We start from the raw sequence: 144,179 nt of genomic DNA, 5'->3' as shown, positions 1-144,179 counted from the left end.
ACATGTCCGTCTGTTGTCTTCACCAAGAATAGACAAGCTGATTCTTTGAGGCCAAGAAGAAAATGGCCCCACCACAGTGGTGGTCACCAGCACCTGAGATCCAGGGGCCTCCCCAGCATCTTGGGCTACAGAAGGCTCTCCTGGCTGACTTCAAACCAGCTTGCAGAGGATAGTCACCAAGCATGGTCATGTTGGTAGGCAGGGCCTCAGAGCCAGGTTTAGTTTTATTTTGCCAAAGCAAGCCAAATGGCGTTTTCTTTTCACATCAGGGTGTTGTGCGTTAATTCATACCTGTTGCACCAACAACTCTAGGCATTTGGGGTAAGCAGCATTTTGGAGCAGTTAAAGTCTAGCAGTTAAAGCCTTGACCTAATTCACAGGAGGGGCTCTAGAGAGTAATTCACACGAGAATGTCCCACCTTGAGACAGGGGCCAGCCTGTTGCACCCCAACCATCAGTCATTGGCTGTGGCCTACTGGTGGGGGTGGGGAAGGCAGGTGTGCACCTAATCTCTCAGGTGTTTCTGGGCACACAGATTTCGCAGAGGGCAATGCTGAAGAGAAGGGTCAGCTGGAGGCTGTTAGCAGCCAACACTCACTCACAGGAGCCAGGGCATTGGGGCATCTGAGGCTACGGGAGATCTAGGTGGGCTCCAGATCGTCCCCTTCTGCACCTTCTGTCCTAGCAACAGCCCCATGCTGTTCCCACAGCAGCTCCAAGTGGCTTTCACACTTGAGTGAGGATCCCCTGGGGGACCCCTGCAAACGCACTTGCTGGATCCTACCCCAGGGTCGGGCATGGGGCCCGAGAATGTGCATTTCTAACAAGTTCCCCGGCGACGCTCACACCGCTGGTCTGAAGTCTCTACTTTGAGAACCACAGCTCTAAACATTTGGGACAAGCAAGTCCCAGCGACTGAAGGCTGAGTTATGACTGCAGATGGGCTTTCCTGATAAAACGGTCATTAACATCATGTGCTCGGCTCCCTGCACACCAATTTGGGGCAGGGTTTGGGGAAAGAACAAAGGGAAGGAGGGAGGAGCCAGAGCACAGAAGGCTTAGCCCCCACACATGAGGCTGTTACCCTGGCAGGGAGCCTGAGCTTTCTGAATGAAGAATGGGGGCAGGAGAGCCCTGGCTCCCCTCCTGGAGGCCACAAGGACTTGGGCTCTGAGAGCCAGATTTGGGTCGGCTCTGCTCCCGGCCTTCACACCCAGCCAGCAGCTTCCGGGGAATGATGCTCACAATGGGTCAAACCCACTGGCAAAGCAGGGCAAGAAGGTCTCCCCGCGGCTCCCCGTGAGAAGCCAGGGCCCGAGAGCAGGAGGGACATGTCCACCAACCCAGATCACTAAAAACAAACCCAGGGTTGAACCCAGGCCTCCTGAGAGACTCTTACAAGCAGAGAGAGGCCTCCTGTGTGTACAACTCTGTCCTGATCCCCCTCCCACTCAACGGTAGGCCAGTGGAGGAGAGGCTCAGTGGCTCCTACCCCAGCCAGGACCCTTCCCTTCACAAGGTCTGGGAGACCCAGAACATTTCAGACACCAGAGGTGGGGGAGTCTTCCCACAGCCTTGCAATCCCATTTCCCCGGTGGCCACCGACCACCCTACCGTTTCGCTCAATTCCGACACTATCTACCCGAAAGTATCAGACCCCACAGGTTAAAACTACCCCCAGCTTCGGAATGTAAAATCGCTCCAGCCGCTGTGGAAAACAGGATGAAGGCTCCCCCCAAAATTAAAAATGGAACTATCCTCTGATCTGGCAATCCACAATAGCCAAGATAAGGAAACAGCAGAAGTGTCTTGTCAACAGATGAGTGGATAGAGAAGGTGTGGTGTGTGCGTAAAATGAAGGATTACTCAGCCATGAGAAAGATGGAAATCCTGCCATTTGCAGGGACTTGGATGAAACTTGAGGGCCTTCTGCTGAGTGACGTAAGCCGGACAAAGAAAAGCAAATACTGTGTGATCTCACTTATGTTGCTGAGAAAGTAAATCTTAAATGTCCTCATCACAGAAAAAGAAAGAAATGATCATTACGTGGCAAGATGGGAGTGCTAGCCAACTGTGGTAATAATCATTTTGCTACATGTAAGTATATCAGATCAACATGGCGTATGCCCCTTGAACTCAAACAATGTTATATGTCAATTACATCCCAATAAGGCTAGGGGAAATTAGACTGCTCCTCACTTCAAATGCCAATCCCAAGTCCAGACCACCCAGACTTCTGACTGACTGGCTGTAAAACCGGTCCCCACAACCCCCTCCTCGGCTCCAGTAATTTGTTGAATGGCTCACAAACTCGGGGAAATATTTACCCACACTTACATTACCAGGTTAATATAAAGGATACAGATTAGCAACCAGATGAAGAGGTTCATAGGAGTTGGGGAAGGGTCCCTCCCCCCTCCGACCAGAGGCTACATAGGGACCCCACCCTAAATCACCTCATTGGCATAAACTCGCGTATGATCCAAAGGACTTGTTAGGAATGACAAAAGACATTCCTATCACCTAAGAAATTACAAGGGTTTTGAGGAGCTCTGGGCCAGAAACAGAGACAAAGACCAAATACACAGATTTCTTCCTATTGCACTCCACATAAACTGGCTTTAAGCAAAAAGGGAATTCAGTGCTTCACATAACTGAAAGGTTCCAGGGTAACTAGCTTCAGGAATGGCTTAATCAGGACTCAAACAATGTCTGCCTGTCAGCGCTGCCTTCTTCCTGGTTGGCCCCTCCAGACCTCTCGGCGGGTCCAACAAGAGAGAACCTCTTCCTGGTTAGAAGGTCCTGGGATCAGTTTGGTGAAGCCTGATTGGCTGATTGGTTTAGGTCAAAGGTAAACCAGGGGGCTGACAGGAGGAGAAGAGAGGCTCCCCAAAGGAAGGGAGAGTAGGGGCCGTAGAGCTGCAGACCCAGCAGCTAGACATTCAGCAGGTGTTGATGTCTACACGTCTGCACGCCTGGCTGTCCAGTCACCTGGTTGTCTAGTTATCTGAGTCTCTACTTGTCTGAGTACCTGGTCGCCTGATCAGAAGGGATCTCTCTGGGGGTAGGGTGCAATTGAGGGAACCAACTTGCCTCCATCAGGCCCTGAAACTGAAGAAGGAGAAGACACAACTTCTAGGTCCCTGGTTCCCAATTAGCTGAAGATGGGAGCTCTGGCGGACATCTTCGGGAAAACACGAGGGAAGGTTCCCACCTCTCCAAGAAGCCAGGGGGTAGACCCCGGCCTGAGTTCCTGGACATTCAGTCCCTGACCCCGCTATCCCTAGGGACTGGGAGCTACAAACATAGACTTGGGAGTGCAACAGAGAACAGAGATCCTTGTACCAGCCAGGGTCCCAGAAGGAAATAGATGCAAATTCAAATCGCGGTAATTCTGGGAGAGTTTGATAAAGAGCCTATTTACAGAGGTTTGGGCAGGGTATCAGGACATCTCAGGGGAAAAAAATAGTAGTGACAACTGGATTCCATCACTGGCTGGGGCTGGCGAGCCAAGGGGAAGGAGCTGTTAGCCAGGAGAATCAGACCCTAGAGACAGGGAGGGCAATATGGAGGAAGCTGCCTGACAGGAGCTGTGACCTGGCACAGGGACCCAGACAGGGGGTGGGAGTTTCCAGGTGGGGGAAGCTGGTGGAATAAATGCCCCCCCCCCGCCCATTCCTCGCTCCCTCCAGTTTCTGGCTCCTGCTCCCATTGGTGACACTCAACCAGAAGCAGGGTGCAGGCAGCCCACCAGGGCAGCCACACAGCCCAGCCCCCTGGGACACAGAGCTGGGTGGACGAGCTGGGAGGGGTGGGCCTAGGGAGAGCCTAGAGCACCCTGTGCACCAGGAATATGTCTGGGGGCTCCCCAGGGGCTGCTCAGACCTAAATCCAAAGATCTGATGATTAGCCGCAGAAAAGGAAAGGGGCCTCAAGGGATCCACCCCACACCCCAGAGCAGACACAGCGAACACGGCAGGTCAGAGGCAGCAAAGGCCCCATAGGCTGCCATGACCCCAGGAACCTGGGGGCCAGCCTGCGAGAAAGGCCAGCTGCGCAGAGAACACCAGCTCGAAGCATCTCTGAGATAACAGATGCCCTAAGCTGGGGAAGGGGCCCATTTCAACCCTGTGCCCTTGCATCCTTCCTGAGCGCTCCAGGGTGCAAGGAAAGTTCTGACAAACTCGGTCGCACTGAGAGATAAGGGTCGCAGTCAGAGCCGGCTTCAGGCGCCTGCCCCCTGCGCCGTCACACAGCCCCCCCTCCCCCCACTTGGCTTACGGCTCCGTTGTCCCTGTCTGGAAACTCTTCCTGATTTTTGAACAGGAAAAACTGCATTTTCATGTTGCACGGGGCTCTGTAAATTGTGTAGCTGGTCCTGACTATAGTCTGGTAACTTTTGCAAAGCGTACCTCGAGGCGGCAATGCTCTGCCCCTGACTTCCTGCACACACAGTGCGACAGCGACAGCCACAAGGAAGGAGAGACTCGTGCTGGGGGCTGGGGAGTGTGCTTGTGGAGGCCCTTACACCAAGTCCTGTAGATGAAAGCCTCCACTTCCAGGGGCAGGACTAGCCCCACACAGAAAGTGAAGGCCAAGCACAAACCACCCCCAGGAGGCAGCCACAGAAACCAGGGGGGTCCTGGTAATGAGACCGTTGGATAAGGCCTAGGTCCCTGGCCCTGGCAGGCTGTAGGCTGAGGGGCTGTGTCACCTCCAGGTCCCCAGCCTAAGAAGGTCCAGGTTCAGAGAGCCCACACAGCACCAGCTGCCCCTGCCAAGGTGCCAGGGTTATCTGGCAGTGCCCAGCGTCCGGTGTCCTCTTACATCCTATGACACCAATTGGGGCATCTTAGGTATCTGCGAGGGGGGTGAGCCCCAGCCAGCCTGAGTGGCCCAAGGGCGGGAGGTCAGAAGCGGTAGAGCAGGGAGCCATCAGTGAGCCAGGCCCCTGCAGGTATCCCCCAACCTTTGTCCACTGCCTGATATTCTGATATTGCCACTCCTGGGCGGGGCGTGGGGGGGGGGGGGATGTCACAGAGACAGGCAAGAGAAGGGCAAGGGTGAGGTCACCCCAACAGCAACAGTCTGAGGACCTATTCTAAGGGGCACTAACCAGGCCCTTTAAGCAGTGCCATGAGATAGGTACTATTTATCCCCACTGTGCAGAGCTCTAGGCAGAGTGGATGCCAGCAGCCAGAGGAAGCCCCAGGGAGAGAGATGCGGGTACCAGCAGCCGGAAGTGAAAACATTGGGCAGGGGCGGCTCCACAGCATGCATGCGTATGGCATCAATGTGGGCCTGTGCACCCCGACTGCCGTGTCCTGCCTGGCAGTGCAGAAGGGGAAACGGGGTTGCTGCCTATGAAGTACCCACTGTCTGCGAGACCCTAGGCTAAAATCCCTTTATCAACAAGCACTCTCTCCTAACACCCCAGGAGTCTTATTAATTGCCCCCATTTTCAGGGATGAGGAAGCAGAGCCTCAGAATGATGTTTTTTGCCTAAGTCACACCCCGACGGTAAATGCCAGAGCTGAAATTCAAATCCAGGTCAGTCTGACCCCAGGGAAGGTACAAACAGAAATTTGCAAACCCGAAAGATGCAGGAGAAAGGAGATACTGCTGGAGATGGCCTTTCTTGCCGCTGAAGATTTCTGAGCCAGTAACACAATGGAGTATAGGGTCTCAAGAGGTCCCTCAAGCTGTGGGGGGAGAACAGAGGGGTTTGGGGCCAGACTGGAGGCAGAAAGGGCCCTTGAAAGGCTTTTGCATTTGTGGATGCTTTACATAGCCCGTGCTTACCAGTGGTCCTGTGCTGTCCCCATGTGGTAGTCCAGCAGAATTGATTCCTTTGCCCTCCTAGCAAGTTCCAGGTGAGGTTGACGGTCTGGAGACCACAGTTTGAGAACCACAGCCTTAGTTGTTTCCAAGCGATCACCTGATCAAGCTTTCCTCCGGAGAGAAGGGGGCTAAAGAGGATCCTGACCTTTAACAGCCATGACCTCAGATGGAAGAGACCAGAAGCTGGTGGGAGGGCTTCTGAGGGTGCTGGGCTCAGAGAACAGTTAGGACTACTTCTGGAGGAGGCAGTAGCTTTGGGGCCCCTGTGAAATGGCTGCCTCCTTTCCCTATGTCATATTTAATAACAGAAAAACATTTTTGGTCACTGCTGTAAGTACTTTACGTGCCCTAATTCACTTAATTTTCACAAATCCTCTCATTAGCCTCCTGTATGGGCTGACTTGTAGCCGAAAAATTCATATTTGATGTCCTACCTGCCAGTACCTGAGAATGTGGCTGCATTTGGAGATATGTCTTTAAAGACATAATTAAGTTAAAATGAGGCCATTTGGGTAGGTCCTGATCCAATATGACTGGTGTTCTTAGAAGAGGAGGAAATTTGAACACACTCGCATACGGAGGGAAAACCTCCTACAAGCCAAGCAGAGGCCTGGGAAGAAACCAAGCCCAGAAAAACCTTGATCACAGACCCAGACCTGTGGGAAAGTAAATTTCTGTTGTTTAAGCCAACCAGCTTATGATACTTTGTTATGGAAGTTCTTGCAGACGAAATGCACTTTCATTTTACAGGTGAGGAAACCGAGGCACATGGAGGTTAATTGATGTGCCAACAACTACCTGAGTTCAAGTTATCTGGCTCCAAACCATGTTCTTTTTTTCCCTTGTCCTCATCCCCTCCCCCTCCCCGCCCAACCACAGATTGAGAATTTTTGCAACTCTCATTGGACTATTAAAATGGTCACCTAGGGCCACCTGCGTGGCTCAGTCGTTGAGCGTCCGACTCTTTTGATTTTGGATCAGATCGTGATCCCGGGGTCTGGGGATCGAGCCCCATGTTGGGATCCACGCAAAGCATGGAGCCTGCTTAGGGTTCTCTCTCTCTCCCTCTGATCCTCTCTCCCCACTCGCATACATTCTCTCCCTCTCTCTAAAACATAACAAATTAAAAGAAAAAAAAAAAAGATGGTCACCTAAGACTCATCACCTTGACACGCTCTTCCCACTTCCCACTGCAGTATATCCCAGTGATTTTTCTCTGGCTCAAATCAATGTTGTCCCGCCTCTGCCTAAAGCTCTCAATGGCTCCCCACTACCTTCGGGATGAAGTTTTTCAAAGTCAGTTGCACACATCATGACACAGCATCCCGCAATACTTCAACATGTGTTGTCACCAACAACTGGCATACCAAGTGGGTCTAGATAATGACCACAACCACTGACGGTCTGGCTTCTCTTGCTTTAGGTTATTAACTGGTTCTGCTCCCTCCTCGTGTTTTGAGCTTTGCTGCTTTGTGCTGCATTTGCTGAGTCCTACTGAGCTTCAATAATAGATTTTTCCAGCCAAAGTTGGAATTTTCAATAGTTGGCATTTAGGAACAGGAGTATGGGATTGGAGCCCTCCTTAACGTGGCCTTGGTCATGAACCTATCTTTGTGTCTCATGGCATCATGTTTCAGCATAAGCCACGACTGGCGCTAGGCTCAGAGGAATGACTCTTTCTCCGTGACCATTGGGTGTGTGACTGATGCCCTCATGTGGACGAGAGCAGTCATCATGCAGCCTGATGAGGTTCCCACTTCTAAAAGCAGATGGCTCAGCTAAACCCTCTGAGGCATCAAGGGAAAAGATACCATGGCCCTTCCATGACACAGGCCGAAAGCTATTCCTTCAAAACGCTGTACCTCCTTCTCCACCTAACATGGCTGTACTACCTCGGAACCCACCTAAAATGCCCTTAATATGACTTCTTTCACTCACCATAATTATTTTGCAATTCATCTATATTGTTACAGGTGTCAATAATTTATTTTTATTCCTGAAGTGCTCCTTTGTATCCCATTCATCTGCTGATGGACGTTTGGTTTGTTTACAATTTTTATTATTTACAAATAATAAAATAATTTTATGTGTCCACTTGACTGGGCCGTGGGGGTACCCAGATATTTGGTCAAACATTATTATCTGTGGTAATATTATCTTTGGTCAAATGTTATCTATGAACATTCACATATAGATCTTTGTGGGAACATTATATTTCTGTTGGGTGAATGCAAATGGCTTGGTCATATGATCGGTGTGTGTTTAGCTTTTTAAGGAATGCCAAACTCTTTTTCAAAATGGTTTTACCATTTTCATGCCCAACGGTACTGTGTGAGAGTTCCAGTTGACCTTTGCCCTCAACAACACTCGTTATGGTCTTTCTCTTTATTTCAGTTATTCTGGTAGGTGTATAGTAAGATTTCATTGTGGTTTAATTTACATTTCCTTAATGACGAGCTAGGTTGAATGAATGAGTGCAACTTTTTGTGCATTTATTTGCTATTTGTATCTCTTCTTTGATGAAGTATCAGTTCAAATCTTTGCCCATATTTTGTTGAGCTGTTGGTTTTCTTATCATTGCGTTTTAAGAGTTCCTTATATATTCTGCATATGAGTAATGTACCTTGATGGTCTAAACCTACACGGGCCAGTATGGTAGACCCTAGCCACATGCAGCTATTGGGTACTTGAAATGTGGCTGGTCTGAATGGAGATTTGTTATAAGTATAAAATGCACCACAGATTTCAAAGACTTAGTGGCCCAAATTGTAAAATACCTCATTATTCGTCTGTATGTTGATTTCATGTCACAGTGATAAATGTTTTGAATAGCTTGGGTTAAATATATTATTACAAGTGATTTCACCTCTTCATGTTTTTAATGTGGCTACTAGAAGACTTTGAATTACACAAATGACTCACATTATATTTCTGTTGTACAGCCCTTTGAACCAATCATAACAATATCATTCTGTATTATTAGTCAGGGTTCTCCATAGAAACAGAACCAATAAGATTGAGCAATTGATTGCAAGGAATTGGCTCATGTGATTATGAAAGAAGGTAAGTCCCAAGATCTGCAGTGAGTTGGCAAGCTGGAGACCCAGGAGAGCCGATGATTTTGTTCCAGTCCAAGTCCAAAGGCCTGATAACCAGGATTGCTGACAGTGTGGTTTCCATCCAAAAGCTGGCAGGCTCCAGACCCAACAAGAGCCGATGTTTCAGTTCAAACCTGAAAGCAAGAAAAAAGTCAATGTCCCAGTTTGAAGGCAGTCATCTAGGGAGAACTTTCTTTTATTTGGGCAAGAGTCAGCCTTTCTGTCCCATTCAGATCTTCAACTTATTGAGTGAAGCCTACATTAGGGAGGGCAATGTGCTCCATTGAGTCAACATTTGGGATGAAATGTTAATCTCATCCCTAAAAAACCTCACAGAAGCACCTAGAATGTTTGACCAAATATCTGGGCACCCCATGGCCCAGTCAAGTGGACACATAAAATTAACCATCATATGTTTCCTGTTTTTCTAGCTTCAAGGGAAGCTGGACCCAGTTATGGGTAAAGAGATGTGAAGGGAAATCTGCTCAGGGAGTCCCAGGAAAGCTTTTGCTCACACAAAAGGAGACATGATTAGTACTTATCCTTCTTTGTGTCTCCCTAGCTTACTTGTGGATGTGATGCCCGCATCTGGAGTAGCCATCTTGTGACCATGAGGTCACAAATGAGGGGAGAAACATCAACGTGCTAAGGATAATGAAGCAGAAATATGGGAAGAGCCTGGGTACCTAACGGTATTTGGGGTCACTGGAACAATACCAGCAATTGGCTTACCTTTGGATTTCTTCTTAGGTGGCTAAAATTTGTGAAGTTCATGGTTTGTCATAGTTTGTTGTTGTTGTTACTTGCAGCCAAATATATTCCTAACTGATGTTAGAAGAATAGTAGGTACTATTTTAGGCATCGGGGATTAATAACGCCCTTGAGGTAGAAAGACACATTTAGGGGCGCCTGGGTGGTTTAGTTGGTTGAGCGTCTGACTTCAGCTCAGGTCATGATCTTGCGGTCCGTGAGTTCGAGCCCCGTGTTGGGCTCTGTGCTGACAGCTCGGAGCCTGGAGCTTGCTTCAGATTCTGTCTCCCTCTCTCTCTGCCCCTCCCCCACTCATGCTCTGTCTCTCTGTCAAAAATAAACATTAAAAAAAATTTTATAAAAATAAAGACACATTTTAAAGGAGGGGGGAGGGGCACCTGGGTGGCGCAGTCGGTTAAGCGTCCGACTTCAGCCAGGTCACGATCTCGCGGTCCGGGAGTTCGAGCCCCCCGTCAGGCTCTGGGCTGATGGCTCAGAGCCTGGAGCCTGTTTCCGATTCTGTGTCTCCCTCTCTCTCTGCCCCTCCCCTGTTCATGCTCTGTCTCTGTCCCAAAAATAAATAAAAACGTTGGAAAAAAAAATTTTTTTTAAATAATAAAGGAGGGGGGAGAGTTAATACATAAACAAGATAATGTAAGACTGTGGTAATTACTATGAAAACAAATTAACAAATAAAGGGAAACTGGGTATAGCCAGGGAAGGCTCCTTTTGTGATATGATAGCTAAACTGAGCTATAAGGAACCAAAAAAGGAGCTGACCATACACAGAAAGAAAGATACAGGCCACCTGGGTGGCTCAGGCAGTTAGTGAAGCAGCTGACTTTGGCTCAGGTCATGATCTCATGTTTTGTGAGTTCGAGCCCCACATCAGGCTCACTGCTGTCAGCACAGAGCCTGCTTTGGATCTTCTGTACCCTCCTCTCTGCTCCTCCCCTGCTCATGCTCTATCTCTCTCTCTCAAAAATGAACATTTTAAAAAATTAAAGAAAGAAAGAAAAAAAGAAAAGGACTTTCCAGGCAGAGGGAATAGCAGGTGAAAACACCCTGAGATGGAAAAGAGCTTGGCTGGTGAAAGAACTGAAGGAAGGCATGGAACCAGAGAAAGCAAAGAAGAGAGTATAAGGGTGAGGCTGGAGAAATAGATGAGCTCCAGGGCACACAGGGTTGGGGCGGGGGGAGCACAGAACACAGATGGGACTTGAGGTGCAATGAGAAAGTCTTGAAGGCTTTTTAGTGTCATAGCCAAATGGTGTTGAGTAAGAGAATTCTAGTTGCCATTTGCAATGTGGAAGCTTGAAGACCAGTAGGAAGAGGTTGAAGAAATAAAATAGCCACAAGATGAGAGTTAAGATGGCAGAGAAGTAGAGGGACCTGAATTTTCCTTGTCCCTCAAACACAGCTGTATTGAGGTCAGATCACTTAGAACACCCAGGAAATAGATCTGTGGAGCAGCAGAAGGATCTCCATAGTTGGAGGGAGACGGCTTGGCAGGATCAAGGTGTGTGTATGTGAGTTGGGGGAGATAAAATGGTGGAGGTACGGAGGAGAGGGAACCCTTTCTGTGGGGAGACAAAAGGGAGAGAAAGAGAGAGGAATTGTGCAAGTGCAGCATTGAGTTAGCACAAGAGGAAAACCTCTCTGGACCACAGAGTGGAGAACGAGAAGTACTGAGTATCCCGGCTCACTTTTGGCAAACAACCTTTGAAGCTAAAACTCCCAGGTTTTGGAAGTGCATGAGTTTCTCCAGAGTGGAGCCATGGTGTGCACTCCTGGGGAGGAGGGAGCTGTCCCCGAATTGCATAGTGTGGTGTAGCGGATCTCAGGGCAGCCCTGGTAGAGAACAGTCCCCATCCTAGAGTAGTTTAGGAAGAGGATGTATTGCCTCCCCAAGGACAAAAGGCCCTGCGTGCCAGCCAAAGGCCTTTCATTAGCAGGGTGGAAAGGCTCCACCCTGGAGCAGGGGAGCAGAGTCATGCTATGCTGGGTCCTTTAAGACTTGGGGCTTTGAATCCCAGCCCAGCGCCAAGGGGAAGACTCAGGAGAACAGTGGCACAGGTCAAGCTGACTTCCCACGCTATTCTGTGAGGGCTGCCTGAACAGCCTGGGCTGCGATCTCTGGTCCAGGGAGAAGGGATTGGGGTGACACCATTTTCCCTCCAACACCAACATGGTGGGACTTCAGAGAGCAGCACAGTGGCCCCCAGTGGAGGCAGGACATGCTTACACCAAAACCCGCCCCTCTGTGCCTGGCAACTGATTATTTACTGGAGCAAGACTGACTGACCCAATGTAGCCTGCCTCTCCTCCAGACCAGCACAGCCAACCACCCCAGGCACCAACAGACAACTCTTTTTCTTTTCTTTCCTTTTCTTTCTCTTTCTATTTTTCTTTCTTTATCTTTCTTTCTTTCTTTCTTTCTTTCTTTTTCTTTCTTTCTTTCTTTTTTCCACCCTCACTTTTTTTTCTTCTGGAATCAGGCTCATAGTGCCTGATTTGTTTTTTTTGTCATTTCTTATTATATATTCTTTTTATTTTTTGATCAGGCTTTTTTATTCTTTTTCCTTCTTTCCTCTTTTCTTCTGCTTTTTTTTTTCTTTCTTTTCCTTTCTCTTTTCTTGGAATCAGCCTTATAGTTTTTTGTTTCTCTATTTGGTTTTCTTTTCTCCCCTTTCCTTTTTTTCTCTTTATGGGATCAGGTTCCCCCACCCACCCACCGACTGCTTTTTTCCCTCCAGGGTTACTTCAACAAACAAATCAAAGCACACCTAATTAAAGCTCCAAACACTCCACACTGCAAGTAAGGAGGAGCTCTGCAGAGGACTGACTAGTGGTTAGAGCAGCCAAAATGCAACAGCAGAGTGCACGCATCATACCAGAAACACTTCCTGGAGTGCCAGGCCCCAGACGGTGTATGACTCCTTTTTAATACAGTAGTACTCTCAGGTGCAGGACACATAACACACTCTTAAAATATTCAAAAGACAGAAACTTAGCCAAAATGACAAGATGGAGGAATTCTCTCCAAATGAAAGATCAAGAAGAAATCACAGCCAGAGACTTGCCCAAAACAGATAGAAACAATACATCTGAACAAGAATTTAGAACAACAGTCATAAGACTAATAGCTGGGCTTGAAAAAAGCATAGAAGACACCAGAGAAACCCTTGCTGCAGAGATCAAAGACCTCAGAATTCTTCAAGATGAATTTTAGGGGCGCCTGGGTGGCTCAGTCGGTTAAGCGGCTGACTTCGGCTCAGGTCATGATCTCACGGTCCGTGAGTTCGAGCCCCACGTCGGGCTCTGTGCTGACAGCTCAGAGCCTGGAGCCTGTTTCGGATTCTGTGTCTCCCCCTCTCTCTGACCCTCCCCCATTCATGCTGTCTCTCTCTGTCTCCAAAATAAATAAACGTTAAAAAAAAAAAAAGATGAATTTTAAAAATGCCATAGCTGAGATGCAAAATAAACTAGATACAGTGACAGCAAGGATTGAAGAAGCAGAGGAGAGAATAGGTGAAATAGAAGATAAAATTATAGAAAATAATGAAGCTGAAAAAAGGGGAAGAAAATTACTAGATCATGAGGGGAGAATTAGAGAACTAAGTGATTCCATGAAATGAAACAATATCCATATCATAGGAGTCCCAGATGAGGAGGAGCAAGAAAAAGGGGCAGAAGGTTTCTTTGAACAAATTATTGCTGAAAACTTCCCTAACCTGGGAAAGGAAACAGACATCCAAGTTCAAGAGGCACAGAGAACTCCCTTCAAAATCAACAAAAACAGGTCAACACCATGACATATCATAATGAAGCTTGCAAAATACAAAGACAGAGAATTCTAAAAGCAGCTAGGGGCAAAAAGGTCCTTAAACTCCAAGGGTAGACACATAAAGGCAGTAGCAGACCTGTCCACTGAAACTTGGCAGGCCCGAAGGGAGTGGCAGGAAATATTTAATGTGCTGCATAGGAAAAATATGCAGCCAAGAATCCTTCGTCCAGCAAGGTTGTCATTCAGAATAGAAGGAGAGATAAAGACTTTCCAAGACAAACAAACAAACAAAAAAAGGAGTTTGTGACCACTAAACCACCCTACAAGAAATTCTAAGGGGGACTTTTTGAGTGGAAAGCAGCAAAGACTAAAAAGGACCAAAGAACATCACCATAAACATAGACTCTGTAGATAACACAAAGACATTAAATTCATATCTTTCAGTAATCACTCTGAATGCAAATGGACTAAATGCCCTAATCAAAAGACATGGAGTATCAGAATGACTAAAAAAACAAGATCCATCTATATGCTGCCTACAAGAGACTCATTTTAGGCCCGAGAACACCTGCAGATTGAAAGTGAGGGGATGGAGTCCATTTATCATGCTAATGGTCACCAAAAGAAAGCCAGAGTAGCCATATTTATATCAGACAATCTACATTTTATTTCTTTAAAATTTTTTTTTAACATTTATTTATTTTTGAGACAGAGAGAGACAGAGCATGAACGGGGGAGGGGCAGAGAGAGAGGGAGACACAGAATCAGAAGCAGGCTCCAGACTCTGAGCCATCAGCCCAGAGCCCGACGCGGGGCTCGAACTCACGGACCGCGAGATCGTGACCTGAGCCGAAGTCGGACGCTCAACCGACTGAGCACCCAGGCGCCCCCCAGACAATCTAGATTTTAAAATAAAGTCTGTAACAAGAGATGAAGAAGGTCATTATATCATAATTAAGGGTCTATCTACCAAGAAGATCTAACATTTATAATCATTTATGCCCTGAAAGTGAAAGAACCCGAATATATAAATCAATTAATCACAAACATAAAGAAACTCATTGATAATAATACCATAATAGTAGGGGACTTCAACATCCCACTTACAACAATGGACAGATCATCTAAGCGGGAAACCAACAAGGAAACAAAGGCTCTGAATGAAACATTGGACCACATGGACTTAACAGATATATTCAGAACATTCTATCCTAAAACAGCAAAATACACATTCTCCTTGAGTACACATAGAACATTCTCCTGAATAGATCATATATTGAGTCAGAAATCAGCTTTCAACAGGTACAAAAAGATTGAGATCATACCAAGCATATTTTCAGATCACAATGCTATGAAACTTGAAATCAACTGCAAGAAAAAATTTGGAAAATACGTGGAGGTTAAAGAACACCCTACTAAAGAATGAATGGCCTAACCAGGAAATTAAAGAAGAAATTAAAAAATACATGGAAGCAAATGAAAATGAAAACACAACAGTCCAAACACTCTGGAAAACAACAAAGGCAGTCCTAAGAGGAAAATATACTGCAATTCAGGCCTATCTCAAGAAACAAGAAATGTCCCAAATCCACAACCTAACTTTACACCTTAAGGAGCTAGAAAAGGAAAAGCAAATAAAGCCCAAAGCCAGCAGAAGGGAACTAATAAAGATTAGAGCAGATATAAATGATACAGAATAAAAAAAAAATAGTAGAATGGATCAATGAAACTAAGAGCTGGTTTTTTGAAAGAATAAACAAAATTGATAAACCCCTAGCCAGACTTCTTGAAAAGAAGAGAGAGGACCCAAATAGATAAAATCACAAATGAAAGAAGAGAGATCATGACCAACAGAGATACAAACAATTATAAAAGAATACTATGAAAAATTATATGCCAACAAACTGGACAATATGGAAGAAATGGACAAATTCCTAGACCCTCACATAGTAGCAAAACTCAAACAGGAAGAAATAGAACATTTGAACAGGCCCATAACCAAAAAAGAAATTGGTTATCAAAAATCTTCCAACAGGGGTGCCTGGGTGGCTCAGTCAGTTAAACATCTGACTCTTCACATTGGCTTAGGTCGTGATCTCGCAACCATGAGATCAAGCCCCACGTCAGGCTCTGTGCTGAGCATGAAGAGATTCTCTCTCTCCTCTCTCTGTCAAAATAAATAAATATATGTTTAAAAAAAAACCTTCCAACAAATAAGAGTCCTGGGCCAGATGACTTCCCAGGGGAATTCTACCAGACATTTAAAGAAGAGTTAATACCTATTCTCCTCAAACTGTTCCAAAAAATACCAATGGAAGGAAAACTTCCAACCTCATTCTGTGAAGCCAGAATTACCTTGATTCCAAAACCAGACAAAGACCCCACTAAAAAGGAGAATCACAGGCCAATATCCCTGATGAATTTGGATGTAAAAATTCTCAACAAGATTCTAGCAAATCAAATTCAAAGGTATATCAAAAGAATTATACACCATGATCAAGTGGGATTTATTCCTGGGCTGTAGGGTTGGTTCAATATTAGCAAATCAATCAATGTGATACATCACATTAATAAAAGAAAGTATAAGAACCATATGATCCTTTCAACACATGCAGAAAAAGCATTTGACAAAATACAGCATCCTTTCTTGATAAGAAACCCTCAAGAAAATAGGGATAGAAGGAACATACCTTGACATCATAAAAGCCATATATGAAAGACCCACCACTAATATCATCCCCGATGGGGAAAAACTGAGAGCTTTCCCCCTAAGACCAGGAACACGACAGGGATGTCCACTCTCACCACTGTTGTTCAACATAGTGCTGGAAATCCTAGCCTCAGCAATCAGACAACCAAAAGAAATAAAAAGCATCCAATCGGCAAGGAAGAAGTCAAACTCTCACTCTTTGCAGATGACATGACACTACAGGGAAAACCCAAAAGGCTCCACCGAAAAGCTGCTAGAGCTGATACATGAATTCAGCAAAGTCACTGGATATAAAATCAATGCACAGAAATCAGTTGCATTTCTATATACCAATGATGAAGCAGCAGAAAGATATATCAAGGAATTGATCCCATTTACAATTGCACCAAAACTCATAAAATACCTAGGAATAAATCTAACCAAAGAGGTGAAAAATCTATATACTTAAAACTATAGAAATCTTATGAAAGAAACCGAATAAGACACAAAGAAATGGAAAAACATTCTATGCTCATGGATTGGAAGAACAAATACAGTTAAAATGTCAATACTACCCAAAGCAGTCTACACATTCAATGCAATCCCTATCAAAATAACACCATCATTCTTCACAGAGCTAAAACAAACAATCCTAAAATTTGTATGGAACCACAAAAGACCCTGAATAGCAAAGTAATGTTGAGAAAGCAAACCAAGGCTGGAGGGTATTGCAATCTCGGACTTTCACCTGTATTACAAAGCTGTAGTCATCAATCAAGGCAGTATGGTATTGGCACAAAAATAGACACATAGGTCAATGGAATAGAATAGAGAACCATGAAATAGACCCACAAATATACGGCCAACTAATCTTTGACAAAGCAGGAAAGAGCATCCAATGGAAAAAATTCTCTTTAGCAAATGGTGCTGGGAGAACTGGACGGCAACATGCAGAAGAATGAATCTGGACCACTTGCTTGCACCGTACACAAAAATAAATTAAAAATAGATGAAAGGCCTAAATGTGATACAGGAAACCATCAAAATCCTACAGGACAAAACAGACAGAAACTTCTTTGACCTCAGCCACGGCAACTTCTTATTTGACATGTCTCCAGAGGCAACAGAAATAAAAGCAAAAATGAACCATTGGGACCTCAAGATAAAAAGCTTCTGCACAGTGAAGAAAACAGTCAACAACCCTAAAAGGCAACTGACAGAAGGGGAGAAGATATTTGCAAATGACATATCAGATAAAGGGTTAGTATCCAAAATCTATAAAGAACTTACCAAACTCAACACCCAAAAAACAAATAACCCAGTGGCTGGCTGGGTGGCTCTGTTGGCTAAGGGTCCAACTGCAGCTCATGATCTCATCGTTCATGAGTTTGACCCCCACATTGGACATCTGTTGCCAGCATGAAGCCTGCTTCGGATCCTCTGTCTTCCTTTCTCTGCCTCTCTCCCACTTGTGCTCTCACTCTTCCTCCGTCTCTCTCTCTCTCTCTCTCTCTCTCTCTCTCTCTCTCTAAAAAATAAAATAAATATTGAAAAAAAAGATTCTCAATATCACTCATCATCAGGGAAATACAAATCAAAACCACAGTGATATACGACCTCACACCTGTCAGAATGGCTAAAATTAACAACTTAGGAAACGACAGGTGTTGGCAAGAATGTGGAGCAAGGGGAATCCTTTTGCACTGATGGTGGGAATGCAAACTGGTGCAGCCAGTCTGGAAACCAGTATGGAGGTTCCTCAAAAAATTAAAAATAGAACTACTCTACGATCCAGCAATTGCACTACTAAGTATTTATCCAAAGGATACAGGTGTGCTGATTCGAAGGGGCACATGCACCCCGATATTTGTAGCAGTCCTATCAACAATAGCCAAATTATGGAAAGAGCCCAAATGCCCATCAACTGATGAATGGATAAAGAAGATGTGGTATATACACACAATGGAGTACTACTTGGTAATGAAAAAGAATGAAATCTTGCCATTTGCAACGACGTGGATGGAACTAGAGTGTATTATGCTAAGCAAAATAAGTCAGTAGAGAAAGATATCATATGATTTCACTCATGTAGAATTTGAGAAACTCAATAGATGCACATAGAGGAAGGGAAGGAAAAATAAGGCAAGAACAGAGAGGGAGGCAAACCATAAGAGACTCTTAAATACAGAGAACAACCTGAGGATGATTGGAGGGGAGGTCGGTGGGGGGATGGGTTAAATGGATGATGGGCATTAAGGAGGGCACTTTTTGGGATGAGCACTGGGTGTCAAATGTAACAGATGCATCACTGGGTTCTACTCTTGAAGCCAGGACTACACTGTATGTTAACTAACTTGGACTGAAAAATTTTAATGTAATTAAAAAATAGTCACATCCAAAGTCGCATAGTTAAGATGCGAAATAGTTATGATGGAAATTCACAGGCAACGAGATCCACATGGCTTGAGACAGCAAAGCTCTCTCAGATCTGTAATCACTCTAAATCCACCAGTGACCTCAGCTGACGGGAGCCGGTCGGATTCTCCCTACTTGACAGAAGAGGAATCTGTGATCCAGAGGTGTTACGTGGTCACAGAAGTCACTCACGGAATTAACCAGCGCTTTCGTCCAGTTTCCATGCCCGGCCCTCATGAATCCCAACGTTTTCTGAGTCGAATTACCATGCATTCCCCCATTAATTCCACCAACCCCTTTGCTTGTAAAACTACCCTCAATTACCCTGACCCCTCCCCCGCTCTCCACAGTCTCAGTGTTCCACTTCTGGAACCACAAGTAGGCTGGGGGGAAAAAACGATTCGGAAGTCACCAAAGTTCTCACCAGATCCACGAGGGGGCAAAAGAGAGCTAACGGGCGTGCTGCCATCCATTCTCTGGCTCCCAGCCCGGGGAGGAGGAAATGGAACGCGGAGCAGAGAGGAGGCCGCCTCTGAGCTGGGATGGGTAGGCAGGGGCCAAGGGAAGGGGGGGGGGGGGGGGGGCGGGAGCTTGTCAACTGCTCCCCTCCTCTCCCCCTCCCCCCCCCCCCGCCCGCCCTCATATCCACGGTGGGAAGGGCCTCTGTCACCGCCACAGCTATAGACAGTGTGTGGTTTTGGCTGGAGTGAAGCCTCAACTGCAAGACTCACCTGGAGGCAGAGGGCGGGGCTGTTACGTAGCAGTCAGCCATTGGCTGCGGGCTGCCGGGGTGGGGACACAGAGCCTAGTAAGCACCAGAAGTCAGGGGTGACCCAGCAGCTGGCAACGTGCACTACAGCTGCGGGTGGCGCACTAGCCTGTAAAGGGACCTGGGGGAGGCACCAACAAGTGACTCCTTAAGTCCCCTGTCCAGTTTACTCCTGTCCCCTTCCAGCCTCTCTCGCTCTTTCCAGGGTAGGAATGGGGAGCCTATCCTGCAGACCCAGACCCTGGGAGTTTTCATAGCAGCTTGACAAAGTTCGTGAGAGTCTAATGGGTCCTGAGGCCCAGCCTCCTGCACTGGATCCTCTAGCCGGCTCCTCCTGGCCGAGCCCAGGGGAATCTCTTGCACAACATTTGCCTGTCTCCTATTTCTTGCCTGACTACAGAGGGATTAGGTCATACTTTTAGCTTTTGACCTATTTCTTTTTCTCCAGAGGACGAGCCTAACTTTTTCCTCCTTATGGCTTTGCAAAAAACCAAGGTCCTATCCTCACCACTTTATCACTTAAACTAAAAGGGACTTGTGACTTTTAACTAAAAGGACGCTTATTAAAGCAGGAACACCGCATACCAGCTAAGATACCCACCCAGCTCCTGGTGGCTTTGGGAGCCCACTAAGCACCATAAAGTTTGAGAAAAATGAGTGTCCAACCTCCGAACCTCCTGCCTGTGACAAGCAATCCCCACTGACTGAATCAGCACAGAAATTTAAATGAGATTTTTTTCACTCCCATCTCCACAACTAGGGGCTTAGCCAATCCGACATTTCCACACAGGTCTTAAAGTCTGTAGCAAGTGATGCGAGGAAAGGGGAACTATGGAGCCTTCCAGCAACATCTAGGGGCTGGGGATAGTGGGGACCACGGTGTCCCACACCCATCCCCAGATGCTCTAACAGTGTGGTTTTGATGGTGGTGATGGCTATCCAGTCACCATTCCTTGTGCCTGTGTGATCTCTGGGTCCAGCTGCCCGGGTGTCCTGTGAGCCGATCAATACCCTTTCATTAGATTCCTCTGCTGCTCTAGTCATAGCCTGTTTCTGCTGCTTACAACTGTGACCTGACTGATGCAGGGTCTCTGAAGGGTTGGGCAAGGAAAGGTGATATGATCTTGATTTGATCTGCCTTGCACTTTGAAGAAATCCAAGCATGGCGAAGACAAATGGGAGTAAACCAGTTCGACGCTTAGGGCTCCTCGGGCATGGGTGGTGCCAGTGGGAGAAGTTGGATGGAACTTTAGAGGCGAAGTCACATTGACTTGGTGATGTAGTGGATGGCGGAGAAGTAGAAAGGAGGCATCGTGATGTCACCCAGGTTTCTGTCTTTTGTAAATGGGTGGTGTGGGAGATTGATCACAAAAATGGCCCCGTTTCCCTCCCCTACCATCAATGTGACTTTGTAGTGCCTCCCATCAAGGGGCAAAGCCTATTTATGAACACCTTCAAGCAAGGCTTAGCCTTGAGACTTGTTTGGCCAGGAGGCCGTGGTGGAAGTGACAGTGTATCAGTTCCAAATCACAACTTCATGAGGACTTGTATGTTTTCACTTGCTTTCCTGGACCCCTGCAATTGTCATGTGAACAAGCCTGGACTGGCCTACTGGAGGGCCATGCCACACCAGCCAGCTCCCAGTCAACCCAGCAACTGCTCACTCATGCCCAGCTAAGATTAGCTGAGCCCAGCCAACCTATAGACCCATGAGAAATAATAAATAGTTAATGCTTTAAGCCACTAAGTTTTGGGATGGCTTGTTATGCAGCAAGAAATAACTGACTAGATAGATAGATAGATAGATAGATAGATACTAGAGAGGGAGAGAGAGAGATCCATCCTGACTCAAGCCCATCACCCTCTGGCCTTTCAAGTATATCTGGTTACCTGATCTTGGTGGTGATCTCCTCTACCCACAAGTTTGGACTTTCCTGTCCCAAGTCTGGCTTTACTATATTTGAATTTGCTCTGCTTTTTTAATGTTCTTTCTTGGGCATCCCAGCCGCAGCTCAGGCCGGCCCCTGGGCTTCCTATGCCTCAGAAGTCTGCCTATATCCCAGAATCCCTGCACCCAGCATCAGTCCCTGTTGCTGGCCTTTGAGATTTGCTTTGCTTGAGTCCTCCAAGTAGGTAAGGGCTGGTCACAAAATGCTCTATGAGCCTGGGTTCTCAATCTCAGAAGAGATTCAAACCCTTAAGGAGACACTAGGCCCCAGCACAGAGCAGCTGGGGGACCCCATGCTCCTTTGTTCCCATTTTCAAGGCCTCATCTGTGCCCTTCTAGAGCTTCTGTGACTCGCTGATCCTCCCATGACCTCTTTGACAGGCTGCCCTCTGCTCCTCTCCACCCATTACTCAAACTCAATACTGGGCCCCCAGGGAGTGCCAGGCTCTGTGTAAGTCTCAGCCTGTGTGGGTCCCCAGAAACCACTTCGTCCCACCAAACTCAAAGGCCCCCAGGCAGCTGGTGGAGATGGGGAGCTGGGAACTGACCTAGGACCTCTGTTTTGCCTCCTGTGAGTAAAGATTTCCCAGAACACAGTAGAAAGGACAACTTATTGAGTAAAACCCCATCAACTGACATAATTTTCACATCTTCACTTTACATCTTTCCTTGGCAGACAAGAGGCATCTAGGCCTGGTGGAGACACAATTTTCTCTTTCTATCATGAACTTCTGCCATGTGAGGAGAGAGAGGAGGAAGTGAAGACTCTTCCCAAGACCTAGGGAGAACCTGCTTCACATCTTCTTTCCTGGGCACTAGGGAGAGGCTGTAGATAAAGCAGATGGGCCTGAAAGCGTGAAGAACATATACTTCCGCCTAATTATCTGGGATGCTTGTCCTTCGGGGCATAGAAACAGCTGTCGCCCCGCCCACATCCACCTCACCTACCCCAGATGCCCCCCACCATGGAGGCTGCTCGTCCTGGGTTCTCTGTCAAACAATGTCAGAGCATGTTGGGGAATAAATCCATCAGTGATCCAGAATATGGGGGCCTGTGGCCTCTCTGTCTACTACAGCTGCCGGTGGGTGTGGGTTGGCAATGGCTACAGCCCCTGGGAGAGGATGTCCAAAGGGCTGTTCTGGGGAAGGCTTGCTGAGGGGCACCGAGCCTTGGGGAAAGAAGGGGCAGCAATGGCGGACTTTCCCCAGCCCCCTGCCTGTTCAAAGTGTGTGCTCATCTGACTCTCATAAGTCCCTGTGCCTGCAGTTCCAGGCAGGCACCTGCAGAAGCGGGGTGGGGGGGGGGGGGGGCTCTGGGGCTCCCTCATCGATAGAATCTACAGTCTGGCAAAGAACATGCGGAGAGGAGGAGGCAAAAGAGTGAGGGTCACGCCAGACTCAGGGGGCGCTGAGGGAGGTCATTCCATGACTTGATACTCTTGGAATCTGTCCTGATCATACGAAAGTGGCCTTGGAGAGCAGCGAGGGCTTGGGAGCTGGCGGTCTCTTCGTGGATGCCCAAGTCCTTCCCTGAGGTCTTCCCTGATGAAGATGCAGCAGAAAGGAGGGCAGAGCGGGAGAGCTGGTGAGCCTTCTTTCCTGTTCCTTCACCTGAGAACTCGTGGGACCCGTCCTCAGGATGTGCGGTTGCAGCCTGAGACTAGGAGGACACCAAGTCAGAGAGCTGGAGGGGGCTGAGGCTGGCCGCCAGGGGGCAGTGGTGAGCCCCACAGCCATGCCAATCGGCACAGCAGCTCCTCCCAGAAAGCAAGCCAGGCTCTGACTAGCTGAGATGGTGCTTTAAAAATCCCAGCCAGGAGCGCCTGGGTGACTCAGTCAGTGAAGCCAACAGACTGTTGGTTTCGCTCAGGTCATGATCTCACAGTTTGTGAGTTCAAGCCTCTCATGGGGCTCTGCGCTGACAGCACAGAGCCTGCTTGGGATTCTCTGTCCCTCTCTCTCTGCCCCTCCCCCACTCACATTCTCTCTCTCTCTCTCTCTCTCTCTCTCTCTCTCTCAAAATAAATAACCTAAAAAAAATAAAAAATAAAATAAACAGCCGGTGGCTGCTCCACTGACCCCATGAGGGGTCCTCAAGCTGGGAGGGGTGAGATGCCCTCGGAGAAACCTTTACCCCAATAAGCAGACCCCTAACCAATCAGGTTTCAGCGCCAAAAATGGGAGCTTATGCTGTAACAACCTAGCCTAATAACCTAGTGGGACCTCTAATCCTGGTCTCAGACTGCCCCCCACCGGTGAAGACGGTGCCAAAGCGAAGAAGGAAGTCCTTGCCCCTCCCAAAGCTGAAGCCAAAGCAAAGGCTTTGAAGGCCGAGAAAGCAGCACTGTAAGGCATCCACAGGCACAAAAGATAATAAGATCTACATGTCACCCACCTTCCAAAAGCGCAAAGACACCGCATGCTCGAAAAAACACCCCCAGGAGAAACGAGCTTGACCAACATGCCATCATCAAGTTCCCCCTAACGACCGATGTGGACTTGTGTCCACACTTGTGTTCATTGTGGACATCAAGGCCAACAAACACCAGATCAAACAGGCTGGGAAGAAGCTCTATGACATTGATATGGCCAAGGTCACTACCCTGATCAGGCCCAATGGAGAGAAGAAGGCGTATGTTCAACTGGCTCCTGACTATGATGCTTTGGATATTGCCAACAGAATTGGGATCATCTAAACTGAGCCCAGCTGGCTAAATTTAGAAGTCTAAATTTTTTTTCACCATAAAAAAAAAAAACAAATAAATAAAAATAAAATCACACAAAGGTGTGTTCTTTGACCAGCAACAATGACAGGGAATTTGTAGTACCAAATACCTACATTAGAAAAGAGAAACAAGAAAAAGAAGAAGAAAAAAAAATCCAGCATAAAGAAGGAAATCATAAAGATAAAAGCAGATATCACTAAATCAGAACACAAGACAATGATAGATAAAAACAATAAAACAAAAAGTTGTTTCCTTGAAAAGATTGATAAGATAGATAAGCCTCTAACAAAACAGACAAAAGAAGGAAGAGGGAAAACACAAAATACCAATATTAGGAAAGAAACAAGGGCTGTCATTACAGACTCTGCAGACATTGAAAGGATAATAAGAAAACACCATGAAGACCACACACACAAATTTGACAACTGAGATGAAATGGGCAAAGTCCTTGAAAACCACAAACTACCACAATTCCCTCCCCCCATACGAAATGGATAATTTAAGCAGACCTTTAGCTATTAAGGGCATTGGATTCATAATCTTAAAACTCCCAAGAAAGAAATATCCAGATGATTTCACTGGAGGAGTCTATCCAGTGTGTAAAGAAGAATTAACATCAGTTGTAGACAATCTCTTTCAGAAAATAGAAGTGGAAGGAACATTTCCCGATTCATTTTCTGGATCCAGTATTATCCTGATATCAAAAACAGGCAAAGACAAGACAAAAAAAAGAAAACTATAGACCAATACCCTTCATGAATATAGACGCTATTGTCCTTAACCAAATATTAACAAATAAAATTCAACGATATCTTTTAAAAGACATGTATATGTATATCATCACCAATTGTGGCTTAATCCGTGTCGGAAAGCCTGATTTGGTATTTGAAAATCAATGTAATCCACCATATTAACAAGAAGGAAAACCATATCAATTGATGTAGAAAGGCATTTGACAAAACCCAACATCTGTTCATGATTAAAAAAAAAAACCTCTTAGAAAATTGGAAATAGAGAGAGATGTCCCCAACTTGATAAAGCACTTGATAAAGTTTTCTCTACAGAAAACTACAACATCATCTTTAATGGTGAAAGAGTGAATGCTTTTCCATTCTCACCAGTGCCATTCAACATAGCACTGGAAGATCTAACCCACGCAAAAAGGCAAGGCAAGGAGATAAATATCACGCATGCAGATTCAAAAGAAAGAAAGAAAACTCCTCTGCAAATTACATGATTGCCTACCTAGAAAATCCCAAGGGATTTATAAAAAACAAAAACAGAAAACAAACAAACAAAAACTTCTGAAACTAATAAATAAGTTCAGCAAGGTTGCAGCATACAAGATCAACATAAAAAAATCAACTGTAGTTTTTTTCTATCTCATGCACTCAGAGAATGTATTTGAAAAAAACAAAACACCAGCAGGGGTCTGGTGGGAGTCCCCATGATAGAATCTATAGGCTGGCAAAGAACATGCAGAGGGGAAGAGGTAAAAAGAGTGAGGGTTAATCCAGACCAAGGGAGCCTAAGGGAAATCATTCCATGACCTGATACTCTTGGAACCTGTCCTGAACATACAAAAGTGGCCTTAGCAGAGCAGCTGAAAGCTGGGGTTTTTTGGGTCTGACACCAAAAACACAGGCAACAAAAGCAAAAATAAACCAGTGGGACTACATAAAACTAAAAAGCATCTGCACAGCGAAGGAAACAATCAACAGCATGAAAATGCAACCTATAAAACGGGAGAAAATATTTGCAGACAGTATATCTGATAAGAGGTTAATACCCAAAATATATAAAGAACTCATGCAACTCAATAGCAAAAACAAAAACAAATAATTTAATTTTAAAAATAGGCAAAAGACCTGAAGGGGCGCCTGGATGGCTCAGTCAGTTAGGTGTTCGACCCTTGATTTTGGCCCAGGTCATGATCTCATGGTTCACGGGATCGAGCCCCACACCAGGCTCTGTGTTGACAGCACGGAGCCTGCTTGGGATTCTCTCTCCCTCTCTCTCTGCTCCTCCCCCCCCCCTTCAAAATAAATAAACAATTTTTTTTTAATAAATAACGGGTGACTGGGTGGCTCAGTCAGTTAAGCATTAGACTCTGGGTTTTGGCTCGGGTCATGATCTCACAGTTTCATGAATTTGAGCCCCATGTCAGGCTCTGTATGCTGACCGCATAGAGCCTGCTTGGGATTCTCTGTCTTCTTCTCTCTCTGCCCCTCCTCTGCTCACACTCTCTCTGTCTCCCTCAAAATAAAAACAGAAAACAAAAAAGAAAATAGCTTGGCAATTTCTTTTAAAAGCTAAGCATACACTTACCATACAACCCAGCAATTGTACTCCCGGACATTTATCCCAGAGAAATAGAATTATGTCCACACAAAAGCCTGTCAAGAGGTTGCTCACTACAGCTTTAAATAAAGTAGCAAAAACAGGAAACAATCAAAATGTCCTGCAAATGAATGGTTAAACAAACAGGTACATTCACACTATGCATTACTAGGCAAAAATGGAAACAAACAATTGGTGTATGTGACAACCCAGATGGTTCTCTGGAACATGGTGGGGGGGAATATAAAAGGTCATATGCTACATGCTTCTACTTGTGTAACATTTCTCAGAATGACAAAAATATGGAGATAGAGGACACATCAGTGATTGCCAGGGATTAGGGACGGTAAGGAGAGGGGCAAATATGACTACAGAGGATTAGAGATAGGGAGATCTTTGTGGTGATGAAATAGCTCTGTATCTTGACATGGGTGATGTTTACACAAATCCATACGAGTAACAAAATAACATAGAACTCTACATACATTGTATCAATGTCAATTTTCCAGTTTTGATAATGTACTGTAGTTAGGTTAGATGTAACCATTGGGGGAAGCCAGATGAAGGGTACAGGGTACATGAGACCTTTTCTTACCGTCTTTGTAACTCTCTGTGAATTTATAACAAGTTCAAAATAAAGCTTTTTTTTTTTTAATCAATATATACTAGTTCCCAGTGATGACAGCCTGGGTTAGACCGTGTTGGCTTTTGAAGTTCTGGAATGGGAGAGAAACAAGCACATATTTTTGGTATGTGGGAGAGGGGAAGAGGAACCAGAATAGACAAATGAATTTCAGCTGTGTCTTACACTTCTTTCATCCTGGTGGCAGAAAGTGGCAGGCAGACTGTAAGACCTGGAAAGTGAAGGCTCCAAGGACTGCTTGCACTGTAGTTTCCTAAACCCTAGGGTTCCTTCCCCTCACTACGGAGTTACTCTCTACCCAGAAAGCAGCCAGCCTCTCAGAGCATGGCACCCCAGAAACTGATCTGTGCTGGTCCTTGGCAATCCTCCAGACCAACTTCTCCTTTGACCAATGGGGAGCTAAGGCTCAGAGAAGGGCAGCAGCCTTCCGAGTATCACACAGATAGATTATAGCATCACAGAGGGGACATGAATAACCCTGACATCTGAGTGAAGATTGGAGGAGTTGGGGATAGAATGGTACAAGCGTAGTAAGAGCTGGTGATGGGAGACCAGTTAAGAGCCATTGAAATAGTAAAGGAATAGTAAGAGCCAATGAAATAGAAGAGGACTTAGGACTTAGAGATAGATTGCATGGGGCAGGGTGGGAGAGCGGAGAGGCACGGGAGTAAGGGAGGTATCTAGTCTGACCTCAGCCTTCTGGCTTATACACTAGATGGATGGGGCTGCCATTTTAATAAGACATGGAGTGGGGTGTGGAATACTCCCAAGAACTGGATTTGGAGGACTAAGAGTCCTATCTCAAATCCACTCAGCCTGAGGTCCCTGGAAGATAACCAGAGAGAGTTGTTTAGGAAACCCTGCGCTACTTGAGTTCAGAGCTCCAGGAAGGAAGGGGTCTGCATTGGTCATTGGTTTCAACTTAAAACGAGGCAAGTACATGAAAAGAATGTCAAATTCCATTCCAGCTGAATCCGGGTGGGAAAGGAATATGAAGGGAGGACTGGCTTACAAAATTCCAAAATAGACTGTCAAGTTGGAAAGAGGTAGCCCAATAATTGGGTAGAGGAGTTACTGAAGTGACATTGATTCCTGCTACCACATTAACAGATTAGAGATAGGAAACTGAGAATCAAAGCTGCCCTCTAATAAATGTACAATCATTAAAAAGTATGTGGCTCAGTTCAGTGGCGCTCCACAGCCTCCCGCCTTCCCAGCCAGATTGCAACCCCCACCCCAGTGCCTCCTTTATAGAAATTCTGGAGCTGTAGCACCTCTTCTCACATCCAGCAGGGAACCATGATTCAGGGCTGGGCACACTGGCACGAGAACCCTTTGGTTCATCCAAGTCCACTGCCCTGGGTCCCAAGTCTACTTTTGCAGACCATTTGCATGTTAATTTGCACTGCTTTGCAAACCCTGGGTTCCTCTTTAAAGGGCTACTGCCTCTCTGTCCCATTCCACTCTCATCTCTTTACCCATACCCCTAAATACTGTGGGCTTTGGTAATGAAAAAGAAGCCGTCTTATTTGTGGGGTCCCTAAGTTTCTGTATTCATTCAAAATCCACCATTGGGGCCCCAAAATCCATTATGGAAACATAGGCTGCCCTCAAGGACTGGAGGCTATATCTTGCTCTCCTATCTCCATCCTCCAATATAGCCCGTATGATGGGGAAGGGGGCACAACTTCACCCCACCTCCCAGCTCCCAGACAGGAAACTGAGTTGGTGGGATCGGTGGGAAAGGATTGGGGTCTAAGGACCTACACACTCAGCCAAAGACTCAACTCCTGGAGAGGAGCCCAGCAATCAGAACTCTCTGCAACTCAGTTGAAGTGACCTATTCATAAAGCACATGGCCAGGTAATAAAGGTCCTTAATAGTTGGAGGGTGAGTCCTGCTTCCTGTCCTGGAAAGCAGGAGAGGTATCGTGGGACCACAATCTGGAAACGGGCACTATGCCTGAGTTTTGTGGCACAGAGAGACTCCTCACACACTCCCTGCCCTGCCAAAGAGACTCCAGGATGAGAAAGACAAGCCCTTGGGTTTGGAAATCCCTCATCCACTTTGCTTGAACTTCACACGCCCGTTGAGAGGCTGCCTTGGGTGTCCTGGACTATGGTCTCAGGGTATATAAAAGTGGAGACCAAGTGACTCCTCTGTCCCCTCCCATTGGGCCTAATTAACCCGCATCAAACCTCACTGCACACCATGGCTGGGTTCTGGAGCAAGCCTATGTTCACTCAAGAACCCATACCCTCAGGCCAAGCCATATGGCCTCTCTGCATAGCCTCTTGCTGAGCACTGCAATCTTCTGCTGCTGCTACTGCTGTTACAGCTCCACTGGAAATGAAGCCTCCACACAGATGCCCCCAGGGATACTCAGGACTCAATGCACTAGAATCTCAAGATACCAAAGGTTTGCATGTGGTGCTCTGTGCAGAACAGAGGAGGCGGGGCTGCATTAACCCCTGATGTCACCAGCCTCCAAAATGGCTCCCGATGACCCTCCCCTTCCTACTATTCATGACGTCATGCAGAACACTCCAACACTGGACAGAGCTACCAAGCCGTTGGTAGGATATACAGAAATGTCAGTATGTGCCTTCAAAAGCTAGGTCATAGAAGGCATTGCAGCTTCTGCCTCGCTTTCTTGGACCTCTTGTTCTGGGGGAAGCTAGCTGTCATGTCCTAAGGACACTCAAGCAGCCCTATAGGGAGGCCCATGTGGAGAAGAACTGAAGCCTCTCACCAACAGTCTGTACTAACTTGCCAGGTGTCTGAGTCAGTCGTCTTAGGAACAGACCTTCCAACTCCATCCAACCCTCCTGTTGACAGCCACCAAACTATCGCTTTATGAGAGACCTCCAGCCAGAACACTCAGCTGAGCTGCTCCTGGATTCCTGACCCACAGAAACTGTGAAGATGAGACGTGGGTTTTGTTCTTTTAAACTGCTAAGTTATGGGGCGCCTGGGTGGCTGAGTCAGTTGAGCGTCCGACTTCAGCTCAGGGCATGATCTCGCAGCTCATGAGTTTGAGCCCCGCATGGGGCTCTGTGCTGACAGCTCAGAGCCTGGAGCCTGCTTCAGATTCTGTGTCTCCCTCTCTCTCTCTGCTCCTCCCCTGCTCACACACTGTCTCTGTCTCTCTCTCTCTCTTTCAAAAATAAACAGTAAAAAAATTCTTTTAATTTTTTTTAAATTAAAAAATTTTTTTTGTTCATTTTAACTGCTAAGTTTGGGTATAATTTAATACACATCAGCAGATAACTAATATGGTATGTTTTCCTTTCTCCTGGGTAACTACCTATGAGAAGAATTGCTAGGTCCTATGATATATGTTTAACTTCGTAAAAAGCTGCCAGTTTTCCAAAGCGGTTGTCCCATTTTATGCTCCAGCCTATACCATATGCCAGTTCACTTGCTTTTCTCTAAGACCCATCTCACCAAAGAAAACTAACATCGCCTTTGATTACAGGACACAGCAAGGTGCAGGACCCCAGTTCCACCAAACTGCTATACATTCCTCCCTAGCTCCTCTGCCTTATGAACCAGCCATTGGGCCATTGCCAGGATTGGAATGAATCTCTGGTCCTTCCACAGGGTTGGAAACTCTCTCCCATCTGATCACATGCACGGTCTTGGAAATCATCCTGTCCTTTAGAGTTAACAAAGCCCTTTCCCTCATGTGCCCAGAGTTCCTCCAGGCCTCACCACCCCATGGACACAAATGAGGTTGCATTAACAGGAAAAATACACATCTCATGGGCTTTTACCCTCATCTGAAGACCATGGGTGTCTCAGGGCCCCTTAACTTGCCCCAGTTATTTCTGAAAGCCCCCAGGCCCTTCCAGATGAACTTAGCACCATGACTCCTCCTAGAAAGCCAAGTCCTTAGAAGGCACTGCGGAGCAACATCTCACCAGTGCCCCCGCCAGAGTGCCCTAAAGATCAGCACTGTGGTCCCTCCTAAATTCCAACCGTTCATCCCCTCACACTCCCCAAGTTGCCAACCCCATACCATGATAGGTCTGAATATCATGCAGAAATGTGAAGAGAACCCTTGTGGTATGTTCTGTTGGTACCCTGACCAGATCCCCTTTCCCAGGCCACTGTGCTCATCCACCAGCTGCTACAAGGCTGCTCCCTTCTCCCAAGAATTGCCCTTGGCTGATGGGTGACTCTAGAAAGTTTTACTCCCCACCATCCTCCCAGCATCTGATTGACACTTAGGGAAAAAAGCCTGCCCTGCTGACCTCAAGGGGGGACAACTCTCTGGTCCATTCATACCCTAGAGCCCCTTGTGGGATGAGGGTGAGGCTAGATGCCAGCTTAGACCCCATTCTTGCTGAGCATCTTCCCCTGCCCTGTCCTGCTTCCCCTCCCTCCTGTTTATACTTCTCCAAAAGCATGCCCTCAAAAAATCACTTGCTCAAGAGTTTCCATTTCATCTTCTTATGCTAGAGAAGAAAAGACATGTCCCAACTTTGTGTCCAGAAATGTGCTATAATCTCACTTAGGCCCCAGGATTTCCCAAAGGCCCTCATGAAACGAGATCTGGTGTCCGCCATTATCCCCTCTCTGCAAGCCAGAGAGCTAGGTGGGAGTATAGATACCACACCAACCCTCTCACTCCACTCCTGCTCATCCCCACCCATCCCTACCCATCAGCGGCCACATGAACCATTTCTTCCATACAAAGATGCCTTCCTGCTAGATCCCACCCTCTAGGACACCCACTATAATATGAATACATGGTATATGCATATATGGTATATTCATCTGACCTTCAAAACAATCCTGTTCAATCACTATTATTAACTCTCCTATTTTACCAGCGAGGAAGCCAGCAGCGATTTACTGCAAAGCTAATGAAGCTTAAGCTCACTTGCCTGAGCCCCTTCCTGCAATTTTGTGATCCTAGTCTGGTATTCTTCTGTTGAAGGAGGGCTCCCAGCTTACATCAGATTTGGGCCCCTCGAAACCTAACTCTGCCCTTGGAGAAACTGAGGCTCTGCATGGTGAGGCACCTTGCTCCAGGACAGACTTGTTGAGTCATAGAAGCAGAACTTGGCCCAGGTTTGCTTCCAAGACTTTTCCTGTGCTCTATCCAACGATGCATCCCTGAGGCTCCTCCAGGCCTGCGGCACAGAGACCAGCCCTTGGTCTTCCTTGCCCCCCCCCCGCCCAGCATGCACTTCCCTGGCTGCCAGCTGCCACCCCTCCTTCTGCTCTGGCACATTATTGTGGGAGCCTGCCAGGCCAGAGTGTGCTTGGGCAGGGCTATATTTAAATACCAGGGTGGAAGTATGTCTACATGCATGCCCCCAAAGGATATAGACACCCAGAGAGCCTTATCATATGCATATGCCTGAAATGTACTGTTTGTACATTACAGTACAGACCTGAAATAGACCCTCTGTTTGCCTATGTCTTCTCCATCAGCCAAGATGGCAGGCTGATAGGGTACTACAGAAGCTGGACTGTGTATCAGCTAGTTTTTGCTGTATAACAAACCACTCCAAAAACAAGTGGCAAAACAACAACTATTTACTTAACTCACAGTTCTGTGGGTCAGTAATTTGGTCTGGGCTCTGCTGGTCAATTTTATCTTAGCTGGGCTCCCTTGTATACATGCAGTCAGCTGCCAAGTTGGATAGGACCTGACATCAGTCGACATGAATCATCTCTGTTCCATATGGTCTCTCATCCTCCAGTGGCCAGTCCAAGATTGTTCACATGGTGGCTGGGCAGTATTCCAAGAAAGTGAGTGTAAGGCAGTCTTCTTGAGGCCTAGGTTCAGGACTCACATACCATCAATTACACCAAACTCTGTGGCCCAAAGCAAGTGACAGGCCAACTGTGGTGGTTACTTTTAGATTAATTATCTAATTTTAGATAATTCCATCTAGATCTAGATAGATAGATAGATAGATAGATCCTTTTGGTTCTGCTTCTCTAGAGAGCCTTGACTAATACACCAGCCCAGATTCAGATTCAAGGGATGAATAGATTCCTGATGGGAGAAGCTGCAAAGCCACATTGCAAAGGGTGAGGGCACACACAGGGAGTGAGAGGGTACAGCAATTTTTGCTAACGATCTGTCACAGGCTAGGTTTAGGAACAGGATGGGATTTCATGGGGGTTCTGCTGGGCCACTCAGGTGGAAATTCCAGTCAGCCCCACCCCGTCTTGGGTATCAAAGACTTTAGGAACAAAATTATTTCTAAGCATCCCTGAGCAAGGAGCAACTCCACATTTGGATTTCAAAGTTTGTCTCCCCCTCAGACTAGGGGCTCCCTGAGGGCTGTGCTGCCTTCCACCATCCAACTCAGGACTCAATGAAAAGTTCAGGTGGAAGAAAACTGACCTACCTACCCCCCTCCCCAAACAGGATGCAACAGGTTCTGAGAACAGCCAATAACCTGGTTCCTCCATGTTTCCTCCAAGGAGGTTGGCACAATGACTGGGATATACTAAGCCCCCATAAGTGATCTTTGAATGAACAGATGACTGAGTGGTTGGCTCATGTTCAATTCTGAACACACACAGACTTTAGTGCTAAAGCCTGCGACATCTGCTCCCTGTTATGCAAACCTGCCCAGCCCACTTCACAGTCCCCTTGGGAGCCCTCCACACTGACTCCATCCCATTCTGTCTCTGCCTCTGCTCAGCACATCCTGCCCCCACAGCTTGACCAGTTGGCCACCTCCCAATTCCTGCCCCCCCTCTGTTTTCTGCTTACCCTCCTCCTCGGTTCTGTAAGCCCCGTATAGGCACTTGGTAAGAAAGCCAAGTCTTGCCACATGTACGTGTCCTGCCACTCCCCCTTTCCCCAGATAAGGCTCTGGGTAGACTAAGGAAGTGGGGAATATTCAGCGTAGAGAATGCTGAAGACAGGTAGGTGGGGCAACTAGATCAGCCTGTAAGACACTAAGGGCAGGGCCTTTCAGGTCCAGAACACCCCTGATGGCAGGGGCTGGGCCCACATGCTCTGAGCTCCAGCCTCCCCACCCCACCTCCCCGTCCACTTGTCACAAAGCTCCCTGTGATTTGGGCTGTCACTTTGCTTCTCCATTTCCCTATCTGTCAAAAACAGAGGATAATTATCAACACCTGAGAGCTTTCTTTCCTGAGCAGCAGAAAGCCAGGTAGCAGGCTGTACATGCCAGGGAGTTAGCATACCTTGGAGAGACCTCCAACCAGGAAGGACTTGATAGATAACTAACCCAGCTCCTTGCCCCTCAGACAGGCTAACTCTGGGGCACATGTTCTACTCTGAATCCAGAGTCCTCCAGAAGAACTAAGTTCCAGCTGGCCACAGTTGGAACTGGCTCCATAATGTGCCCGGTATGAGCTGCTTCCCTCCCCTCTCTCACTTTCCCACCCCCCACAGTACATTGAACTCCTTGCACTTGAATCTTTGTCTCTTCCTTCTGGGGAGCCCAAACTAAGACATCATTCCAGCCCTGTCTATACCACAATTAGCCTGTGATCAAGATCATGGTGGGGGCTACCAGCAGGTGTCTGGACCCACAGCTGGTTAAGGGGCTTCCCAGCCCTACTCTGGACCCAAAAGCCAGAGAGGTCTTACCCATGGTCATTCTGGAATGGCCACCAAGTCCAGAAACTGAGAATCGCAAATACTCAGTACCAATATTCTAGAATGAGCAGTCAGTGAGTCACTATCCACTGGGCAGCCCTGGAATCTGGCTAAGAGGCAGCATGACCTGCTCCTCCACCATCGCCCTAAAGAGAGGTCTGGGGAGGCGTTGGGGGATGGGGTAGGGAAGTACACTGCCAGGATGACAGGTGTCTCTTTAGCTCCCTGAAGCAAGGGAGCCAGGGGCTCCAAGCTACTCAGGGGAATATTCAAGGTGTCAGAAAACCCCTCCAGGCCTGACCTAGAACTTCATTCTATGTCCTGTCCATTCGGAATCTCTACCTCATCCCTTCTCTCCTCCGTGATGACCCTGGTTGGGCAGCTACCATCTCCTGCCCGGCGTCTTCAGCCACCTCCTTTCCCACTTCTCTGTCTGCTCTCAGCCTCCTATCCACCCCCAGCCTTCTAAAGTAGAACTTTCTAAAACAGGCCAGCAAACTGCCATGGGCCAAAAGCTGGCTGTGTTTTGGTGTGGCCTGTGAGCTAAGAATGGTTTTCACGTTTCTACATTTTGTTTTTAAACAAAACAAAGAAAACTATGTGACAAAGACGTTTGCCAACCCCTGTTCTAAAGCATAAATGTCATCCGGCTTAAGGGAGTGGCCTCCCTGCTGACCTCCTCCCACACACTCACCCCTACACACCCTACGCCTGCTGTCTGTGCCTGAAACACCCATCCTTCCTCCATCACGTGCCTGGTCGACTACCTATACTCGAGTCTCATTCTAAGTGTCCCTTTGACTGGGTCTTGGCCTGTTGGCCTCAAGTCATGTCTTGACTTCCCCTGCTTAGCTCTATATGATGGGGGCTGGTCCATGCAGGCTCCCGCATAGGTCACATCACAACTAGGTTTGGCTAATGGGTGGGAGATGGGAAGGCCCGATAAAGGCAGATGCAAGCATACTCCCTCCCCGTGTCTCCAACCATGGCTGGACCTCCTCTATGGTTCCTGTTCCCTGTGGGTATACCCACCATGGTTCCCATTCCCCCTGGGTAATCTGAGCCCCAGTAACCCCACCTCTACGCCACCTCTACGCCCCCTCCTCTTCCCCAGGGTGTAGCAGCTTCCTGCTGTTGCTAATCTCTGGGCTGTCCCTGGATGACTGCTCAGCTCTTCATTACCTATGTAACCAATCCCCTGCATTTAATGACCTCTATTAAACCCTGGTTTCTGTTTTCCTGGTTGGACTCTGACTCATACGCCATTCCTCCAGCCACCACTGACCCCTTGACAGGCTCAGCCCCCTGCTACCGCTCCAACGGCACCCTTTCCTCCTCACTCCAACAAGCAGATATTTGGATGCCTATGGTGTTGTAGGGCAAGGGGCAGCAAACCAGGGCCCGCTGACCAAATCCAGCCCACTGCCTGTTTTGTAAATACGTTTTCCTTGGAACAAAGCCACACCCACTCATTTACCTATCGTCCGGGGCCACTTTCAAAGACTGGGTTGAAGGACTGCAACAGAGCCCAGTGTGACCCACAAAGCTGAAAATATTTACTATCTGGTCCTTTACAGGAAAAGTTTGCAAACTTGTTTCAGGTGGGTCCTCGTTACTCAACACACAATCTGGGGACCAACAGCCCAGCTTCGCCTAGGAGCTTGTTGGAACTGCAGAACCCCGGACTCCACCCCAGCCCCCCCCCCTGCTGAGTGAGAATTTGCATTTTAATGAGATCCTCAGGTTGATGCAATGAGCACGTCGAAGTTTGAAAAGTGCCCTCAGGAGAATTCACCCCCTTCTCCCAGCTCTTCATGCTCATTAGGAATTATTGACTGTTTGGGGCACCTGGGTGGTTACATGTCTGACTTTGGCTCAGGCCATGATTTGTGAGCTCAAGCCCCGCATCGGGCTCTGTGCTGACAGCTCAGAGCCTGGAGCCTGCTTCAGATTCTGTGTCTCCGTCTCTCTCTCTGCCCCTCCCCACTCACAAATCTGCCTGTCTCTCAAAAATAAATATTTTTTAAAAAGGAGTTATTGACTGTTTAACTGTTCCTCTTCTCTACTAGAGGAAAGCACAGGGATTAGTCAGAAGTCTTCTGCTGGATCCCCAGTACCCCATAGGGCCGCTGGCTCAGAGATGATGGATGCATCGACTCACTGATAAATAGTTGAAGAGGACCATAGAAGCTAACGGGGGAGAGAGTTTCCAAAAAAAGAGTTACCATTTTTTTACATATCAAGTTGGCAAAGATCAGGAAGTTTTAGCCATGGCATTGGGAGAATAAGGGAAACAGGCCTTCTCTAACCTCCGTGGGGAAGTCGGTTTGACAACATTTGTCAAAATTCCAAACGCACATAGACTCTGACCCTGCATCTCCACTCGCAGGCCTCTGTCTTCCAGATAGACTGCACCTGCAGGAAGCGACAGGCTACCAAGGTGTTCACTGCACTGCCATCCACAAGGGCAAAAGACTGGACACAACCGAGCATCCACCAACAAGAGGTTTGCTCAGTGAGTTATGGCACATAATGAAGGTGTGCAACTTCAAAAGAGAGAGAAAGAACCGGGGCCCCCTCCCCGGCATGTCGTTAATGGAAAAAGCAAAATGCAAAGCAGCACCATATCAGGTACCAGGGCAGGGAGAGGGAAGAGAAGGTATGCAGTTACTTGTATATTCATCAAATATCTTTGGGAGGGAGGTACACAAAACCCAACCGCACTGGTTGACCACCGGAAGGGATCCCCGTGTTGCTGGAGGCAGAGATAGGAGATTTTTCGCTGTCTACCCTGTGGCAATTTTTTAATTAAAAAAGAAAAAAAGAAAGAAAGAAATCTAGGAAAACCTGCAGAAAAAAAGAGAGAGAGAGAAGTGTCGAAAAAGATAGACATGATTTAGATATCCAGTCCAGGGCCTTGCTGCTCAAAATGTGGTCCACAGACCAGCAAGCGTCAGAATCACCTGAGAGCTAGTTAGAAATAAAAGATCCCAGGCCTGGTCCCAGATGGACTGAGTCAGAATCTGCATTTGAACAAGAGCCCTAGGGAATTTGAGCACATGGTGCGCTTTGATACACGCTGGTCCAGGCAGGGAACTCACTCCCAGCTGCACCACCTGGTTTGCACAGGCTGCCACTAATAAAACAGCTGCCTTTCCCCACTAACTGGGGCTCCATCCTAGTGAGGCACAAGGGGCCAGGCTGTTCCCATTAAGGGGGAGGTTTTCAGCAGCTCCTCTCAGGCCTTGGCTGGCCCTGGGCCCAGAGCCCTGGCAGGTCCCCAGCCAAGGAGACAGCTCACTTCCTCCTCCTGGAGCCACTGGGACTGCTCAGAACGGAAATATTTGAGAGTTCTCCACTCCCCCCGCTATACGCTCTTTCCAACATGAATAAAGATGCAACTGTCTGGCTCAGGTTCTTCGTAACTGGTATTTATTTATCCATCCACCCGTGCCTCTAGGTCCCTGGTACACTGACCCAGCGGGGGGGGGGGGGGGGGGGGAAAGGAAGGCAGGGGAGGGAGCGGACTGAGCAGGCCCCCTCAGAGAAGGAGGGAGAAGGAAAAGCCAGGGGCTTGGTGGCTGTCTCTGCATCCCTGATCTGCCTGACCTGCTCCAAGCCACATCTGGAGGCCACATCTGGAAGAAGTGACGCCACTGGACTTTTCAGAGCCGCAGGGAGGAGGGCCAAGAGAGGAGTGGGGAGCGGTGTTGACGTAGGTCCAGACCACCCAGGAGTCTGCAGTTGGAAGGCCAGGCGGGGAGACGAAGCTCTCCCACCACACTCCCCCCACTGACTCCCGACTCTGAGCCCAGCATTTGAGAGAGCGCGGGGCTGGCTGCTGTGAGTGAACCACCCTCCACCGCCGTTGTCCTGAGCCTTCCCCTCCCCAAAGTGGAGGGACTCCGGAAAGCTAAGCCCTCTCTCTGGATCTTCCCACCCCTCCCACCTCCTAGGCAACCCTCCCCCTCAAACAGAACCCCAAGTCCTCATTTTCTCCCTTCATGCCCCCTCCTAGGTCCTTCATAGGTCCCTCGTAGCCACCATCCCTGAGTGGCGAATGTCTCTCAAAGGAAAAACAAAACCAAGCCATAAAACCGCTCCGATGTGCACAGCCCCGAGAAGTTCACAAAATGCCTCCACATACTGTGCCTCAGTCTGTCAGCTAACAGCCCTGCAAAATTCGAATTCCTACACAGGGGAACAGCAAGCCCCGGAAATGGCAGAGGACTTGACAAGATCGCCCAGCCTGTAGGCAGCAGGGACCACGGGGCTCAGTTGAACATGCCCGCTGCCATCTCCCAAGGCCTCGTGTGCCTTCCAGTGCGGGGCGGGGGTGGGGGGGGGGGGCTGCAGATCAGAGAGGTCTTTCTCCAGCAGCCACCTGCCGACATCCCAGCTCTGTCAACAGTTATGCTGCAAGAGTTTGGTGATGGATTAGCAACACCTGCCATGGTTGTAAACAGCGCCGTGGGCCTGCAGGGGCACTCTCCCATCTTTTCCCTGCGTTCCTCTTTGAGGAACGAAGCAAGGAGATCCCTCTTTGAGGAGGTGCGTGTGTGTGTGTGTGTGTGTGTGTGTGTGCACGCACGCGTGCATGCATACACTTGTGAGCTCTAAGGCATATTTCACATCTTGGGTTTGGTCTCCTTTTCTGCTGAGGGCTCCCTGAGGCCCAGGCTCTGTTTCACCCCAGGAAACATTCCCCAGGCAGGGATGGGGGCCCCTCATGCCCTGAAAGCTGCGCCTGCCTAGTGCTCTGTCTAGACTGTAAGGATCCAGCTCTGTGGGCTCGGGTCAAGCCCCTAAGTCCAGTAAGACCGGTATGCTGCAGCATGTCCCTACAGAGCTAAAACTGGAATCCCTTGCTGGGCCGGCTTGCCCTGCAGCTGCCCTCAGCAGCTCTCCCCACCCTTCCAGGGGGCTCTCCCTGCCCTCTGGCTTTCCCTCATGAATTGGGCTGGTCATGGGATAAGCTCCCTCTGGCTGTCTGATCACCAGGACTTGATGAACCAGAGTGACTTAGGACACCATCCAGGTCTCTCTGACTCACCCCTGGGCTCTTTCCACACAGCGTTTTTACCAGGCAGGGCGCTTGGTCTCAAACCACAGCAATGGCTCTGGACGGCCTCAGCAGAAGAGGGATTTATTAGAAGATTACAGGGTGACTTATGGGATTGATCAGAAGAACTGACCACTGCAAGCATGTGGCCAGGCGCTGCCGCTCCTGGCACCCTCTGTCTCTGACTGTGGCCGTGTTCTCAGTGCTCTCTGCTCTTTGTGGCCTCATCCCAGACTCAGAGCTCTGGGAAGCACTCCAGGGAGGCCGAGCTTGGTTCTGGACCCGCACCTTTGTCACTGGAGAAAGCAAGCCCATAGTGCCAGGTACCTCCAAGTATAAGGGGAGGTTTCAGATACTGGGCAACCAAAGGAGGTGATAAGGACCCCCACATCACTCCGTCCTTTTAGGATCTGTTTACAAGGAGCTGGGTGTTCCAAGCAGACCTCAACTTCAGAGGTCATTTTCTTTTCATCGTGTCATTTTTTTTAAAAACATTGAAAATGTTTAATTTGCACACATCTTAAAATGCATACATCTAGGGGCGCCTGGGTGGCGCAGTCGGTTAAGCGTCTGGCTTCAGCCAGGTCACGATCTCGCGGTCCGTGAGTTCGAGCCCCGCGTCAGGCTCTGGGCTGATGGCTCGGAGCCTGGAGCCTGTTTCCGATTCTGTGTCTCCCTCTCTCTCTGCCCCTCCCCCGTTCATGCTCTGTCTCTCTCTGTCCCAAAAATAAATAAACGTTGAAAAAAAAATTAAAAAAAAAATGCATACATCTTAAGGATTCTGCTCAATAAAAATTTAAAACTTGCCTACATACTGTGAAACTACCACCCGGATCAAAATATAGGACATTTCCATCACCCCAGAAAGGTCCTGTGTGCCCCTCCTGGTCAATCCCACCCCCCTCCCCAGAGGAAATGACCATTCTGATTTTAGCTTAGTTTAGCCTGCTCTTCAACTTCATACAAAAAGAATCATACAGTTTGTGCTCTTTTAAGTGCAAGGTTTCTTTTGCTTAGCATAATGCATTTGAGATTCAGCCAGGTTGCATGTGTTTTTTGTTTTTGGTTTTGGTGTGTTTTTTATGCTGAGTATTATTCCACTGCATGTACAGGCCATAATTTGCTTATCCATTCTCTTGTTGATAGACATTTGGATCGTTTCTAGGGTTTGGTCTTTAATAAATAAACCTGTAAACATTCATATACAAGAAAAATATACAAGTTTTTCTGTAGTCAAACATCATTGCCTCCCAGGGTTTTGATTTGCTGTCCTGCCCTGCTGGATTACTTCTCTGCCGAGTTAGCCACAGACCTCAGCTAGAAAGACAGATGAATGGAGTTTCCCCATAAAATCACAGTCCATATTCAAGATGGAATTTCTCATGCATGGCCCTAAACCTGCTCCTTCCACACTCTTCCCCATGTTACTGTATTTCCGGACTAGTTGCTCAGGCCAGAAACCTTGACTCCTCTCTTTGTTCACACCCTTCAACCAAGCCATCGGCAATCCCATCATCTGTGCCTTCAAAACACCTGACTACGTATCTCCTCCACGATGCCAGCCGGTCTGGACCACCATCACCTGTCACCTGGCTCTCTGCAGTATCCCTCTCCTCTGCTTCCACCCTTGTTTCTCTCTCCCACCCCCCACTCCTCCCCACCCCCAGGTGATTCTCACCGGAGTAACCCCACAGAGGCTAAGAAAGACCATGTTCTGCCTCTGCTTGAGACCCTCCAGTGGCCCCCCACCCCACTCAAAGCAAAAGCCACAGTCCTTACAATGTCTGCAAAGCCCTATGTGATCTCTCCCTGCTACTTCTCTCCTATCATCCCCTTTCCCTTTCTCCTCTTCAGTCATACTGTGCTTGTTCCTTTAATATACGAAGGGTGCTCCTGCCTCTGGACTTTTGCACTGGCTGTTCCCCTGAATGCAAAGCTCTTCCTCTTCTATGGTCCACGTGACTCCCTCCTTTACTTTCCTTCGGCCAGATCAACTTTACCGGCTCTATTTTTCTCTAGAACATTTACCATCGTCTGACACAGTCTGTTTCCTGGTTGACATGTTTGTTGTCTGTCTGTCTGTCTGTCTGTCATCAGCACGTCAGCTCCACGAGGGTAGGGCTTTTTTAGTTTGCACTTGTGCCTCCAGTGCCCAACAGCATTGACCTTATCACAGGCACCAAACAGGAGACACATAGAGACACAGGGTGTACATTAAAATGAGAATCAAGTGTGGCATCTTCTACCTTGAACTCATTATTTGGCTGTCGGATTCTGGAAGAGACTAAGAGCATCATTAGGGCTCTCCCTGCTCCCCACCCCAGAGATTTAGCTCACTTTGGCCTGAGCCCCCTGTTTCGTAGCCTGTGCAAATCAAAAGTACACTCAGAGATTGGATGAGGCTTTGGGAAATGGTGAGGTGGAGCCCAGCTTGAGGCAGGTAGGTAGAGTCTGGGCGGGCAGAAAGGACAGCATGGGCTGGCATGGGGCAGTGCCACTCAGGTGAGATACGCATAGGGGATTAGGATTTCAACATATGAATTTTAGAGGAACACAACCATTCAGTCCATAACACTGTGTGAGCTTGGACAAGCCACTTAACCTCTCTGAACTTCAGAGATAATAATAGCACCTGTTTCATAGGGGTGTTGTGATCATTAAATGAGATCATTCTTAGAAAGCAATTACCAAAGCACCTGATCCATGGTAAATGTAAAATAAATATTTACTATTTTAATCACTAGGGTTCTGGTCATTCAGTCCAGGGATTATGCATTCTATGTCCCTAGGGGTTGAGCAGACTGGAGCAGGGTGAGGTTGGAATTTTAAGAGAAATACACACTGAAAAAGGTTAGGCTGATCTGATTTTCAATGAACAGACTCATGTGAGCTCCTTGGGATTTGGGGGCCACATGAATAGCAGATAACTCCTTCTGACTCTGACCACTTCTGGCTGCCAGGACCTGTGATTTTTTTTTTTTTTTTTCCTGAGAGCTTTCTCTGATTGCTTGGCCTCATCCTGTCTCTCTGTAACCAGAGAGTTAACATCTTACCACAATAGCCCTCAGTTAATGACTGGTGGGAGGTGGCATACAAATACCCCAGCTCCCTCACCCCTCAGAGGCCAGAACTCACATATGCGCTCTGCACTGTCTCCCAGCCTTCCTCAGCAGGATTAAGATCCAGTCACCTACAATGACAACCTAGTTCAAAATCCACCTTGCACTGGCTTCGTTTTCTTCCCTGTCTCACTTCCTGAATTTCCTGTGGGTGGTCCTGGGATTATTCTGCAAATAAGCTACTTGTATGACTTGTGTAATCCTTGTCTTGGGGTCTGCTCCTGGCGGGGGGGGGGGGGGGGGTGGGGTGCAGCCTAAGAGTCTATCTTTGATGAGTCTAGGTCTGCCAAGCTAGTAGTCTTCTGTAAGGTCCACACCAAGTCTGATCTCTGCCCAGTAACTCAAGCTGCCTGAAAACAATAGAGCCTTTGGGCTGCCCAATCAGAACCATCTCCATCCCCAGGCATTCAAGCTAGAAGACATCCTAAAGACAAATTTTCTCCATTTAAATTGCTTCTCACATACTCATGTAGAGATTCCTGTATGATGGCTGTCAAGCTATCTTGACCTGAGGGCAAGGATGACGGACACACAGGTTCTAGCTCAAGTGCCACCTCTGATCAAACAATAGAAGCTACCTGGAAGCTCTATCCAGCGTTACAGTTTGCAGATATAACTAGAGATGTCTGCCTTGAGCACCGAAACGGGTAAGCAGTGACCTTATATACACCACCCTGGCTCTAGAAGTAAATTATTTCCTTCATGGTGAAGTTGGATGAATTTTTCTTTAGCCTTCCTAGTCCACCAAGACTATCTCTGCCTCTTTTTTTTTTAAAAAAAATTAATGTTTATTGGGGGGGGTGGAAAGCATGAGCAGGGGAGAGGCAGAGAGTGAGAGGGGCACAGAGAATCCAGAGCAGGCTCTGCACTGTCAGCCCAAAGCCTAACACGGGGCTCAAACCCATGAACCGTGAGATCATGAGCTAAGCTGAAGTCAGATACTCAACCGACTGAGCCGCCCAGGCACCCCTCTGCCTCTTTTTTCTTATAATTAAAACTTATTTATTATTTTGAGAGAGAGAGAGAGGGAGGGAGATGGTGCACACATGGGGGAGGGGCAGAGAGAAAGAGAGAGGGGGGGTGGGAGAGAGAGAATACCAAGCAGGGTCAACACTGTCAGTGCAGAGCCTGACATGGGGCTCAATCTCACAAACCGTGACCTGAGCTGAAATCAAGAGTTGGATGCTTAACAGACTAAGCCATCCAGGCACCCCTATCTCTGCCTCTTGATGATCTACTTCCTTCATCTGACTTGCCCCATTCCAGACAATAAGCCTATATACAGAACATGGCCATCCATTTACTGGATGAGGAAACTGAGACTCTGAAACATTAAGTGACTCTCCCAGAATCACAGAATTTAAGGATGGAACAGAGGTTTTTATTCAGGTCTACCTGACACCAAAGGCCCCACGCTATATTCTTTCAAAGAGAAGGCAGTAATAAAGGTCTTTAACCAGAGAGAACAGGTCCGACATGTCTCTTTTAGTTTAGAGAAGTCTTCAGCCAACGGGTACCCCATCCTTTGTTGTCTTCACCGGCCAGGTGGAGTAGAAGGTTCTTTGGGGGCCAGCGAGGAGCCCTTCCCCAACTCCACAGCTGCCCTCAGTAATCTCTCTGCCAGGCTCTGGCTCTACCTTCTTGGGTCCAGACTCTCTCATCTCCACCTGGGAGAGCTCGTTTCTCACTTATTTGCTATCCTGGAGCAGCTGACTCTCAGAGAGGGCTGGAAGCCTCCTGGGAAAGCTGGAGGCAAAATTCTAACTGGAGCAGGCATGACTGGAGCACTTCCAAACCTCTAAGTTATGGAAAAATCCGGCTGAGACCTTCCCAGGGTGGTGACTCAGCACTCCCACAGGCAGGGGGCCGCAGCCTAGGCCCAGAGCCTGCTGACCAGGCAGCCTGCCCACCCGGGTCTGGCTCACACCCTCTCCCAAGCTGCAGCTCAGGACTTCAAGTATGGTCCTGTTACTGCACATCTGGCCTCCTCCTACTGAAAGCTGACTCCCTGCTCTCGGAAGACTTAGGCCTGAGACTCACAGACCCATGGTCTCTTCACTCACAAGCTTGGCCTTCAACTTGCCCTTCCCTGCCCTTGTAGAGGTACCTACCTGGGCAGCTTGTTGCTGGTGTCGTGTTTTGTGGACTAAGACAGCAGCAAGGGGCGAGCAAGCAAGGGAGGGAGTGTGACAAAGTCACCAAGAACTTCCTAAAGGCTAGGACTCTTCTCCACTCCTCAGCTGAGACCAGGGGCCCTCAAGGATCATTCACACCTGCCAGCTTACCTCCTCCAACTCTGGACAATGCAGGGGTTCAGTGGGCCAACTTTGAAGTCAACTAGACCTAGCTCTAAATTCCTCATTAACAGGTATCTTAGATCTCATTGTCTAGAATCAGAACCCAAGATGCGAATTCTTGGGCACGTGATTTACTGAGGAAATGATCTCAAGAGCAAGGGAGGGAGGAAAGCAGGACAAGGTAGAAGAAGACGCTCAGCAAGAATGGGGTCTCAGCTGGTATCTAACCTCTGTCTGATCCCACGGGGAGCTCTAGGGAGTAAGTTGTCCAGCACTGTCTCCCCTTGAGGTAAGCAGGCCAAACTTTTGTACCCCTGGGTCAATCAGTCATTGTCCATCCCTGAAGGATGGGGCAGTGGCAGTGGAAGAGGAGGATGTGAATTCCCAGAAGGTTCTGGAAAAAAGCAATCCCATCAGTCACACGCAATCCTCCAGAGATGGTCTCAGATGTAAGCTTTTAGCCACCTCACTGGCAGCAGCTGGAGCAGGAGTCATTGGTTGAGAAAAGAGATCAAGTGGGGCATCAACACTGGCTGTAACACCAGGCAAGATTCAGTTGACTTCTCTGGGAAAGGAATGTAGAATCTACCACACATGCGGTAAGTGCTGGGAAGTAAGCACAATGCCCCCAGTACAAGGTAGGTCCTCAGTGACTAAAAGCTACCATTCCTGTTGCTTGGTAAAGTCATGTTAGTAAGGAGGTTAATTTTGTGTGTCAACTTGGCTTAAATGGGACATCCAGATATTTCTGGACATTTCTGGATATCTGGATACTTCTGTGAGGGTTCTTTTAGACAACATTAACATTCAACTCAGTGGCCTTTAAGTAAAGCAGATTGTCTTCCATAATGTAGGTGGGCCTCATCTAATCAGTTGAAGGCCTGAATAGAGAAAAGGCCTGACCTTCCCTGAACAAGAGGAAATTCTGCCATCAGATGTCCTTTGGATTGGAACTGTAACATCATCTCTTCCCAGGGTCTCCAGCCTGGTGGCACACCCTTCAGATTTTGGCCTTATCAGCCTCCATAATCACATGAACCAACCTCTCCCTTCCCCTCCCCCCTTCATTCCCTCTCCCTATGTATTTTGGACTGGTGCACTTCTCTGAAGAACCTAGACTACTACACATAGAAAGGAGAGCAGGAAGTGGGCATCTCAGGGCTCAACATCATTGTCCAAGGGCATGGCCCTATGTACCACCAAACCATGCTTGTAGGAAGCCCATAACACTCCAAATTCCTACATGTCTGAGGTCAAATTCTTGGGAATGAAGACAGAGCACCTCTCTCCCAGCCTTCCGGGCATCCACTAAGCTGGATCCCCCCAACAGCCTCTTCAGGTGGGCACTCCACTTCTGAGGTGCCTCCCACCAGCCCTGCCTCCAGTTTTTCTGCACCCCATCCCTCCTTAACCTAAGGTGGTAGAGACATGAGCAGAGGAGTGAATCCCCAGAATGGGGAGAGAGAGATCCAGAAGGGGCAGCACTTGGCAGAGTTCTCTGCTCCCATTTACTCCTGGTGTTCTCACCAGGATGCTGAGGACCCAGGCCATCTCTAGGGGACAAGACGGGATATGAGAATGCCCCAAACATCCCCCCTTAATAAGCTTAGGCTCTATAATGTTCCCTCCTTTCTTCATGCAGTGAGGGCCCCCAACCCTTCCACATGTCATCAGGACTGACAAATGCATCATTTTGCCCTACCCTTGGCCTCCACAGAAAAGTTACCACCTTGGACAAGGGAGCGATGGTGACCACCCCCCTCCCTGACAGGAGGACACCCGAGAGCCTTGGAGAGAGATGGCCTTACTGACACCTTGATTTCAGACTTCTAGCTTCCAGAACTGTGAGAGAATAAATTTCTGTTGTTTCAAGCCACCCAGTTTGTGGCACTTCATTATGGTGGCCCTAGGAATCTGATACAGTGAGTCTAGCTGATACCGTCCACAGTTGCCAAAGTGCCAACCTCTAATTTTCTGAGGGAAGTCTGGGGATTAGATTCCAGAAATTGGTGGCCACACCCAGGGATTGCCCTCCTGTCAGAGCGGCCGGCTGCACTTCTCCAGGCCAATCTTCTACCTCGAAACCACCATTGCCTTAATATGGAAATAAAAGCTCAGGGAGGGTTGGTTACTTGCCCATGGTCATACAGCTGGCAAGTGGTGAGGCTAAGACTTGAACTCAGACGGATTCTAAAGCCTAGGTTTTTGTGACATGAGCCCCAGAGAGTATCCGCATCTGACACCATGTCAGCAGCCTCATCCTCAGAGCCCCATCCCTGCTGGCTCATCTCACGGATGTTTCCCGCCCTGAGTCAGAGCAGCTGGAGACTTTATGAGCCCTTTAATGGGCTAACTACCTGATAACTTGATTATGCAAAAAGCCACATGTGAAACTCCCGCCCTCATAACCACATCATTTATAAGGAAATGCGTCTACCTTCTCCTGAGGCCTTTGGCTGCCTGCCCTTCAGGAAGGCTCAGTGGAGATTTTCAGGCTAAAAGGAGGAACAAAGAGGGGTCCCTGTCCACCTCCTGCTCTGCTCCCGGTCCCAGAGAGCCTCAACTGCCCCAGGCCTCCTTCCAGCCTGGGCCTTTTTGCCGTAGGGACCCAAGGGGGCAGGAGGCTGAAGAGAGGATGAGCTGGGGCTGGAGGTGGTCACTGGGGGTGGTCAAGGGAAGCAAAAGGGGAAAGGAAGAGAAGGAAGTGGCAGAATAAAGACATGGACAGACACACAAGAGGGAATGAATGGAGTCACAGCAATCTGGCTGCAAGTGCTGCTACTCTATATGGACTCTCACATTGAATATTGGGATTCCCAAGCACGTTTACACACACACACACACACACACACACACACACACACACGTAAATGCTACATTATTTTGCATACTTTTAAGCTTTGTATAAATTGCAACATCATGCATATTGTTATGTAGCATATTTTGCATACTTTTAAACTTTGTATAAATTGCAACATCATGCATATTGTTAGGTAGCATGCTTTTTTCACTCCGATGATACTTGTAATTCTTGTTCATTTTACCTGCTGCCTTCCACTGTGCGAATGTATCCAACTTAGATGAGCATTTTGTTTATTTCTAATTCTTGCTATTTCAGAGTACGCTGCAATAAATAGTCTTCTACTCATATTCTCCTGCTCACGCAAACGTTTCTCTAGGTCAATGGCTAAGAGTGGAATTGCCGGGTCATAGGATACGTGAGCCTTCTACTCTATATTACCTTGCTCTCCAAAGTCCTATACCACTTTGCACTCCCTTGAGCAGGGTGTGAGATCATCCGCTGTTGTTGCCTCACACAGATCCCCTTTGCTGGCTGGGACACCCCTGGCCCAGCTGCTGTGCATGTTGGCTGCTAATGGCTCCCAGATGCCTCCTTGCTGGAGAATTGCCCTTGGCCATGGGAGTCGCCCATCTTGTATATTCCAGGGCCAGAGTAAGCCTCTATTCATCTTTGTTTATTGAATTGGGTCCAAGGAATAGGAATTAAAGGTGGAGGCAAGAGAAGGAAGCCACAGTTACTGTCTCCTCCAGGCTTGGTCCTCCTAAGCTCTAGGAAAAGGAAGACATGGAGAGAGGAAGAAGAGCAAGAAAAGAGGGAAAGGCTCCAAGGAAGAGGAGAGTGGGGAACATGTGCCTCAAAGCTGCTTCCCACGTCAGGTGGGAAGGAGGATGGCGACTGGGCAAGCCTCCCTCCACATGTGACAAAGATACTGAAAATCGCACTGCATCCCTTATTTGGCCTCTGTCACCCACTCCCCTCTCCCTCCTCCATACCCTTGTCTTTCTTTTTCTTTCACACTGATTCTCTGAATCTGTTCATTCACCTCACTTGCTCACTGTTTGTATCTCCAGTGCAGCAAACATCGCCCAGTGCCTGGCAGTAGCTCAATGTTTATTACATGAATTCACAGATGAATCTCATTTGAAATTTACAGGGAACTTTTAATAGGGGACAAAATGCTTGATAGAAGTTGCAAATTTATCACTTTTCCCCAACCAGTTACTACATTCTACACTTAATGCTCATCACGCCCAGGAACTTCCAAATATAAAAACCACAGTCCTATTTCCCAGAACAAACCTAGTTTCTCTTTCTTTTTCCCCTTCCTGGTCTCAGAACCCTGCTTCCTCTCTCTCTCTCTCTCTCTCTCTCTCTCTCTCCCTCTCTCTCTCTCCACCCCCCCCCCACCCCCAATCCCGGACTCCTTGAGAAGGCTCCGCCCACCCTGTGCTCTGCTTGGAGCTCCGGACCACACTCCCTTCCTCTGTTTTTACCTCAGGGTCACTTCCTCAGAAATAGCCCCACCCTACCCGTCTCCTCCTTATGGTTCCTCTTGTTCCTTCCAGAGGCCCCTGTCACTGTTAGAGTCATCTAGCTCCCTCCAGCTCCATGCCCCGTCCCCCCCCCACCCATGATCGTGTGCACACACACACGCTCACATGCATGCACACACACTATAAATGTATACTGTATATAAAGCCACTGAAATATCTTCTTTGTATTCTCCAATTTAGGTAATAGCCTCTTTGCCACCTTCCCCTTCCTCACAGTGCTGACTTCTTCTGGGCAGGTATTGCCAACTCACTGCCCCTTTATTCTAGACCCTTGACCGTGGGCACTATGGTAGGCAGAATAATGGCCCTCCAAGATATTCCTGTCCTAATTCTCAGAACCTGTGATCATGGTGCTTTATATGGCATAAGGGTCTTTGTGGTGTGACTAAATCAAGGATTTTGAGATGAGGCGATTATCCTGGATTATCCTGTTTAGTCCAGTCACAAGGATCCTCATAAAGTAAAGAGGGAGACAGGAGAGTCAGAGAGGGAGATGTGATGATAGAAGCAGAGGAGAGAAAGAGAAAGAAAATTTCAGCTATTACACTGCTGACTTTGAAGATGGAGGGGGGGCCACAAGCCAAGGAATGCAGAAAGCCTCAAGGAGTCTTTGAAAAAGTCAAGGAAACAGATCCTTTCCTAGACAGAACCTCAGAAGGAACCCAGAGCTGCCAAAAATCAAGAGCTGCCTTGATTTAGGTGCAGTGAAACCCATTTGGGACTTCTGACCTCCAGAAGTGCAAGATAACAAATGTGTATCATTTTAAGCTACTTTGCTACCGCAGCAATAGGAAACTAGTACAGGTACCGATTTGTACAGCTGCAGTAGTTGTACAGTGCACTGCCTGAATAGCTGTTCATGGTAGCCTACTTTGGTGCTGCCCCTGCATAATGCCTTTGCTGGCCGCAGTCAGTGTGTGACTGAAGGATAATGGCGCCCTTTAGCAATTACCTTAATTTAGGTTCCCTCGGAAGCCGGAAGCCGACTCTCAGACAAAAAACTGGATGCAAGAAATTTGAGAGGTGATGTTAGGAAACATTGGTAGGGGAATGAGGAAGTAAGACAGGGAGGGGAAGACAGTCAGTAAAGGTACCTTATCAACAAGTTACCAGTACAGGCAACTACAGTTCAATTCCCACGAGGAATTTTGGGAGCCAATGGAGAACATGCCACAGTTTTACCTCTCCCCGACCCCAGGAGGGAAAGGGAGCTGGAATGGTTATACGCCTGTCTCATCAGTCACTGGTTGAGGGCTGTGGAAGGGGTGATGGGAGAGTGTTTTCATCTCTGGGCGGCATACCCAAAACCACCTTCATGCTTTGAAGAAAGCACTCCAGCAAAGAGTCCCAAACAGTGAGATCGGTACCTGTCCAGCCAGCAGTGCATTGCCCCTCAAAAACGAGGGACCCCCACATCCTGGGCTTCCATACCCTCCGGGACCAAAGTGGAAAGAATAGAGGCTCTGGTTTCTAATCCAGGCACCTCTGTGGGATTCTGTAGACTGTCTCTCACTTTGGGTTTGTCTGGTATTTTATTATGATTAGATCGAGGTAACAAGCAATATTGTGCCTTTCTCAGTGCATCATGTCAGGAGTATGCAATGTCAGTATGGCTATTACTAGTGATCTTAACCTCGATCTCTTGATTATAGTGGTGTCTGCAGGGTTTCCCCACTTTGATATTTTTATAATTAATGAGTATAATAATTATAAGAAGTATGCTGAGGAGATACTTTGAGATTTTGTTGCCTGCCAAATTTTCACCTACTAATTTTAGCAACCATCAATGGATCTTGCCTGCAAATATTATTACTGTAGGGTTTACCTAATGGGGGTTTTCGATTTCCAGCATTTTTAGACCCAGTTTTAAGTTCTTTTGCACCTCAGTCTCCTCATCTGTAAATGGGGATAATACTTTTTCCTGCTAGAGACAAAGAACAACATTACATAAAAATAAAAGGATCCATCCACTAGGAAAGCACAAGGATCCTAAATGTGTACATGCCGAAAAGAGCCTCCAAATATATGATGCGAAAAACTGATAGAGTTGAAAGAAGAAAGAGACAAATCCACAGTTACAAGTGGAGACTTCAACCCCGTTCTCAGCAAGTGATAAAACTATTAGAAAATCACTAAAGATAGAGAAAAACTCAACATCATCAACTAGGATACTGGCATCTGAAGAATACTGCACCCACCAATAGCAGAATACACATTTTTTTCAAGAATTCATAGGATACCCACCAAGATAAACCATATCCTGGCCCATAAAACAAACCTCAACCTATTTAAAATAATTGAAACCGTATCGACAAAGTATGATCTCTGACCACAGTGGAAGCAAGGTAAAAAATCAATAATGGATGGACAACATGCAAAGCTCCAAAATTTAGAAGCTAAACACACATCTAAATAATCTATGGGTCAAAGAGGACACAAGAGAAATATTTTTTTTTAAAGGCTGAACTAAATTAAAATGAAATAACAACATATCAGAATGTGTGGGATGCGACTAAAGCCGTGCTGCATGGGACATTTAAAGCACCAAATGGTGGGGTGCCTGGGTGGCTCTGCCAGTTAAGCATCTGACTCTTGGTTTCAGTTCAGGTCATGACCTCATGGTTTAATGAGTTAGAGCCCCGTGTTGGGCTCTGAGCAGCACGGAGCCTGCTTGGGATTCTCTCTCCCTCTCTTTGCCCCTCCCCCATTTGCACTGTCTGTCTCTCTCAAATTAAAAGAAAAATTTTTTTTTAATAATAAAGCACTATAGGGTGCCTGGGTGGCTCAGTCAGTTAAGCGTCCAACTTCAGCTCAGGTCATGATCTCACAGCTCGAGGGTTCAAGCCCCATGTCAGGCTCTGTGCTGACAGCTCAGAGCCTGGAGCCTGCTTCAGATTCTGTGTCTCCCCCTCTCTCTGCTCCTCCCCTGTTCTCTCTCTCTCTCTCTCTCAAAAATAAATAAACAATTTTTTAAAAATTAAAAAAAATAATAAAGCACTAAATGCTTACATTAGAAAAGAGGAAAAGCCTCTAAACAATAATCTAAGTTCCTACCTCAAGAAACTAGGCAAAATGACAGCAAAATAAACCCAAATCAGTCTGAATAAATAAGGAACAAAAAAAAAATCAATGAAGCTAAAAATATGATAATAGAGAAATTATTGAAACAAGAAGCTAGTTCTTTGAAAAATTTAATAAAGTTTATAAACTTTTAGCAAAACTGATGAAAATCAAAAAAAGAAGACAAATATTACCATATCAGAAATAAAATAGGATATCACTTCATTCCTGAAACTATTAGGAGGATAATAAGGGAATGCTATAAAAAATTTTATGCTCGGGGCGCCTGGGTGGTGCAGTCGGTTAAGCGTCCGGCTTCAGCCAGGTCACGATCTCGCGGTCCGGGAGTTCGAGCCCTGCGTCGGGCTCTGGGCTGATGGCTCAGAGCCTGGAGCCTGTTTCCGATGCTGTGTCTCCCTCTCTCTCTGCCCCTCCCCCGTTCATGCTCTGTCTCTCTCTGTCCCCAAAATAAATAAACGTTGAAAAAAAACAAATTTTATGCTCATAAATTCAGCAATTTAAAAGAAATAGACCAATCAACCTACCTAACTACCAAACTTCTACCAAGATGGAATAGATAATCTGGATAATCCTATAACCATTAAATAAATTAAAAATTTTTTAAATGTTCATTTATTTTAGAGAGAGACAGACTGCAAGCAGGGAAGAGGCAGAGAGAGCATGAGAGACACAGAATCTGAAGCAGGGTCCAGGCTCCAAGCTGTCAGCACAGAGCCCGACACAGGGCTCGAACCCACAAACCGCAAGCAAGATTGTAACCTGAGCTGAAGTCAGACGCTTAACCGACTGAGCCACCCAGGTGCCCCACATTAAATAAAATTAATCCATAATTTAAAAACTCCTGCAAAAGAAATATCCAGGTCCCTATGGGAATTCTAACAAACATTTAAAGAAGAATTAACACCAATTTATACAATGTCTTCTGGAAAAGACATTTTCCAGAATTTTCCAGAATTCTAACAAACGTTTAAAGAAGAATTAACACCAAGTTATACAATGACTTCTGGAAAACACATTTCCAGAATTTTCCAGAATTCTAACAAACATTTAAAGAAGTAATACCAATTTATACAATGTCTTCTGGAAAAGACATTTTCCAACTCGTTTTACGAGACCAATGTTATTCTGATACCAAAACTGGACAAAGACTGGAAGAAGCAGCAGAAGGGGAAGTGGGAGAAGAGAAGGAGGAGAAAGTGAGAGTTATAAGATGAATAAGCTCTGGTGATCTAATGTACATCAGGGTGACTGTAGTTAAAATACTGTATTATATATTTGGAAGCTGCTAAGATAGTAGATTTTAAAAGTTCTCACCATACATACAAAATATAACTATAGAGGTTATGGAAGTGTTAATTAATCTTATTCAGGTAATCATTTCACAATATATACATATATAAAATCACTATGTTTTATACTTTAAACGTATACAATGTTATATGTCAATTACATCTCAAAGAACCTGGGGAAAATAATATAAAATTTATATGGAAAGGCACAGGACCTGGTACAGATAAAACAAATATGTAAAAGAAGAAATATCAAGAGAAATTAGTACACCAAATTTAAAGTTATTATACAGCTATAGTAATTAAGATTTTTATCAGGGTGCCTGGGTGGCTCAGTTGGTTAAGCATCTGACTCTTGATCTCAGGGTCTTGAGTTCAAGCCCTGAGTTGGGCTCCTGCTCGGTGTGAAGCCTACTTAAAAAAAAAAACAAGTTTAACAACAACAAAAACAACAAAAAAGACTTCGTGGTATTGGCATAGGGATAGATATATAGGTCAATGGAACAGAAGAGAGAACCCAGAAGTAGAGTCACACAAATATGCCCAATTCACCTTTTACAAAGATGCAAAACCAATTCAACAGAGGAAGGGTAGCCTTTTCAACAAATGGTGCTAGAACAATTTGACATCCAAAGGCAAACAACAATAACAAAAAAAGAAAGAAAGAAAGAAAGAAAGAAAGAAGAAAGAGAAAAAGAGAAAAGAAAGAGAAAAAGAAAAGAAAGAAAGGAAAAAAAACCCTTTAACATAATATCATACCTTGTACAAAAATTAACTCAAAATGAATCATGAACTTAAATGTAAAATTTTAGAAAAAATCTTAGGAGAAAATCTTTAGGATCTAAGGCCAGATAAAGGGTTCATAATTTGACACCAAAAGTATAATCCATAAAAGGAATATTTGATAAATTGGGCTTCATCAAAATTAAAAACTCTGTGAAGGAACCTTTAAGGGGATGAAAATAAAAGCCACATCCTGGGAGAAAATATTTTTAAGCTACATATCCAACAAAAGACTAGTGTCGAGAATATATAAAGAACTCTGAAAATTCAACAGTAAAAAATCAAAAACAAACAAAACCCCCACAAATAATCCAGTTAGAAAATGAGAAAAAGATTGGCCAAGCGGTTCACCAAAGAAGTTCTACAGATGGTTAATAAACACATGAAAAAAATGTTCAACATCATTAGCCACTGGGGAAATGAAAAAAACATGTTCAACATCATTAGCCACAATGAGATATCACTACACACCTACCAGAATGGCTAAAATAAAAAGTTGTGGCACACAAAATGCTGGTAAGAATGCAGAGAATTTGGATTACTGATACATTGCTGGTGGGAATAGCAAATGGTACAGCCACTCTAGAAAACAATTTGACAGTTTCTTATAAAATTCCATATGACTCAGCAATGACACTCCTGGGCATTTATCCCAGAGAACTTATGTTCACACAAAAACCTGTACATAAAGGTTCATGACTATTGTATTGTTTTTACTATTAATAATAGCTCAAAATGGAACCAATTGAGAGTCTTTCAATCGGTGAATGGTTCCATAAACTGTGGAATACTACTCAGCAATAAAAAGGCATGAACTACTGATACATACAACTTGGATGACTCTCCAGGGAATTATATGTAAATAAAACCAATCCCCAAAGGTTACATGCTGTATAATTTCATTTATATAACATTCTTGAGATGACAAAACTATACAGATGGAGAATCTATTAGCAGTTTTCAGGATTTAGGGACAGCATGGGGTGGAGTAGGGTAGCAAGGATATGGGTATGATTATAAAAGGGCAGCATAAGGGATCCTTGTAGTGGCTAAACTGCTCTATAGCTCAACTATGGTGGTGATTACATGAATCTACATTTGTGATAAATTTCATAAAATGGAATACACACACACACACATGCCTATAAAACTAGAGAAAATTGAGTAAGATTGGTATATTGTAGCAATGTCAATTTCTTGGCTCTGCTATTGTGCTATAATTATGCGAGATTTTACCATTGGAGGAAACTGAACGAGGGGTACAATGATCTTTCTGATTACTTACAATTTCATGGGAATCTACAATTATCTCAAAATAAAAAGTTAATTTAAAAAACAGTCCACTAGAAAGAAACCTAGAGGAATATACGTATATGGTATAACATATTTAAGAAAATACAAAGATTTGAAAGAAAGCACTCACCCATACCTACACTAGAATAAATCCCCAAACTGAGTGATAAGGAGAATTACATGATGGTGGATACCTGAGAAAGTTAGCTCTACATCTTGCCTTTTTTCCTCAATGAAACCCATATCGGCTTAGAAAATCCAAGTGTAGAGATAACCCTGGATAGAGCTCAGGATGGCAATAAGACCTCCCAGAGGAGACAGCTGTGTGCAACCTTGTCAGGGCTTCCAAGAGTCAGGAAAGTGTGGAAATAACAGAATGAGTTGTGTCCATCTGTGAATAGCCCAGAAAATCTGAAGAGTCCTGGATAATCCACCAAGTGCTCTTAGCCCATCACAAAACGTTAGAATACCCCATTAATCAAGAAGGGCACAGGAGTTGGCTGAGAGACAGCCAGCCCCCAAGGAGTCAAGCAGTCAAGAATGAGGGTTGGGCCAGCAAGGATTTGTGTGAACTGACTACCAAAGACAACATCAAGAGAGCACATCTCATGTGATGCTGACGTGGACAGTGATGATGCAGACCAGAAGCCACCTGCTGACACTTTGGATTTCTGAAAGCCTCCTGGAAACGGGCAACAACTGATTGATATTAAGGTGACACCAATACCCAATGAAGTGCACAATAGAAACTGAGTTCAATTTAGGTTGTGAAAATTGAAAGGTATTTCTTACACGTCTGCATTTTCCTGCTGAGTTGCACATCTATTACACCAACAATTTGCTAAGAGAGCCAAGAGTTCTAAGGTAATAATACAAGCCTGTTTTACCAACTGTCTAGAGAAAAAGCTCTACTGTTCACATCAGGGACTCTAATAGAGGAGGGGGAAGATGCATGGGTGTGATTCAGCAGGGGGGATGTGGCCCTGTGTTGGGGTGGTCTCCATCCATCCTAAGGGGGGGCAGTTTTACCTCTCAGAGTTCCCCTCCTACTCTCAAGGCAAAACAGTTCTCATCCTTAGAATTCATCTAGTGGGACCGGGGGGTTCGTTGTCCTGGCTGTCTTCTCAGACCCTAATCACAGAAGTCCTCAATGCTCCTCTCTGAAGCTGGTTTCATTCTCTCACTGGTGGGGCAGGGCATAGCTGATGGTGTCAATGCCCCACACATCTCTTATGGCACTCACTACTGCACACCAAATACTGCTTAATGTGAACACCTGTAACTTTCTGCCTGAGGGCTTTTTTTCTGGTGGCAAGAACATTCTTGATCCACATACCAGGAAAGCCAGAATGCTGGGGAGTTAAGGCCCCCAGAAGCAACCCTCAACCAATGGTGAAAGAAGAGTTGGTAGATAAATATCCTAGCTTCTTCACTCATTAGGCTGGACAGCTCTGGGTTGTGAGTTCTGCAATAGATCCCAGAGTCCCAAGAGAGTGGAGTTTTTGAAAAAAAACAGTGATATTCCCCTTGAAAAAAACACACCCTATACTGGCTCCCTTCCCTTCCCTGTCTTCATTCCCCTAAGCAGCGCTTCCAGAGATCATCTCCCACATCGATTATTAGCATTTGAATTCTTGTCTCTGAATCTGCTTCAGGGAACACTGAAAACAAGATTAGTGGTAATTGATGGCTAGTGTGTCAAACCAACTGCACTGTGTAAAATGAAAGGAGCCAGACTCAAAAGCCTTTATACTGTATGATTCCATTCATATGATAAATTATATGATACAACTATAAGGATGGAGAATAGATTGGTGGTTTCCAGGGGTTAAGGGGAGGAGAGATGGTTGACTACAAAAGAGTACCATGAGAGCATTTTTTTAGGGTGATGGAACTGTTTCTGTAGCATGACTGTGGAGGTGGTTAAATGATCTATGCATTTTTCAAAACTCATAGGATGATATATCATGAATAAATTTCACAGAGGCATAAATAGCCTTAAAGACACATGGAATTCTTGCCCATTCAAGACATGCCCATTCTTGACATTTACAGAAGATGATCTAGAAGTCCAGGAAGGGAAAGAGACTTTCCCAGCACAGCCACTTCAAGCCAAAGCCAGGACTGGATACCAAGTCTCAACAGTATTAGGCTAGAAATCTTTCCAACAATAAGTGGGGTCTCTGTCATTTAGCCAATTTACCTCAGAAGTCTGTACCTCAAAGAAAAACTGGTTGTAAAGTGCTACAGTGTCAATCTTAGTAATGACATCTTGGTAACGACAATCCTTAACATCTCCGTTTCTTGCATCTCTCTGCTCCAATCCTCCTAGGTTCATACTATATCAGCCTCACAGGGATTCCCCACAGTGTTGGATCTCCTTCTTCCTGTATTCTGTGTCATTCTCTTTGGTGTAGTCTCGTTTTGGTAAAGCACATACTTCAGTTACTTCCAACTAATGAAAGCATGAGATTGTGCAGATCTGAAAGTCTTTATTCTACTTAGTTCTTGATTGATAGTTTCACTGGGTATAGAATTCTACATTGGAAACAAATTTCCTTTAGAATGATAAAGATATTACTTTAGTATTCTACCTGCCAGTGTTTCTGGAACAGTTCCAGTGAAGAGAAGTCTGAAGCCATTCTGATTCTTGAGACTCATTTTTTCTTTATTCAAGCTTGTGTAATTTTCTTTATTCTTTATATTTCTTTATTTTATTTCTTTATTATTTATTTATATTTCTTTATTATATTTCTTTATTCTTTATATGACTCGTTTTTTTCTTTATTCAAGCTTGTGTAATTTTCTTTGTCCTCAGGGTTCTGAAGTTTCACAAGTATGTGTGTTGGTTGGGCCTATTTTATATGTTGATCTAGGCACATGATGGGCCCTTCCAACCTGGAAATTTGTTTTTTCGGTTTGAGAGATTTTTCTTGATTTATTTCATTAATTTCTTCTCCTCTCCTTCTAGAATACATGTTATTCAGATTTTAAGCTTTCTGGACTATTCCTTCTGCATTCCTCTTTTCTTTCCTATTTTTCATTGTTTTGTCTTTTGGATCTATTTCTGGGAGATAACCCAGACTTTATTTCCTAAACCCTCTATCGAGTTTCATTCTGCCATCAGGGTTGTTTGTTTGTTTGTTTGTTTTTAAAAGCTTATTTTTGTTTCCTGTCTTCTAAAATAGCATCTTATTCTTGTTTCATGGATGTAATATCTCTTATCCTTGAGAATAAGTCTTGGTTTCTTCCAAGTTGTTTTTTTCTATTTCTTTTGGTTGTTAGTTTGCTTGCTTATTTTTATTTGTTTTTATTATTATCTGTTTCTTCTCTTGCATGTTAGCAGTTTTCTTCAGATATCTAGTAATCTGTAGCAGATGTTATTGGTGGCCTACCCATACCCTCAGCTGCTGCGAGTATTGGTTATTAATGGATCAGAGTTGCCCCTTTCTCTAGAGAACTGACCTCAGACAGAAGCTTCCTTGTTTGGGAGATTATGGCCTCCTCCCTGGCAGCCCACAATCAATGATTGATTAATGTGTGGGCACGAAACAGCCCTCTTGCTTCAAGGCGAAATCAATCCTGTCATGCAATTCACACTCCAGAGCTCCCTGTAGGATCAGACTGAGGCTAGACTCCAGCTGAGACCACATCCTTGCTCAGCTCCTTCCGGAGGAGGTGAGATATAAGGAATAGAGAAGGTGTCTGCTGAGAGCTCACCCTCAATAAATCGTGTGCACCTGAATCTTCATTTAAGCCTCTTTTCTAGGGAATCTAAGGTGATCTTTTGCTGTCTGCTTTTGATTAAGAGCAAAGCCCTGAAAAACTTATTGAAAGTGTGGGAGTCAGACGTGTCAACTCAGAGATTCACTGTAGGGAGACATGGGTTGTCATTTATTGAAAATTCCAATGTCACTATCTTTAGTTCTTTCCTTTTGGACTGGTCAGAATTCCAGAGACAAGGGATGGAGTGTGGCTGCCAGGGATTTGATAAGTGAGCAGAAAAGAAAGCTGAGGATCTGTCTGCAGTGAGCAAATATTCATTTAATGGCCCTGCTCTTCACCTGAAACCTTTTGTTCTCAGCTGTTCCTGATGTACCCAATCCAGAAAACTTGTTTTACTCTCTCTGGAGACTACATTTCCAGCACTCTGCCTGTTGGGAGAGGGGCTCTGCAGCATGGAGAGTGGTAGAAGAGAACTAGGATTTTAACTGTTTCCCAATCACCTTTCACCCGATTCTTCTGATATTGGCTTGCTCAGTTCCAGAGGTATCTAGGACTGCCAATTCCTTTATTTGTTTGCTTGGTTTTGGCTGTTTTTGTTCTGTTTTGTTTTAGGATTTTGCCATGAAAATAGGGCTGTTCTTTGCTTTTCCTGGGCTTTTAGCTTTTTGGGGGGAGGAGGGTGCTGCTAAGTCAGTTACCACTCATCCATCTCTTTTCCAGCTTACAAAATTGTTTTTGCCATTGTCTCCCTTTCTATTTTCTCTGTCCTCTGAGTTTGTGTCTTTTTATTTATTTATTTATTTTTATTTTTTAAATGTTTATTCATTTTGGAGAGAGAAAGAGAGACACACAGAGCTTGAGCAGGGGAAGGGCAGAGAGAGGGAGATAAAGAATTAGAAGCAGGCTCTGGTCTCTGAGCAGTCAGCACAGAGCCCAACGTGGGGCTCGGACCCATGAGCTGCAAGATCATGACCTGAGCTGAAGTTGGATGCTTAACCGTCTGAGCCACCCAGGTGCCCCAGGTTGTGTCTTTTTAAAAAATCCATTGAGGGTGCACTTAGGTGGCTCAGATGGTTAAGCATTCCAACTTCAGCTCAGGTCATGATCTCACAGTTCATGAGTTATGATCATGTGGGTTGGAAGGGCAGAAAGCCAAGATAAACTAGGGAAAGCTGCTTAGAGGAGGTGCTACAGTAGCAGGAGAAGCAAAACATAGGTTCATGTTTCTAGGGAGAGAGTTCATCCCTTCTAGCTCTGCTTCTATGACTCTGTGATGCCAGCAGTCCTTCCAGAAAGACTGCCTGTCTCTCTTTCCTGTCCCTTGCTTTGGGATGAGGTGATGATGGCAGAGAGCTATTTGGGTAGATCAGATAGTTTCAAATGGGGGAAGAACCACTACAGTTCCTTTTTCCTAGAACAGTTTGTGGGCAAAGATATCACCCCACTTCACTTCCTCTTTCAAGATCAGACCTAAGAACAAAGAGAAAAGGTAGTGACACAGTTGGGTGGGAAAAGAGGGGTGGGAATTGTGGTGATGGTGGTATTCTAATGTGATGGTAGTGGTAGAGGCAGGAGGAGCTGAGCTAGGTAGCATGCCTTGCTGCACAGTCATAATTTGAAAGTTCCATGGTGGTCATCTATAAGCAAAAGGGAGATGGATGTCAGTAGGTAAATACTCCAGCCTCATCAACATTTGGAAGGACAGTGTTGAGACTGTTCCACAAGGTTTCTCTGAGTTGCCAGCAGAATGGAGCCCAAGTCACCCAGAGCAGTAACTGGCTCATCAACACACCTTTGTATTGGCTTTTCTCCCTTCCCTATTCTGCTTTCCCATTTTCCCCCTTCTGTTTCCTGAGATTACCTCCTAAGTAAATTACCTGAATTCCAGTCCTTGTCTTGGGTCTATCTGGGGGAGAACCCACACTAAGACAGGTGTACTCCAATCCAGTAGGTAGTCTGAGCAGGCTGCACCAGCCCTGAGGAATTGTGCCTCCACTTTCTCCATCTACAGCTGGTCTCAGCTAGCTCCCACATGGAATCCTGAGCACATTTATGTTTTGAGGGCTCTGAGTTGTATTTGGGTTATTGGGCCTGTGGGTGCCAGAAAGGCAGAATGGATTGCTGGTGGCTAAGGAAACAGAATCCCTGACTCCTGTTTCTGAGGGTAGACATGGCCTTACCCAAAGCTACCATGCACATGGAAGCCTACACTTCCTCCCCCACTTGCACTGTTTTCGTTGTATACATACATCCTTCATCAAGAAGCAATTCAGGACTCTATGGGCAGGGTCATACCCCACCTAGAGGTCCACATGGGCTATCAAGAGGGTTCTTGTAGGAGGAAGCCCAGCAGGAGACTTTGGAATTCTTGAACGAAGGGGCTCAGGGAACACAAGAGTATGCCTCAAGCTCTCACAGAAATGGTGGGGACTCCTCTGCTGACCTAGTCCAAAGTGTCAAAGCATTGAATGGTCAACCCTTGGAAGGGTTATTCAGAGCTCTAGATAATTAAGCAGCCAAATCATTGGCCAATATGAGGAATGTGTTTCTGGAATAGTGCCCACCACTCAAGAGATGGATAGGCCTCACCAGGAGGAGAGGATGGGTAGAGGGGCTGGGCTGAGAACAACCCACATGATCTCTTTGATTTCTAGCTTCTCTTTGAAAGACTGATTTTGCCTTTATTGATCACACAGTCATTCAACAAACTTGTATTGAGCACCAGATCCAAGATGACTGGTAGCCCTTGGTCCCACAACAGTTACCATTCAGAAAGTTACTGTTCCAAAATTGGTTACTAACATTTGACTTAAAATTAGATGCCATTTATTTTCCAGAAGATAGAGGAATCTTGAAGGACTTTTGACCATGTGGGTAAGGGCAATTTTCTGAGTAATGGGTTGGGGGGAGGGGGGAGGAAAACGCTTTAAAAGAAGTATAAGGTAGGAAGAGGACTGGAGGGAGGGGGAAGAGGAAATAGAAGGAGGAACATCCTCTGAAGCCCTAAACAGTGAAGCCTTCCCCACTCCTCCATCAAGGAACAAGGGACCATATTAGCTGAGAAAGCTACTACTTCAAGTCCTGGATGCCTGCTCTTTTGGGGTATGCACCTAAACTGCCCAGGCCTCTCTTAATGTACCCACAATCACCCCCACATGCATTTTGTCTAGGTGGCGGTGGCTGGGTATAGTGAGAGGGAAGTACAACCTTCTGTATCAGTAGGCAGATAGGATCAGGGATCAGCTTGTGAATCTCCAGCTGGAGACACAAGGAGATCAAAAAAATCTGACTTCTCCAAGAGAAACAAGGAACCATCTATTATACTCTCTCTCTCCTGAGTTTCACAAGGACAAAGGACATGAAGCTAACGCCACTCCACCCTCAACCCTATCACCTTCTTGGACTGGAGAATTTCTAACCAAGCTTTTTAAACAAACAAATAAGACAGGTTTTCAAACACATTATCAGTGGCAGCAGGGAAAGGAAGCCACAAGAAGGGAGGAGAAAGAAAAGAGAGCTTAGCTCTTCTCACACCTGTGGAACCTTCCTGGCCTACCAGGGAACATCACCTGCCCCAACAACCATTGTTGGTGATTGTTTGCCAATCACCTGCTAGGTCTTGAGAAGACATTGTTCCCATCATTAAAGGGTTCACTTTCTGGTTGGGGAGGAAAATACTAGCAAATGAGTATGAATCCTAAGTGTGCCTGGGGCTGGGATGGACTTGGGTACAGAACCCAGAAAGTTTCCAAAAGAAAGTCTGTCAACAAGGTAGGGATAGGAAGACTTCATTAAAAAGTAACTATGGGGCACCTGGGTGGCTCAGTCAGTTGAGCATCCAACTCTTGATTTCGGCTCAATCATGATCTCACAGTTTGTGAGTTCGAGCCCCATATTGGGCTCTGTGCTGATAGCACTGAGTCTGATTGGGATTCTTTCTCTCCCCCTCTTTCTGTCCCTCCCCCGCTCATGCATGCGCTCTCTCTCTCTCTCTCTCTCTCAAAATAAACTTAAAAATACATATTTTAAAAAGCAACTATTAAGCGTTCCTAGATAAGCTTGCTTTCCTAGCAGAGAACAGCAAGAATACAGGCACTGAGGGTGAAGCATCGTGGTGCTGCTCTGGAAATGCCTGGAAAATAAGGATCAAAGTACTAAGTGGGATACTTTAGAAAAAGACAGTAATATGGACAGATTTGCATATAATGAGAATTGATTTGCATGGGAATCAATAGGCCAGGAGAGAGATGAGGAGGCCCAGTTTAATCAGTGACAGGTATCAGGGCACCTGGGTGGCTCAGTTGGTTGAGCAACCGACTTCAACTCAGGTCATGATCTCACAGCTCGTGAGTTCGAGCCCCACATTGGGCTTTGTACTGACAGCTCAGAGTCTGGACCCTGCTTCAGATTCTGTGTCTCCCTCTCTCTGCCCCTCCCCAGCTCGCACTCTATCTCTGTATCTCTCTCTCTCTCAAAGATAAATAAACAGTAAAAATATAAAAATTTAAATTTAAAAAGTGACAGGTATCAGCAAACCACAGTTGAGAAGGCCATCCTGGTAACAGCTTTCACTGAGATCTAGAAGGGAAGGTAGAAGGAAAAGCCCCCTGAGGTTCTTTCAGGGCAGGGAGGGATAAGTGTTGACAGGCAGCTTTAGAGGAAGAATGGGTCTCCCACATCCTTCCTTTTTCTACACCCTGTGCAGCACATGCCTCCAACCATCTCTCACCTTGGAGGCCTGTTAACTACTGAGTAACTTCTTGAGATGTTCACTGACGTTTTTGTCTTTACTTCCCCCTTGCCGGAGGCTTACGGTTTACCAAAGCAGAAGGAACTTGTCTACAGGCACTTTCCACGATGACTTTTTGCTTCCCAAAATTAAGCCACTGAGTTGTTTATGGCTTAATTGAGGAAAACCTGGAAGGTAAGAGAAGGAAGGAGAGCCTCAGAAGGGGACAGGGGGACTGAGCTGTACCCTCACACTCAGCTGAGGAACCTCAGAGGGGAAGGGTGTGAGGCCTCCTGCAGGCTCCCAGCATCGACAAAGATTTCTGTGGCCCAGGAGTGGCAAAGCTAAGGGCTAAGAACAGAAGGGTGTCTCCACAAAATATACTGCCTACGAAAGATGAGAGGCCTGCACAGATCCCTGGAGCTGCAAAACTTGAGGCTTTGATATTACAGAAAAGGTTGAGCCCACTCCAAAACCAAGGTCAATTTCTTGACTGCCCTGTGGAATGACAGCTGGGGGCTGAGGGGACCCCAAACAAACAATGTAATGCACTCTTTCTTGCACACACTTCACTCTCTGTACAGATTCTGGGTCTCATCTCCCACTGTGGTTCCAGCATTCAGCTGACAGGACCTGCTGCAAGAGAAACGGAGGGTGGGGGCGGTGTGCGCTGTCTTTCCATCAAACTAATGGGCATTCCTGTGCCCCCGGAGACTGGCAGACTGGATGGTAGGCAGGAGGTAGCGTCCCAAGCCCTCTCTTGAAAAAAAAAGTTTATAGGACACGCAAAAATACTAAACAGATGAGAGCGTAGGTAGATCTGTCCGTGGCAAATCGGCCGGTGGAGTATCCGCCCCCACCCTCCAGTGGGCGGGGCGGGACCAGGCCGGGCCGCCAAGCGTTGCGCGTGCGCACTGCAGACTCTGAAGCCACAGCGCCCTCAGTGAGGTGGGCGGGAGCTGCCCGGGCATCCGGGTCCCTCACCCCGCCCCCGCTGCATGAATGAGAGGCGCGGTGCCCGCCCCTCCCCCGCCGGGCCCGCCCCTCGTTGGGGGCCGCCGAGCGCAGTCTACCGCCGCCACCTCAGCCGCGCTCTGTCCCGACGGACGCTCGCCGCCAGCAGTCTGCCGCCCGTCGCTCGCCTCCCGGCGCTGACCGTTCCGCACGCCCGCCGCCGCAGCCGGCGCACCCGAGTAAGTGAGGGAGCGAGGGCGGAGCGCCGGGGGCCGTCGCCCCCGGGCCGGGGCTTAGGGGACCGGGCGGCTCCGGGTTCGGGATGCTGAGGAGACCGCGGGCCCGCGCCAGCCTCCCCCGTTCACTCTCCGGGCGTTTCGACGAGGAGGGGTGGCACAGCGGCCCAGGCCGGGAGGGACGCGGAGGGGGTCCCCCGGGGCCGGGGGTGCGTCCCGCACAAAGGGCGGCGCGAGGCTGTCTGTCACCCGGAGGTCACAGAGGGAAGGTTCGCGGCTCCCCGCACGCCCCGCTAGCCCGTGCCCGGCGTCGGTCCCCGGGCTTGGGTGGCGGCTTGGATAAGCGGGGAGGCGAGGACGAGGATGGTGAGGACGGCTGCCTCCGCTCTGGCGATGGGAACGCGCTTTAGGGGGCGCGGCGTGGCAGTGTTTTCCTGGTCCCACCTGCCCCTCCCCTTTCTTTGTGGCGTTGGTCTCGTGCCCGTTTGTCACTGTGCGTATGGCTGTGGGCTGGGGTGAGACCTCTTGCCTCAGCTTACCCATTAATTAAAGTCAGGTGGTGGCCCCCTGTCTGTGGGTGGGGGCGTGTGTGCTTGCATAGGCCGGAGACCCTCCTTTGTTTCTGGAGACCTAATTGTGTGTGTGTGTGTGTGTGTGTGTGTGTGTGTGTGTGTGTGTGTGTGTCCCTCCTCCGTGTCCCCTATGAAATGAGAGAATCAAAGATCATTAAAAAGGGTCTGAAGAAAAAGAGACACTACTTCATCAGACTTCCACCCAATTCTGCTTCTGGTGTTCTTTAAACAATATTGTATGTTTCTTACTGCAAAACCAGCGTGTTTTAATTGAAAGTGAATGTTTTTATATGTTGGTTGGAAATTAATATTCTCCTCTCTGTATACCTACAACACTTTGCTTTTTGGGTTTAGTTAATGGAAATATGCTCATATATGTGTGTATGGGAATACTCCAGGACGTATAGAACACCGCCTTTGGGGTTTCGTTCATTGGTAATGTCAAGGTACTCACTCCTATACACGTCCACAGAAATACTTCGGTATATCTAGGACACTGTTTTCTCAGCTCCTCAGTACAAGCAGATTTTGTTTCTCCCTGCCTCCCTGTGTTAAGGAGGTGGTCTCTTCACCTCCTTGCTGCCCTTTTTTTTTTTTTTTCTAAATGCTTTGGCAAAGGGTTTTATTGCATATTCTCCTGGCATGCGCCCTTGCTTTGATCTGAATTTTCCTGTGTTCTGTTGTCTGGTTGTGTGGCCCAGCTCAATGGCTCCTCTTACAGGACTAGGGGAAAACAGAACACCTTTTATCCTTGTCCTCATCCCCAGAGAGAGAGGGAAGCTCTGCGGTTCCCACAGACTTGGGTTCCGTGGGCTGGACCGCCTCACTTTGTTGTCTTGGTGGAGTTAGGAAGAGTTACAGTTGATGCAGACCGATGAAAAGGAGGCATTAAGAGTACCAGTTATTCCTTGCTGTTTCAGTTGGACCTTTTTCTCTTTTTAAACCAGATGTTATAAGTTTTAGAAGATTGTTGGTTGCATTTTCAGTTTCTTTTTTACTCTTACGATTTTGCAGAGTGATAGGAAATTAGCTACACTTGTTGATAAACATATTTCCAAAATATATTTTTATGGTGATCTTTTGATTGAACATAGTGGTGGTAAAAAAAAAAAAATAAGAGGATCTTATTGGGTGATGTGAATAATTGAATTGGTTCAGTTTTAAGATTCTCTTTAAGCTTATTTTTTAATCACGTGTATTTTAATTCCTGGTGTTTTTCTGTGCAAAATGAAATCCAAACTTAAGCAGTCTTCCATAGCATGTGTTTGTTTATGAATATTTCCTCTATTAAAAACATTTGCTTTTAATTCGAAGGGGAAATTTTCCATTGGTTGGATAAGGATATTTTATTCTTGGTAAAAGTCTATGTTAGCATAGTCAAATTCTTTTTTTGTAGAAGTTAAAATTAGTAAAGGTTGGCTTTTCAGTTTGGAGAAGTTTTGATTTTATGGTAGAATTTAAATAAAATTTCAATGTCATTGAACTTAAAAGAAGTTAACTTACAAATAAAGGCTTCATTAATTTCATAAACTAGTGTCACTAATATTGAAGCAACCCGATAATTTATAACTGCTGGCATGAAATTTTTTTTTTAGGAATTCCCTTAAAACAAACCACAAGGGGAAGTCTTAGATAAACAGAGTAGTATAACCGGAATTATCACTGAAATAGGCTTGCATAGTACCGCAGTATTGTGGAACTTTAATTTTGCAAGAGTGACTTAGCTATTATTTGTATCAAGAAAGGAACTGAAAAACATCTTGGCCATTTTATTCAGCCGTGTTGTTAATCAAAGTCTTTACCGACCCATAGATTAGTATTTGTGTAGTATGATGTTTGAAGGAAAATTCTAAAGTAATGTCTTTGTCATGAAAATAGATTAAATTATGTTAAATGTTGTTTTACTAGTAAATGTATTCTTTGTTAGCAATACTAATATTGTTATGTCAGTGATGGTAATAGCATGTATGGTGATACTTTTTTACTCCAAACTGGGATATGTTGTCCCCCCAACAATGTCTGATAAAAGAAAGTAGAATTTTGTTTTCTGTTGAGCATTTTCTATCAATAATTGTTTTGTTTCAAATGGTAGCTCATTTAAAAATCAGTAATAAAGTTATGTTATTATCATGTATTAGTTCAAACTATATGGAATTGCCATTTTTTAGATTAGGGAGTAGTGAAAAACCAGCAGTTTCAGAATGTTGAACCACCTTCAACTCTCAACACTTCCTTCGGATATTTACCTTTATATTTGATTTTTAATGTTTTTTTTATATGAAATTTATTGACAAATTGGTTTCCATACAACACCCAGTGCTCATCCCAAAAGGTGCCCTCCTCAATACCCATCACCCACCCTTTCCTCCCTCCCACCCCCCATCAACCCTCAGTTTGTTCTCAGTTTTTAACAGTCTCTTATGATTTTTAATGTTTAAACTTCTTGATTATCTGTCATTGGACATTATCTGCGGAGTTCTATTTTGGAAGTTGAGGACTTGGTTGTCCTACATAACCATCCTTCCATCCCCCCACTCCTACCTATACTTCCCAGTCAAGTCAGTATTCAGTATTTATATGACTGACAGTGTACCTGTTATTCACAGATGAGCCCTGTAGGGTACTAATAATTACATTTGCTGTCTTGTATGACTTTGTTTCTCTAAATTAAATAATTGCCTCTTTTGTTTGTTTTTCATTTGCTTAGTTTTCTTTGTCCCAGTCACTGACTCATTCTCAAATTCTGACAAAACTAATAATCTTTCAGTATTTCCAGTAATCTGTTGTATTTCTTTTTCCTAGCTGTCACCTAGGACTTCCGTTTGTCATCACTTTGGGAATTCCTTTTGCCCTCCTACTGTGTTGGATCCTTTATTTCCTGGATCCTATCTCTTCCTTATTCTTTAGCACCTTCCTGAGAAAGGGAACATACAAACTGAAATTCTTCCTGAATTCAGAAGATGCGTATCTGGAAATGTCTTCATTTTACCCTCACACTTGAATAGTGGTTTAGCTGAATATTGAATTCTACATCAAAAATTAGCCACCCTCTTCTGAAGGCATTGTTCTGTTGGCTTCTGGTATTTCTGTTAAGAAGTCCAACCCAAGTCTAATCCCCATTCTCTTTTTTCTCCCACTTTGGAAGATTTTAGGATGTTTCTGTTTTAGGATCTAGTTAACACAGAGAAAGTTTCTTCAAGCCATGAAATGGAATCACCTCTGGAATCTACAATAAGACTATCCAGTTCATTTTTTTAAATCCACCTTAGGAAGTGACAGAACCATTCATGACCAAAAAGAAACAATCTTTAACCTTCATAATTAAATATGTCATGACTAAATACAACAAATATATTACTTACAAGAATTTCTATGCTGAGAAGATGGAGACAAATGGAGCTACGTAGATAGACAACAGTTTAATTGGACATTGTCAGTGACTGTGATATAGCTCATGGATACATATTTTTTATTTTATTTTTTAGCCTTGAATTGTTTTCTTTTTACAGTTGCCTTATCCCTCATCTAGTTTTTCCTTGAGTACACATTAAGTAGTTGAATATTAGAGAACTTCAGATTCATGACCAGAAAACTGAAGTAGGCTCTCAGCCCAGGAAGGCTATCAGATTCCTAATGTTTTTGCCTGTAACCATTTAATCATTTCTTCCCACTCTTTAACTCATGAGCAGCCCACCCTTCCTCATGCAGATAAGCAGGCTTCATATTTCATTGAGGTTTAGAAGTTATAAGACAGATACCACTCAGCTTCCCTTCACTGAATCTAGAAATCCACCTTCTTTAGGGCCCATGTTTTCTTCCTATCAGAGGCTAACTTCCCTCCTTTCTGTATTCCCCCTCATACCTACTCAAGGACTTCACTTCTGAATATATGCCTGTCTTTTGCATCATCAGCAGCTCTCCAGGGCCACTATCCATGTCAGCATGCACACATGCTCTGACATTGCCCATCTTTAAAAATAATTTTAAAATTACAACAGAATTAAAAACATCCCCCTGACCTCCCATCCATCCTCTTCATTTACCTTCATGGTTAAATGTCTCAAAAGAGAACTATACATTTCCTCCCTACCTCTTTGTAAAACGTGTCACTCTCTGAAATTCTGTTGTTAACTGGTGTGTGTGTGTGTGTGTGTGTGTGTGTGTGTGTGTGTGTCTTACCCCCTTGGAACATCAGGTCCAAGAAGGCAATGACTTCCATCTGCCCTGTTTACCACCATGTCCCTTAGAATAGCAACTGGCACAAGTACCTACTCAGTGTATGGGCAAAAAAGGGTAAAACTGACATTTTTAACCTGGTAGACTAGCTCTTGCTTTTAAAAAAATTTTTTCTGACAAAAAAATCAGTGTTTATTTTTTTAATTACCACCTTATGCTACACTTAGAGTTGAAAACATTACAAAGACTATATTAATTGAATTTTTCTCTATATTACATTTCATTCTTTCATAAGTATAACTTAATACTGTCATTTTTGCACCCAGATGCTTGGAGTTGAATTCCAGCTCTTTCAGTTTAGCCATGTGATCTTGGACAGGTTTCCTGATGACTGTGTTTCCTCACCTGCAAGATGGAAATAATAATAGTACCCACCTCATATGTTTGTTGTGTGGATCAAATGAAATAATATGTAAAATGCTAAAGTCAGTACTTGGCATGGGGGTAAACACAGTGAAAATTACAATTGCAGTCATTTGTATAGCCTTCTTCAGTTTCTAATATTTGATCTAATATTTTTGTTCAGAGTACTTACATCACATAAGGTATATTGGCTATAAATGTGACTCACCTGTTTTTGTCCTTTTTCTGATTGCTTGCATCTCTATTCCTCATATTACCCCATGTGATAGATTAGTAAAATGATCTACAATTGATAGGTGAACACCCTATAGCAAGTTCTGCACTTCCCAACAGTTGGTCACTTAATAAATCATTTTGAACACTTGATAAAATATTTTTTTTATTTCAAGCCAAATCCTGTTCTTTGGCTTGCCTGGAAGTGAGACCCTTTCTTCATGTTATTCCACATTAAGTTTTCTAATATTTCTAGAAATGGAACTTTTAGGGGCGCCTGGGTGGCGCAGTCGGTTAAGCGTCCGACTTCAGCCAGGTCACGATCTCGCGGTCCGTGAGTTCGAGCCCCGCGTCAGGCTCTGGGCTGATGGCTCAGAGCCTGGAGCCTGCTTCCGATTCTGTGTCTCCCTCTCTCTCTGCCCCTCCCCCATTCATGCTCTGTCTCTCTCTGTCCCAAAAATAAATAAACGTTGAAAAAAAAAATGTTTTAAAAAAAAGAAATGGAACTTTTAAAACACCCAATACATCATTAATAGATATTTTTTCAGAAGTAGTTGTAAGACACTGTTGTTTTCACTTAACTTGGTGGCTGGGAAGATAAGTATATGTAGCAATACAAAGTCCACTTTTAGGGACTTTGAAGGATACAGACAGGCTCTGTAGAAGTTCAGAGTAGAGTGAGTCAGGTCCTGCAAGCCTTAAGGGATTTTTACAACTTTTCTGCATGTTAAATTGTCTGTTTAGCCTATTTCCTTATTATTTGACTTGATCTTTACTTTGAAAGTTTACCTGATAATCATGGGAATAGTTTAGATTTTAAGGTAAATAATGTACAAGCTAAAATTGAAAGTAACTTTTAACTTGAGAAATTATTTCTTGAAGTAATTGATTTAGCAGTTATTCTGCCTCTTTCTTTTCTTATCTAGGTAGGCAGTGGGGATTCCTCCAATTATCTGAGCATTTCGGAGAGCAGAGTTTAGTGCTTGGTAAATTTAGGGTTCAAAAAGAATGCCAGATGGTTTGAAAGGAATTGTGAGCACTCCAACTAGTGCCGTCCATTGAAAGCCAGCTGGCTGAGTTTCCCCTGCTCTGGAGGTAGGAACCAGACACTTTGTTCCATGCCAGCTGGCCCAGGAGTAGCTGGCCAGCGGCCTTACTTTTGGTTGGTCATTCCTGGGAAAACCAGCCTGGGCCTTCCATCTGCCCTAAGGACAGTCTGATACCAGAGAGTTGCTCTCTGCCTCCATGGTACTCCAGAGAGTTGGAGCAAGCCTGTGTGGCAAGGAAAGAAAGCCACTTCTTAGATGCCATTACAAGTGAATCTCACATTAAATTGTGAATTTGCTCTGAAAAAGTGTAATGCAACTTGAATTTTTATGCATTTGGTGCTATTAGGTGTATTAGAGTTGCTTACTACTAAAGTAACCATAATGAATGTTTTTACATTGTAAATAACTTCCAGTTTACCTACCTACTTTCCAAGTTCCTTTTTTTATTTATTGTCTTCTTTTTTTAAGTTTATTTATTTTGTGAGAGCATGCACCCAGGAAGGGCAGAGAGAGGGAGAGGGAGAGAGAATCCCAAGTGGGTTCTGCACTGACAGCCCCCGCTGAGGGGCTCGAACTCACGAACCTGATTAAGAGTCAGACACTTAACTGACTGAACCACGCAGGCACCCCATTTATTGACTTTTCTTAAAGTGAGGTTTTCCTGTTCTTAATCTTCAAAAGTTTTGGTCATTCAGATTAGTAAATTTTCACCTTGTCAAAGAACTTGCTCCTATATAAACCATAGGTTTCTGTAGAAGGTTAATTATGTGTGTTGCCTGAAAATCTGTGTCTCATTTTGTCTGTTATTTATGTTTTCACAACTAGGCAGGTGTTTTTATCAGATACAGTTCTTCCATTAGCAAACTTAATGTCAGAATAATTTGGGTGTTCACTTCGGCAGCGCATATACTAAAATTGGAATGTCAGAATAATTTGAGAACAAAAGAAGTACAAATATGGCATTACAAGTATGAGCATTCAGTTCATTTGATGACAGTGTTTATTGAATTCTAAAAATTAATAATTTTGCCAGTCTGTCAGTATGCTTTATGTTACCTTTAAAATTTTTTTTTTTAATTTGGAGATTGAATGGTGCTGCATCATCTATATTTGTTAAGTTCATCTAGGCAAACCAAAAAATTATGAACTATTTGTATCTCTTTATTATTTTCTCCCAACTCTGAGCATGAAAAATTATGCTCAATGATATAAACTTCAAATAGAATGTAGGTGTCCTATCCAAATAGGCTCTTCATCTTGAACTGAAAGAAAAAGTTTGGCAGATAATGAAACACCAAAGTATGAGCTAATGTAGTTTATAGGAAGTGGGTGGGAAGGAAAATCAGAGGTGTAGGCTTTCATTCTTTTCCTTTAGCAGGAAAGAAATTGCAAAACTTCTTTGGAAATATGCTGGAAAGTCTCATGCTTGGCTATAATTAAAGTTTTTACTTAAAGTTATTAATTGTCCTTGAAAACAGGCCAGGATGAATTATTATGGCAGTAAGAGTGATTTTTTTTTTTTTAATCATAGAACAGTAGATTAATAGCCAGGGGCAATATTATACCCAGAAAATCATCCTTCACATTAGCTAACCTTTACAAAATACCTTTTTTGTCAGTAGCTTTATATGTATTGCTTATTTTCTTCTCACAGCAACCCTCAAAGGATTTTTCATAGATGATAAGAGGTCTAAGAAGTAACCTGTTCAGGTTCACAAGGTCAGAAGCCAAGTTTAGAACCCAGGTTTTCGTCCTCCAACCCACCACATGTCACAGTTGATAATGTCAACTTTCACAAGAATACAGCTCTTTCCTATTCAGATGCTATCCTGCACTGGTACTTTGAGAAGATTGTTGATAAAGGGAATTCAGAGACTGTTGCAGAAAATAGCAAGCAAATAAGGAGAGATTTGAAGAGCCTGTACATTTTTTAAAAATCTCTTCTGATGCTCTTGAAGTAATTAACCATTGCAGAACTACACAATAAACAAAAAATGAAGCAAATAAAAATAACTAGAAAGGACTATATAGTTTCCTAGTGTTGTCATAACAAATTATGACAAAGTGGATGGCTTCCAGGTTTCTCCAGTTCTGGAGATCAGAAGTCTGAAATCAAAATGTCAGCAAGGCTGCCTGCCACACTCCTTCCAAAGACTCTAGGAAAGAAACCTTCCTTGCTTTTTCCAGCTTTTGGTGGTTCCACCCATTCCTTGATTTGTGATTACATAATTCTAATCTCTGCTTCTCTCTTCATATGGCCTTCTCTTCTTTCTATTCTAAAGACATGGTCATTGGACTTGGGGCCACCCGGACAATCCAAAATGATCTTATCTCCAGATTCTTAATTATATCTGCAAAGACCCTTTTTGCAAATATGGTCATATTCCTCAGGTAAAGATGTGGACATATCTTTTGGGAGGCCACCATTCAACCTGTTGTAGGGGTAAGAACTTCTTTAGTGATAATTTTCATTTTTCACTGCTGTATTACTCAGAATCCCAGATTAGATAAGTATTTGATAAACCATGATACAAAATGGGGGAAAGTCTTGAAAATATAGGATAGAAGACAAGTTCAGAGGGAGGTTTAGGGAATCGGGAGGTTTCATGGAGGTTGTATTGCTTATGACAGACCATGAAGAATAAATGGTCGAGATAGCCTAAAATGTGCAGATGGTGGAAATATCCAGAACAAAGATAGGGAGGCATATTCAGGGAACCATAACTAATGCATTTGACTAAAGTGTGGTACTTAGAGAAATAGTGGTGAATGGGGTTGAAAAGTCTGAGCCAATTCATGGGAGGCCTTTAGTGTTGAGTTGATGAATTTGTACTTTGTTTAGAGTTGCATATCCATGAGAACACTGTATTACAAAGGTTTCTAACAGGAGCCTTCAGAGCTATGATAAAATCTTTGGAAAAAAATCTACATTTTTTCTATAAAAAGATTTTCAGAGGGATTCATAACCCTAAAAAAAATGTTAAGGACCACTGCTCCATTAGAAATGAAATGTTTTATGCTTTGAAGATGTTTCTGGAAGATTATTGATTTTTCTGTTTGGTTTACTTTGAACTACTTGGAAGATAAGAAAATGGAGCTCCAAGAAGCCTTAGTCAGCACTCTGTGTGGAATACATTATGAACATTGCATACTAAAAAGTTAAAATACTATTTCAGGAGGGATGTGAAGTAGGTCCAGGGTTCTTAGAAAAGCGATCAAATGATTACATAAAAAGAAAAAAATTCATAGCATTCAGTTCAAAATGCAGCTGTGATTTCTGTTTTCTGTGTCTCAATTTTTGTTATTTCAGTTCACTACCACCACCCATTTAGAACTCCAGAATTATATAAAAGCATGACACAATTCTGAGGAGAGAAAGCCAACAGCTGTGTTCTTAAAAGTTGTGTTTTTTTAATGTAGTCTGTGAAACTGCTTGTTCTCTGCTGTGGATTTCCAGTGGAATAACCTACTTCAGGAATAAAATGATATATTCTGTAGCTGTTTGAATGTCTTTGTCTGTTTGGGCTGCTATAACAAAATACCCTAGCCTGGGTGTCTTATAAATAACAGAAATTTCTCACAGTCCTGAAGGCTGGAAAGTCCAAGATCAAGGTGCCTACAGATTCGGTGTCTAGTGAGAACCCACTTCCTAGTGCATAGATTGTACATTTTGCTTTTTTGCTGTGTCATCATGTGGTGGATAAGGGCAAGGGAGCTATCTGGGCTGGGCCTCTTATAAGGGCACTAATCCCAGGGTGTCTGGGTGGCTCAGTGTACAACTCAGATCTTGATCTCACAGTTTGTGAGTTTGAGCCCCACATAGGCTTCAGATCCTCTATCCCCCTCTCCCTGTGCTCCTCCTCTGCCTGCACACGAACACGCTCTCTTGAGAGAGAGAGCGAGAGCGAGAGAGTGAGAGAGAGAGAGAGGCAGAGTGTGAGTGGGGGAGGGGCAGAGAGAGGGAGACACAGAATCTGAAGCAGGCTCCAGGCTCTGAGCTGTCAGCACAGCTGACATGATGTGGGGCTTGAACCCACAAACCAGGAGATCATGACCTGAGCTGAAGTTGGACGCTTAACCTACTGAGCCACCTAGGCACCCCAATAAATAAACATTAAAAAAAAATAAGGACACTAATGGCATTCATGAGGGCTTCACCCTCATAATGTAATCACCTTCAGATACCAGTCGCATTGTGGATTAGGTTTCAATATATGAATTGAGGGTTGGGGATACAAACATTCAGTCTGTAGCACTGACCATATGGTACAGAGAGAAAATTGATGTTTCTCCTTATAACTCGATTTCTAAATAATCAACTGCCATTGATTTTTTTTTATTGATCCGTTTATTTTCTACCCAAGATTAATATTACTTAAAAGATTTACCTGTACTGTTTTTCTTTTTTTTTTTTTTCAATGTATGAAGTTTATTGTCAAATTGGTTTCCATACAACACCCACCTGTACTGTTTTTCATACTTCTCTGGTAGTGAGGTTCTTCTTTTTCATTTTTTTATTATAAAAAAATTGTAAGTATATTCAAAAGTAGATAGTACAACATACCTCCATATGCCCATCACAAGATGTTCAGCTGTTACCAGCGTTTTGCCACATTTGTTTCATTTATCCTTTTTTCTTTCACCTTCATTTGCTGAGGTATTTTTTTTAATTTTTAATATTTATTTTTTTTTATTTTAGAAGAGAGAATGTGAGCAAGGGAGAGGGGCAGAGGGAGAGAGAGACAGAGAGAGAGAAAATGAGAGAATGAGAATCTTAAGCAAACTCCATGCTCAGCACAGAGCCCGGTGCGGGCTCAGTCCCAAAACCCTGGGATCATGACCTGAGCCAAAATCAAGAGTCAGACATTCAACCAGCTGAGCCACCCAGGCGCCCCTGTTTGCTGTGGTATTTTAAAGCAAATCTCCAGCATTTCAGTGTATGTACCCTGACATATTTCTAAATGTATTTCTAAAAAAAAGTAAAGACATTGTCTTATAGACCCCAAATGCCATTCTCACACCTAATAAAATTAACATTTACTTCTTGGTATCATCTAATAGATAGATCCTATTCAGGTTTGCCTGATTATCTCAAGAATATGTTTTTTAGAGATGTCTTGTTCATACCAGGATTCAAAGTCCCTGGACCACTTTTGGTCATTTTGTCTCTCGTGTCTAATTTGATCTAGGGCACATCCTCTTCCCACCCTCTCTCCCCACCTTTTTTGGTATGTCATGGACTAGTTAGTTGCAGGAACCAGGTCATTTGTCCTGTGGAATATCTCACATTTGGGATTTGTCTGTTGGCTTCTTCATGGTGTGAGTTTATTAATCTATTCCTAGTATTTCCTACAAATGGAAGTTAGCTCTAGAGGCTTGACTAAAATCAGACTTCAGTGCTTTGGCAAGAATGCTTAGGAGGTGCTTAATATTATACCACATCCAGAGGCCTGCTGTTGTGCCTGGCTACCCTGCTTGTAGTAATGATAAAAGACTCCACTGATGGTCATGTCAGTATCATATTTCATCCATTGCAGCAGAATGGTGATTTTCTTATTCTGTTATCTGATCCACATTTAGTAACAGGAATTCTGTAAAGAAGACTATCTCATCAAGTAGGGCTATTTAGGGTTACCCTGAAATATGCTTTGTATAAGAGGCTGTCAAGTATATTTTTTAATATTTTTTTAATGTTTATTTTTGAGACAGAGAGACAGAGCATGACCCGGGGGAGGGGTAGAGAGTGAGAGGGAGACACAGAATCCAAAGCAGGCTCCAGGCTCTGTTAGCACAGAGCCCGATGCGGGACTCAACCCACGAGCTGTGAGATCATGACCTGAGCTGAAGTCGGACGCTTAACCAGCTGAACCACCCAGACGCCCCTGTCAAGTATTTTTATAACAATTGTGTTCTTGATAAAAGATAATGAGTTTGAATCAGAATAAAAAGAATTGAGTTACTCTTTTGTTTTAATGAGTGTCACAGTGAAATTCTGAGTACTATAGCAAAATGTGAACGATTGCTTTTCTTTTACAATTGAGAATGTGGACTCCAGTTGCTCTGAAAGTTCAAGGTGTATATATGAAAGCCTGTTATAGACTAGAATCAAGCAGTGAAGAGGAAAGAGTACTAGATTAGGATTAAAAAATCAGGGGATTTCCAGAGTCAATTTGGCCCAGCCCCTGAATATCTATCCATTCATTCTTCCCGGGCTGAGCATTTTGTGTGTGTGTCCTTAAAATACTGTCAGGTTTTTGTGAAATTGTGTGTAAAGAAATCAAAGTTGTATGTTGTAGAACTAATGTTTGAATATCTTTAACGACAAGGAGAATTCTTTATTGGATACCATTCTTTTTATTTAAATTGTACTTTATGTGTCTCTTGATCACCATTTCTCCTAATACTTCTTGTTTAACTTCATGTCTTCATATTCTTATCCAGTAAAACTACTAAATAAAGTCATGCTGAAAAAAAAGCCTTACTTATTTGTCATGCTTCATTTACCTTAATCCAGATTGTTTTTATTCATCTTTTGAATTTGTGTGTTGTGGGGAAAGTAACCTTGATACCAAATGAAAATTAAAGAGGCCAGTGTTCTTAGCTTAGTGACCATCTCTAGAGAGTCTGTAATGTTACTTGAGAAAGCCGTTAAAAGTTTGTGCTAATATGATTTTTCATAGGCATACCCTTGCTTACTATTATTTTTAAATAATATTACCGTGTGTCTTTTCTGAAAGATAAAGAACGCTGTTATAAAGGGATCTTTCAAAAGACCATCAATAAGATCTATACTTATTTTTAGTCAGTTGAGCTAAGCATAAAAACTAACTATTCCTCATCAGGGCTCTGAAATGGTTTTAGTATTGAAAATTATATTTTCCTAGGTTTCAGCACCAAAAAAACCCAACAAGAAACAAAAACAAACAAAAACCCATTACCTTTTCCTACTTTAGAATTAACACAGATGCTTGTGGAACACCTACTCTCTTTAAGTCATTGCACTTACTGAGTAGTAGAGTTGATTTCACTATTAGGATGAAGATTGTTGTTGTTGTTGTTGTTGTTGTTGTTAAGAGCCCTCTAGGAAATTGTATTTCAGCTGTTGCCTCCTCACCTTCATTTAATGCAGCAGGAAGCCCCTGGGCCTGGGCCCCAAGATGCAGCCTTTGTCTTGTTTCCTTGTTTGTTAAGTGCTGTATGGGCTAGAAAGTGGTGGAGTACTGGAATTGTGGGGTTGAAACTCTCCTCTTTGGAGGCCACAAAGCTTGTGTATTCTCACACAAGGGTGGCTTTTGTCTTCTTAGGAATATCTCAGTTATTTCATCCAGTATGCTGCTTGGATTTACTGTCTTGCCTTTATTCATATCAATAAATTCTTATTGAGTATCTTTTTTTTTTTAATGTTTATTTATTTTTGAGAGAGAGAGAGAGACAGAGCTTGAGCAGGGGAGGGGTAGAGGGAGGGGGAGACACAGAGTCTCCAAAGCAGTCTCCAGGCTCTGAGCTGTCAGCACAGAGCCTAATGCAGGGCCTGAATCCACGAACTGGAAGATCATGACCTGAGCCAAGTTGGACACTTAACTGACTGAGCCACCCAGGTACCCCCTTATTGAGTATCTTTTAAGAGCCAGGTATTGTTCAGTCTGAATTTATAGAAATCTCACATGTTGTGGTAAATAACTCTTATTAAATAGCTCCAGTACGCTTAATGAAGTTAAGGTATAGTTCAATTCTGAATTTATTAGATCTGAGGTTGTAATTCTAATATTCTTTTTCTGACATTTTAAATATAATCTGACTTAAAAGTTCCTATAAAGCAAATGAAAACTGGCTCCTCATAAGGAGTTTCAATACTTTCTGCAGGCTAAGATAAATAAGAACAAATGTAGTGAAATCAGTGGAACTCGCATTTAGATTTTATTCAGACTAACTTTCCAACTCTTATAAACCTAGCATACATTTTTGCAGTTAATTACAAGTTTAATTTCCTAAAGGCAAAAAAGGCATGTGGTATTTAAGTTCTGGCCCTACTATTTGTTAACTGTGTGCTTCAATGAAGGTAATTCTAATGGAATGTTTCAGAGTTATTGAATTTATAATTGAGTTACTTCAGAGATATTGTGAGTATGGTCTATCTCATTTAATAAAGTGCTCTCCTAATGATTTTTGCTGTTAGGCAATTTGATGAAACATGGAAAGAGTTGAACACAAAATGGAACACAAGAACAAACAATCCTCGCTACATGTCAGTGATCTCCTTTTCTTAAGGATGAGACCGTTATGCTGCCATTTTCACCTGGCTACTGAGCTGTGGCTGGTTCCATTCCAATAGCAGTCAGATGATATTTAAAAAAATTGTTACCACTTAACTGCTCTGCATACTTTCTTAACTTTTTAGGAGAGTCTGGATACATCATTTCTAATGTTTGTCTTAAGTCTGTTCTCTTCCCTCTCCCCTTTTTTTAAAACAGCTTTTCCGAGACATAATTTATAGCCCATACATTGAAAGTGTACAATGCAGTGAGTGGTTCTTGGTATATTCAGAGTTAGGCATCCATCACCACAGTCACTTTTAGAATATTCTCATTGTTAATATTAACAATATTCTCATTGTTATTGGATTATCTCAAAAAGAAATCTGTATCCTAGCCATCACTCTTCCATCCTGCTCCTTCTGCTCGCCTGTTCTCCACCCTAAGCAATCACTGATCTACTGTTTGTATCTCTATAGATTTTACCTATTCTGGGCTTTCATATAAAAAAAATCAGACATATGTGATCCTTTGTGATTGGCTTCTTTTACCTAGCATGATATTTTCAAGGTCTATCTATGTTCTCTTTTATAACAAAAAGAGATACTAAGATTCCTAGAGCTGGGAGTGCCTGGGTGGCTCAGTCAGTTAGTATCTAGCTTCAGCTCAGGTCATGATCTCACAGTTTGTGAGTTCAAGCTCTGCATCAGGTTCTGTGCTGTCAGTGCAGAGCCCACTTCAGATCCTCTGTCCCCTCTCTCTGCCCATCCCTCCAGTCACAAAAATGAGTAAACATGTTTAAAAAGATTCATAGAGGTACACTAACCTACCCTGTAGGGAGAAGAGATGAAATGATTTTCTTTTAAGTAAAGTTGACTGGTATCTCAGGACTGGTTGTCAGTCACAGATGATGAGAAAAGTTCTACAAATAGTTACTATAACTGCCAACCCAAGAATGGTGTTCTAACATAGACTGTGGAAAAGACTCATTCATGTCTCAGCATTCTTTTTAGCTTCATTTGTGTATGTGAATAATGTCATAATTATAGGTACATCATTCAATATGGATAATAAGATATAACTCTGTGGGACTGTTGTAACAAACTGTTGCACACTCTCATTTTTATTTGCTATTTTCCTTTTGTAACTAATTTTCCTGTTGAATATTCTGCGTACCTCAGACATTATCATATAATGTCTGTGTTTATGTGCTACATGTTATGTGCTAATGTCTGTGGTTACATACTGCATTTTTTTTTTTTAATTTTTATTTTTTTTTTAAATTTTTTTTTCAATGTTTATTTATTTTTGGGACAGAGAGAGACAGAGCATGAACGGGGGAGGGGCAGAGAGAGAGGGAGACACAGAACCGGAAACAGGCTCCAGGCTCCGAGCCATCAGCCCAGAGCCCGACGCGGGGCTCGAACTCACGGACCGCGAGATCGTGACCTGGCTGAAGTCGGACGCTTAACCGACTGCGCCACACAGGCGCCCCTCTGCATTTTTTATTTTTATGTGAGCTTGGTGAGCTAAAGCCTAGATATTTTATTTGGGGATAACCAATGAGATGGATAGATAGATAGATATTAGTATAAATGTTGGAGATAGGATGCACAGAAATACAATCTTCAGAGCATCTTCCCCCTCAAATTTGTGGATGTAGTTAAGAAAAGAACAAAAAACAAAGGCCAGCCTTTTGACTTTGAAAAACCTGACCTCTCTGTGCCTCAGGTTCTTCCTCTATAATTTGGAGCAATTGGACTATGATACTTAATTAGTGCTGATGGTCTTTAACTCTGTGATTCTGTGAAGGTAATTGGTAAATGTACTACTGATGGGCCCAGACTGCTTCCTACATTACATCAAGAGATTAGCGTGTTGTAATGTTGGATTTCCTGAGTTCTAATTAGTTATCTAATGTGGTGTCATGACAGAAGGCTAAATATCAATTTAGCAAAAATCAAATTTTTCTGAAATAGAATTTGGAGCCATGGTCTGATATTCCAAATGGACTATTAATATAAAATAATTTAAAATAATACTCACCCAGAACATATATATATATGAGATAAATATTCAGCTATGAGTAGCAGAAAACCCAAAACAAAAAGTGGCTTAAAACAAGATTAAATTTTATTTCTCACTCATGTAATAGTTGGCACAAGTCTGGTATGGAGCTCCATGACATCAGGGACTGCTTACCAATTGTCCCTTTTTCCTTCTTAGCACTCTACCCTCCCTCTTGGGTGTAAACCATATTCTTATTGAGCAAGATGGTGATATCCACATTACAGGAAGCAGAATGGAGAGAGGGATGAAGCAGAAAGTAGAAGGTACCTTCACTGCTCTGTTAAGCATAATTATGAGATATTTCCATGTGAATCATCACATGTGAATCCGTGAGACATATGGCCATGCATAGCTGCAAGGAAAGGTGGGAAGTATAGCCATGTGCCTCACTAAAAGTTCTACCTATAGTGGAAGAAAGGAAGAAAAGATACTGGGGGTGGGGAGTCCACTACAATCTGGTTGATGATAAATGAAAGGGAAGACTCAGGAGCATTTGCCATTGTATCTCTTCCATTAAAGAAGGAGTGTTTTCTATTTCTAGTAGGTGATACTGGTTCTCAAAATGGAAATGTCATTTTATAGGTGAAGAGCTGACAATGTAATGGGAACATCTCTTAAGAATATGTGATTCTCTTTTCTGTAACTGGGTTAATGCATAAGATCTTCCAAGAGAGAATTGCTAGGTCAATTTCCTGGTTTGAATTCATGAGTTGATATTATGATTTATGAACCAGGCTCTTGTGAGTTTAGTTAGTGTGAATTTTTCCCACTGAGCCCAGTAGCCCCCAAGAGAACTGATCAAGCAGAGAATAGACCCAACCCTAGATGTACAATGACTTTAGAGGGAACATATGCCTTGTAAGGCTTCATTTGACCTGAGCCACCCATCTTATTCTTGATCTTGAAAAGGGAGAAAAATTACAAACTTATAAATAGTCTCTAATATATCCACCTACAAAATCAAAATAATAGTGTTTTGCATGATGAAGATTAGTAGTGGTCTTGTAAAAAATTTTTTATATAGGAAAGAGCCTCTAAGGGCTAATGATTTTGCAAGTCTTGACTCTTAAAAACCCATTTAGAGAAGAATTATTCACTGTTTTGGAATGATTATGACCTTTTCAGAATTTTTGAAAATAAAAAATCAGCAGAACCAGACTCATCCCCAGAATATTGAAATAACATGTTTCATCTGTGCCATTATCTCAGCTGTTCCATAGTCTGCCTAAAATCCTCTTAAGGATGATGTCTTCCCGTATCTTTCTTAAAAGAACAAAGTGATCCCAGTAGACAAAGGAGAGCCTTTGAGGCTATGCATAGGACTATAATATCTATAAACCTGAGGTAATACAAGGTAAACTATCTATAAACTTAAGGTAATCATCACCAGTGTCAAAGTACCAGACAGCCTGTACACTTCGCTGGCTTCATAACTATTTGAGGTTTGCTAATAAGTTAGTCATGAACATCTTAGATGGTGTTTTATGGCTGTAGAATTCTCCTACAAAATTAAGATCTAAAAACTGATAGGCTTTTGATTTATACAGATCAGCCATCTATAACTGTTGTTGAAGAAATGTAGCTAAACTAATTCCCATTGCCCAGAATTCCCTATTCCAAGTCACATCAGAAAGAAGTCTACTTGTGGCCCAGGCTCAAAGATTTGGATTGGAACAGAATGGCCCAGGAAAACGTGGCCTAGACTCATATTATCCCTGACACGAGAAAATTCAGACGCTAATTCCAATGCTAACCTTGCAACAAAGAACTAGAAAAGACCCTGATAATGTTGATGAACACTCACTATATACCAGGTACACCCTCCAGAGACAGATGTGGTAACTATCCCCACTTAACATATGAGGGAATTGAGACTTGCCCACAAGCCATAGTGAGGGAAATGGCTAAGGTTGAATCTGCACTTAATGCCTCCGCTATGGCATCTTCCATAGAGTTCACTTACTGCGGTGGAGCCCTCTGATTTACCCTCATTTCCTGGCTGATGAATTTCTGAACCACAGAGACATTGTTTTCTCTCATTTTAAGGCTGTACAATAACAGACTCTTCAATCAACAGAATCTTTTTCATTTGTTAACTTGTTCTTGTTTTACTACTCTAGAAGTGCTTGTGGTTTACTTAACTTCCTTGTTTAGGTTTTAGTATGTATAGTTTATGCCATGTAATCTTTCTTCTTCAAGGATTCTAAGCTGTACGAATGAATTCTAAAAAACCATTACCTTTTTGGTAATTGAGAATTCACCAATAAAGTTCTGGAATTAATGTGCTCAACCCAGAACTTTCAAGAATAGGAGGTAACCTATAAAAGTTTATAGAGGACCTTCTTGGCACTTCCCCCAAAGTAACTTGAACAGGGTCTGTGCACCTTCCCAGTGGTTCAGGTTTGATTTAGAGTTAGCCACAACTCAGCCACTTTTATGATACAATTTACAAAAGGTGATCCATATGTAAAGGAAATGTAGTGCCTTCTAATAACCTTTTGTATACTTGAATGTAATTATTAAGTTACCTTATCTATAGACTGAACAAACTCAAGTCCTTTAATTAAAAATAATAATAATAATAACCTTTCATGACGGCTCCATTAAACAGAGTTGCATTGATTTCTGTCTGGTAACCTGTGTTTTTCCAGGGAGTTACAAGTGATTGTTCGTGTATTTTCAGTGGACAAACGTCTTAAATACAACTGACCTCTCCAGATTATCACAGCTGACTTTTTCCTTTATTTAAAGAGTGGCTCTTTTTCTGTCTTTCAGGCCACTCTGGCTCTTTGTTCAGGATGTCTTCTTGGTTATCACATATACCCAGCAATTCCCAAGTGATGTTTTCAATAGTCAGTGCTGTTTCCAGAAATGCCATGACATTTTCAGAATCAGAATAAAATAAACTTTAATTAATTTTAATTTAAAAGACACAGTTCTTTGTCACAGATTGGAGAAAAATAAAGGGACATAATTAAATGGGATGTGAGATCTTGGAGTAGATCCTAGAAAAGAAAAAAAATCAATAGAAAAACTGGTGAAATTTGAATGAAGTCAGCAGTACAGTAGTGTTACACCAGTCTTGATTTCCTGTCTTGGTGGTTGTGTAAGATTTTAACGTTAGGGGAAGCTAGGTGAATTTTATGGTAACTTGTGCAGCTTCTCTGAAAATCTAAAATTATTTCAAAATTATAAGTTTAAATATGCATGTATATTCACAGCTCCAAATTGTTTGGTAATTATAGTGTTGGCCTTTCTTGAGTCTCTCTCTAAGGCAACAACAATGAACCAGGATGCATCAGCATACTCACTGCTCACAGGAATCCCAGAAATCATTTGTACATCCATTGAAACACTAACAGTATGATGCAACAGTAGGATGCAGTAGGATCTTATAGGAAGAAGAAAGGATTTGGATTCAGATTTGAGTTTCAGTCCCTCTTCCACCATTCACTACTGTTTTCAGTAGGGCAGCTACCTTGACCTTTGTTAGTCTCAATTCCTTCATCTGAATACAAAGTATAATACCCATCCCACAGTGATTTTAAGAATTAAATGAGATTTATATATGTGAATGCTAGTTATAAACTCTAAAACACTATGCAAAATGTTCACTTTGGTTCATATCCTAAAGAATTGTTTGAAGAAAAAAGATTCTCCAGTTTCAGAGATTTTTAAGGTTATTTTTTTCCCTAGATTAATTGTATTGTAGCATTGAGTGCAATCAGAATCCATAGGTGATATATTTATAATTGTGTTTACGTTATTTTGAGTCTTTTATCATTAACAGTCAGTTTGAACTTGAACCAATATGACTAAGAACCACAAAGCAGTAAGCTGAATATTGTATAGTATACTTAACATAGAGATTTTACATGAACATTATTTTTACTTATTTAAGCCAATGTCTAGCCCTTTTGCTTTAGAAGTCATAACACTAAGAAGAGAATTTCAAATGTGAAAGCTCCAAATTTGTTGGTTTTCCTGAAATTTAAAGTGAAAGTCATCAGTGGAAGCTGTGGATCTACTTTCAAGAAAGACCCTAGAAAGGTACAATGTCCAGTCTACCAATTATATGAGGCTTATATACAAACTTGTAGTTTGTTTCCAAAAGTAAGTTATTCTATAACAAATTGGGAAAAAAAAAAAAAAAAGCTCAGCCAATATATTTAAGTAGTGCTGAGGTGTCTGTGGCAAAATTTAATTTTTTTAAATTTTACATCTAAGGGTTATAAAGTTGATTCTAAATCCATATTTCAGGTGGTTTAATGCTCTGATTCAGTACCTGGTGAAGGACTGCTGTCTGGTTTCAATCAGATGTTAATTATTCTTCTTGCTTTGTCTACTGATTTTTAGCTGTTTCATTAAAGCAGCCTCATGTAGATCAATCAGGCTCTTTTTCAAAAATCCCAATCTGAAGCCAAGACCAGGGGTGCCTGGGTGGCTTAGTAGATTAAACATCCAACTTCCGCTCAAGTCATGATCTCACAGTGTAAATTCTAGCCCCTCACTGGGCTCTGTGCTGACAGCTCAGAGTTTGGAGCCTGCTTTGGATTCTGTGTCTCCCTCTCTCTCTGCCCCTCCCTTGCTTGTGCTCTGTCTCTCTCTCTCCCTCTCAAAAATGAGTAAACATTAAAAAAAATTTTTTTTAATTTAAAGCCAAGACCAAAAGGTCAAAGAAATAGAAGATCTCGTGAAGTCAGAGCTGTTCATCAGTAGTCCTCAATTGCTTATCTTTTTTTGGAGTATCTAGTTTTAGTGAACCACAAATTAAACAAAATGTCTCTCAAGACAGGGCAGAAACACATAATTTTAAACTTTGTATTAGTATCAATATATTGGTACATTCTAAAAATGCTGATCTGCAGCAGATTCTTTTTTTTTTTCAATTGCTTATCTTTGAAGAAGAGAAATATTAAAAAGATTGTTACCGAGTTGGTAAAATGAAAAAATAAAATCTGTTATCCTCAAGCAATGCATTTTCCAATTTAGTAAAAAAGTAGTTTATTAAGAATAGATGGAAACTTCCTTAATATATGGTATGTATATGTGTGCCTGTGTCTGTGTCTCAGTGCTATACACATCCTATTTATTTATTTATTTTATTTATTTATTTATTTTTTAATGTTTATTTTTGAGACAATGCGAGAGACAGAGTGCAAGCAGTGGAGGGGCAGAGCAGACAGAGGGAGACACAGAATCCAAAGCAGGCTCCAGGCTCTGAGCTGTCAGCCCAGAGCCAGACGCGGGGCTCAAACTCACGAACTGTGAGATCATGACCTGAGCCAAGGTCGGATGCTCAACCTACTGAGACACTCAGACGCCCCTACACATCTTATTTATTGATAAAACAACAATCTCATAAGATTATGAGGAAAACAATTTCCATTGTATTTTTAACATTGTTCTAGAAATATTAGATAATTGAGAGAAGAAACAATTTATATAATTTGTAAAAGAGGAATTAAAATCATTAGATAATTATCCTAAGCAAATGTTGATTTAAGATGGATAGCCACAGGATATTTATGAAATATCTAATAATCCTTATGGAAAATTTTCCTCACCAAATCTGTCCCAAAAAGGCCAGGGTTTTCAACCAAGTCTTTTAAATGATAATCAAATTTGAAAAATCCTTACAAATCTTTACAAACAACACAGGGAACCTTTTTCTATTTACATTTACAGTTAAATTTCTGTTGTAGCCTCCTTAGTAAGTAATGTATGCACATATTATAAGATATAAAAGGTATTCTATTTATTTATTTTTTAATGTTTATTTAGTTTTGAGAAAGAGAGAGAGAGCATAGGCAGGGGAGGGGCAGAGAGAGTCCAACGTGGAACTCGAACGTGAACCACAAGATCATGACCTGAGCCGAAGTTGGAGGCTTAACCAACTGAACCACCCAGGTTCAGTATTTTAAACAGATATTTGATGAAAAGTCAGTCTTCCTCCAGCCCTGTCAGAAACAGTCACTGGTACCAGTTTTTTATGTATCCTTTAAGAGATGTTTTAGGCATATGCAAAGTTAGTTTCTCTCTTAATCTTTTTACATTTATGGTAATGTGCCACATAAACAGTTCTGTACCTTGTTTTTATTTTGTTTACTTAGTAATATTATCATGCAAACTGTGACAAATCAGCACAAAATACATTTTTAATCACCCAGTGCTCATCATTATAGGTGCACTCTTTAATCCCCATCATGTATTTTACCCACCCCCCCCCCCCCCACCTCTCCTCTGGTAGCCATCAGTTTGTTCTCTATTGTTAAGAGTCTGTTTCTAGGTTTGTCTCTCTCTTTTTCCCCATTGCTCATTTGTTTCTTAACTTCCACATATGAGTGAAATCGTATGGTATTTATCTTTCTCTGACTGACTTATTTTGTTTAGCATTACATTCTTTAGCTCCATCCATCCATGTTGTTGCAAATGGCAAGATTTCATTCTTTTTATGGCTGAGTAGTATTCCACTGTATATATATATATACCACATCTTCTTTATCCATTCATCAATCAGTGAACTCTTGGACTGTTTCCATATTTTGGCTGTTGTAAATAATGGGGCAGGGGCACCTGGGTGGCTCAGTCGGTTGGGCATCCGACTTCAGCTCACGTCATGATCTTACAGTCTGTGAGTTTGAGCCCCGCGTCAGGCTCTGTGCTAACAGCTCAGAGCCTGGAGCCTGCTTTGGATTCTGTGTCTCCTTCTCTCTCAGCTCCTCCCCTGCTCATGCTCTGTCTCTCTCTGTCTCAAAAATAAATAAAAACATTAAAAAAATTTTTTAATAAAAAAATAAAAAATAATGGGGCAATAAATATGGGGGTGCATGTATCCCTTTGAATTAGTGTTTTTGTATCCTTTGGGTAATACCCAGTAGTGCAATCGCTGGATCGTAGGGTAGTTCTATTTTTAACTTATTGAGTAACCTCCATACTGGTTTCCAGAGTGGCTGCCCAGTTTTCATTCCCACCACCAGTGCAAGAGGATTCCTTTTTCTCCACATCCTCCCAACACCTTTGTTTTCTTGTGTTGATTTTAGTCATTCTGACCAGTGTGAGGTGATATCTCATTGTAGTTTTGATTTGCATTTCCCTGATGATAAGTGATGGTAAAGCATCTTTTCATATGTCTGTTGGCCATCTGTATGTCTTTTGGTTAATTTTTTGTTTCGTTTTTTATGTCTTTTTTGGAGAAATATCTTCATGTCTTCTGCCCATTTCCTAATTAGATTATTTGTTTTTCAGTGTTGAGTTTTATAAGTTCTTTATGTATTTTTGATACTAGCCCTTTATTGAATATATCATTTGCAAATATCATCTCCCATTCTGTAGGTTGCCTTTTAGTTTTGTTGATTATTTCCTTTGATGTGCAGAAGCTTTTTACTTTGATGTAGTCCCAATAGCTTATTTTTGCTTTTGTTTCCTTTGCCTCAGGAGACAGCTCTAGAAAAAAGTTGCTACAGCCAATGTCAAAGAGGTTACTGCCTGTGTTCGCTTCTAGGATTTTTATGGTTTCAGATCTCACAGTTAGGTCTTTAATCCATTTTTAATTTATTTTTGTGTATGGGATAAGAAAGTGGTCCAGTTTCATTCTTTTATAAGTTGTTGTTCAGTTTTCCAAACGCCATTTGTTGAGGAGACTTTTTTCCATTGGATACTTTTTCCTGCTTTGTCAAAGATTAATTGACCATAGAATTGTGGCTTTATTTCTGGGTTTTCCATTCTGTTCCATTGGCCGTGTGTCTGTTTTTGTGCCAGTACTATACGGTTTCGATTTCTACAGCTTTGTAATATAACTTGAAGTCTGAAATTGTGATGCCTCCAGCTCTGCTTTTCTTTTCCTAGGTTGTTTTGGCTATTCGGGGTCTTTTGTAGTTCCATACAAATTTTAGGATTGTTTGTTCTAGTTCTGTGTGAAAAAATGCTGTTGATATTTTGATAGGGATTGCATTAAATGTGTAGGTTGCTTTGGATAGTATGGACATTTTATCAATATTTTTTCTTCCAATCCATGAGCATGGAATGTCTTTCCATTTCTTTATGTTGTCTTCACTTTCTTTCATCAGTGTTTTATAGTTTTCAGAGTACAGGTCTTTCACCTCTTTGGTTAGGTTTATTCCTAGGTATCTTATTTACAACATTTTTTAACAACTGCAAAATTAGTTTATGGTGATAAACTGTAACCAGTTACATATTTAGGTTGCTTCCAACCTTTTGCTATTACAAGCAGGACTGCAAAGAAGAGCCTGGTATATATGTGTTTTTGAGTAGACATGTAAGCACATTTGAAAGTTAAATTCCTAAATGTGGAATTGCTGGGTCAATGGGTAAATCCATGCATAATTTTGTCAAGTTGTTCTCATGGAGTCTGACAGTTTTACTAATTGGCAATGTCACTAATGTGTGAGTGCTTACTAATGGGTAATATCAACTACTGGATAATATCAACTTTATAATATATTAGATTCCTATATGAATTTAGACTGCTCTCCAGCTTTCTCGTATCCACCAGGGTAGGCTAGGTTAAATCGCCATAACAAACAACCTCAAACTCTTAGTGGTTTATAATAAGAAATTTCTTTCCTTTTGGTACATGTCCATCAAGGGTCGCTGGAGGCTCAGCACCATGACTTTCACTCAGTAACTTAGGCCAACAGGCTTGCCACAATCTTGAACATTGCTCTTTGTCCTGGCTAAAGGGAAGAGGGCCCTGAAGAGTCTCACACCATCAGTATAGTCATACATGTGCCCAGAAGATGGAAAACTGGAGATATTTGGCAAACTGCAGCTATGATTAATTATCACATCTCTATTCTGTCCTGTAATCTGTCAGTTCATGTGGTAGTAACACAAGTTTTTCTTTTTTGGAATATGTCTGCTATTTTCCCATTTTCATTTTTCCTGTTGAACTAGAACTAGCTTCTCTAACTACCCTCCAGCCTCCAGAAAAAAAGCCAAATTATGGCAGTATTTTTCATTTTGTCTGCAGTAAATTTATAGATTTAAAGAAAATTGATAATCTTTATAATATTGAGTTTCCACAACCAAGAAGCAGATATATATTTTCAGTTATTTACATCTTCTTTTGTATCTTTCATATTTTCTTAATATGTATTGCATATATTTATTAGTAAGTATTCTTTTTTATTTTACTGTCATCTGCAAATAATCATTTAAATTCCTTCTGTATAATCAAGTTGGTTTTCTTGAAGGAATAGAAAAGATAACCATTTCTCAAATAACATATCCATAACATAATCAAAAAAAATTTTTTTTAAGTTCATACTGAAGATTTTTCTTTTCATGATCCATCTTTTTAATAATTCTAGTAAATAAGTAGATTAGCATTACACCAACAATAATACATTTACTCCAGCAACTAGAAGCACTTACCAATTTTTAAGAATTATATTTGTTTTGTGCTCTGCAGGTGTCTATTATGCCCACCTGTACAAGAACCCAGGCGATGATGAGCCATTAATGTAGAATAAGATCTGGCTCTAAAGAAAGAGGCTTACTGGCCCATTCATCAAACTTGAGAGATGTTGAAAATTAAACATCCCCAGGTAATTAGAGTATGGTTTTGAGTGACACAGGCATTGCTCTCCTGTTACATTTTTATTTCTTTTGTTGTGAGAAAAAACATTTGTGGGGGGAATCAGCTTATTTCTAAAAGTAAGCAGGTATTATATTACATTTAGGGTTTGTTTTCATGCTAAGAATGAGAACTGCTCATTACATCTCACTTCTTTGTACTGCCTTTGTAATTATGATGTAAAGTTCAACCTGAGAGTATTTTCCTTCTTTACAACTTCTCATTTTGTACTCCTATCTCAGCATTATTCTGCTCTTTTTCCTACAATCCATACTCTTTTAAGAGTTCCGTCCTTAATCACAAGACTGAATCACAAGACTGAATTAAATAGAAGTTGGTCATTAAGTGCTGATAAGCGGATTATTTGTGAAATTATATTGTATGTATGGTTGTGCTTAGGACAGAGGTCAGAAAGGAATACAAGACATCAAATTTGAATACCTCACCATCATCAAAGTGAAGTCTCATAAAAATCGGATGGAATGATTTAAACTGAAAATAGAGACTTTACACAGAAATGGAGAGAAAGTCTTTATGGAGCCAACACAGAATAATTACTGGGAATATGACAGAGTAAAAAGAGACCCACCAAAATAACAAACATCTGAAATATAAAATGTATAAGAAGACAGAGTTCAGTTGTGGCGAGCAAAGGTAGCACCACAGCCTTGATTTTAGAACTTGGGCAATACCAACAAAGAGAAAAGCTGTGTACAAAACCAGAGAAAACAATGGTAATAGAAGAAGCAGGAAAAAAAAAAACTGAAATGTAGAAGGAATGGAATTGTCAATAATAGGACTGAAAAGAGTAAAAGACACAAAGACTATTAAAAAGAACTAGTTAGAATTAAAAAAAAAAAACACCTTGAAGCACCGTGGTAAAAATATTTTTTAAAAAAATGTACATCCCTTAAGGGGAAAAAAATGTTATCAGGATAGTGGAGTGGTCAGGGCACCTAGTGGCTCAGTGGATTGAGCGGGTTGAGCATCTGATTCAGCTCAGGTCTTGATCTCACAGTTGGTGAGTTCGAGCCCTGCATCAGGCCCCGTGCTGACGGCTCAGAGCCTGAAGCCTACTTCGGATTCTGTGTCCCCCTCTCTCTGCCCTCCCCCGCTTGCACTTTGTCTCTCTTTCTCTCTCTCTCTCAAAAATAAATATTAAAAAAATTTTTTTAAAGAATAGTGGAGTGTTCAATAAAATTAAGGCCAAATGGAAAGATTCAGGTTAAAATTCATGGAATAGACAAATAGGTTATAACAAATCCTGTATACCTAGTTTTTTGCTCCTGCAAGTCTCCTCCAAATAATGGGGGGGGGGGGGTGAGTGTTACAAATAGGAAGAAGTTTCAGTAAAGGAAAAACTGAAGTTATTGTAGAGAAAAACAAACCTTTGCCTGCAGGTTGAGAGTTTGGCATGTACTTATTTTCCAGATTTGACACTTAAAGACAGTATACTCACATACCTACTTACCAGTTTAACACTGGAAATAACTATCCTCTGGAGGATGAAAGATAAAAATGACCTTAGACTTGTAACTCAGATAACACAAGATGCATTTAGAGAAATATTTACAGAATACCAACCAATTATCTTGTCTAGTTGTCTGCCTTTTGAAGATGAAAGATTTTTGAGCCCTGATATCTTAGAATCTCCAATAGCCCAGTACCAGAGGAGATTATAAAAGACTGGGAATGCAGAGGAAATTTCTGAAAGTGATAGACTGGAGCACTTTGAAGGAAGTGAGTTGGTGGTACCATCTAAGAGGAGCAGCTTAGGTACTCAGGCACAAAGCACCTCAGGGCATGACCTCTACCTGAGGTTCTGCATTCTGGGGTTTGGGCCTCTGCACATATGGAAATGCAACCTTACCCTATACTCAAGGATAACCAGGGCCTAGGAAAATCTTGTTGACCAAAGCTCAGAAGACTGTCAATTTACAGACTTATCATGAGAAATAGAATTTTCAGGTGAACCAGGGGCACCTGGGTGGCTCAGTTGGTTAAGCATCCAACTCTTGGTTTCAGCTCAGGTCATGATCTCACAGTTTGAGCCCCATATCCAGCTCTGTGCTGACAGCGTCGAGTGCTTGGGATTCTCTCTCTACCCCACTCTCTCTGACCCTCCCTCTCTTGTTCTTTCTGTCTCTCTCAATAAATGAATAAACTTAAAAAGTTTTTTGTTAAAAAAAAAAACGAATTTTCAGGTGAACTCAAGTGTTGACTAGGCATGAGTAAAACTTTTGTACTTTCTCTTATGTAAGTCACATGGGGGAAACGGAATTAAAATTACTGTATAACTTTGGTACATTAGAATAGATTTAGAATCAAGGAGTGTAAGTGATTTTAAGCAGTGTTTCTCTGCTAAACTTGGAAGTAGTCTAACGTGGTATAGGGATGCTTTCTGGGGGACCTAAATGCTTGACATTCACTGGTGCACTGTAGATATGGCAGGAAATGTATGCTTAATTCTGTACATATACTTTATGCTTCTATACAAATGGACTTCTAATACCTGCTCCCTTTAAATCCTTTAATACCAGGGAAGCCTGGGTGGCTCATTCGGTTAAGCGTCCGACTTCGGCTGAGGTCATGATCTCACCATTTGTGAGTTCGAGCTCTGCGCCGAGCTTTGTGCTGACAGCTCAGAGGGAGCCTGCTTCAGATTCTGTCTCCCCCTCTCTCTCTGCCCCTCCCCCACTTGCACTCTGTGCTCCTCTCTCTCTCAAAAGTAAACGTTAAATCTTTTAATACCGTTGGCTCTACCAGCTTTTATAGACATAGACAAATACTAGTCAGATACATCACTGGATTTTTTCTTTTACTTTAAATACAAAAAATTTGGGGCGCCTGGGTGGCGCAGTGGGTTAAGCGTCCGACTTCAGCCAGGTCACCATCTCGCGGTCCGTGAGTTCGAGCCCCGCGTCAGGCTCTGGGCTGATGGCTCAGAGCCTGGAGCCTGTTTCCGATTCTGTGTCTCCCTCTCTCTCTGCCCCTCCCCCGTTCATGCTCTGTCTCTCTCTGTCCCAAAAATAAATAAAAAACGTTGAAAAAAAAATTTTTTTTTAAATAATAATAAATACAAAAAATTTAAAAGATGCAGAAAATTCTATAATGAAGACTCTGTCCTCCTAGATACCTCCTCCCCTCACCAAAAGCAGCTCATGTTATCAATTTCTTAGGCATCCTTCCAGAGATGCACACATTCAGTCAAATTCCTGTATTCTTTAGTAGTGAAATATACCAAATCCAACTCATAATAGATGTGTTGTGGTTTTATTGGCCTCTGACAAAGTAGAGAACAGTCAGCTTGGACTGAGCTGCAGAGGCTCCACATCTGCTCCTGACTATTAATAGAGACATAGAACCTGCCATCTAATTCTTTTAGGCTCAAGTTATTGCAGTAGAGCCAGGTCCTGGCCAGCCTAGTAAGGCTACACTGTGGCTCATCAGCTGAACCTCAGTCACAGGTCTGAGAGAATAATCTCTTCTGCAGTTGTTTTCCTATGCTCTAGCTAAACAAACAAGGATGTATCTTGGTTTTCTTATATTTGTAATTCATTCCTGAGACCATCTTTGGTTATGCTTAGAAGACAAAAAGATTGCATCTTCTAAAGCACATACTGTTTGGGCACTGTCCCATTTGGGCAGGGTCTTGAAAGACAACTTGTAAATTTTCTATTTTATTGTCAGAACAATGAGCCAGAGATCACCTAGTTCAGAGTAAAGTTATATTTGGCGAGAATATATTTATAACAATTATTTTAGGTGATATATAAGTAAAAAGCCTGATTGAAAGTCACTATGTTCATTTGCCTTGGTGTATGTTTTGTAGCTAGTTGTTCTTGGGGTCTCACTGCTCAGAGCTGTGAGTGCTTTATTAAGATTTATTTTAGGGGCACCTGGGTGGCGCAGTCGGTTAAGCGTCCGACTTCAGCCAGGTCACGATCTCGCGGTCCGTGAGTTTGAGCCCTGCATCAGGCTCTGGGCTGATGGCTCAGAGCCTGGAGCCTGTTTCCGATTCTGTGTCTCCCTCTCTCTCTGCCCCTCCCCCGTTCATGCTCTGTCTCTCTCTGTCCCAAAAATAAAAAAAAATAAACGTTGAGAAAAAAAATTTTTTTTTAAAGATTTATTTTTATGTAGGCATTTAGTCACACCTACCCTAAAAAATTTTTCCATGTTAGGCTCCAAAGTAAATCTACAAAAAGCAGTAGCTTTTCTCTATGCCAGGAATAACCAGCTTAGAAAACATAATGGAAGAAAAGATCCTGTTCATAATAACAGCAAAGGTACATGTAATAACTAGGAATAAACTAAAGGAAAGTATAAAACCTGTATGAATATAGCTATAAAGTCTACTGAAAGACATAAAATGAAACTAGAATAAATGAAAAATAAGTTCCCTGAAGTAAGCTATAAATTTAATATACTTTCAGTCAACTTCCCAACAGGATATCTTTTGTTTATCTGAAAAAAAAAATGGTATAAGAAAGCCTTGAGGAGTACCTGGGTGGCCCAGTCGTTGAGCATCTAACTCTTGGTATCAGCTCGGGTCGTGATCCTAGGGTCATGGGATAGGGCCCCATGTTGGGCTCCGTACTCTGAGTATGGAACCTGCTTAGGATTCTCTGTCTTCCTGAGCCCCTCTCTCATATGCATGCACGTGCTCTCTCAAATAATAATAATAATAATAATAATAATACATAAAGACTTACTGAAAATATTAAAAAAGAAGAGTAATAATGGAAATATTGCCCTATCATGTATTAATTATTGGTATGATAAAGCTATATTAAAACAAAACATTGCATGCTGGTGCAGGCCATTATCATAGATAGAAAAAAGTGACGGGACTGCAGAATCCAGGAACAGACCCAGACATATGTAAAAAGTGACTCTGAAAAAGGTAGAATTTTAAGACAGTGGAGAAAGAGCTTTACAAATGCTTTTGCAATAGATGACTAACCATTTGGAAAAACAATTTTAGGCCTTTTTTCCACGCAATAGTTTCTAGATGGGTTAAATACCATGTAGGTATTAAGAAAGAATATAGGTGAGAATTTCTATTATCTGATGTGGGAAAATCAAAGATAGAAATCATAAGGGAAAGGCAACAAACTTGGTGGCAATAGGGCCAGGCAGAAAATTGAATCACTCAAGTACACTTGGGTAGAAAACAAAATCATACAGTCCTTGATTTCTTCCTTCCTTTCTTTCTTTCTTTCTTTCTTTCTTTCTTTCTTTCTTTCTTTCTATAGAGGTAGAAATATTTATCTACTTTGAGAAAAGTAACAGGATAAGTACAAGTGACCTACTGACATTGGGTTCAGAGTTAGGGAGTATTAGGGGATAGTGGAAATTGTGACCAATGAGAGCATTAGTGACTTAGCCCAGGGGTGCACTTTACCCTAGTATGTAAGAATTTCCCCTCCTCACCTCCCAGTTGCACAGCAACATAGCAGCTTGGAGGCCCCAAGGCCACTGAGCAATTGTTGCCCTGCAAGAATGAAGCCCAGAATTATTAGGTCTTCTGATCTTTTTCCATGTAAAGCTGGACATTGCAAATTTTATATATATATATATATATATATATATATATATATATATATATATATATATATATATATAGAGCAGAGAGAGGGAGAGAGAGAATCCCAAGGAGGCTTCACACTGTCAGCACAGAGTCCCAATTTGGGATGCCAATTCACAAATTGTGAGATCGTGACCTGAACCAAAATCAAGAATCAAATGTTTAATCTACAGAGCCACCCAGGTGCCCCACAAATTGTATATCTCCCAAATTTAAACTGTTAATCTCAATTTTTAAAAGTTTGTATATGCTAAACAAAACATATTCACAAGCCCAGATTTAGCACATAAGCCTCAAGTTTGTGAACTCCACTGTATAGTTTTAGTTTTGGTTTCGTGATTATGCTTACCTGCTTAAAGATGTTGGGATGCTCTCTACCTTTTTTGTTTTTTCTTTGTTTCTGTACTCTGGGTCAGTTTTTTTGGTAGTGGAATTATCTGTACAAGTTTAGATGGAGTTCCACCTCCATTGCCATCAGTGTCTGGACCTTTTTATGAAGACACAGTTGTATATTTTCAAGATTTCTTCTTGAGCCAGTTTGGTTCCTATTCCTATAAAATTCTATATATTCCTATAAAATCATACATTTATAAATGAATTCTCTTATAAGATTTTTTTAAATGTCAGCATAACACTAGTTTTTATCTTTTTCACATTCTTAATATTTTATTGGTTAGTTGGTTGATTTCAGTTCCCCTGTGGAATTTTTTGTTTGTTTTAACCCATCTATTTCTGTTTGACCTTTATTAATACATTCTTCTAGTTTATTCTGTTTGATTTACTCTTTTTCTAGCTTCTAAAGTGAATTCTTTTGCTCATTTATTTTCATAAAGATTGGTAATACAAGATTGAAGATTATGAATTTTTCTCTTAGTACAAGGCTTTTTCCTCCAATGTGATTAATTTCTAAATGGTCTATAATTTATTTTGATTACCTCTTGGACCCAAGTCATTTCAAAGATTATTTTTTGAATTCCCAAGTAGTTTTCTTTTGTTTATCTTTTTACTGTTGAGTTAATTTTATTGCATTGTGGGCACAGAATGTGGTCTTTTAAATGTTCCTTATAATAAACAGTTTATCTAAATGTAGATGTTCCAGAGTCATTTGAAAAGAATGTGTTTTCTCTTTAAGATACAAAGTTCTAAATGTATATTTATTATTTGTTAATGGTATTGTTTATATTCTCTCTCTCTCTCTCTCTCTCTCTCTCTCTCTCTCTCTCTTTAGGCTGCACCATGGTTATATTTTTACCAAATTCTTAGTGTGTTTCTAATAACATTTGCTTCTGTATTTGGATGCTGTGTTAAGTGAAGGTTTATGTCTATATGTCTTATTTGGTTATATATACCTCTAATTTTTTAATCATAAAGCATCATTGTTCCATGTAACCTGTTTCTGCCTTCATTTCTACTTGTTTGAAATTGGCACTTATACAATATTTACCTGAAATATTTTTGCTCATTTTTCCTATCACCATCCTCATTTAGAAAATTCTTAGAATTGTCTTAAGTATTTTCTTACAAACAGCATATAACTGATTATTGTTTTTATGTAGTCTTAGAGTCTCTTTTTTATTAAGGGGATTTAAACCATTTATTTTCCTCATAATTAACTTTAGATCTTGTTCCTACCATTTTATTTTATATTTCCTTCACTTGCTTTCTTATGACTACTCCCCCACACATACAACTTTTGTTCCTTCTCAGATTTTACTAAAATGATCCAGTTTTCTTTGCTTCAGAGTCTTCCCTCCTAGTCATGAAAGCTATACATCCCATTTGTGGCTCACTACATTTTAACACATGTATTTTTGTGTTTGATTTTTTTGTTGTTATTTTTTGTAGATGCTTTTTTTTTTTTTTTTTTTTTAATTTTTTTTTTCAACGTTTATTTATTTTTGGGACAGAGAGAGACAGAGCATGAACGGGGGAAGGGCAGAGAGAGAGGGAGACACAGAATCGGAAACAGGCTCCAGGCTCTGAGCCATCAGCCCAGAGCCCGACGCGGGGCTCGAACTCACAGACTGCGAGATCGTGACCTGGCTGAAGTCGGCCGCTTAACCGACTGCGCCACCCAGGCGCCCCTTTGTAGATGCTTTTTATCAAGTCAAGGAAGTTCCCTTCTAATCCTGTATTTCTGGGGGTTTTTATATTGAATTGATGTTGAATTTTGTCAGATGCTTTTTTTTTGCATTAATTATTATGGTTATATGATTTTTTGTATCCTTTAGCTGTTTAATATAGTGATTGCATTGATTTTTTAAAAAAATATTAAGCCAGCTTTACATCCTTGGAATAAGCTCCACTTGGTCCTGATATAAAATTCTTTTTATATATTGCTGAATTCTAGTTGCTAAATTCTGTTGAGAATTTTTATGTTTATGTTCAAGAGATACTGTCCTTATCTGCTTTGGCAACCAGGGTAATACTAGCTTCAAGAAATTAATTACAAAGTATTTCCTCCTGTTTTCCACAAGAGATCTTCAATAATTGGTTTTAATTCTTCTTTAAATATTTGGTAGAATTCTCGGGTAAAATCATATGGGCCTGGAGCTTTCTTTTTTGTGTATTTTTAAATGACACACCCAACTGTTAAAAGTTACAAAGCTATTCAAATTACTTTATATTAGAGTTATGGTAGTTTGTGTTTTTTGAGGAATTGGTCTTTTTTATTTAGGTTGTTAAATTTATGTGTGTATGCCCTAATCCTTTTGATGGCTGCAGGATCTGTAGTGATACCTCCTATTTAATTTTTGATATCGGTAATTTGTGCCTTTTTTTTTTTTTTAAATCCTTGCTACAGGTTTGTCAGTTTTATTGATCTTTTCAAAGAACAGTCTTGGCTTTTTGTTTCATTGGTTTTCTAGATCATTTTCCTTTTTTTAATTCATTGATTTCTGCTCTTTATTTCCTTCTTTCTGTTTAAGTTGGGTTTATTTTGCTCGTTTTCTAGAGTCTTGATGTGGAGTTTAGATTGATTTGAAATTCTCCTATTCTAATGTTATACATTTTAGTGGTATGAATTTCCCTCTAGGTACTGCTTGATCTGTGTCCCACAAATGTTGATGTATTGTATTTCCATTTTCAGTCAACTTTACTGTATTTTTTTGTAAGTATCCTTTGAGACCTCTTTTGACCCATGGATTTTAGAAGTGTGTTGTACCCAAATGTTCATAGCAGATTTTTTTGTAATAGCCAAAACTGGAAACAACCCAGATGTCCTTCAGCAGATGAATGACTAAACAAACTGTGGTACATACATAACTGTGGAATAAAAAGGAACAAACTATACATGCAATGACCTACCTGAATCTCCAGAGAATTAGGCTGAGTGGAAAAAGCTAAAAGCTAACTCTAAAAAGTTCCATAATTATTCCATTTATGTATCAATTTTGAAATGACAGCATCTTAGACATGGAGGACATACTGGTCATTGCCAGAGGTTAGGTCCTGAGAGTGAAGGGCAGTAGTGTGTTGTCATGAAAGAATCCTTCTGGTGTTCGAACTGTTCAGTATTCCTCTCTGTGGTGGTAGATACACACATATGCATGCATGCAGGAACAAGCATAAGGAAAACTGAGGAAATCTGAGTAAGCTTGGTTATATCAATGGCTATCCCGTTTGTGATGTTATCGTTATAAATATAACTAATATACAGTTATGATTTTTTAATGTTTATTTTTGAGCGAGAAAGAGAGAGAGCGCAAGCAGGGGAGTGGCAGAGGGAGACACAGAATCCGAAGCAGGCTCCAGGCTCTGAGTTGTCAGCACAGAGCACAATGGGGGCTTAAACTCACGAACTGCGAGATCATGATCTGAGCTGAAGTCAAGCACCTAACTGACTGAGCCACCCAGGCGCTCTGTATAGTTATGATTTATACTGTAAAATGTTAGCACTGTGGGACACTTGGCAAAATATACAAAGGATCTATTATTTCTTACAACTACATATGAATCTACAATTATGTCAATAAATTATCAATTAGGGAAAAATATTTTAAAATTCAAAAAAGGAATTAAAATGGTACATTAGAAAATATCCACTTAAGGGGCGCCTGGGTGGCTCAGTCGGTTAAGCGTCCGACTTCAGCCCAGGTCGCGATCTCACGGTCCGTGAGTTCGAGCCCCGCATCGGGTTCTGGGCTGATGGCTCAGAGCCTGGAGCCTGCTTCCAATTCTGTGTCTCCCTCTCTCTGACCCTCCCCCGTTCATGCTCTGTCTCTGTCTCAAAAGTAAAATAAACGTTAAAAAAAAAATTTTTTTTTAAAAAAAGAAAATATCCACTTAATACAAAAAAGGTCAGAAAAAAGACATGAGATATATGGAAAACAAATAGCAAAATGACACATAAACCCAAGCATAGCAATAATAACATTGAATGTGACTAGATTACTTCAACTAAAAGGCAGACATTGGCTGACTGGATTAAAAAAAGGTCCAACAGTATTCTGTCACAAGAGACACACCAAATTCAAAGACAGAAAATGATGGGAAAAGAGAAATCTTGCAAAGAATATGCATAAGAGAGCTAAAGTGGCTATGCCAACAACAGACAAGATAGACTTTTTAAAAAATTATGAGACAAAGACATTTCATAATAAAATGATCAATTTATCAGGAAGCTATAACAGTTAAAAACAAATACCCACCTAACAGCTGAGCCCCAAAATACACAAAGCAAAACTGATAAAATTAAAGGGGAAAATAGGTAATTCAACAACAAGAATTGAAAATTTTAAGACCTCACTCTCAATAATGGGTAGAACAGTTACACCAAAAATCACCAAAGATCTATGAAAATTGAACCAACACTATCAACCAACTTGACTTAACAGGCATTTATAGAATACTCTACCTAATGACAGCAGAATACCAATTGTTCTTCAGCACACATGGAATAACCTCCAAAATAGACCATATGCTACCAGGTGTTGGTTAAAGTTTTCTTAAAGGGTCACATAGTATTTTAGACTTATTACCTGAATTGTCTCTGTCACAGCCTCAACTCTGCTGTTTTAACTCAAAAGCAGCCATGGACAAAACATCAATGAATGAGCATGACTATGTTCCACTAAACTTTAGTGGAAACTTTATGCTAGGTCATAAAACAAGTCTCTATAAATTGAAAAGGAGTGAAACCTGACAAGATGTGTTGTCTGATCATGATGGAATTAAATTAGATATCACCAAAAGAAGGAAATTTGGGAAACCCACAAATATTTGGAATTAAGTACTATATTTCTACATGGCCCATGGGTAAAGAAAACACAAAATTAGAAAACATTTGAACTGGATGAAAATGAAAATACAATAACCAAAATAATGGATTGATTACCTAAAGCAATCTATAGAGTCAGTGTAATTTCTATAAAAATTTCAATCATTTTTTTTGCATAAATGGAAAAGCCAGTCCACAAATTCTTATGGAATTGTAAGGGGCCTCCAAAACCAAAACAGTTTTGACAAAGAACAGAGTTGGAAAACTTAACACTTCAATTCAAAACTTACTATGAAGCTACAGTAATCACAGCAATGTGGTACTGGTATAAACCAATGGAATAGATTTGAGAGTCCAGAAATCAATCCCAACCAGCTATGGCCAGTTGATTTTTGACAAGAGTGTGAAGACCAGTATGGAAAGAACAGTCTAATGAATGATGCTAGGATAACTGGATATTCACATGCAAAAGAATACAGTTGGATCCCTTTCTCATATCCTACATAAAAATTAACTCAGAATGGACCAGTGACCTAAATATAAGAACTGAAGCTAGAAAACTCTTAGAAGAAAATCATAGAGGTAAACTTACATGATCTTAGATTTAGCAATAGATTCCTAGGTATGACACCAAAAGCATGAGCCACAAAAGAAAAAAGATGAATTTGACTTCACCAAAATTTAATCTTTTTGTACATTTAAGGAAATTATCAAAACATAAAAGACAAACTACATAATGGGAGAAAATAATTATAAATTATGTGTCTATTAAGGGTTTAGTATCCAGAATACAGAAAGAACTCTTACTAGCTTAGCAACAAAAAGACAGACCATTTTAAAAAATGTGCAAAGGGGGCGCCTGGGTGGCACAGTCGGTTAAGCGTCCGACTTCAGCCAGGTCACGATCTCGCGGTCTGTGGGTTCGAGCCCCGCATCAGGCTCTGGGCTGATGGCTCAGAGCCTGGAGCCTGTTTCCGATTCTGTGTCTCCCTCTCTCCCTGCCCCTCCCCCGTTCATGCTCTGTCTCTCTCTGTCCCAAAAATAAATAAACGTTGAAAAAAAAATTTTTTTTTAAATGTGCAAAGGACTTAAACAGACTTTTCTCCAAAGAATATAGACAAGTGAAATAAGCATACAAAATGATGTTTAACGTTACTACTCATTAGGGAAATGTACATCAAAATCACAGTGAAATGCCACTTTTATGCCCATGAGAGTGGATATTTTAAAAAATAAAAATCACAGAAAATAAGAAATATTATTGAGAATATGAAGAAAGTTGAATTATGAAGAAAGTACATTGCTGCTGGGAATGTAAAGTGGTATAGCCATTGTGGAAAACAGTTTGATGGTTCCTCAAAAAGTTAAATGTAGAAATATATATGACCCACTAATACCACTTCTAGGAATACATATAAAAGAACTAAAACAGGTGCTAAAGCAAATCCTTATATACAAAGGTTGATAGCAGCACAGTAACCAAAAGGTGGAAAGAACCCAAACATCCATCAACGGATGAATGGATAAACAAGTTGTAATATATACATACAATGGAATGTTGTTCACCCATAAAAAGGAATGAAGTACTGATGCATGCTACAATATGGGTAAAAACCTCAAAAACATGCGAAGAAAGAAATCAGATACTAAGGTCATTTATTGAATGATGCTATATATATGAAATATCCAGAATTGGTAAATCCATAGAAAGAGAAAATAGCCTGGTGGTTGTCAAGGCTGGGAGTAGGGAAGGTGTAGGGAATGATTGTTTCATGGATACAGGGTGTCTCTAAATTTAGAGTAATGAAATGTTTTAGACTTAGAGGTGATGGTTGCACAACATTGTGAAGACACTAAATAACACTGGTATTGCTCACTTTAAAATGGTTAATTTTATGTTATGTGAATTTCACCTCAAAAATTTTTAAGCATATGCAGGGTATGCCTCTTAAGAAGTTGTGACAAAGGGCACCTGGGTAGCTCAGTTTGTTAAGCGTCTGACTTCAGCTCAGGTCATGATTTCATGGTTCATGAGTTCGAGACCCGTATCAGGCTCTGTGCTGACAGCTCAGAGCCTGGAGCCTGCTTCAGATTCTGTGTCTCCCTCTCTTTCTGCCCAGACCCCAATCACGCTCTCTCTCTTTCTCTCAAAAAAAAAAAAAATTGTGACAAAGTAAAATTTTGAAAGTTATATTCAAAGGTATCACTTTTGTAATAATCATTTGCTACTTGTTTTTTTTATAATTCTATAAATTATGTTTTTAATTATTGCTCAAAAAAAATAGATCTTTGATAATTATAAAAAATTAAAGGGACCTAGTTAAAGCAGAGGTTAGAGAGAGAATTTATAGCTGTAAATGCCTGTATTAGAAAAGAGTTAAGATGGGGCACCTGGGTGGCTCAGTCAGTTGAGCATCTGACTTCATCTCAGCTCAGATCATGATCTCATGGTTCGTGGGATTGAGCCCCATGTTGGGCTCTGTAGGCTGACAGTGCAGAGCCTGCTTGGGATTCTCTCTCTCCTTCTCTTTCTGCCCCTCCTGCTCATGCATCCACTCACTGTCTCTCAAAATAAGTAAATAAATTTTTTTTAAAAATGAAAGAGTAAAGAATACGAACCCATGACCTAAGCTTCCACTATAAGGAAGTAGAAAAAGAACAGACTAAACCCAAACCAAGTAGAAGGCAGGATGTAATAAAGATCAGAGTAGAAATCCATGAAATACAAAACAAGGAAATGCAGAGGAAAATCAGTGAAATTAAAAGTTGGTTCTTTGAAAAGAATAACAAAATTGAGAACTTTAGCTAAAGCAAGAATTGGTAATTTTTTTTTATAAGGGACCAGAGAGTGAATATTTGGGGCTTTGAGGGCCACAGGTGGTCTTTTTCATATATTCTTGTTTGTTTGAGTTTTTGGCACACCTTTTAAAATGTGAAAAATATTCCTAGCTTATAGACTATGTGAAAATAAGCCATGTGCCTTAGTTTACCAACCTCTGAGCTAAACTGATCAAGTAAAAAGGAAGATACAACTTACTAAAATCCCGAATGAAAGAGGATACACACTACCAAATCTTAGAAAAATTAAAAGAATTATAAAGGGATACCATGAACGATGAATGTTAAAATGCAGATGAAATGGGCATATTCTTAGATCCAAATCACTGAACTGACTCAAGAAATAAAAAATCTGAATAGACCTAGACACTAAACAAATTGAATAACTTATGAAGTCTTCCCACAAAGAAAAACCCAAACCCAGATAGGCTCACTGAATTTTACTAAACATTTAAAGAAGAAATAATACCAATTTTTCATGAACTCTTTCAGAAAATAGAGGAACTGGGGCACTTCACAACTCATTTTGAGACTAGTATGTTATCTTACCATGATACCTTGGTATCCTGGGTATTGGCCTGATACCAAAGCCAAAAAAAAAAAAAAAAAAAAAAAATCACAAGAAAAGAAAACTACAGGGGCACCTGTAGGTGGCTCCATTGGTTAAAGGCCCAACTCTTGGTTTTGGCTCAGTTCATGATCTTACAGTTCGTGAGTTAGAGCCCCACATCAGGCTCTGTGCTGACAGCATGGAGCCTGCCTAAAATTCTCTCTCTCTCCCTCTCTCTGCTCCTCCCCTGCTCACTCACTCTCTCAAAATAAATAAACTTTATAAAAAAAAAAAAAGAAAACTATAGACCAATATCTTTTATGACTGTAGCTTCATAAATCCTCCACAAAGCTGAGTCCCAGAATATATAAAAATGATTGTGACTAAGTGAGATTTACACCAGAAATGCAAGATTAATTTAACACCAGAAAACAATTAATATAATAGACTGTTATGATTAAATACTCTCAGCAAATTAGGAATAAAAGAAATTTGCATATAAAATTTCTACATAAAATCCTAACATCATAATTAATAATAAAATACTAAATGCTTTTCCTCTAAGATTGGAAACAAAGAAAAGATGTCTGCATTCACTACTTCTTTTCAACAGTGTACTGGAGGTTCTAGCCAATTAATTCAGGAAAGAAAAATGAAATACAATCAGATTAGAAAAGAAGATATAAAGCTGTCTTTATTCACAGATGAAGTGATCATCCTGCATTTAGGGAATGCAAAGGAATAAAAAAAAACTAATAAATGAGTTTAGTAAGGTCACAGGATATAAGATCATTATAGAGAAAATCAGTTTATTTCTATATATAAACATTGGACAACCCAAAACAAATTTAAAAAAACAATTGCATCCACAGTAGCATTAAAAAGGATAAAACACTTAGGAATAAATTTGACAAAAGAAGTGCAAGACTAATACACTGAAAACTTCAAAACATATCTGAAAGAAATGAAAGACAATCTAAATGAGAGAAATTCCATGTTCATGCATTTGAAGACAATATTATTGACATGGCAGTTCTTCCCAAATTTATAGATTTAAAGCAATCTCCTTCAAAATCTCAGCTGGCTTTTTTGCAGAAATTAACAAGCTGATCCTAAATTTTATTTGTAATAACAAAGAACCAAAATAGTCAAAACAATATTGAAAAACATCAAAGTTGGAGGACTTAACACTTTTTTATTTCAAAACTTACCACAAAGTTATGGTAGTCAAGACTGTGTGAAATTGGAATAAAGAAAGACATACAGATCAATGAAGTAATTCAGAGACCAGAAATAAATCTTTACATATTTATGGTCAACTGATTTTCTGTTAAGGTCCCAAGGCAATTCAATGGGGCAGGGGTTATCTTTTCAAGAAATAGTGCTGGGGCAGAAGTGCACAAAAATGTTTAGGCAGTCCTGGGTGTCGATCATGTTATGTGTGCATTAGCCATACATGTTGCCCACCAACAGTTGTATAGGACCATAGACTTGAAGGTTTTTTCATGATTCTATGAAAATAAAAGGTGAAAATCACCTTTTATTAGAGAACAACATCAGTAAAAGAAAGAATTCTGTGCGTATCCACATCCTTTGTATTCCCTCCTAGCTTAATGAGGGAGCCCACTGGACTAAGCTGTAGCTAGCACTTCTGTTCTCTTAGCTACTAGAGACTTGTCCATATCAGCAGATGCCTCACCATAGAAGGGGCTTGACTGCCTCACTCATGAGCACCTCAGAGTTCTTATTTTCTTGTAGAATTTGATTGGGACAAAACATGGCAAGTGAATTGTATGTTTCTTCTGTTGAAGACCTAAAAAACAATAGGAAAAAAGAAAGTGCTCCACTGAAGAAGGACTTAAAAAATGGAAAGGAACACCTATATAAAGGACATAGTGAAAATTTCTTCCATGAAATCAGTAACACAACTAAAAAAGATAACCAGAAATTCTGTATAGAAAGAAATGTCAAAGGATTAACCATAAAATTGATATTTTCAAAAGATGAAGTCAGTAATCTTTAAGAGACGATAACTGGAGATAATGTGATAATTAGAGCAAACTGGGAATATAATGTGAAGTGTTTTCTGTAACTATTCAGAGTCTTTCAAGGACCTGCTGATGACTAGAAGCTGAACACGAAAGACTACATCCTGTGTGATTCCATTTGACTGTGAAATTCTAGAATAAGGAAAATTAATCGGTAATGATAGAAATCAGATCAGTGGGAGTGGTGATTAACTGCAAAGGGGTACAAGGGAACTTTCTGGGTAAATGGAAGTGTTCTGTATCTTGATTAGGGTTGTGGTAACATGGGTGTATTCGTTTGTCCAGACTCTGACCGGTACATACAACATGGGTGCATTTTTTTAATGTAAATTAAAAATCTCATGTTTCAAAAAAAAAAAAAGATTTTAAAAACCCAAAATAATTGTTCTTAAGTTTTTCTTGGGCTTTTGTATTATAAGAAACAAGTATAGGATTTTTTTTAATGGTTTGTGAACCATAAATTATAAAATACAGCAGTCTGATTATTGGTGTCTGTCTATCTGAGCATTTTTGAAGCTAAAGTAGAATACTAACTACTGGGAAGATGATGATGTGGTATTGTCCAGGGAACAGGAACTGGCCTAGGAAGTATGTGGCTACCAAACACACTTCAAGAACGCTACTGTAGCCTGTCTAGCTGTGGTGCATTGTGTTCAACTCAGGTCCCCTGTGGAACCATATCTCTTGTATTTTGGTGGGAAATCCCATTGCTCATAAAATACTCAGATCTTCTGTGTTTTTCTTTTTCTTTCTTTTTATAGATAACCTAATTAGATAGATGGTTTGAAATTTAGGCTGAAACTACAGATTTCAGCAACTATGAATTTCATAAGGAGGGAAAAGGTTTTCACGTGAATTAAGTCAGAAATGGCAAGTAAAATCCAGTAGCATATTGTATGTTCTGTTTCTCCTCACAAGGAGCAGTTCCTAAGTAACTTTTACATTTGTGATACCTCAGTAGCAAAGTATGCTTATTACTAGGATGATGAATAGTGGCTCTCTTTTTAAAGATGACATTTTAAAGGGTTATTAATACTCATACTGAAAAGATATTATGATGAAAATATTCTAAAACTAATGTGTCACTACACCAGGATTAGCATCTTGGAATAATACACCCTCTACTTAGCTGTTGGGCCAACATATCAATTGTAGCTAAGCAATTTCATTCATCAAAGGAAAAGGAGAAAATTCCTAAAATGTGTTCAGCATCAGCATATCCCCTGCCAACCTCACCCCTCTGGTAATAGGTTGTAAGGCCTTGCTAAGAAGGGAGAACTCCTAGGAAAGTCTCAGCAGCCAGCCAGCTCTCAGGAGCACCGAGGTAGATGTCTTTCCCCTCTAATGGCAGCACTACCTCTCAGTCTGCATATCTGTGTACCTGTTCAAAATTCCTCAAGACTTTGTTGGTGGTGCCACCCAGTGCAAGGACTCCTGCAGGGCAGTGTTCTCAACACCACTGACACATGCCCTGCTGGCCTATATTGATGGCTTCCTTTAGAAAGGATAAGTTTCCAGTTCCTACCACTGGGGACTGGGTTGGCAGGCCACTTGACACAAAGCTTGACAGTGTGTGCAGAGGAGCTCCCTGAGAAAGGAGTGCTTGGTTTGGTGAAATCCTCTCCAGAGACTTGATTTTTGTCAGAGCTTCTTTTATTTAATGTCACCCCTCCTCCAGTCCCTGCCAAATGCATGCACATGCACACACACACACACACACACACACACACACACACACACTAAAACTTTAGTATTTGGTCATGACTCTTAGAGTTCTCAGACACTTCAGTATCTGTGGTCTCATTTTATCCTTCCAGGAATCCAATGAAGTTGGTAGCATAGGCATTACTCCATTTGAAGATGAGATAATTAAGGTATAGATGGGCCAAATGCTGACATCTAGCTAGTGTTATCCTGGGAGCAACATCCGAAATTGCTGACTATTAACCTGTCCTTTTTTCTACCACACCACTTTCTTTTTGCCTATTTCTTCTCTGTTAGCCTTTCTAGCATGGATGTTTAATCTCTTGTTTCCTAAAGTGAGAGTTCTTTTACCAAGCCCAATTTGTCTGGTGAGGGATATTTCTAAGGGATTGAAGGACATCATCAAAGTCTTGACTGTAGCAAGGGTCATCAGGTGAGGCCCTGTCAGCAATGTGGAGATTAAGGGTGAAGTTTTGTGCAGCTGTACTTTTCTTACAACTCTATAATGTATGTGCTAGATATATTTAGTAAAGTTGTCCTTAATTCTTTCCTTCCCTTCCAAGATGATCTGAGTATAGGAAAAAGGAAATTATGTATCTGAGTAAAAAAGCACTTGCAGAAAATGGCTGAAAGTTCAAAACTAAATATTAACCATTATTTATGTTTGGAAGTTCTCAGAGAAGAGTTTCCATGCGATGAAGTTGTTCTTTGTGCTGTTGACTTCCTGGTATAAGTTATTAGAAGCTGGAAATTAAAGTAATAATAAGACATTAGATTTTAGATACAGCCAGTCAATATCTCAGTAGTGTCTGCAATTTAAGTATACCCTTCTGGGAACCAAGAAAGACATTAAAAATCGGTAAACATATTTTTAATTTACCTTATATAAATAAAAGTTGAAATGTTTTGTTTGGTGGGTTTTTGTTTACTTTTGTTTTGATTTTGGCAGTAGTGATTGTTATAATTCAGTTATCAATATGTGGTCTTGATAATCAAGCCTGGCAGTTGGTCTTCATTTTGACCATTTTGCAATGGATCCAAATGACAAGAAAAGTTCTAGTGAGAAGGTGTGATGAGCCACTTTATTACTGTAGCTCATCATCTAATGAAGGGGGCAGCCTCCATTCTTGGGTTTTGAACTATGTGGTGAGATCGGTATTACCAAACAAATGGACAGAAATATCCCCCTTTTGAAGGTTTAAACAATATTTGCTGTTTTCTGATTATAAGAACAACACAAGAAAAAGATTGTAGAACATATAGGGTGAGGGCGCACTGGCTTTGGAGGTGGAGAAGCCCTGGCTCCTGTACATACTTGGTCAGTCATGACTATGTGACCAAAACTCTCTTATCTTTGGTTTCCTCATCTATAAAATGGGAGATATTATGGTACCTACCTACATAGAAGTTTTATGTGGAGATAAAATAAAGTCATTAAAATGCTCAGAACAAGGCCTGACTTAATAAAGGGACTTAAAAAAAAGAAGAAAATCAAAATGGGGGCGACTGGGTGGCTCAGTTGGGTAAGTGTCCAACTTCGGCTCAGGTCATGATCTCACGGTTTGTGGGTTTGAGCCCTGCATCAGGCTCTGTGCTGACTGCTCAGAGCCTGGAGCCTGCTTCAGATTCTGTGTCTCCCTTTCTCTCTGTCCCTCCCCTATTCACACTCTGTGTGTGTGTGTGTCTCTCTCTCTCTCTCTCTCAAAAATAAATGAAACATTAAAAAATTAAAAAATAAACCACAAGCCACTGTTAACATTTTGACGTATTAGCTCTCAGGCTTTTTTCTGCCATACATGCACACATACATACCAGTGTGTACTACCCATATAGGTGTACATATATATCCTTTTTTTTAACCTTTTCCAAAATTGGGATCATTTTTAAAAATATTTTTTAATGTTTGTTTATTTTTGAGAGAGAGAGACAAAGTTGCAAGCAGGGGAAGGGAAAAGAGAGAGGGAGACACAGAATCCAAAGCAGGCTCCAGGCTCTGAGCTGTCAGCACAGAGCCCGACACAGGGCTTGAACCCACAAACTGTGTGATCATGACCTAAGCTGAAATTGGATGCTCAACCGACTGAGCCACTCAGGTGCCCCATGGGATCATGTTTAATATACAATCTATATCCTGCTTAATTTTTCCCACATAGCCTTATATTTCCCTTGACATTAAAATTTACCGAAACATATTTTTATGACCTCATAATACTGTAACATGACTTAACAAAATTATTTAATCAATTACCTCCTTGTGAGATATCTAAGTTATTTCCAATATTTTACCATTATTAATGTTCCTTACTTTAAAGGTTACAAAGTTTTTAAGATCTTAAGACTTGTTCTATTTTTGTTTTGGCGGGGTGGGGCACAGTTTGCACTTTGAGGTTGAACTTTTTCATATGTCTATTGATTCCTGGTATTACTTCAGTGAAGTACCTTTTCATGAATGAATGTAACTTGTAAAGGTGTTTTAGGTAGGATCTCAAGTTTCTAGAGTAGTGTCAAGTACATAGTAAGTACTCAATAAATATTTGTGGCATACCCACAACTCTATGGTCAACTAATCCTTGACAAAGCAGGAAAGAATATCCAATGGAAAAAAGTCTGTTCAACAAATGGTGTTGGGGAAACTGGACAGCAACATAGAGAAGAATGAAACTGGACCACTTTCTTACACTATACACAAAAATAAATTCAAAATGGATGAAGACTTAATTGTGAGACAGGAAACTATCAAAATCCTAGAGGAGAACACAGGCATTAACCTCTTTGACCTTGTCTAGAGCAACTTCTTACTAGACTTGTCACCAAAGGCAAGGGAAACAAAAGCAAGCATGAACTATTGGGACCTCATCAAGATAAAGAAAAGCTGCACAGTGAGGGAAGCAATCAACAAGACCAAAAAGCAGCCTGTGGAATGGAAGAGGATATTTGCAAGTGGCATATCTGGTAATGGTTAGTATCCAAAATCTATAAAGAACTTACCAAACTCAATACCCAAAAAACAAATAACCCAGTTAAGAAATGGGCAGAAGACATGAATAGACGCTTTTCCAAAGAAGATATCCAGATGGCTGAGACACATGAAAAAATGCCCAATAACACTCATCATCAGGGAAATATAAATCAAAACCATCATGAGGTACCACCTCACACATGTCAGAATAGCTAAAATTAACAACACAAAAAATAACAGGTGTTGGCGAGGATGCAGAGAAAGGGGAACTCTCCTGCACTGTTGGTGGGAATGCAAACTGGTGCAGCCATTCTGGAGAACACTATGGGAGTTCCTCAAGAAGCTAAAAGTAGAACTCCCCTACTATCCAGCAATTGCACTATTAGGTATTTACCCAAAGGATACAAAAATACAGATTCAAAGGGGTACATACACCCTAATGTTTATAGCAACATTATCAACAATAACCAAACTATGGAAAGAGCCCAAATGTCCATCGACTGATGAATGGATAAAGAAGAATGGATATATACATACATGTGGTATGTATATATGTACTCAGCCATCAAAAAGAATGAAATCTTACCATTTGCAATGATGTGTATTATGCTAAATGAAGTAAGTCAGAGAAAGAGAAATAACGTTTCACTCATGTGGAATTTAAGAAACAAAACAGATGAACATATGGGAAGGAGTGGAGGAAGAGAAGAGAAACAAACCACAAGAGACTCTTAATGATAAAGAACAAACTATGGGTTGACAGAGGGAGGGAGGTGGGAGATGGGCTAGTTGGGTGATGTTGTATGTAAGTGATGAATCCCTGAATTCTACTCCTGAAACCAGTATTGCACTGTATATTAACTAAAATTTAAATTTAAAAGAAAGGGGGGGGAAAAAAACCCACAACTACACAAGAAATTCAAAACCTTTTTAAGAGGATACTAAGAAAGTTTTCAGCCTAAAATATTTCATTGTAGTCCTTAAAACAATATTATGATGTGTTAAAGGAAGGGAAAATAACCTTATTTATAACTTTAAATTGTCACAATTTAAAATTTATCAATATTGGAAATTTAAAGTGCTATCCTCTGGTGATCACCTTTCAAAAAAACTGATGATCTTTAAAAAACAAAATGTTAAAAATAAAATATATTTATAGCATGATAAATGAATGGCAAGAATATTAACTCTTTGTCTATCATATTTATTTCAAATGGGGTCAAGTCTTAAGAAAATTATTGCCTCTATATACATTCAAAGATAATGCTATCTTGGTTCTTAGTCTTTATAACCTAATTTTTTTCCTTTCTTTTCTTCCCCCCCACAGTTCATCCATGAGCTCGGATTTCCCACATTACAACTTCAGGATGCCTAATATTGGATTCCAGAATCTGCCTCTCAACATATATATTGTGGTTTTTGGCACTGCTATATTTGTCTTCATCCTTAGTTTACTCTTCTGTTGCTACTTGATTAGGTAATCAGTTTTCATTCTGTTTTACTTCAGAATATATTAATCAATTATAAATCAGCTTTTTGCCCTTAGGTTAAAAAATTGTATATGTGCAATAATTAGCAAATTTTCTAAAATTAAGGTTGCTAAACATTTTAACCTTCTGTGAGTTAGTTACTAATGAATAAAACACCTTTATACAGTCTTCAATCCTATTTGTTGATGAATGTGTTTTATTCTATAGAAGAAAATTGTCCCCATTTATTTTTCTAACATATTAGCACCTGGTCCAGATACACTTATTATCTGTTCCCAAGATTTAATCTACATTCACAAAGATTTCAAGATATCTTTTCAAGGATGGTGTTGCGTCATTGTTAGCTAAAGTCATTAGGGATTAGAAAACAATGTCCAAGCCTTTAAACAGGTTCTTGTGGTCTCTTAAGATTTTAAGTTCCTTTGGTCAAGTGTTCAGGTGATTGATTATCTGCATAAAACACTAAATATTCCAAAAGCTCTGCAGCACGTGTAGGGAGAAGTGACAAAGGATAACACCTCACATGAAGGAGTAATGGATTTGGCCAGTAAAGATTCACAGTTGACTTACTCATAATTGTTTAAACAAACGTCTTATTCTTTTTAGTTTTCAAAGCTGAAACTTAAAGACTGTAAAAATTCATATACTGTATTGTTCAAAGAGCTTTATGAGTAAAAGAGTAGAAAGTTGGATTTTATTAAACACCTATACCTCTAACAATTTTTAGTGCTTGTACAGAATGTGATTATGGTTACGATACATACCCTCATCAGATGTCTTTAAGCAATAATTAATTGTTGCCACCAGTGACTACTCACTGATGGCCAAATTTGAATGAATTTAGTGTATTGTTTCCAATATTCTGATAAATAAGTCTACATTCCTACAGAAATTGAATCTTTTTTGAAGTTCTCACAAAATGTAATCACTTCTTACCTCTCATAGATATGCTGGCTACTTAGGATTTTTAGGTCTTTCTCAGAGTAATAAATAAACACTTAACTAATATAATTATAGCATTTAGGAAAAATGTTATTTGCAGAAATTTTTTTTCTAACTTTTTTTAATAATAGTTTGATAAATGTTATGTAAATATTTGGCTTTTTTTTTTTTTTTAATGAAGGAATTAGCCATAGCAAAAACAGGACCTCATAACCTTAAAATATGATTATCTTTGGGGAGGATGGCAGAGGACTGCTGATTTTTTGTTGTTGTTATTTCTTCCCTCAGATCTACTAAATTTTTTGGTTTCGCTATAAATAGTGGTTTTAACTAAGAAATTTGCGAATTTAATATTTGAAACCAAATTATACTTTAAAAGATAAAATAATATAATAATATAACAAAATATTTTTTAAAGATTCATTAAGGAAGGAGTTTTATATATGTAAAATATTCTAAAATATTCAAGCTAGCTCATAGTATAGTTTTTATTACTATGTCTAAGAACTAAGCCTTTAACCTTGTCTTAAGAAAAACACTAATATACCAATTGTGATTCTGGGTAAGTTTTTTGAGAAATCAATTGTGAAACACCATTTTACTTCATTGTATTCCTTTGAATAATCAAGCAAATAGGTAGAGAAAGGGAAAAAATGGTAACGGTTGTCTTCATATATTACCATTGTACTTCATTTTATCCTTTCTGTATCTTTTTTATTATTTATCTAACAAAGCAAATAAGTGGGGATCTGATATACTAAAATAAAATTATCTTGTCTAATTAGAGAAACCAGTCTTTTAGAAATGTTCAAACATTTCTAAACTTCATTTACAAGTCCGTGGTACCATTTTGAAAATTAAATCATGATGTAAGGAGCTTTTCCTTTCTGATGAACCTAGTGTTAGTTTTAACCTTTCATATATTAAATTTGGATTTAACAAGTCATTTGAAGTTAATCTGGAGATTTATGGATTCAGCTCCTTTAAAATGATCAAAGCTGGGACGTCTTAAGTGGCTCAGTCAGTTGAGCATCCGACTTCAGCTTAGGTCATGATCCCACAGTTTCTGGGTTTGAGCCCCACATTGGTCTCAGTGCTGATAACCCAGAGCCTGCTTTGGATTCTGTGGCTCCCTCTCTGTCTGCCCCTCCCCCATTTATTCTCAGTCTCAGTCTCATTCATATTCTCTCTCTCTCTCTCTCTCTCTCTCTCTCTCTCTCTCTCAAAAATAAACACTTAAAATTAAGAAAAAATTGAAAACTAAAGTTATAGGGGGGCTTTTGAGTTATCTAACAAAAATTTTAAGGTCTTAAACCAAGATAATGACAGTAGAGCTACATAGGGTGTTATGGATGGTTGTAATATTTGGGTGGTGAAAATGAACAGAATTTGGTGACCAGATATTAATGATGGACAAGAAAAGATGTGCTCAGAATTGTTCCTGGACTTCTGGTTTAGGCAGCTGGGAAGATAGCAGTCCCTTTATAGAGCTAGAAAACAGGCAGGTTTGGGGTGGAAAGATGATAGATTCCATTTTAGACATGGGATGACTGAGTTTTTTTGTGTTAACAGTCAAAATATTTAGTACACAATTGGATATATAGGTCTAAAGCTTACAAGAAATCTGTCTAGAAAAAGGGAGTCATGTAATAATAGGTAGAAGCTGAGGCCAGGAGGGTCCCCTAGAAAGAATGTGTATAGAGAAATAAAATGGATCCAGGACAAAATCCTAGGAAAACACTGATATTTAAGAGGATCCCATAGAAGAGACTAGAAGGGGATAGAAGAAGATAGGAAGAAAAATCATAGGACAGGAACCCCACAAGTAGCATTTCAGTGGATTAAGTCAGTTATGTCAAAAGTTCCCATTACATTTGACAATTAAGCTTGCGTCTATAATTTTAGTTAGAAAAGTTTCAGTAGCATGGATACAGGGGTGATGAAAGGTGGACTGTAATGGGGCAAGGCCTGACCAGCAGGTGAAAATGAATACAAGAAATATGACCTCCTCTTTGAAGAATCTTGGCTGAGAAAAGATTAGGTTGGGGTAGGGTAGGTGTGCAGTTTGCTATAGAATCAAGGAAGTATTTTGGTGTTTGTCTTAAGAGATTCGGGCATATTAATAAATACAGTATAATATAAATAGTATTAAGGAGAGTGAGCTAGTTGTGAAGGATTTGTGAGAAGGAATGAACCATGGAGGTGAGAGGAGACACACTTAAAAGTTATAGTGGTAGTAGTTCTTTTTTTTTTTTTTTAAGTTTATTTAAGTAATCTCTACATCCAATGTGGGGCTAGAACTCACGACCCTGAGATCAAGAGTTACATAACTCTTCCAAGTGAGCCAGCCAAGCACCCCTATACTGCTGTTAGTTTTAAGCAGGAGAATACCTTTTTAAGACAGAGATGAAAGTAACTGGAGAACAATATACACATACAGATCTTCCTCAACTTACAGTGGGGTTACATCCCAGTAAACCCAATGTAAGTTGAGAATATTATAATCAAAAATGCATTTAATACACCTAACCCACTAGGGGCACCTGGGTGGCTCAGTTAAGCATGCAACTTTGGCCGGCTCAGGTCATGATCTCATCCCATGATTTGTGGATTCGAGCCCCATGTCCAGCTCTGCATTGACGGCTCAGAGCCTGGAGCCTGCTTTGGATTCTGTGTCTCCCTCTCTCTCTGCCCCTGCCCTGCTCGCGCTCTCTCTGACTCAAAAATAAATAAACATTAAATCCAGTTCTGAAGGCTAGAAGTTTGAAATCAAGGTGTCAGCAGGTCCATGCTCCCTCCGAAGGCTCTAAGAGAGGATCTTTCCTTGCCTCTGCTAGTTCCTGGTAGTTACCAGGAATCCTTGATGTTCTTTGGCTTGTAGCTGTATCATTTCAGTCTGTCTCTATCTTTACCTGGCCTTCTTCCCTGTGTTTCTGTATGGTCTCTCTTCTCTTCTAAGGACACCAGTCGCATTGGATTTAGGGTCTACCCTAATCCCAATATGACTTCATTTTAACTAAATAATCTACAAAGACTGTATTTCCAAATAGGGCTACATTCTGAGGTTCCAGCAGACATGAATTTTTTACACTGTTCAACCTAGTATACAAGAACAGGCAAATAGACCAGTGGAACAGAATAGAAACTCTAGAAACAGACCCACATATTGGGTCTGTCTCCCAACAGATATGCCACTGAAATGCAAAAGGGAAATAGGGACTTTTCAATAAATGAGTCAAATGAAAATCTGCATGTGGATAAAAAGAATCTTAACCCCTACTCACATCATATATATAAAGACAAATTTCAGATGGACTGTAAGTAATTTCAAATGGATACCTAAATGTGATAGGTAAAATAACACATTGTTTTCACAGTACACACAAGAGAATATCTTCATGATCTGGGGGTAGACAGAGATTTCTTTAACTGGACACAAAAAGAACTGATATTGGGAAGAGTTTATAAATTAGACTTAATTTAAATTAAAAGCTTCTGTTCATCAAAAGATACACCCATCAAGAGAGTGAAAATGCAAGCCACAGAGTAGGAGATAATTGCAGTACATAGACCCAACAGAGTATATCTAATATATGTATGTATACATATATATATTAGATATGTTAGATATCTAATATATATATAATATTTGTAAAGAAAAATTGATAAGAAAAAGGTAACTCATTTTTTAAAGACCCAAATAGGTATTTTTTAAAGTAAGATATACAAATGGACAATAAGCATATAAAAGGGTTCTTAACATCATTTGGGAAATGCAAATTAAAACTGAAATGAGATACCACTGAATAGACCTATCAGATTGGCTAAATTTTTTTTAATGTTTATTTTTAAGAGGGAGACAGAGCACAAATGGGGAAGAGGCAGAGAGAGAGAGGGAGGCACAGAATCTGAAACAGGCTCCAGGCTTTGAGCTGTCAGCACAGAGCCCAACACAGGGCTCAAACCCACGAACCATGAGATCAAGACCTGACCAAAGTCTGATGCTTAACTGACAGAGCCCTGGGCTTTAGTCCAGCTAAAAAAATTTTTAATCAACCCTACCAAGTAGTGGCAAAAATTTAAAACAGCTAGAGCTCTCATGCATTACATCTAGGAGTAGAAATTGGTATAAGCATTTTGACTAGCAATTCTACTCCTACATATATACTCAACAGAATTGAGTCTATATGTCTGCTAAAAGACATGTAGAAGAATTTGTTTAGCAGCTTTATAATAGCCCCAAACTGGAAGTAACCTAAATATTCATCAACAGTGGAATGGATAGTCTTATATTCACACAGTGGAGCACTATATGTCAGTCAGAAAGATTTACTGCAATGTGGATGAATTTCACAAGTATTTGTGAGCTGAAAGCCAACATAAAAAGTGTACCAAATGATCCATTTATGTGAAGCTCAAAACAAGCACAGTTAATCTGTAATGGTAGAAATCAAGATAGTGGGTACCTCTTTGGAGTAGATACTGATTGGGACGAGTCATTTCAGGGGTCCTGGAAATGTTCTATATCTTGATCTGGGTGATAGTTACAGCAGTGTATAAATATATGTATTTTAACATATTTAACTGTATTCTTAAAGTTTTTGTACATTATTAGATGGATGTTATACTTAATTTTTTAATTAAGAAAAGTGTAATATATTAAATATTACTGAAACCAGTGGACTATCACCAATATAAATTGAGGCTTGTTCATTAAAATATTTGTTGTGTTAAGATTTTGTTTTAATGAGATTTCACTTGAGTTAATATTTTGATAATATTTTATGGTTATTGTCATAACATGGTAACAGGTCATGTGGGTATTTTTCAGGATAAAGGTTTTGGATTTTAAACAATAAATGATATAAATTAATATCAAAGATCTGTTTAAGATTTTTATCAAATTGTTACATTGGAAACCTCAGTATCACATTACTCATATTCTGTCTTTTAGGCTAAGACATCAAGCACACAAAGAATTTTATGCCTACAAACAGGTGAGAAATTTACTTCAGATTGGCTTTGATCTTTATGTTTTTTGTTTTGTTTTTTTGGTTGTTTTTTGTTTGTTTTGTTTTTTTGCCAAAAAATGAGAATTTAGATTTCCACTCATATTTTAATCTGGGGCTGAATTTACTTGCGTTCATTTTAGCATTTCACTTGCCAGTTTGTAATACAAAATAGGTCAACTTCTTTAAGTATTTTCTTTAAGTATTATTTGAAGTTATAGAAAGTTCAGATGATATAATAATATAACAGGGAGGTTTAGCCAACATTTTGCTAAAGGGAGATGCTGTGGTTTATAATCCTTAAAGCTATGGTTAATCTAGTGGCATCCAGAGATTCCATGAAATGAATTTTTTTTTTTTTTTTCACCTCTTCCAGTAGAAGACACCAGCTCCTCAGAGGGGACCAGTTGTATTATAATGATCTCATCTCCTCCCCCTTTCTATTAATGTCACACCACCAGAAATCCAAATACTTGGGTCATTATTGTTAACCCCTAGCCCTTTGTACTATCATCCTTTTACTGATTTGTTTTTTAAGGTAATAAACTTAGCTTTTCTTGACGGCCAAGTACAATTTGTTTTTTCTTTCATGTGTCATCCATTAACATTTTACTCCAAACAGTGGGTCTAGGTGTTCCTTAATTTTGTTTTGGTCAAAAGTATGAAATTATTTTGTTGTCCTTAGTTTTTTGCTTTCTGTTTTTTAGATTTTGTTTGCTTTTTTTTTTTTTTTTTTTAAGTTTTTTTGTTGGGTTTTGTTGTTGGTTTTTTTTGAAGGGTTGTGGGGCAAGCTTTAGCTTATTTGGGCCTTTAACTGACACTGACACTACAGGACCATGTCACTGTTTTAGGATTACGTATCTTTTTTTATACATCTTTTGTTCGTGTCTTTTTGAAATCTGAGCTCCTTGTCAAGTTCCTTAGATGTATACACTGATGTTCATAGGTACCCCCACGCTCTTTCCCATAGGTCTCATGTGGGATTTATACACAGAGTTGAATGTTTTAGTTTTTCTAAATGAATGAATCCTGTTGTCTCAACATTATCGTAAACTTGACAGCCTATAAGATTTGTATGTAAGCTAAGTAGAAAGTAAAATTGGCCTTGATGGTTATTCAAGAAGTGAAATTGACTGATAGAATTAATACAGTAAGAAGACAGAAAGTAAAATGGTCTTTAAAATCTACTGAGTTGGAAATTTAGTACATCCCTGTGTAGTCGGATGGTAGCTTTTGATTTCTGAAAATGTAATATGCCCTGAAAACCATTTTTGGTTCAGGAATATAAGATACTCAAAATTGGGAGATTTTCTCCAAATTTCACTTGCCTGTTTTTTCACTTTAAGATGGCATGTAGTTCTAATAAGCTGTTTATTCTCAGAAACTTTCTTTTTAAATAATAATCCATCCTCTTATCACTTGGCATTTTTTTTTTTTTTTTTTTTGGTATCCAGTCACCACCGAGTCAGGTTAGGGACTGGATGAATTTTAAGTTCATTTACATAACTCTGGGTAGAGCTAAAATTTCCTGGGGATAGTAATGCAAAATAATAAGCAAAACTTCTAAAATTAAGATTGACCTTATTTTTTAATCTTTTATATATTAGTAATCGTTCACTTCCCATCAGCCAATACTGTGTTTTACTGAATCATGAGAGTCGACCTCATTTATTTTCCTCCTGGGTTAGCACTTAGTCCAGATGAGAATGTATTAATATCTTTTCCTAAAAGTTAATCTATACCCAAAGGGATTTAAAATTGCTTTTTGGGAGAACATTGCATCATTGCTCAAGTTGAAAAAATGTTGCTGGGGCACCTGGCTGGCTCAGTTAGTTAAGCATCTGACTTCAGCTCAGGTCATGATCTCACGGTTCATGAGTTTGAGCCCTGTGTTGGGCTCTGTGCTGACAGCTCAGAGCCTGGAGCCCATTTCAGATTCTGTGTCTCCCTCACTAGCTGCCCCTCCCCCGCTTGTGGTCTCTCTCTCTCTCTCTCTCTCTCTCTCTCTCTCTCTCTCTCCTTCAAAAATAAACATAAAAAAATTTTCTTTTCAACGAAAGAATGTTGCTAAAAAAATGTTCTGTCTCAAGCTATAAAAGAGATTTTCTCTAATATTGAATAAGAGGGGAAATGAGTAACATATACAATAGAAAAATATGTGTGAGTATAATGAGATATTTTTAAATTACACATTTAAATGAGTATGACATACTTTTATGTCTTACAGGTTATATTAAAAGAGAAAGTAAAAGAACTGAATTTACATGAGGTAAGTTGCCTATAAGTATTTAATCTTTTTTTCAAGTTTATTAATTTATTTTGAGAGAGAGAGAGAGAGAACGACTGGGGAAGGGGCAGAGAGGGAGGGAGAGAGAGAATCCCAAGCAGGCTCCATGCTGTTAGTGCTGAGCTAGACGTGGGGCTTGATCCCACAAACCATGAGATCATGGCCTGAACTGAAATCAAGAGTCGATCACTTAACCAACTGAGCCAGGCCCCCTGTTAAGCGTTTTAATCTTTTCTTGAGCTATTACCTAATAGAAGTGATATGCTTAACTATCTTTATTTTAAGAAGTTAAAAAAATTAGGCTTATTTTTATCAGCCATTAATAGGATAATTGAAAGTGAGGTCACATAAAAATCAATTGTGAGAAGACATAAGAGAGTAATGTAACTCGGGTGCCTAGGTGGCTCAGTCAGTTAAGTGTCTGACTTCAGCTCAGGTCATGATCTCCCCGTTCGTGGGTTCACACCCTGCATCAGGCTCTGTGCTGACTGCTCAGAGCCTGGAGCCTGCTTCGGATTCTGTGTCTCCCTCTCTCTCTGCCCCTCCCTGCTTACACTCTATCCCTCAAAAATGAATAAACGTTAAAAACAATTTTTTTTAAAAAGAGTAATATAACTCATTTTTAATAGAAATGGTGCTGATGTAAGATTTCATAGTAATAGGGATGCTGCATGTTGTCCCTGATATGAGTAGTAGATAGATACAAATTTGTTTTTCTACTCAAGATGAGTTTGCATTACTTTCACTCTTAAAAATGTTCCTAGTAGTTCCTTCATATCAATGGTACAAAAGAGACAATGATTACTTCTTGGGGGTGGGCATTTGGGGAGATGAGGCAAGGGGATAGAATAGAGAAGAACATAAGGGAAGATATGATTCCTTGGGATTGTCTAGTGATGAGGTTGCATGGTTGGCTCCCAGGTGTTCACAACTTTACTGTGCTTTGTAACGTAAATCAAAAGTATGTGTGTATCCTGCTGTACACTTTCATACACATTGTCTATGAGAATTTTTTTTAATGTTCATTTATTTTGAGAGGGACAGCACGAGCAGGGGAGGGGCAGAGAGAGAGAGAGAGAGAGAGAGAGAGAGAGAATCCCAAGCAGGCTCTGCACCATCAGCACAGAGCCCGATGTGGGGCTCAATCTCAGGGACTGTGAGATCATGACCTTAGCTGAAATCAAGAGTCGGATGCTTAACCGACTGAACCACAAAGGCGCCCCAGAATTCTTTTTCATTTTACTCTTTGTGTCATCTCTGACTACAATCGTTCAGTAGAACCCAGTGATTTTATTTTTAATTTTAGGACCCTTTTCTCTTCCTTTCTGAGTTCTTTAATTTATTTGTAAAGCAAGGAGTTAGAAAGCTCAAATTGTAATATCTATGTTTTATATAATCTCATTGTGGGGCAGCTACATTGCCAGTCTCTTCAAAAAGAGTTAATTTGTGAAATTATTTCAATAATAATAAAACAATGATTTCTGTTATCGTCAAACACTTTGAAAATTTCTACTGCGCCTTTGCTATTTCTGCATATTTTCTTTCCTTTTTTTTTTAATTTATTTAAATTCAAGTTAGTTAACATATAGTGTAGCATTGGTTTCAGGAGTAGAACCCAATGATTCATCACTTACATACAACACCCAGTGCTTATCCCATCAAGTGCCCTCCTTAGTACCCACCACCCATTTAGCCCATCATCCAGCCCATCTTCCCTCCAGCAACCCTCAGTTTGTTTTCTGTATTTAAGAGTCTATTGTGGTTTGCCTCCCTCTCTGTTTTTTTGTTTTTTTGTTTTTTTTAATGTTTTTATTTATTTTTGAGACAGAGAGAGACAGAGCATGAGCAGGGGAGGAGCAGAGAGAGAGGGAGACACAGAATCCGAAGCAGGCTCCAGGCTCTGAGCTGTCAGCACGGAGCCCGACGCAGGGCTTGAACTCACAGACTGTGAGATCATACCTGAGCCGAAGTTGGACACCCAACTGACTGAGCCACCCAGGCGCCCCTCCCTCTCTGTTTTATCTTACTTTTCCTTCCCTTCCCCTATGTGCATCTGCTTTGTTTCTCAAGTTCCACATGAGTGAAATCATATGATATTGGTCTTTCCTAAATGACTTAATTCATTTAGCATAATACCCTCCAGTTCCATCCACATTGTTGGAGATGGCAAGATTTCATTCTTTTCAATTGCCAAGTAATATTCCATTATACATGTATGTGTGTGTATGTATACACACACACACACACCAGTTGGGGTACATGTGCCCCTTCGAATCAGCATTTTTATATCCTTTGGATAAATACCTAATAGTACAATTGCTGGATCATAGTTCTATTTTTAGCTTCTTGAGGAACCTCCCTACTGTTCTCCAGAGTGGCTGCGCCAGTTTGCATTCCCACCAACAGTGCAAGAGAGTTCCTTTCTCTGCATCCTCGCCAACACCTTTTGTTTCCTGAGTTGTTAACTTTAGCCATTCTGGCAGGTGTGAGGTGGTATCTCATTGTGGTTTTGATTTGTATTTCCCTGATGATGAGTGATGTTGAGCATCTTTGCATGTGTCTGTCAGCCATCTAGATGTCTTCTTTGGAAAAGTATCTATTCATGCCTTCTGCCCATCTCTTCACTGGGTTACTTGTTTTTTGGGTATTGAGTTTGGTAAGTTCTTTATAGATTTTGGATACTAACCCTTTATCCAATATGTCATTTGCAGGTATCTTCTCCCATTCCACTGGAATGGAATCACCTTTTAGTTTTGTTGACTGATTCCTTTGCTGTGCAGAGCTTTTTATCTTGATGAGGTCCCAATAGTTCATCTGCATTTTTTTAACAAAGAGTTGCTGTGTTACAGCATTTTAGACCTAATCTTGGAATAAACCCAAGCATCAATTTCTGTTTAATTTTTAAATTTTCCCAAAATTAACATAAAGTAATAGAGGATGATCTCTTTTCCATTTGGGGTCTCTTTGATGACCATAAATGGAAAAATTAAATTCTGACATACATTACCCATATTGAATAACCAGGTTCCTCAGAAGTCTTCCTTATTGGTTTTGACCCATTAGTTTATAATGAATCTTTTATCTTGAATGAGTACACTGTGTTGGTTGCACCATTATGTATCAGAGTTAGTATTTCACTTGCACTCACCAATTCCAATTTTGCTAAATTGGACTAAGCTGCTGATCCCCTCTCCCTGTTATTTGAAACTGTAGCTAGGAAAACCTAACCTTGCTCTATATATAGCTTGTTTCCAGAGGCAATCATGTATTTTTTGCAGCTCATTTGGTTTTTTCCAGTTGCATTTCTTGGTGATGAAACTATTTTGTCAGACTTTTATGTGTGCGTGCATTCCTGTAGCCTAATTATACAGTGATGACATAGCTTTGTCCTATGTAAGCACATGGAATTTTGATATGGATACTGTTATTAGTGAATAATTAAAATCGTGAAAAATCAAAGACAAGCTAAATGTCCTTCAGTGGTGTAGTGAATAAATAAAACATGATATACCAAAGATTATCTACCAAGAGAGGGGGGGGAAGGAAGAGAAACCTGATCTAGTGATTCATACAGTGAGGTACTATAAAAGCAGACAAAATTAAGGACTGAGCTCTATCTGTAAATATATCAATTGGGATAGATCTCTAATGGGATCTGAAAACAAGTTATAAAGTGATATAAATGTTTATATCACATATGTAAACTAAAATAAACACCATATTGTTCATGGATTTATGTGCATACTGCAAGGTGTTTTACTGGGTTTGAGAAGGACACATGATCACGTGGGACATGGAGAGAAGAGAAAAAAGATTAGGGGAAGTTGGTCAAAGGGATGTTAGTTTAAAAAAAATTTTTTTTTAGTGTTTATTTGTTTTGAGGGAGAGAGAGACAGAGTGCGAGCAGGGGAGGGGCAGAGAGAGAGGGAGACACAGAATCCGAAAAAGGTTCCAGGCTCCAAGCTGTCAGCACAGAGCCTGACGCAGGGCTCTAACCCATGAACCGCGAGATCATGACCTGAGCCAAAGTCGGACGCTTGACCGACTGAGCCACCCAGGTGCCCCAAAAGTGATGTTAGTTTTATATGTAATGGTCTTAAAGAAGGAAAATAGTACATTACTTTTACAGTAATTTTAGAGTTATTGAATACATAAAACATGTCAGACACTTACTAAACTACAGAGACACAAAGGAGCGTAAAATACTAATTTCTGCCCTTAGGCAGTTAACAATCTGGTAGAGAAGACTGTAAACAAGCAAGTCACACTGGGGTGTGCAAAAGGGTGCTGTGTGTTATCTGGGATATATACTGAGAAGTTCTTAAGGGGTCTGATATTGCATAATCACATAGCTACTTCTTGGCTTTTGCTCCCCTAAGGGAGCCTTCCTGGGACCTTACCAACTCAGATGCCCAGACACCACCCTGCCCCCTCCAGCTTATTAGTTAGCTCTACATCTATGACTGTATCATTTTTGTTTAATTTTTTCTACCAGTATAGGGGTCAAGCAACACTTACACTGAGTGAAGCTAAGGAGGTACTATATACATATTCAAAACATAATATATTATCCTTCTACAAAGAAAAATATCCTCTTAATACCCATAGTCTTCCCTGTTTTTATTTCTCCATCTTTTAATAGAGAAACAGATACAGAGAAGGAGATCTCTAAGAGAAACAACAGAACAGTCATGTAAGTGGAGTCCTAAATGACCTCTAATGTCAAGAAAAACATTTTCTTGACATCTAGTGTTGAGAAAAACAGAAAGGTGCTGTGGAATCTGTGACATACTGGGGAATGCAGGTCCTGTTAAAGGAGTTGCTAGCACTCAGCTCTAGCTAATTGTTGTCATGGGGGAATGCAGGCCAGTTGTTGCCAGATCTGGGTTTCTTCAAGAAAAGCTGGAGAGTCTTGGCATTAGTTTACAATCTGCTCCCTATTTGCATTTAGTCTTTGTTCACCACAGTGTCCCCAACTCTAGTTTTTGTTGAGTAGTTGCTTTCTCCATTAAATCTCCTTTGTCAGAAATCAAATGGCCATATTTTGTGACTGTCTTTCTCAGTTCTCCATTCTGTTCCATTGATTTATGCACCCATTCCCTCACCAACACCACAGCTTTATAATAAGTCAAAATAAGACAGTAGGATTCCTCCAACTTTATTCTTCTTTTCCAAAACTGTTTTAGCTAGTCTAGTTCCTTGCTCTTCCATTTAAATTGTGGCATCAGCTAGTCTATATCTACGAAAAAGAAGAAAAAGTCCTCCTGGGATTTTGATTAGTATTGCATCGAATCTGTAAGTCAGGGGAAAATTGGCCTCTTTACCATGTTGAGTCTTATCTAAAAACACATTATGTCTTTCCATGTATGTATATACTGATTTATATAAAGCTCTGTTTTTAGTGCTTATTATACATTTAGGATTTTTATGTCTTCTTGGTGAATTGATCCCTCTGTCAAGACATAATATCCCTCTTCATCTCTGGCAGTTTTCTTTGCTTTGGAATCTTTGTGTGATATTAGTACAGCACCTCTAGCTTTCTTTTGATTAATGTTTCCATGGCCTGTATTTTTCCATCCTTTTATTTTCAGTCTACCTATAGAATTATATTTGAAGTGAGTTTTCTTATAGATAGCATAAAGTTGGGTCACGATGGATTTTTTTTAATCCACTCTGCCAATCTTGGTTTTAATTGGTGTGTTTAGACCATTTACATTCAAGGCAGTTATTGATGTTTGTAATTGGGTCTACCATTTTATTACCTGTCTTCTGTTTTTCCCTCTTTCATTCTTGTTTCCCTTTTACTGCCACCTTTGGATTATTTGAAGACTTTTAGTAATCCATTTTTAGTATCTTTTGTGATTTTGGCTTTATCTTTTTTGTGTAATATTTTAGAGAATTACAAAATAAATACACCTGGAACTATTTTTTTAGCACTTCAGTTGGAATGTAGAAACGTTCCACCATGTAGATAGACCCTTTTACCTTTTTCCACTTATGCAGTTGCTATCATATTACATCTATATACATTGAAAATCCATCTGACAGTGTTATATTTTTTACTTATAACTGTCAAATATATTTTAAAGGATTCTGGAAAGGAAGAATAGTCATAAATATTCAGATATTTACCATTTCTGTTGCTCTTCATTCCTAATATTCCAAGTTTCCTTCTTATTAATGTTCATATATATATATATATATATATATATATATATATATATAGTCCATGTATGTGCATATGCTGAGGGGAGGGGCAGAGAGAAAGGAGAGAGAGAATTCCAATCAGGTTCCATCCCATTGGTACAGAGCCTGAACCCATGAACTGTGAGACTGTGACCTGAGCCAAAGTCAAGAGTTGGACGCTTAACTGATTGAGCCACCCAGGTGCCCCTTCAAGTTTCCTTCTTCTTCTTCTTTTTTTTTAATGTTTATTTAATTTTGAGAGAGAAAGAGCAGGGGAGCAGCAGAGAGAGAGAATCCCAAGCACTCTCCATGCTGTCAGCACAGAACCTGATGCAGGACTCAAGCCCATAGACTGTGAGATCATGACCTGAGTCGAAATCAAGAGTCGGACACTTAACTAACTGAGCCAGCCAGGTGCCCCTTCAAGTTTCCTTTTTTTTTTTTTTTCTGGGTCATACTTTCTTTCTCTTTTTTTTTCTTTTCTTTTTTTTTTTTTGCACTGTTTTTTTTTTAATTTACATCCAAATTAATTAGCATATAGTACAACGATTTCAGGAGTAGATGCTTTAGTGCTCCTTACCCATTTAGCCCATCCCCCCTCCCACAACCCCTCCAGTAACCCTCAGTTTGTTCTCCATATTTATGAGTCTCTTCTGTTTTGTCCCCCTCCCGGTTTTTATATTATTTTTGTTTCCCTTCCCTTATGTTCATCTGTTTTGTCTCTTAAAGTCCTCATATGAGTGAAGTCATTTGATTTTTGTCTTTCTCTGACTAATTGCACTTAGCATAATACCCTCCAGTTCCATCCACGTCATTGCAAATGGTAAGATTTCATTCTTTTTGATTGCCGAGTAATACTCCATTGTATATATATACCACATTTTCTTTATCCCTTCATCCATCGATGGACATTTGGGCTCTTTCCATACTTTGGCTATTGTTGATAGTGCTGCTATAAACATGGGGGTGCATGTGTCCCTTTGAAACAGCATACCTGTATCCTGTGGATAAACACCTAATAGTACAATTGCTGGGTCATAGGGTAGTTCTATTTTTAATTTTTTGAGGAACCTCCATACTGTTTTCCAGAGTGGCTGCACCAGCTTGCATTACCATCAGGTTTCCTTCTTAATGTCATTTTCCTTCTATCTGATGAACTTCCTCTAGCATTTCTTTTCGAGCAAATCTGCTGGTTCTGAATTCTACTAGTTTGCCTTCATCTGAGAATGTCTTTATTTCATTCTCATTCCTGAAGGAAGGGCATAGAACTCTAGGTTGACACTTCTTTTCTTTCAGCACTTTTAAAATGTGCCACTCTCAATGAGAAAGAATGAAATATGGCCCTTGTAGCAACATGGATGGAACTGGAGAGTGTTATGCTAAGTGAAATAAGCCATACAGAGAAAGACAGATACCATATGGTTTCATTCTTATGTGGATCCTGAGAAACTTAACAGAAACCCATGGGGGAGGGGAAGGAAAAAAAAAAAAAGAGGTTAGAGTGGAAGAGAGCCAAAGCATAAGAGACTCTTAAAAACTGAGAACAAACTGAGGGTTGATGGGGGGTGGGAGGGAGGGGAGGGTGGGTGATGGGTATTGAGGAGGGCACCTTTTGGGATGAGCACTGGGTGTTGTATGGAAACCAGTTTGACAATAAACTTCATATATTGAAAAAATAAATAAATAAAAATAAAATGTGCCACTTCTTCTGGCTTTCACCATTACCGATGAGAAATTCAGTCATTCAAGTCATTGATCCTCTATCAGTGTCTTTTTTCTCCAACTGCTTTCAAAGTTTTTTTTTTGTCCTTAGTTTTGAATAACTTAATTATGATATATCTGAGCATAGATTTCTTTGGATTTATCCTGTTTGTGGTTTACTCAGCTTCATAAATATGTAGGTTTGACTTTAACCAAGGCTGATTTCCGGCCATTATTCAGATTTTGTTTTTGCATTGCATTTTTTGGGGGGTTGGGGGAAGAGAGAGATGGAGAGAGCTCATGCATGAGTGAGGGAAGAACAGAGAGAGATAGAGAGAAAGGGAGAATCTTAAGCAGGCTCCACGCCCGGCATGGGGCCTGAAGAGGGGCATGACCTCACGACCATGAGATCATGACCTGGAGCTGAAATCAAGAGTCAGATGCTTAACTGACTGAACCACCCATGTGCCCCCACATTGCACTCTTTCTGTCCTGCCACCCCACCAGAGAAGGCCTCATCTACCTGCTGTGCTTATATGGGTCAATCAGAATATACATAGTTTTGTACAACCCTGAGTCCACATCCACAATACAGTGGTAGAGCCATCCATGTAGCTTCCAAGTTTGAATAAATTCAGGCCCAACCCCCCTTCCATCAGGTATTGCCTGTACATACAAAAGGGAAAGGACACCCTGCTTCCCTCTGCATCTCGGCACCAGCTGGGAACCTGGCTGCACAAGGACTAGAAAAAGCCATCAGTTTTCTCAGGTCAGGCAGAGGAGTAATGTGGCAGGTACACTGTAGCCCTGCTCTGCCCTGCTTTCCATAAGAAGAGACTACAGAAAGGTTGGACCCATTTGAGTTGCCCCCTATGTAAAGTAAAAAATATCTTTTCCTTCTTCTCCTCACCTCCCCATAGGCTCATCCCCTTCCCTTTGTTCCAGTGAGGAGGTGGCTCTGGCAGTGCAAGTTTTACCACATCCTTGTCTTATATAGAAAGAGATTTAAACCCATTCAGTCTTTCTAGGACTATTGATCCATCTTCTTACATATCACATTCTCAAATTTTACTTTTAAAAATATACAAATATTTGGAGCCCAACTGAGGTTTGTCCAAGGTTTGTTAAAATTGCAAAAATAGTTAAAAACAAACAACAACAAAAACCCAAAGCATGTATAAAGAACTGAAAGTATGTAGGACCCTAGAGATTGAGTGGGTATAGTCCCTCCCTTCCATTAGAGAACACTGGCCCCATAGGAGAGAAGGTCACAAATCAATGAGGTGTGTATAGCAGTGGGCCAAGGATATGAACATATGAGGGCCATGGAAGGGACTGTCCACTGTACTTCATTTGGAACCAGAAAGCTGGACCTTTCCTGAATGGCAGAACCATCTGTAGGTTGCTTTCATAGTTCCCAAAGATTCCAACCTTAAATGACACCTCTGAACTAGAAATGCTGCCTCTGGAATCAGTGTACAAGGTGGCAACATTACCAAGATGTCTGTTACTTCATATAATTATCTTAAGAGCAAGGGAACTCACATTTTTAAAAACTCAGATAAGATAGGTATTATTCCTTATTTTGCATTTGTAGAAATTGAGATTTAAGAAAGTTGAGTAGAATGGGTATATTATCCAGCTTCTGAGCATAGAGAAAGAGTGTGACCCTAGCCTTTCCCATGGTGATAACCTCCCCCGACCAGAAAATGCCCTCACACAGAAGCTCCTCCATTCCCTCTCCAGAAGAGGAGAAGAGGAAACGAAAGAAGAAGCATCTAGTGCAGAGCCCCAGTTCCTACTTCATGAATGTGAAATGCCCAGGTTGCTGTAAAATCACCACCACCTTTAACCATGCACAAATAGTAATTTTGTGCATTAGCTACTTCACTCTCCTCTGCCAACCTACACGAAGAAAAGTAAGACTTAACAGAAGGATGCTCCTTCAGATAAAAGCAGCACTAAAAGCACCCTGAATCAAGACGAGTGGGAAACCATCCCAATAAACACATTTTGGATACAAAACAAAAATAGTGTGGCCCTAGGTGTTTGAGTCTGGAGTCATCACATGCTGTCCCAATTGCCCCCACAGACTTGAAGCTTCTGCTCTTCCCCAACCTGCAAAAAAATTACTTTGGAGCTACTTGACTCAGCTTCCTTCTGCTTTCTGCAGGTGCCATCAGTTAAGAACTTTTCTGACTTTTAACATGTAAAACAAGCAAACTCAAGTATTTATAGACTAACCAGTCAGTAAATGTGTCTTCCTATCCCAGCTTCTGGCAGGGCTAACATTATCATAGTCCATTCTTTGACTTCAAAAAATGAAGAGTGATGAGGAACTCTTCCTGTCTTCTTCTATCAGGCCCTAATGTAAAGACCAGACAAAGACGTCACACACGAAAAGAGAGAGAGAGAGAGAGAGAGAGAGAGAGAGAGAGAACTCCAAACCAGTATCTCTTATGAACATAGGAGAAAAAATCCTCAACAAAATACTAGCAAACTAAATCCACCACCATATAAAAAGAATTATATGCCATAATCAAATGGAATTTATCCCAAGGAATACAAGGTTGGTTTAACAAAGAAAAATCCATCAATGTAATACACCCTATTAACAGAATAAAGGGAGAAAAAAAAACACACACACCTGGTCACTTCAGTAGATGCAGAGAAAGCCCTTAACAAAATTGAAAATTCTTTCATGATAAAAACACTCATCAAACTAGGAATAGAAGGGAACTTCCTCAACTTGATCTATGGAAAACACAGAGCTAACATCATACTTAATGGTAAAAAACTGAAAGCTTTTTCCCCTAAGATCAGAACAAGACAAGGATGTCTGCTCTTGCCATTTTTATTCAGCATTGTACTGCAGTTGTACTGCATTGTGCTGCAGGGTCTAGCCAGAACAGTCAGGCAAGAAAAAGTAATAAAAGGCATCCAGATTGGAAAGGAAAAAGGAAAACTATTCTTTTCAGATGACATGAATTTATAAAAACAGAAAACCCTACAGAATCCACCAAAAATCATGAGAGCTAATAAATGAGTGCAACAAATAAGATCAACATACAAAAACCAGCTGTATTTCTATGCACTGGCAATGAATAATCCAAAAGTGAAATTAAGAAAACTATTCCATTTACACCAGCATCAAAAAGAGCAGTTGGAATTAATTTAACAAAAGCTCAGACTTGTACACTGAAAAGTACAAAATACCATTGAAGGATATTAAAGAAGACCTATATAAGTGGAAAAACCTACCATGTTTGTGGTTTGGAAGACCTACTATTGATAAAATGGCAACATTCCCCCAAATATTTACAGAATCGACACAATCCCAATCAAAATCACAGCTGCCTTTTTTTTTTTTTTTTTTTTTTTGGTGAAAATTGACAAGCAGATCCTAAAATGCACATGAAAATGCAAGAGACCCAGAATAGCTGAAAACAATCTTGCAAAAGGACAGAGTTGGAGGAGTCACATCTCCCAATTTTAGAACTTGACACAAAGCCTCAGTTTGAAGACAGTGTGATCCTACCAGTTGGAGAGATGTGCAGATCACTGGAATAGAATTGAGAGTTCAGAAACAAACCTATATGGGGCACCTAGGTGGCTCAGTTGGTTAAGCATCCAACTTTTTGTTTTAGCTTAGCTCATGATTTCACGGTTTATGGGTTCAAGCCCCACATCGGGGCTCTGAGCTGGACAGCATGGAGCCTGCTTGGGATTCTCTCTCTCCCTCCCTCTCTCCCCTCCCCAACTCACACACGCATGCACACACTCTTTCTCTCTCTCAAACTTAAAAAAAAAAAAAAAGTTATTTATTTATTTATTTATTTGAGAGAGACAGAGAAAGAGCAGGGGAGGGGCAGAGAGAGAGGGAGACACAGAATCCAAAGCAGGCTCCAGGCTCCGAGCTGTCAGCAGAGAGCCTGACACGAGGCTCGAACTCATGAACCTTGAGATCATGACCTGAGCCGAAGTCGGACACTTAACTGACTGAGCCACCCAGGCACCCCCAAAAAAGTTATTTTAAGAAAAAAAGACAAATGTATACAATTATGGTCAATTGATTTTCAACAAGTGCATCAAGACAATTCAATAAGAAAAGAACAGTTGATTCAACAAATGGTGCTGGGATAACCAAATTGTATAAAACAGTGAAGTTAGGGCTCTGCTTCACACCATATATAAAAATTAAAAATGGACCAAAGACCCAGATGTAACAACTAAAATTACAAAACTCTTAGAAATAAACATAGATATAAATTTCCGTGGCTTTGGGTTAAACGATGGTTTCTTAGATATGACACCTAAAGCACAAGCAACCGAAAGAAAAAGATAAATTGAACTTCATCAAAATTTAAAAACCCTTATTATCAAGAAAGTAAAAAGATAACCCACAGGGAGAAAATACTTGGAGATCTTCTATCTGATAAGAGTAGGTAGTATCCACAACATAGAAATAACTGTTACAATTCAATAAAAAGCCTACAAAATAAAAAGAACTGCAAATATTTTATATCAGCCTTTTTATCCTAACAAGGTCTTTTGTAGAAAAAAAGTTTTTTAATTTGATAAAGTCCATTTTATTTATTTTTTTCCTTCAATTGCTTATGCTTTAGGGGTGATATCATGCTTTTGGTGATAGCCAGCTATGGATGTCCAATTGCTCCGACACCATTTGTTGAAAAGGTTGTCCTGCCATTGAAATGCTTTTTTGCACCTTTGTCACAATCAGTTGGCTATCTGATAAGGAATTGTATCTAGAATATATAAAGAACTCTTACAACCCGTAAAAAGAAAAATAACCCAACTAAAAACGTGGACAAAGAATTTTGAACAGACATTTCTCCAAAGAAGATATACAACAGGCCGATAAGCACATCATTAGTCATTAGGAAAGTGCAAATCAAAACCACAATGAGATTACCGCTTCATACCATCTAGGATGGTTATAATCAAAAAGACAATAAAAATTACCTGATGATATGGAGAAATTGGAACCCTCATACACTGCTGGTGGGAATGTGAAATGATGTAGCCATCCTGGGAAACAAACAATTTAGTAATTCCTCAAAAAGTTAAATACAGAATTACCATATGACCTAGCAATTACTCCTAGATATATACCCAGAGAATTGAAAACTCGTGTTACTTGTTTAGAGTAGAGCAACATTATTCATAATAGCTAAAAGGTAGAAACAATCCAAGTAACCATCAACTAATGAATGGATAAACAAATATAGTATATCCATACTACTATTTAGCCATAAAAGTAAATATTGATTCATGATACAACATGAATAAACCTTGAAGGCATTTTGCTAAATGAAAGAAGGCAGACAAAAAAGACCACTTATTGTATGATACCATTTCATGATTCCATTCCATTCTGGAAATGACCGGAATAGACAAATCCATCAAGACAGAAAGTTGTAAGTGATTGCCAGGGACTGCGAGAAGGGGGAATGGGGAGTGACTGTTTATGGGTGTGGGCTTTGGGAGCATGGAATGAAATGTTCTGGAATTAGTGGTGATGGTTGCACAACTCTGTGAGTATACTAAAAAAGGCTGAATTGTATACTTTAAAGGGATGAATATTACGTGAAATATACCTCCATTTTTAAAAAGGTATGGGAAGTTACAATGGAGAAGCAGTTTGTTGTTGAAATACTGTAGAGTGCAAAATAGGACCTGTAAAGTTGTAAAATTAGTTTGGCCCTTCATGGAACTTCTGAAAAGTCAGATCGGAGGCTTTTCTCTTCATGACTGCCCTTGCTTTTGGTCACCTTTGGCACTTAACATGTCAGAATTTAACCTTTTTTTCCTTACAGGTGACTATGGTTTTAGAATTTGTTTAACAACATAATAGCACATTATAACCATTAATTGTAACTCCATTTTAAAAAGGCTACACATCTAATTTTGGATCCTAGAAAAATAAGCAAATTAAAATTGAGTGGCTTGTCCAACTTCTTGCCCTTTGGTAGGATCAGTGCTGAATCTCCACAGGGCAGAGCCAGCAGTCCTGACCCTGTTTCCCTCCCTGTGCTGGGAGGAAAGCTGGGCCTTCCCAGAATGCCTACCAGATGGGAACATCATTTCTCCTTTTAAGCAGAAGCCCAAAAAATCACCCCCAAGGCTGGAACTGCTAGTTTCTCACCTTTACCCACACAGCTCGTTCTCAGCCTTCCTGCAGACGTCAAAAATGGGCTTAAAAATAGTGTTCCCGTCATGAAATTTAAACATAAATAAAAACAACTGGTATTGGTAGACTGCCTTACTGCCTCCTCAGCCCTGTCCCCAGTCTGAACTGATGACAGTGGGGCAGGTAGTGTCCTCACTCTACAGATGAAGGAACAGAGCTTGAGAGGCCACATGATGACAGAGGTTCCACAGCTAGTGGGTGTCTGAGCCAAGGCCAGCTGTCTGTCCTTCCTCCTCCCCTGCTCTCCTGTCTCCATGGTAAGGCTGAATCTTGATAAGACAGTTACCATTCTCCTCCTGTGAAGATCCTATCTGCTGTGTACAAGGCTCCTGAGAGCTCCCCAGAAAAGGGTGTTGGAAAACAGATTCACAGCACTGGCCACAGGGCACCAAGAGCCACGTGGCCTATCACATAACGTAAGAAGACACTGGGCTACACATTATAGGTTAAGAAACAGGCAACAGGGAGGCCGTGTCAGCTGGATGGACAAGAAATGGTGACGGTTGAATCAGGATCCCTGGAGATGGACAGGGAAACAAGCAGGGAGGAGTTCAACCTTTGGGCAGGAGACAAGTAGGACAGCAGCACATCAGTGCAACAGACCTGGGTCCCTCAGCCAGGTCCGGCCACTCACCAGGGTGGCTCCAAGCCTCTGTTTTCTTGCCTGTGAAGTGGGTATATGCAATACTTGATGTCTCTGAACGCTGCTGTGTGCCCAAGGAGTAGTGGTTGGAAGTGAAAGCCTCTTTCCAGGCATTGGAGCCTAGCCACCTGTCAGAGAGTGAGCCTGGCCCCGTCTGTGTATTTTCGTAAGTTTAACTATTAGAGACTCTTGAATAACTTTATATATGACAAAGATGTTGACAAGGCAGCCATGGGGGACCCCAGGGACTGTGAGAAGCACGTCACCACAGGCTGTGCCATGTAGTTTATACTGTCTACATTGTGAAAACCAAAGGAGGGCTCCAGGGCCTGGGCCGGGGCATGAGCACTCCCCTCAGGGGCCGTGCTGCTGAGTGGGCAGAGCATTCCCTGGCGAAGCCAGCCCCTCACCCACCCAGGACAATCGCTTTATGTTTAGCCTGTCTACTGAGAATAAGCCAAGTCAGACTCTTCTGACTACTGAAGTAAAGGAAGCTGCTTCTTGCTTTCTGTCTTCTCCTGTCTGCCCTCCATCTTGAAGATGTGTGACAGGAAGAGCAGGAGACTCTTCAGAAGACCTCGCCCATTCAAGCCTGCTTCTTTCACTTAAGGAGTTGTGGGACCTTGTAAGTCCCTTCAAATGGCTGGCTTCGGGGGGCCTGCACTTTACTTTGGGGCCTGGGAGAGTATTTAGCACTCTGCTTCATGTGTGCAATTGTCTTTCAGCTCTGTGCAGTGTGTCTAGAAGACTTCAAGCCTCGAGATGAGTTGGGCATTTGTCCATGTAAGCATGCCTTTCACAGAAAGTGAGTATTGGTATGGAATTATTTTTTTTAATGTTTGGTTTTTGAGAGAGAGCAAGCAAGCAAGGGGGGAGGGGCAGAGGGAGAGAGAGGGAGACACAGAATCCGAAGCAGGCTCCAGGCTCTGAGCTGTCAGCACAGAGCCCGACAGGGGGCTCGAACTCACCCAGTGGCGAGATCATGAGCCAAAGTTGGATGCTTAACTGACTGAGCCACGCAGGTGCCCCTGGTGTGGAATTATTTAAAGGGACCTGAATTTGAGGCACATTGAGCCACTTACTTGTGGGTTTAGAGCAGTGCCAGACAAGCCGGACAGCTTCATCATTAGTCTACAATGCAGCAAGCTCAACGCACCCTATGGAGTGAGGTGCGTGCATGCACGTGTGTGTGTGTACATACGTGACATCAGGAGGGACCGGGGTGGCGGAACATGACTGCCAGGCAGGACTTTGGGCAGAGGGCAAAATAAGCCCACACCTCCTTAGAGCTGAGGCTACAAACAGCTGCTTTAAATGGAATTTTCCAACGAGAGCTTCTATTCCTAAAAACTTAAAACCAGTTATTTTAAATCAAAATAAATAAAGTATGAATGTAAGTGGGAGTGTGAAGCCATCTCCTATGCCAACATACTAATATTCCCTCTTCCCTCACAATTTTTTGTTTTCATTTCTATTAAAAACTTCTATTTCTCCTACTTCCCACCACCCTCCTCAGTGTACTTCATCCTTTAAGTCATGGATGATTCGAGGGTATAGCATGCTGTGGCTGATTCGTATCACCTTTTAGAAGATTAGAGGCTTTGATTTCTCCAGGGGGTAAAAGGCATTCTCCACCTGCTGGTGGAGCTGCTTGGGATCTGAGTGTTCACACCAGCCCCTGGCTAGAGGGGCAGATGTGTTTAACCCATGAGGCATCTGGCAGGGGGCGCCATAAGCCTGGGACTGACATCTTCCTCCTGTGTTGTCTCATCCTGCAGGTGCCTTATTAAGTGGCTCGAGGTTCGTAAAGTATGTCCACTGTGCAACATGCCAGTTCTGCAGCTGGCCCAGCTGCACAGTAAGCAGGACCGTGGACCCCCGCAGGGGCCCCTGCCCGGGGCAGAGAACATCGTATAGCTCCCCCAAGGACCAAACTGCTGTGGGATCCGACATCCATATGGAGCCAGGAGGAACACAAGCGGTCTCTGCGTTGGCTGCTCTACCTGGGGCACCAGCTGCCACTTCCTTTGCCTCATGAAGAACTCGGGCCAGCTACGCTGGGAAGCCAGACTGCTGGGTCTTGTGACAACCAAAGCACGCTGACACTACCCCATGCCAAGAGAAGAGGAGTGGATGATGGATAAGCCTTCCGGTTACATTCAAGAAATTTCATGAGGGTCTCTTACTGACGCCATTACTCTGTCTCCCAGATACTTTTCTCCATGTCAAGGTGAATCTTTATCAAGCAGAAGGCAAGATAGGATTGTTAGAGAAGGGAACTGAGGGCAGGTGTTTAAAGCCCCCCCGCCCCCCCCCCCCACCCTGTGGACAGATGAGCTTCTATGCAGACCGTGCATGCTTTTGCAGCAGCAGACCCTCCTGGCAGTCCCTGAGCCAAGTAAAACCAGCGGTTACCTCAGTTGAAGCCCGACTGGTTGCCAGTGATTGGTGAGGCAGTGTCAACAAGGCTTTTCACATTATGTTCCTTTGATAAAGTCATCTTGGAACCCAGGGGCTTTGGTTACCACAGAGCAGCAGTGCCCCCTCGCCACTCCTTCTCTCTCAAGTTCATGACACTTGCTTATCAAATCATCTAAACACATTAGGTGCGCTTGGAAAGGCTGGTCAGAAGTCATTTCCTCTTATTCTTGCCCGCCCCCCCAAGCTCCCCAGTGAAGCCCAGCCAGGCCGCCCATCTGGAGCCCCAGCAGGGGATGTGCTGTCCGTGTGTGACCCAGGGAGCCTCAGGGTCCTGCCCACCCCCATACAGTGGGGTTCCAGTGCAGCTGCTGGTCTTAGCCCACTGCCTCAGTAAGGAGCTGCTGTGAGCCTCTCAGATGGCTCCCAAGGGGAGCTTCTTCCTGAGAATGGCCAGTCTTCCCGGCCCTGCTGAGACGAGAGGATGCTGACTCCCTTGCCTCTCTCCACTCCTTCCGTTTCCTTCCCTCTCCTGCCCTGTATTTCTACTTGAGAAAATGCCTGTCATTGGCTTTTTAACAATTTGAAGCATCCCAAATGAGATCTTTCTGTAATTCTGAAGCGAGGGATCCACTTGAAATTGTAAATAGTTTCAGGAAGCTCCCGTAGGGCTGTTCACCCATTGGTGTGTGCCTCAGTATTCAGACTTGCGATAAGTAATTTAAAGTGTCTTTATAGGAGAGAAGTGCATGCTGCTCTCTGGCTCTTTCCAACTTTTCTAGAAATGACTGAAGAGTCCATTCGGATTCATGAATACTGTATAAATTTGCCATCTGAAGTGGCTTTGGGTCAGATAGAAAGTTCTTTTCCACGGCACTGCTTTCCACCTCCTTCTGTTATAGGGTGGACTCTTCGTCAAGAGCTTTGCCTCTGCTCCATTCCCCAGGTGTGCGTGAGGACAGTTTCTCATTGGAAATGTGGTCTGCATGGTATGGAGAGAGAATGGAGGAAGCTTTACTACTCTGTTCATGGCATGTCTCCAGGGATTTTTTTCTGGATTCGTCTCTACCATCTTAGAATGGGAGACAGAACCTGTCCTTGGCTCAGATGGCTGGGGTCAGATGAGGAAAATTCCCATTAGCCTAGGAAAGTGCTGGACAAAATCCAGTTTGGAAAATTACAAATCCAGTTGGTCAGAATTGGCTGTTTCCTCCTTGTGACCTATTCATGTCACGCCAACTGGCTGCTTCAACAGGGCAAGGAAGTGTGGGGTACTTTTATATGAAAGCCTTAGCCTGTTGGGCATCCTTGAAAAGAGATTTTCATGCGCTCCTACTTTCACCATTTCTGCGTTGTGTCGGTAGCACAATGGAGTTGAATACTGCAAAGCACCCAGTTTACAGTGAAATGTTTCCAGTGACCAGTGTCAAAAGTAGGTCTGCTTCTAACGAGCCTCAGTTGTGGCCAACACCCACCATTCCCCATGGGATGGCTTGGGACAGATCTCACCTTGTTACGAGGTTCCAACAGGAAAGAGAATTTTTCCCCTGAAGGGAGGAATTCGCATGCTCTAAAAACTGCAAATGATTTCAGCTCACAGCTTTGGCAAGATTATAACTCATCGGTTGCAGCTTTTTTCTGTCCCTGTATGTGTGGGTAGATTAGTTCATTTCCCTGTCACAGGAAGGGCAAGTTGATCTGGTTGGTGCATAGTTCCAGCCATTAGAGGAAAGCGCCAGAATGCCGTTCACTCTCCATTGGGCACCAACCCCCATGAGGTGCCGCTAACGTGACCTCCACACCTGTGAATGCGGAAGGCTTTTTAAATGCCACCCTTTCACCAGGGTGGGGCTGGATATGGAGTGGTGAATATTCACTCTGCTCGCCATCTCCTTTCTTGGCTCGGTGTCCCACTGCAGCTCAGCCAGTGTCACCCAGAGTAGTCGTTCCTGCCACTCTTAGCAAGACAACCTGAATGCACTGCTCCCCACACCTGGGTCCTCCTCCAGGACTCTGTGCTGCACTGTCATTATTGCCAATGGCCAGGGCTTAATTTACATCTTCAATTCTGATTCAAACACAGTTGTCTGTGGACAAGGTTAAATCTTCATCTGAACTTTTTAAAGAATGGGTTAAGGATCCCCTAATACTCTTGGCACAGGCTCACACCTTACACTGAGGCCACCCTGGCCACATCTATCTTTTGTTAGGAAGTTGTTGGTGATCTTTTGTTAATCTGTAGACATGTGGGGACTTTGGTCTGCTCTTGGGCCACTGGGGGGGTGACATAGCAGGTTTTGGGGGTTTGTTTTGTTTTGTTTTGTTTTTTACTTTGTCTTGCTGTGTCTAAACAGCTCAAAGATCAGATGTTACTTGTATGCCGTGGGTTAAAAGAATGTAACTCAGCCCCAACTGAACTCCATGGGTGGCTGCATCATTATCTAGTTGTTGCTAGAAGTACAGCCGAATTCAGGTGGCTTTAGAAACAGGGAACAAAACCAGCCTGACTTGATTCCTGATGAAGTAGGCATAAGACATTGTCATCTGCCGCTTCTCTCTGCCACAGTGTGATGTGGTTGGTCCTGTCCCTGGCAGGTGAGGTCCTTGTAGCCTGTGCCCACCAAGGCAGGGAGCTGGACTAGACAGAAATGGCCAGATGCGAGTAGATGGCCCACGGGGAAGTCTAAGCTGAGGAATACAGGGAACATTCCATCATTGCCAGATAGCCTGTTCTTAACACATCTTGACAAAATTAAGATCCTTTGCCCCAGTGCCAAGTCCCTTGGACCCATTAGAGGACCAATTTGTACCTTTCCACAGCCCCACTCCAAAGCCTGCCACCTCTGTGGCCTGGTCTTGCTCTGCTAAGCTATTCTGAACTGTAGTAGTTTTTCTGAAAGTCTTTCTGAGAATTACGAAATGAACACAGGGAGGATCTGGACAGAAAAAGTGCTGAGTGAGTTTAATCGTCCCTTGCCATTCACCAGCCATGTGTCTTTATGCAAGTTAGCCTCCCGAAGCTGATTTCCTTCTCTGCCCTCTAAGAATTGTAGTGACATTTTTGCTGGCTCTCATGAGGACCATACATGTCCAAAGCCTGGTGGGCAGTAGGCCTGGGGTTGTGGAAGTTCCTAATTATAGGCAGGATCATGCCAGTCACATAGGGCTCCTCTGTAGCTCAGGTAGCAACAAAACCTCAGCAAGAGCCTCCTGAGATACAGGAGCTCCCTTGGGGTAGGGCCTGCGTTTACCTGGGTCCCTTCCTTTTCCTCTCCTGATCTTGCCAGTCACCTCCATCTGTCTTTGCCCATGGTGCTCCTTGGCAGCTATTCCATAAATTTTTGAATAGGTAATCCCTTCATATAATTCACAAATCACGAGTCTTCCTTGCATCCCTGACCTAGCGAGCCCAACTTATTGCCCCTTGAACACCCGCTGTGTTCCACTATGTTCCATGTAGATCCTTCCAGTGACCATTTGTGCATAAACAGGGATTACACACGTGTATATATAACTCTTCTCTTTTACTCATGTGATACCAGACCAGTATATCCAAGGAGCATTCCTATTCATGGGGGAAGAGCCATCTCAGAAGTCTGAATATCTGTACAAGGTGAGCCCATAATTGGAGGATGTCTTTGCAATCACATTCCCTTTTGAATAAGGCATTTTTTATTGATTGCAGCATACTAAAATTCTAGTTTTCCATACAAAGCAGAAATAGCAATCCCTCCCTGACCCTTACCACACACTCAGATAATATGAGAGCACCACCAGTTTCCAGACTGCACAAGGACAGTCTGGTCTGTGACAGGACACCCAACAGCAGGCTCTGCTGTGTTGCTGAGAACAGCAATGCAGGCCTCTCGTCCAGGTCCAACAGCCTTTACACCCCCCCTGGTCCCCATCCAACCCCATCCGATGGGGTGACGTCTGACTACAACTGTCATTTCTTAGGCGAGTTCTTGTGTTTCTGAGGCAGGAGTCTGATAAGCAGCAGCAACTGAAGCCTGAGGCATCCTTCTGTTTGGGGGACAGATGTCTCAGATGACGCTAAGCAGGTAGGTGGCCAGTCTCCTCACGACTAACCATAGATACACTTCAGTGTCCGTCTTCAAGGTCCTGGCTCTGCTCCCTTTCCCTCCCCACTCTTTATATGCACACATTAAAAAGAAAATGCTTGCCACAGAATTTTTTCCATTTGACAACAGAAATCTTTTAAGGAAAAAATGTCTTACAAAGCTGCTTCTTCCAGGCAGCCCTAGGGGGAGGGGCATGGACTCCTACATTGGTTCTCACCCCCCTCCCTGGCTTCCTGCCTCCCAGAGCAGCAGCCCAGCGCTTTCCTTGGATTAAAAGTGCAATTTAGGCCCCTAACCTGAAACTTGAAAGGAATTGTATGTGAAATGCCACCCTTCTGTCACCTGAGTATCTGGCCCTGGGTTAGAATGTCTTTCACATCAGCTATTACAAGTTTCTTAAGTAAAAGAGATGAATGTGT

General features: G+C 41.9%; 1 protein-coding gene across 2 annotated transcripts; it reads left to right on the top strand.

Moving 5' to 3' along the window:
• Nucleotides 1-65,351: 65,351 nt before the first annotated feature.
• Nucleotides 65,352-143,455, top strand: RNF24 (ring finger protein 24). 2 transcript variants are annotated; one of them, XR_007150855.1, is made up of 7 exons: nt 65,352-65,537; nt 114,119-114,268; nt 120,178-120,220; nt 122,460-122,501; nt 137,986-138,065; nt 139,039-139,490; nt 143,221-143,455. XR_007150855.1 is itself a non-coding variant. In XM_047852531.1 (6 exons), the coding sequence occupies exons 2-6, from the start codon at nt 114,126-114,128 to the stop codon at nt 139,175-139,177; spliced, it is 447 nt and encodes a 148-aa protein (XP_047708487.1). In that variant the 5' UTR covers nt 65,352-65,537; nt 114,119-114,125; the 3' UTR covers nt 139,178-143,455. The 2 variants fall into 2 exon arrangements, 1 of the variants encoding a protein (XP_047708487.1); XM_047852531.1 differs by having other exon boundaries at nt 139,039-143,455.
• Nucleotides 143,456-144,179: the final 724 nt, after the last annotated feature.

This window comes from Prionailurus viverrinus, chromosome A3 (genome assembly GCF_022837055.1).
Source record: "Prionailurus viverrinus isolate Anna chromosome A3, UM_Priviv_1.0, whole genome shotgun sequence".
Taxonomy (NCBI): Eukaryota; Metazoa; Chordata; class Mammalia; order Carnivora; family Felidae; genus Prionailurus; species Prionailurus viverrinus.
This window is presented reverse-complemented; position numbering and strand designations above follow the sequence as displayed.

What these genes read in the sequence shown, in the direction of transcription:
- RNF24 (XM_047852531.1), top strand. Translation starts at nt 114,126, where the DNA reads ATGAGCTCGGATTTCCCACATTACAACTTCAGGATGCCTAATATTGGA. An exon ending in TTCTGTTGCTACTTGATTAG is followed by an intron (nt 114,269 to 120,177) that starts GTAATCAGTTTT and finishes TCTGTCTTTTAG; the next exon opens with GCTAAGACATCAAGCACACA. An exon ending in AATTTTATGCCTACAAACAG is followed by an intron (nt 120,221 to 122,459) that starts GTGAGAAATTTA and finishes TATGTCTTACAG; the next exon opens with GTTATATTAAAAGAGAAAGT.